The sequence below is a fragment of the Rutilus rutilus genome (genome assembly GCF_951802725.1).
Source record: "Rutilus rutilus genome assembly, chromosome: 21".
Taxonomy (NCBI): Eukaryota; Metazoa; Chordata; class Actinopteri; order Cypriniformes; family Leuciscidae; genus Rutilus; species Rutilus rutilus.
This window is the reverse complement of record NC_140226.1, coordinates 5,035,501-5,179,679: the sequence shown is the minus strand read 5'-3', so window position 1 is coordinate 5,179,679 and position 144,179 is coordinate 5,035,501. Positions and strand designations below refer to the sequence as shown.

The following is a 144,179-nucleotide window of genomic DNA, read 5'->3' as shown; positions in this document are numbered from 1 at the left end:
GCAGCGGCTGGTCCTAAAGTGGCAGCAGCTATTTCTCTCTGTCAGTAAAGTTAACCAAAGGACAAAGAAAACTTTACTAACTGCTCTTGACTAAAGAATGCTTGTAGCTTTAATAAGGATTTATCTATATTTAGTTTATAATTTATGCAGTGCGGAATGTTTTGATAACCTTATTCAAATTCTGTATATTTCATGAGAATAAAGTCTAATGCGCCTTTAGACCCATTGTATTCTGTATGCTAGGCTTAAGAATAGGCCTATGGGTCGCATAAAAAAAAAAAAAAAAAAAAAGGGTCGCTCTTGAAAAAGTTTGAAAACCACTGAAGGACAATTACTCCGAGTCGCCCCCTGTCGTTTCACAGAATAGTACAACGACGAGCGCTTCAAGTATAAATGCCTCATCCGTTTGGGGAGACTTGCGCTGAGGAGCCAGGCGAAAGCATAAACCAGGCTTTACCTGGACCCGTCCCATCTGTTTACTACCCATCCTTCACAATTCCTTGGCACAACGAGGACACCAGATCCCCTTTTGTTTTAACACTTTATTTCCCCCATTTTTGGACAATTTATGTTTATTTACTTTAATAAATACACCACCTGACATCACTCCCACTGTGTCTGTCGTTTGCTCCTCGCGCCACAGTAGATATTTTTTATATATTTAAAAAAATAAAACAACAACAAAATTAAAATTTTAAAATTGATACTAAAATTACACTGCTTATAGAGATTAGAAGTGTAATTTGACAGACTTGCAAATATATTTCAGAGATCAAAGCTTTCCATGTGGGCTTAAAAGTCATATTAACTTTCTCATTGGTGTAGGTGGAAGAAAATGACATAAAAAAGAAGCTTTATCAGATAGCAGAACCATGGAAACAACTGAGACATTTAATCAAAGCTGTGTTTGTGACAATACCACATGATCTCACATATGGGCCGGTCTATACAGACATAAAGGAACGGCAAGAGGAACTCAACACTGAAGCAGGTGCATCACAGTTGAACTGGTCGTGAATTATTCATCTCTTCTCAAATCAGTCAGAAGATCTTTAAAGAAGAGGCCGCTTTGAGGTACAGTTTTTTAAACACAGACATTAATTTGATAAAAGTGTATTTGTTTACAGTAGATTATACACAAATGTGCTATTAGGAATGTGGGGAAAATGTGCTTTTATTCTAGTCAAAGTTTGGACATATTTATATAACAGTTCATTCAATACAGATAGTATCGAAGCAGCTTCACATTAATACACAGGGAAAAAACAGTGTTAATGTTTTACAATTCATCAATTATTAATAAAAACAGCTGAACAGCAGCTCTACAGAAAACAACAGAGCATAATTCAGCTCAAGTCAGTTCAATAACAATGTCGATGTTGCAAAGTTAATGTCATTCTCATTTGATAGTGTCAGTGCAGTTAAATCGATAATATAAGTGAATATTTGTTGTCTTTTAAGCCGCAATTTCTGGCTATGCTTTATGCTTAAATACTGTACTTTGGGATAAATTGTCCCTGGGCATGGGTTTCTTAACAAAACGAATACTTAATTTCCCCTTTATTACTATGTTTTAATGAACAAGTTGGAGTGAGTATTACTTAAAACGTAAAATGTTTTACTTAAAAAGAAGAAGTAGCATTCAGAATGTGCAGAAATATACCTGTAGTACTGTGTATGTCTGATATGCTCCTTAAACAAGACACATTTTTAAACAAGGACACAAACATCTTTCATTTTTCGTAATTATGACTGTGGTGTCATTATCTTATCTAATCTATACAGATGCAAACATGATGCAGAAATATTTGCATAGCTTCCCTCTCACACATGCAATTAGGCAAAACTTGTAATCCCTTGCGTAAAAAGTTTACTGTACTTTAAAAAGTATAGTACTACGCTAGTAAAAGTAAAAGTACCGTACTACGGAAATAATATACTGTTCTCTATAATGTTTCAAGTGGTTTTCCCAAATTCAACTGAAAATGCAACTTTTAAGGACTTCTGCAGTCTCAAAATTATTCGACCCCTTCATGGCAAGCATTTTTATTACTAAGTAGAACACCCTTTTGCTGCTATAATAATATAGCCTAATATTAATAATAAACTTTAATATTCTATAGCGCCTTTAAAAGTCACATCTCAAAGCTCTTCACAAAAATAAGAAAAATGTAAGAAATACAATAATATAAAAGAAATGCATTCATAAAAGTGAAGTAGATATACAATACAAAAATAAAATATGTTATCAAAACAATTCAATAAAAATAGTATACCAAAAATAGTTATAGAATTATAGAATAGTTATAGAAAAATAGAATTAATCAAATAAAAACCATAAAAAAGTATCAGAGGGCAGAGAACTCCATAATTTTGGAGCAAATGAAGAGAAAGCCATATCATCCATATATCTTAAACGAGTTGGTGGGACACTCAAATGACTAGCTTCGGAGATTAAGAGTTATGACAGATATTGAGGAGTCAAACCATGCAAAGCCTTATAGGTAAGCATGAGAATTTTAAAATCAACACGAAGCCCGTGTAAGGACTCCAAAATAGGAGTGATGTGATGATCACTTATCCTGGTCCTAGTCAGGATTCTGATGGCAGATGTATTTTTTTTTTTTACAAACTTTTATCTTTTGAAACCCCAGCCAGTAGAGCATTGCCATAATCAATGCAACAATATACAATAATGTTAATTAACTTTTCAGACACCCAAATGACAACATAGGACACAGTCTGGCAATGTTTCTAAGGTGAAAAAAGATGTTTTGACAGTACTCATAATAAATGAGGATCAAATGTTAAATTAACATCAAATATCACCCCCCCCCCCCCCCCATTTTTTTTTTCTTCTATCGCTTGAAACTCTAAGATAGAGCCATCCACATTTAAAGTTAAAGACCCAGCTTTACGTCAGCTGGTGGGATGAACCAGTGAGTATAACCTCAGTCTTGTCACTGTTTAGATCGATTTTTTTTGTTTTTTTTTTCTCCGAAATACATTGAGACAGAAAGGCAACCGCCAAATTATCATCAGGTTTTGAATGTATATAAATCTGGGTGTCATCTGCATAAGAATGAAAGTTAAGACCAATCTTAAAAGTTGACCAAGTGACCAAATGTAGATGCAGAAGAGTAAAGGGCCCAGAATTGATCCCTGAGGAACGCCAGATTGCACCACACCAATCTCAGACCTGCAACCACCCACAGCAACAAACTGCTTTCGATCTGAAAGGTATGACTTAAACCAGTTTAGTGCAGGATCAGAAACACCAAAGACAGTCTCTAAACGGATGATCAAAAAAGAGTGATCTACGGTGTCAAAAGCGGCACTGAGATCAAGGAGAGTCAAAATTGAAAGACAGCCAGAGTACAAAGCAACTAACAAATCATTTGTCATACGATCATAATCATTTCATCAAATCATAATGCAGTTTCAGTGCTGTGGACTTTATGATAGCCAGATTGAAGGGCCTCAAAAATATCGTTTGCAGTAAGATGAGAGTACAATTGAGGAGCAACAATTTGCTCTAAAAGTTTGGCAAAGAAGGCAAGATTGGAAATAGGACAGAAGTTATTAAGATTATCAAAGCCTGTGTTGTTTTGTTATATAAAAAAAAAAAAAAAAAATGGTACAGGAGTTACAGCTGCAATTTTAAATGCTGCTGGCACAACACCAGTGCACAGGGAGTCATTTATAAAACTTACGTAAGGAAGCAAAACATGATTGAAACAGAAAAGTCGTGGTATAGGATCAACAATGGAAGTGGCAGCTTTCATTTGTGAAACCTCATTGCTAAGAGAATGAAGGTCCAGTGTGGAGACATTTGAAAGAGAGCTACCAGAAAAATCTGAAATATTTAAAGGAGAAACAGATGAAGTAGTAATAGTGATAATGCATTTACAAATACACTCAATCTTCGAGCTGAAGAAATCAAGAAACTTATTACGAAGGTGAGTTGAAGCAGGGACATTTGAGAGACTGTAACATTTGAGGAGCGTGTTAATGCAATGAAACTATTCTTTGATTATTTACAATTATCTGTGAAAAGTAAACAGACCTCGCCTTATATTCTAGTAATTGGTCTTTCCAGGCTTGGTGATGAACAGTCAGGCCAGACACACGCAACCTCGCTCCATTTTATGACAAGATGTCTTCACTGCACGCAAGTCGTCATTATACCCGAGAGCAGAACGTACAAAGGAAACAGATCGAGATTTTAAAGGAGCAAAGTCAGAACAAGCCAGTCAAGAGAACAGAATTTAACATAGAAACTTTGTCCTCCAATGCATCAGATGCAGAAAAACAACTGAAAGAAGAGTCAATAAAATCAGTGAAATCAGAGGGCTCAATAGAAATGTTTGTGTCAAGCAGTTCCATACTAAAAAAGATAGGCAGATGATCAGACAGCCCTAAATCAGAGGTGGACAACTGGGACACAAATTAACCATTAGAAATCCTAAAGTCTATAGTCTACAGTCTTATGTGTAGGACAGTCCATGAGCTGGTTCAAATCATCTCCAATATAGACAAAAAAGTCGTTTGTTATTGTAGAGTCTTTTTTTGTCCATGTGGATATTAAAATCATTAAAAGTTCTCACAAATTTGAGGCACAACAAAGACAGCATATCTGCAAATTCTGATAAAAAGTCTTTATTTGTCTTTGGAGGCCTGTAGACTTGTAGCTATGCAGTAGTGAGGGGCACAGAGACACTCAGAACAAGACATTCAAATGTATTAACCTGAGAAACAGCCACAGTACTCATACTGTAGGCTATTGTTGATTTTGCAACACAATGATACCCCCACCTCTACCAGAAGGTCGCAGGAGATCAAATAATCCATATCTGGCGGGAGATTCTTTGTGCCATGTTTCAGTTAAGCACACGAGGTCCCAATAACGCTCAGAGATAAAAGCAATAATCCAACAGGTGAAGCATGATTCATTTTGAGATTGCAGAAGTCATTAAAATGTGCATTTTCAGTTGAATTTGGGGAAACCACTTGAAACATTTGTTGTGTTGGGCTATTTCAATTACTATTGTTTGATCTGATCATCGCAAACAGCGGAAAGTCTGTACATTTTGCCAATAAACCTGATTTGCAATGGGGGTTGAATAATTTTGATTACAACTGTACTTAAGTGTGAACTGCATGTTAATTTCTATTGAATGAAAATGACCCACTTAAGTACATCTTTATATGTAATTTCATAATTACAACTACGGTCCTCTAAATACGGTTAAAGTGTAGTGCCGAATGTCAGACAAGCATTGATGGTAAACTAACATAAATTGTATGCAGTTTCTATGTAATGTATGTTAGTAAACACAGCAATGTACTTGTTTATTCACTGATTAATAAAACAGTGATTTAAAATGTAATTGACATTGCAAAGTGGACCTTGTGTAAGAAACAACGGTGAAAGTGTCTCTCTTTAAATGGCCTTTTATCTGCAAGTACAGTAAAGATTTAAATCGCCCATTCAAAACAATTAAGGCACAAGCTTCTGTCTGAAATGCGAAAGTTGTCATAGTTTCATGACAACTGTGTGGTTTCCATGATGCTCTTTTTAATTTCACTCCATCTGTCTCTTTCCTCTCAAGGTCAATCGTACAGATATGAATTACTACTCGGAAGAAAACTCTTCTTATGAAGATTATAATTATTATGACGAAGCAGTGCCTTGTAACCTGACGGGGTACCACAAGTATGAAGGGACCATCCAAACGTACATCTACTCCCTGATCTGTGCTCTCGGCCTGGTGGGCAACGTTTTGGTCCTCGTAACGTACGCCTTCTACAGGAAAGCCAAAACCATGACCGATATCTTCCTGGTTAACATGGCATTGGCGGATCTCCTCTTCGTCGTGGCCCTTCCGCTGATCATATACAACGAACAGTACAGTTGGAGCATGGGCACGTGGGCCTGTAAGTTGCTGAGAGCCGCCTACAGCATTAATGTGTACAGTAGCACGCTCCTGCTAGCCTGCATTAGCGGCGACCGCTACATCTCCATCGTCAAAGCCACACGATCCGTCCGGATTCGATCGCAAGCTCGAGTGTACAGCCGCCTCATCTGCGTGGTCATCTGGCTGCTTGCATTCATTTTGTCTTCGCCTACGTTCATGTATTACAAGACGGAACAGAACGAATGCATCAACATCTTTGAGAAACCCCAAACCGCCATGCTAATGAAGATCCTGATTCCCAGCATGCAGATGCTCATCGGGTTCTTGCTGCCGTTGATGGTCATGATATTCTGCTACTCGTGGACCATTGCGACGCTGCTCAAAGCAAAAACCTTCCATAAGCACAAGGCGGTCCGAGTGGTTCTGGCCGTGGTCTCGGTTTTTGTCCTCTGCCATCTGCCTTACAACGTGGCGCTCCTCGTCTACATCAGTAAACTGTTCACTGAGAGACGCTGCAAGGAGGAACAGCTGACTCTGATGACGCTGTCCATCAGCAGGAGCATAGCGTACCTTCACTGCTGTTTAAATCCCATTCTGTACGCCTTCATCGGGGTTAAATTCAGGAGCCACTTCTGTCAGATCCTACAGGACTTGCGGTGCCTGGGGAAACGGTACATTTACTCGGGACGCTCCTCTCAGCAGACCTCTGACCTGTACGTGTCGGCGATGAAAACCGTCGTCGAACACAATCATGACAACCAATCGTCATTTTCAATGTGACGTAACATTTTCGAGTGATTGCATGTGTGGTTGTTCTCAAGAGAGCAGTGAATGATTCTGTGTGTGATTTACCAAGTACTGTTATTATGCTAAATATTTTGGTAACACTGTACAATAAGGTCCCATTAGTTAATGCATTAACTAACGTTACCTAACAATGAGCAATACGTTTGCTACAGTAAGGGATCATTTACATCCAGGAATATGTTTAATAATCCATTAATGTTCTATTCATTGTTACTGTAGGTTCAGGTTCATAATAATATTAACATACAACCGTTGATTTTAAAATGATGCATTAGTAAATGTTGCAAGTAACATGGATTAAGATTAAGAAGTGTTTTGTCATTGTGAACTAACTTTATTGTAAAGTGTTACAAAACTTTCTTTTGAATTAGTGATATGAAAAATATGCAAAATATTTTTTGTATGTAAGCAACATGTTGTGATGTTTTCTTCATTGTCTCATTCAAATGTGTTTTACAGTAACTTGACTGCGGGCCGACTTCTACAGCCCATGTCTGATTTGCAAGGCAAATGCTTACCGGCCTTGTCAACAATGTGGTATTAAACCATATGAGTCTAGAAATGTGTGAAGGTTAAAATGTCTGTAAGCTTGTAAATGGCTCAATATAACATATTATTGCAATATACAAAACAAGCTTTAATAAGAAAACCAAAACATTTAAACATTATTAACCCTAAAGCCTAATGTACCATATTCGATACTCACATTCCTAAGGCCTGTAAATGATCAAACATGATCAAAACTTTGCATCTACTACATGCCTTCTGTCGTCTGATTGATATTTTATACTTTTTATATAGTTTACTTGTACAAATGTGCCACTTTAACTCTTACTGGACTGAAGCAACTCAGGTTTACTTGATCTATTCATATTTTTTTATTTATTTATTTTTATAAAAATCATGTTCAAATGTGAGTATTAAATATGATCATCAGGCTTTTGAGGAAGGTTTATTTGTTCATCTCTCAATCATCATTGTATTACATTGCATTATATGTTTTAAAACTGCAGAGCTAAGATATTACTAAGACATATTTTGGCAGATATAGAGTGACAGCATTTTATGTAAGTATCTATTATACTGTTATAAAGATCTCATTGATTTACTTTACAAGTATCAGAATTTCATCTTACATTTTGTCTGTATAAATATCAGCATCTGCACCAAATTGCAAATTTTTGTTCAGTTTGAGCCGCTGTGTTTTTTAAACCAAGTGTTTTTTCCTCCTCGAGTTTGAGCTCCATATTCTCACTATATCAGCCTATATGAGCCATAAAAGCCCATTATATAATACTCTCTCAAAAAAAAAAAAAAAACATGCATTTTTTAAATATATTTTGTCTAAAGGTTTTAATAAAATGTTCAATTTAAAAAAGCTGACTATTATTTCTGACTATTATTGCCTGAGTTGTTGACTGAACAATAAAGTTTCACTGTATAATCATGAAACGGTGACAGCGCTCTATGAGATCTGATGGACAGGTGTGTGAAATCGATTAACCATCTATGGGACTAAATAAATAAATTACATTATATTTGACATATATTTAAGACTAAAATCATTGTCCAAAATTAGTTTTCAAAATCTGACCTTTGACCTTTTTTAGGGTGCCGTTATTTATAACTGACTTATTAGGGTAAATAACTTTTGACAAATTGTCTGAAACTTCACACATTTTTAAATGCGCTTTCACTATCTGAAAAGTATTGAAAAGGTCTTAGTGTTTCAGAAAAAAAAAAAAAAAAAAAACCTTAAAAAGCTTTATTAACATTCCATTTCATCTTGTGCTACTATATTTCATTTGGAACTTATAACGTGAAAATGTCAAAATCTTGACACAAATTTAGTTGCAACTTCACTGCCTGGAAAGTAGTGAAACCATATCTTAGTGTTTCAAAAACATAAAAAACATTAAATCAATGATTGTAGCACAAGTGATAATCAACAAGACTCTCCTCTTTCAGTGTAGCCCACACGTTCCTCGCGTAACTCGATTTTGACCTATTTAGATATTTTTTTTGTTCAAAATGAATTTATATGTATTTCCCAATCTAAAATGAACTCACAGTAGAGTGGATGTGACCCATTAACGTGCGGTGAAATCTTGTCATGGGTAGGCTGTGACCTATCAATGTGGCATATATGTTTATATATTCATTCAGTTAATGTAGCAACCCAAGTTCATATCAGGCATCATCACATCGCTGCCTGCATACAGCAAAGTCAGTCATATGTGAGGCTAATGCACAATCAAATCTAATAATCAAATTAATGGACACATCTATCTTATGACTTATACAACAAACAAATGTTTTGTGCGGGACACAGTAACGTTAAGAGAGGGAGGCGGCGCGGTGTCAGCGACCCGACAAGCACTATTGTAGTTTGTATTAATGCCATGGTTCAACAAATAATGTAAAGGTTAAATAATAATTCACTTAGACTTTATAAGAAGCAATTGCGACTTTATTTCACACAATTCTGACTTTATATCTTGCAATTCTGACTTTATAACACGCAATTGCGACTTTATTTCACGCAATTCTGAGAAATAATGACAGAATTGCGAGATGTAAACTCGCAAGATGTAAGATAATATTTTTTTGTTTTATTGCATTTTCTCAGCGGCATTTATAAATGATGATCCACCGTATAGAGTAAACAGTGTTGTATTTTGAAGCATTGTATACTTGAGAGCAAGTTTTTGAAGCTTCGACTCTTCCTCTGGAGTCTTAGACAGGGACTTTTGGTCTTGTGGTCAGAAAGGAGGCCTTTATATCTATTCATATCTTCACAAAGTGTGGATAGGGGCCAATGACACACTTCTTCTTCCTCTGAATACAAACCTAAATGCATGGGTTTACTGAAAGTAGTGGGATGATTATCTAAATCTAACTAACTGGGTCAGAGAGGAATAAACCTGTATACAGAAAAGCAAATAAACATGACTTGAAACTCGAATAACATCATAACCATGAAAGCAGGAAATATCATAGGATGAAAAACCCGACTGGAGAAAGAGGCTTTTCAACCGTTGCTGCAAAACACAAGTTCTCTTTTCAGTTTATTAATCTATTTAAATGCAATACATTTCCTCATACTACAAACAACACACTGAATTTGCATACACACACGGCATCGTAAAGCCCCTAAATGGACAAAGTTCACCAACCAGTTTTTATTAACATTAAGTTTCTAGGTGAAAGTCTCTTCTGCTCACCAAGGCTGGATTGATTTACCAAAAATACAGTTAAAACTGTAATATTAATTTTTGAAATATTATTACAGATTAAAACAGCTGTTTTCTGTGTGAATATATGTTAAAGTGTAATTTATTCCTGTGAACAAAGCTGAATTTTCAGCATCATTACTCCAGTCTTCAGTGTCACATGATCCTTCAGAAATCACTCTAATATAATGATTTTATGGTCAAGAAACATTTCTGATTATTATCAATGTTTGTATTTTTGAGAAAACCATGATAAATATTTTTTTTCAGGGTTCTTTAATGAATAAAAAGTTTATTAGAAATGTAATATTTTTGTAACACTGTAAATGTCTTTACCGTCACTTTTGATCAATACAATACATCCTTGCTGAATTAAAGTATTAATTTAATTTCGTTAAAAAAAAGTCTAGGTTAGACTATTGTGCCCTTGTTGTGTAATTATATAAATAAGTACTAATATTTATTAACAACATGTACTTACTATAGTAATAACAGTAAATTATGCATAAATACAAGCAACTAACCCTGATCATTTGTACATGTAAGAAGTGTAACAGAGACACTGTAACATAAAATGTTACCAAATTCTTATACTGACCCCAAACTGTAAACTGAAGTGTTAATAAGTCACCTTTTCACCATTTTACCTTTAATAGTTTCAATGATCCTGAGGTGTTTTTGTAAAAGTATAAATAATAGTTTCTCTCTAGGAGAATGAAGTGAAAAAAAGAAGACTTTTCTGATAAAGCAAGATTTTCTGTGATAAAGACTTTATTGTTTTACTCCGACAAAGAGAAAAGGGAAAGAGGTACAGAACAGCTGTCCAGGAAACCTTTGTAACATGTTAAGAGTTACATCAGCAAAACATAGGAACTGAGTCGCTCATGTAAAGAGAGCTCTCCTATTCTGATTATGAACAAAGTTCAATTACGAGTACAGCATTACTTTACGCTTGTGGTACATGGAACTCATTTGAAACACAGAATCAGTGAGGTATGTGGGGAGAACAGGGCATATGTAGAAAAACAACACCTCAGTCCAGGAAACCAGCAGGTATCGGGTCTGAGGTCTGGGAGCCGTGAGAGCGTGTAGCATGGCATCGATAACCAAAGTGCAATCCTTAAACCCGGAAGCGCACACTGAGTGGAAATATTCACATGCCATCTCAACGTATTTCTGGTTGAACTTCAGTTTACGCGCATCGTCAAATCCATCCCATATGTCTTGTGGCGTTTTCTTGCGCAGAATGTTTGTGGCTCCGCCAAAATTTCCTGGTTGAATAATGCTGACCTACGAAATACAATACACAACAATTCACCATGTTCAATTTGTAATGGATACTAAATCAAGAAATAGATTATGGCATGTTTTAATTATATTGTTATTACTATTTATTTTGGTTCATAGTCTTTTAATATTTTGTGTATAAATTTTCAAATGGCAAATACTGTTGAATTAAAAAAAATAAGGAAAATATTTCATATTTTTATAAAAAAATATATATTTTAAATATGACAAAGAACAAAACACTTAAAGGGATACTCCACTTTTTGGGGAAATAGGCTCATTTTACAACTCCCCCAGAGTTAAACAGTTGAGTTTTACCGTTTTCGAATCCATTCAGCCGATCTCCGGGTCTGGCGGTACCACTTTTAGCATAGCTTAGCATAGATCATTGAATCGGACAGGACCATTAGCATCTCTCTCAAAAAAATGACCAAAGAGTTTCGTTATTTTTCCTATTTAAAACTTGACTCTTCTGTAGTTACATCGTGTACTAAGACCGACGAAAAATGAAAAGTTGCGATTTTCTAGGCTGATATGGCTAGGAACTATACTCTCATTCCTGCGTAATAATCAAGAAACTTTGCTGCCATACCATGAGTCCAGCAGGCGTAATGATATGACGCAGCGCCTGAAAATAGTCCCCAGCTCAGTAACTTCCAACGTGACCGGGACTAAGTTTGTCTAACCTATTAGACCTATTTTCAGGCGCTGCGTCATATCATTACGCCTGCTGCACTCATGGTACGGCAGCAAAGTTTCTTGATTATTATGCAGGAATGAGAGTATAGTTCCTAGCCATATCAGCCTAGAAAATCGCAACTTTTCATTTTTCGTCGGTCTTAGTACACGATGTAACTACAGAAGAGTCAAGTTTTAAATAGGAAAAATAACTAAACTCTTTGGTCATTTTTTTGAGAGAGATGCTAATGGTCCTGTCCGATTCAATGATCTATGCTAAGCTATGCTAAAAGTGGTACCGCCAGACCCGGAGATCGGCTAAATGGATCCGAAAACGGTAAAACTCAACTGTTTAACTCTGGAGGAGTTGTAAAATGAGCCTATTTCCAAAAAAAGTGGAGTATCCCTTTAACTCAGTAAAGGTATTTATCTGACAAAATAAAAGATATTAAAGGTATAAAAAAAATATTAAAAAAACATAGCTACACGTTTTATTTTATTATGCAGAAAAAAGCATAGAAAAACAAAAAGCTCACAGGAAAAAGTATAAATTGACTACAACATAATTGTACAAAATTTTCTTTTGGTTCTCTCATTTTTGCCTGTGATCATAATTTCTTTGTATGACAGCCTGGCCAGAATTTATATCGGCACAAACTGGAATGTTTCATTGCGTTATTATCACAAATAAAACAATTGACACAACTATGCAATATACTTAAACAAATTTGTAATAATATTTGAGGTATCTTAATATTTGTGAAGATGTCCATTTTCCAAGGCCAGACATTACTTTTGGCCTCTACTGTCTCTTCAGTTTATGATTATGGTTTGCCTGAGAAACGCTTGATCGTCGGATGAAACTACATTGTTTTAAAGAAAGATTTTTTTGTGTTGAACCTTCTCAACAGTTAGTTGAGCACCTGATTTAAAATTTCGGTCTATTTGTAATGAATAAAATACGAACAGTCCACTTCGGTCAGCACATGTGTGAGTTCCTAAGATTCCTTTACCAGAACGGATCAGTCCTCACCTTAACCCCAAAACTGGCCATCTCTACTCTCAAGCAGTCTGCGAATGCTTCCAGTCCCCGCTTGGACACACTGTATGCTCCCATGTTCAGACAATTGAAGAAAGAAAAGACACTTGACACATATAACATACGACCTAAGAAGGAATTATGAAATGAATGACAGTAGTAGTAAGTTATCTATACACATAACACCGTCAGTGGGGCGGCACCCTTTCAAACGCATTTGACTTTGAATTATTGACTTATTTACCCCTAAAGGATGCACATTAGTGGCTTAAAGGTACATATTATTACCTAAAGTATTATAATTAGAATACCTACATGGTAAAAGTTAGTGGTCGGCCGATATTTGGCACTTTTAAATTATCGTCTGGGATAAGTCTGGGAAGCAGCTTTTATTTTGACAGTGCTGAGAACGGCTGCATCTTTAAAGTCGGCGTGGAACGGAAGTTGAAATAGTCTTTGTGACGGATGTTCGAGTAAAACGGCTTCTGGAACAAGAACAAATGTAGGGCGGGGCTTGATTTTGATTGTCAAATTAATTGAATTGCTTTGTTTGCTTCCTTTTAATTCATGTTTTTAACAGTTTCTTTATTTGTGAAAAAGACTACACTACAGTATAACACAATTACACAATCAAGAAGTTACCAAAACATTAATCTGTTTATTTTACTTTGACTTATTTTTAGTAAAGCACAAATTATATTTCAAGTCAAGTCAAGTCACCTTTATTTATATAGCACTTTTTACTATACAGATTGTATCAAAGCAGCTTTACAGTGATAACATGAAAATAATACAACAAAGTTTGTTTCTAGAAGAAAATTGCATCTTCGTCCACCTTAAGTAAGGCAGATCAATAATATTGTTGAATATTAAATGTTTCACATTGATTCATTTTACAATTAATTATTTCTAGTTTAGTAAATATGTCAAATAAATCTAAATTTCATTGCAGCTATTTTTATGCATGTTATTTAAATGAAATGGTGTAGTATCATTTATATTGGCTTTATATCAGCCACTCTGCTCTCTAAAATATCCATATCGGCGAACACTAGTAAAAATTCCCTTTTGAAAGGATGCCACCCTAGTGACAGCTTCAGTATATGTTTTTCCTGAGAGTGAAGGAATACATCAATCAACAGTGACTTTAGTACATTATATTCAAGTCAGAATAGAAGGCATCAATGACCTTTGGATGCTCTAATGAGTGACAGGAATGGGATGGTGACTCTGATGGCACCAAACAGGTTGACATCCGCCATCTTCTGGAAGTCCTCAGCGCTACTCCACTCCGTCTCTCCCCAGTCACTGATGCCAGCGTTATTTACAACAGCATAGAGACCTGACAATGTACAACAATGTAGAGAGAGAAAGGGGCTTTTCATTTATGACATTTTAAAGAGGTCTACACAGTCTTGATTTTGTTTTTGGGGTCTACTTGAATAGATTTTCATGCTTCAAAAAAGACATTATTATTCCCATATACTCCATTGTTGCAGCTCCACTCTTCCCAGTGTCAGTAACGCTCAGGGGTGTGTTTCCCATACAACGACTTAACTCGCTGCTTAACTACCATAGTACGACGCATCGTTGAAGAAATCAACTAGCTAGTCACGACTGTTTCCCGAAACCGTATTGTCGCAAATTGGTCGTTCAACCACGTTGGTTTATGACGTCACGCAGGTGGTGGAGTAATAACTTTTTTTAATGAATCTGTTTGAGATCGAATTAACGCTAGATGTTTTGATATAAATTACAGACACGGCATCTGAGGACTATCTCTCATTTTTCTCAGTTACTTTGCTTTATTTCCAGATTCAATCATAGGCTGGTTCTTACGCACTAGAGCACGTTCGCACATGCGCACTCTTCAGAAACGGCGCTTTAAATCTCTTGACAAACTAAAAGACATAAATAACATTTGTATGTCTTATAAATAAAAGATATAGATTGTACTGAATGTCAGCTTGCTTATTTTGCTCAAGATAAGGATTTATTGAGTCCACATTTCATGCAAACAAGAAACTCTGCTTCTAACACAGGTCGAGAGCTGTCGTTCCAAACACACAACTTTGCGATGCTGTTGCGAAATTTCGTTCGCAAACGATGGTTTCGGGAAACACCGACTCGTTGAACTATGCTGATAACGACGGAACATGCGAACATAGTTGGCTAACGATGCTTTCGGGAAATGCACCCCTAATTAGTTCCTGTCTCTGTGAAGCTCCTCCTCCTGAAAAGCACACTGTGCTCTGATTGGTCGGCTGGAGCAGTGTGTTGTGATTGGTCTAGCGCTTTGAGTGTGTTGGGGAATTGTGAGTTTCAACACACTACTAACTAACTCAACCAGGCCCCGCCCCTTTATTCTGCGTATTAATTATTTAAATGAGGAATATTGTGACGTGTTCGTTCCCGGAAGAAACTCAAGACTACAATGGAGGCGTTTCAGGAGTTCAGAAACACTGACACTGATATAGAGAATCATAGCCAATATCTTTGAAACTTTGCAGAGCTTTTTCATGCTCAAACAACAACATTACACACTAAAGATGAACATGGAAAAAAGCATTATAGGTCGTCTTTAAATACCATTATGCCTTATAATATAAATAACACAATTTGAAGTGTTTAAGTTACCTTCCTTTGGCAAGTTTGCTTCCACAAAATCTTTGGCCAAGCTTACATGTTCATCTTTGGTCACATCCAGCTGGAGTACCTTCATACGGTCAGAGCCTTCTTCAACCAGACTCTGAGCTCCGGGCCCTTCAGGGCATAAACATCCAGCAAACACTGTGAAGCCCATGCTGTCCAGTTTCTTTGCTAGGTGATGTCCAAATCCACTATCACAACCTGTTACTAACACTGCCCGGCCAACTCCATCAGACAAGCCATTTCCCGCCTGGCGAACTGCGTTAGCCAAGAGCATGAAGCAGACGACGAGACCAAGATACATGCATATATGATCACCCAAACAGATGTAGGAGATGAGCAGGACAGTCATGCTGAGGAAAACTGGCTTCATTGTGAATTAGGAGCTCACAAACTCAACCATTCACAAGCTCTGATTGAGAAACCTAGGAATAGACAAAAAAAATAAAAAATAATAATAACTTGTAAAAATTACAACTGAAATTAGCGCTGATATCCAGGTGGATTAAGGAATCTCACAATTATTAGCAGTTGCATAAGACGACATAATAAACAGGCAGAAATGTTACACAACATAATTCATTTTTATTTTATCTTGATTTAGCCTATCCTTAAGGTACCTGTTGACACACACACACCCACACACACCCACAAAAAGATGAGTAAGATTGCACTTTACCCTAACCAGGTCATGCATAAAAAGACAGATTGATCCACTGATTAAGAGCTGCGATCGGTTCATTTACTGTAAATTACAAGGAGTGATTGAAGATAATCTGCAGATAAAAAGACACAAACATTCCAATTTGAGGTTTGATAAACATATTCCATGGTTTGTTCACAAGAATGATTTGAATTTGTGTCGATTCTTATATTTTTTTAAAAGGAAGATTGACAACCTTGCACATGCACATTAATACTGTACATTTAGATAATTTATTACTATTGATAACTCTTTGACTCTATAATATTTTTGAGAAAATAAAATTATACAAAGCCTAACTGGGAGGCTAATTCGCCATGGGTTCCTTGAGGAGATTTCCTATAGGATATTAGAAAGGCAGTTTTTGATTTATGAGTAAAATACGGACTGTGGCTAACATCACTACAAAACACTCCTTCTACTGTAAATAAGGACTACAATGGTTGTCCATCTTACATCTTACAAAAACATAGCAGCTTCAAAACTTTTTTTTTCTTATACCTTTTTATCCCTTCAAGTACAGAGAAACAGTACAAAGAGTTATGTCTTAAATATCTTAAAGGTATTTAAAGTGATACATGGATGTAAGAGGTATGATTAGCTAGGGCTGGGCAATATGGCCAAAAATATTATCACAATATTTTTTTTCCATATTATACGATATCAATATTTATCACAATTAAATGGGGCAGGAAATGCTTTCCACATATTTGTTAGACTTTGAGAATGTTAACTTGTTTGTTCACAATTAAACTCCACAGAGTAGCTAACTTTTAAAGGGTTAATTTCTGTCATTAAAGGGTAACTCTCGCCAAAATCCAACCTATGGTCTTTTGTTAAAACCCATCTTTCAAGTTGAAGATCCCTGAAATTAAGTTATACAATTAAATTGAAAGATGGCCTTTAATCTACCCGAAGCAAAGTTTTGATCAAAAGCATAATTAGAATGGAAACGCCACTTTTAAGTTTGACCGTATTTTCGTTTTTGGTCAAATTGCCTTTTGAATGGGGCACTTCTATGATAGCATCAAAAATCACAAATTTTTCACTAAATTTTTGGGGGGAATTCTGTGTTTTATGGTTTAATACAAATTTATATAAGCTTTAACAATTTAATCAAGCTTTTAAAATGTAAACAAATTAAAATATAACAATTCATTTATTATAAAACACTGCATTTTTTTTTTTTTTTTTTTTTTGTCAAATAGTAGGCTACAGTTTAGTATAGTAGTGATATATTTCTGAAGTTTAACCGGACTTTTATTTTGACGGTTTGTCGTGAAGATCTTTGTTTCAGGGTTGTTTGACGGTGGTTTTTCTCAAATGAAACCGATGAAACGGTGAAAATCTTGTGAAGTTCCTATTAGACATTCTCTGAAGTAACTCAGAGCAGCTCTGGAGTAGTGATGGGAAGTCCGGTTCTTTTCCGCGAACCGGTTCTTTAGGACAGTTCGTTTCAATGAACCGGTTCAAAAAACCGGTTCACCAGTTCTTTTACGTCCTCATGTAATAACGTGAATTCTATCATCCCGGCGGATAAAAATTACATTTCGCCGAATTCGGCCCCTCGTTGAAGTCCTCGGTTCACCCGTGCTCATTAACCAGCAGCACAGCATGCAGTTGGCCGAAAGAAAGTTCGGTTCAGAGACGGTGCTATCACGCATGCGCAGTATCTCCAGCTCATCGGTTCAACGTATCGAACGTGTCGGTGTCCGAAGAAACAGTTCTCGGTTCTGTACTGGTGATTCGAGAACTGCTGCATCTAGCAACCAGTTCTTGTCTTGACTCGAGAAACTCTGTTGCAGTAGGCCTGTATGTGCTGAGCTTGCAACTGCTGAAACCTTACATTGGAGATGAGGTCTATGTGCTTATTGAGATGCAGAGCTGAAAACATCGTGAGCATCAGAGTGAGTTTGTTTATCAGTTTGTGTTTTCATCCACACAGAGACACGCAGAAATCACTTCACGTTAGCGTCATGCATTGACTGGCTGTTGTCGCGTTTATTTCTGCTGTTAGATTAATTAATATCAAGTAAAAATGTCCAGAGCTAACCATTGTCATCAACGTCAATTTGATCGCGATCTCAGTACAGCCTCGTTTATCACACATACCTGATTAGGCTAGGTGCTTTCAGACTGAATCTTAAGCTGCAAAGAAATTAATACAGATTTTTTTTTATATATTCTTTATATTGCTCTTCAGGTCACTTACTCACCATCCTCCTTGTGTAGCCCCGCCCCTTTTCAGCGCTGCGCTCGTTTTGACTTCCGGTCTGTATATTCACAGCGATCTTGCGTATTTATGAATGAACGGCTCGTTTTAAAATCTTCCCGGTCTACTGACATTTGTTAAGACATCTGCTTTAAAGCAGATTTAAACATTACAATCCTCATGATAACTTTCGTTAACTTTACATTAAGTAAATCCACTTCAAAAGCTAATTACTCCTGGACAGCAATGCCATACGAGCGACCGCAAAAACGGAAGTTCAAAGACAATATTCTAAAGATGGCGGCGCCCTCGTTTCTCTGGCCCATAAGGTCTATATCTTTGCTGTTCACTGTCTGAACGTCATTTACAGGCTCAAACTAAATAGGCCTATGAGGATTAAATTGCGAGCCCTACTTGTTAGTGTATGCATCTGAAAGCAGCCTTCAAAACTATTAATTTCAGCTGAACGCCTCGTTTGCTCTTCTCTCCTCCCTAGTGCAAATTAAATTCAAACACTAGGATGCGCTAGAGAGCCAGCGTTCGGAAGTCGGCTCGTTTTAAATTTATTCTTTTTAACTTATTTTTTTTCCAAGCGCTGTGTCCGAAATCGCCCCTTATAACATTAAACAGGGCACTAGTTGAGGGGACAGCCATTTTTAGTGGTGTCTGAAACCATAGTGGATGTTATCGAGTGCACTCATTCAATCCCATAATGCACTGCAATAATGAGTGTACAACCAATGTACACTAGGTGTAGGGTTGCCAACTGTCCCGAATTAGCCGGGACGTCCCGTATTTTGGGTCTAATTTATTTGTCCCATACGGGACCTCCTTTGTCCCGATTAAATAGACTGCTACGCTGATCTAACCACAGACTGATAGAACAGCAACACTTTAGTGATCACGAGACAGCATCATCCACAGCCCACACTCACGCGCATCAGACCATACGAATAACAAATTAGGCCTATTGTTTGATTTGCGAACTGAATCCTCTGCTGTCTGGTCGCTCCCGGTTCGATCCGGAGATTCCAGACTCGCGCTGACGGCAAATCCCTTTCACTGTCCGGCCAGGTTTAGATTTCGGCAAATCAGTTTTGGTGAATTCAAACAACATGATTATTGTTCATGAGTCCAACATCCAGCCACACAAGAAAACATGAAATCTTCCTGAGGGAAAAGTATGCTATTACTTTCTTTAATTTCTTTAAAATGTAGTGTATAATGTTACAAAAGCTTTCTATTTCAGATAAATGCTATTATTTTGAACTATGGTTTGTGTGTAATGTGACTTTTTTGTGTGACCTTAAAATTCATTTTAGAATTAAATTGTTCATAAATAGTTAAGCAAAACAAATGTTTATATCTGAGAAAATTTTAAACACATAACGTTACGAACCTGAAATGACATATACTGTGTGATAAAGTAGGCTACAAATATTTTGAGTGTCCCTTATTTTCCTGTAAAGAACCACGATTGTCCCGCATTTTTCTTTTCTGAAGTTGGCAACCCTAACTAGGTGCGTTCCACTTCGCGTTTAGACATACACTCCTGAAGTTCCCTAAGCACTTCCCCTCGGGGGATCCCTGCCACCATTTTGAAGTGAGTTTCACTTTGTCAAGTGGGCGAGGGAAGTTTATGTTATTATAAACGGACATTATAAAGGCAGTCGTGATAGGCCCTCGTCCCCTTGATTTTGACAGAGGGAGCGAATCTACTCTGATGTACACTTCAAGCAGCTCTATATCCCACAGTTCAACTTTGATGTCACAGCAGATCGCGCTTAACTGTAGTGTATGATATATCAATTATTTTTTTAGAATTAATAGTGTGTAATATATGAATTAAGTTGAGATGCAATCACATAATACTTGTAGTTACCTTATGTTCACAAAGTTTATAGGCTACTATTGATTTTTTTTTTTCTTTGTGTAATTTTATTTTTCTCCAAAAGGTCACCTAGCCTATAGGATTTTATATATTTTCTCCATGAACTTATATGCATATAGAATGGTGCATAAAACAATTCATAAGTAAAAAAGGAGTTTAAATAATAAATCAGCTCCATAGTGAATTCTAAATGATCAATGAACAAGTTCTGCCAGTAGTGGGGACTCATGCAACGTAAGCCATGACACACATCCGAGTCCACGAGACGGAGTGAAGTTAATGAGGGCATGAAAATTTGCCTTAACTGGGACTTTAAGAATAATTTGATTAACACAAAAGCTCTAGTATATACCAGTGTCAAACTTCCTCGGAATGTAGCTAATGTCAAGCCATTACGCACAAGACCTGTGCACCCATCCATCAACCCTGAAAGAAGGGGTAAGCCCATCCTGCTTTGTAGGTCATCTTTCAGCAGTGTGACTTGAGAAAATGCTCTTTCAACTGGAACGTTGGATATGGGAGGGTGAGCAATTTTTAGCACCAAAAGTTAAATTCTGGACAGTGGTTTCCTCCAGCATCTTTAAAAGATTCCACCTCAAGCCAGAATGCGTCAATGGCCAGGTTGGGAGAAAAACCTGCTGAGGCAACATTTCTCAGCTGAGTCTCAAGAGAATTCGAGAGAGCCAGAAAAAAACTCTCTAGGCAACTTTCGGACTGTTGTCTTGTAGGACATCACGGCAGCAGGACATAGGAGCTCCAGCTTCGCGAGCAGCTCCATGGATGCAGGCAGGCGCATTTGGTACTGGAGTTCTTTCAAAAAGTCTGTGCAACGTGTTTGGACCAGTAGCTTCATTCCAGGGGACAAGGTGCTTGCTTCCAGTTTCTGGCTGAATGTGGCCCCCAAGTCAGCGTCTGCAGGTTAGAGATAGACACTGGTGGAATTTAGATCCAATTCTCTGAGTTGTTTTTCAGTATTTATGCGGAAAACGCTAGGCTTCATCATGATTGACATATAGAGCTGGTTAAGGTCTTGGAATACAGTGAGGCTGTCCCCAGTCTCCAATTGGAAATTCTTGTTTACGGCCTTAATTTCAAACAGCAGCGGACGTAGAAAATGCAAGTACAGACTGTTTGTTTTGTCTTTGTACATAACAATGCTCAGCATTAGCAGCCAATGTAAAATGTAAGGTCAGCTCCTCTTCTTGGTCCAGAATCCGGTCTATGCAGTCTGCTGTTGCCAGCCAGTGGGTGACGCTCGGGATAGTAACTTTAGGGGAGACCCTCCATTGATGGTCTCGTATATGGCTTTATAATCGGTCTGGCGCTTTGCGAAGTGTGAGAACCAGTTATACATCTCCCTGATCAGATAGTCTATATTGCTGGGCAGCTGTTTCATTGCTTTGTGGGCAATTATATCCAGGGAGTGGCACACGCATCTTATAAGTTGTAAATTCGGTTGCCTCTGTTTCAGTAATGTGTACACCGAATGATGCCTGCCGACTATTACACTGGCCCCATCTGTTGCTATCCCCACCATATTAGCAATGTCCAATGCACAGTCCTGCAAAAATCGAATGACTGCCTCCACAACTCCATTAGCATCAGCATCTGAGAGCTCCACCAAACCCAAGTAAGTGCTAATAAACTGGTTGTGTTTTTTGGAGCGATATTTATTTTGTGATATAAAATGAGGTGCTAGCAATGACTTAATAACAGCAGTGCATTTTGTTCTGTGCATCTGGAATGCACCTGTCTCGTCCTTCAGTATATCAGATATATCAGTTCATCTAAATAATACAAAACTATTTTTTAAACATTTTGGATTATATATCTAGATTTTTTTTATATCATTATTAGCTGAAGCATATGGAGAGTTCTCTGGTAGCATGCAAAATAGTGTATAAATAGTCAAATAAATAATTATATTTCCTTCAAGCAGCTGACATTAGCCAGCAACCCTTGCTTCCCTTTCAGTCGCTCACATTCAACGTTGTCGACGTTGTCGACTGATTGGGATCACGCTTAGGGATACCTGTCATCTTTGAGTATTGATAAAACGAGCCAATGCACACATTGGGCTGCGAGCTTTGCATCCACGCTCCATCCTGCATCGCGGATATAAATACGGAAGTGGATGCACGCACCACTTGTCTTTCGCTTTGGAGCCGATCGAACAGCTTCCTCCATATGAAGACCACTTCAGTACTGGCTTCACGGCCGAGTCCCAAGGTGGGGGCAGAGCGGTATGCTCTGTGTGACAATCACCCTGTCCTGCTGCCAAACCCTCAGCCCGTGATTAGACCTTTTGTTTCTCTGGGCCAGCCGCTCCTAGAACAAGTGTCCACCAACACCGGCTGAGGGGCCACGTACAACGGGCATGCAGTAACGAGGGTCTGGGCGGGCCTCCGACTGCATAGGCCTCGAGTTGCTAGCAGTACACCTTGCCTTGAGACGCCGCAAAATGCTGTTGCCCGGCAAGCATGTACTGGTCTGGACAGCCAACATTGCGACCGTTGTGCTACGCTTCCCTCACGTCGCAACTCGCCCACCACCTCCTCCTATGGAGTCAGAAGCTTCTGAAGTCGCTTCATTCCATTTTATTTTACGGCCTGCTCAATCGTGCCGCCGATGAGGCCTCACGACAGCCTGTGGCCCAGGGAGAGTGGAGACTCCATCCCCAGGCGGTCCAGCTGTTCTGGGACCACTTTGGGGCCGCACAGTTACATCTGTTTGCCTCTCCGGACTTGTCCCATTGACAGTTGTTTATTACCCTGACCGAGCGGAGAACCCTTGGCACGGAGACAAAGGCACACAGTTAGCCCCAGGGCCGCCGCAAAGATGTGTTTTCCTAGTGAGCCTTCTTGCACAGCACTGTGCTAAGTCAGGGAGGAGAAGGAGCAGGTCTTGCTAGTTGCCCCTAATTGGCCCAACCGGACCTAGTTCCCTCGAACTTATGCTCCTCTCGACAGCCCTCCCTGACCCATTCCTCTGAGACATTCTCAGGGCCGGGGCACCGTTGGCACCCACGTCCAGACCACTGGAAACCATGTTTGGTCATGTCTGGTCCTGAAAGGACGGGATGCGGAGGTTCTAGCCTCTACCACAAACAGGTGGTAGATACCATCACTTCTGCGAGAGCACCCGGTACGAGGCTTGCTTAAGCCCTGAAGTGGAACCTATTCGTTGAATGGTGTTCTTCTCTTCCGAGAAGCCCCCCGAAGGTGTTCGATCACTCTGTGCTTTCTTTCCTGCAAGTTGGGTTGGAGCGAGGGCTGTCTCTCTACCCTCAAAGTGTATGTTGTTCTATTTGCTCACATCATGATGCAGTGGATGGAAATCCGGGGGAAGCACGACTTGATCGTCAGGTTCCTGAGGGAGACGAGGAGACTGAATCCCCCTCTATACCATCTTGGGACTTATCTCTGGTGCTACCGCACTGCAGAGACCTCCCTTTGAGCCCTGCAAGCAGCTGAGTTAAAAGTCCTGTCTTTAAAAACAGTTCTCCTGCTTGCTGGACCTCTATCAAGAGGGTAGGGGACTTTTTGGTCAATGAATCGTGCCTGGAATTCGTCCCGGCTAACTCTCATGTTATCCTGAGACCCAGGCCTGGATATGTGCCCAAGATTCCTACCTCTCCCCTTAAAAGGGACCAGGTGGTGAACCTGCAAGCGCTGCCCCGGAGGAAGCAGACCCAGCCCTGGCTTTTCTCTGGCCCGTCCTCTCCTGCGGTTAACATGGACAGAACGCAAAGCCTCAGGACCTCAGTCCAGCTCTTTGTCTGTTATGGAGACTAGCAGAAGGGAAAGGCTGTCTCCAAGTAGAGGCTGGCCCACTGAGAAAAACAAAAAGAAAATAGTTGATGCCATCATCTTGGCATATCAAGCCCAAGACGCACCATGCCCCCCTGGGTTGCGAGCCCACTCCTCTAAAATGAGAGTGTAGCTTCTCACTGGGCATTGGCACAGGGTGCCTCGCTGACAGATGTTTGTAGAGCTGCGGATTGGGCGACACCACACGTTCGCTATAAAAATAGCCTATGTGTCGAGACGGATGCTTCCCGTGTGCTCCCTTCACATGTAGCCAGTTACACCATAAGCCCGGTTCGAAGTAGAGTTCCTCTTAGCCGAACCCTGTCAAGTTCCTCCACGTGGAGATTCCAATGCCAGGCCTAGCACTCGTATGCACTGGTGGAACCTGTGCTAGGCTGGGCCCATATGTTGTGATCCCTACGGCGATCCCATATATGTATTCTTCCATGGTACGGCTCCCTGCGGCGAGCCCTTGTCTTTCCCTTGGCAGAGCCCCTCTGCCGTCACTGTCTCCCCCTGTGATAGGCTGGTGCCACCTCAGTGACATCCTATATGTTGTACTGCCCGGTTACACCCAGTCCATATGTGAATCCTCCACATGTATACCTCCCTACGGGCAGGATGTGGCTTCCACAACGTATTCCTTTCCAACGAAAGGGCACGTTTTCCCAGTGTTAACAATTCTGACTGAGTGGGTCTTGCGGAACAGCAGTGACTTCCCTGGCATAAGCCCTGTCCCATCTCCGCCTCAATAATGCGGGGGGATCAGGAGGCTTTTGTCCAGGCACTGAAAGGTGGCAGCACTAGTGCCGTTTTAATAGGGATCCCAATCAGTTGACACGTCAACTACGCCGAACGTGAGCGACAGAAAGGCAATGTCTCGGTTACGTATTTAACCCTCGTTCCCTGAAGGAGGGAACGGAGACGTAGTCCTGTCGCCACTATTGCTGGACCACCGCTGACTCCGGGGTCCGCTCGGCTCCTCAGCGAAAAACAAGTGGTGCGTGCATCCACTTCCGTATTTATACCCGCGCTGCGGGGCGGAACATGGATGCAAAGCTCGCACGGCAATGTGTGCATTGGCTCGTTTTATCAATACTCGAAGATGACAGGCTCCCTAAGCGTGATCCCAATCAGTCGACACGTCGACTATGTATCCGTTCCCTCCTTCAGGGAATGAGGGTTACAAATGTAACCGAGATGTTATGGAGAGTTGACATGGTATCTCATGTAGGTCACAAATGGCATGATCAAATAAAAAAAATTGGTTACAATATATTACTATGTATACAATATTACTGTACTTTTATTTTTTAAGTATATCATTAATACATCATATTTAAAGCTAATTGCAATATGGTAAAAAAAAAAAAAACATATATTTGTTTTTTTGTTAGTGTTACTGACTTGATTATGTCATGTGCTTCATTGGAGTAGGTATTTGCAGTCTTTTTCTGATTTCAACAGTAACAATGGGTGCCTATACCCACACTTTGGGTACTGCCTATACCCGCAGTCTTTGCACTGGTCTACTTTATGTATTTCCTGTTTTTGGCCCAAGTATTCAAGTAGGCATGAAGATCACAAGTAGAGTTCTCAATGGGTCGGGTCGGCCCGACAAACCCGACGGGACCCGCGGGTACGGGCCGGGTTCGGGTCGAAAATATAATCAAATGACTCGGGTCGGGTCGGACCTCGGGCTTAATCTTTTCCGCTCAGTGAACTTTTTTTTTTTATTAATCATCGCTGCTTTTCACCGTAAAGAATGTCTGGCTGCTGTGTGTAACGTGCATCATGGAGAGGGGCGGGGGCAGACCTGACGCCGCTGCGTGCACGCCTTTAGCCTGGAGAGAGGAAGATGGAGTTGGTGAAAAGTAAACTTGCCGCAGGTGAATTCACCGTCGTTACTACAGCCTATTTATATATTTATATATTTTAAGTTTATTGTTTCAGTTGTTTGTATTGTTAAAAGGCGTGAACATTAAAGGTTGATTTGAATTCCCGTCTGCTGGTCATGATAATACGTGTATGAGAAAAAAAAAAAAAAATTCCGACGTGACGTCGGGCCGCGGGCCGGGTTCGGACAGATAATTCATGTTGATGTGTCGGATTACATCGGGTCCGGGCTTTAAAAGCCACGGGCCGGGTCGGGTCGGGTTGTAATTTTCAGGCCCGTTGAGAACTCTAATCACAAGTGTGCGTAGAACTTTTGATTAACTAATGGGACACACTTTATGAGTCTGATTTAGGGATGTCAATTTACATAAATTCCCATAATCTATTGTTTAAATTAACGATCAATTAATCAATTAAACGTTAACCAGTCTTAAATCCAAAGTGGGGGGCGCTACTAAGGCTATGTTGAGACTGCAGGCAAAGCAGATCTTTTCAGGTAGACTGTCCGCACAATTAATTGCAAGTGATCAAATAAGATTTGTGTGTCAAGATATAACCAACCTATCTGTATGGGTTGGTTTGGTAACAATGTAGACGAACCCATGTATGTGACAAGGCTCTCAAAATGGATACAGGAAAAATGGAGGTGCATCATCTACTCTCCAAATAAGAGAGAGTTGCGGTGCAGAACTCCTACGGCGCACAGGATAATGCAGAAATCTTTGGATTTGCCATTTGAACACCATATGAATTCTTCTGATATTTCCGACACCAGTTTTGGTGTTATTGTTGTGCGTCACATTAAGAGTGAGGCAAAAAATGTTAAATCCGATTTGAGCAGTGTGGAAGAAATTTTATCTTTCGTGATGTGTGTGACCATCATATGACAGTAAAAGAGCAAACACAAACCTTATTCTAATATGGAATTTTATTGCAATGGTAAAGAGTGTTGGTACGTGACAGGAGGGTCTCCACTTAAGGTTAAAATATGATGAACAAGTCTAAGAATGTTCACATATGGTTGAAAATACCATCATTGGCCTAGAAAGATAACATTCTGGGAGTCAAAATTATAAAAGAGGAAGGATACCCTCCCTTAACTGTCACACTCTGCAGCCACTCTGTGTGACTGTATGACTGCTGACCTTTCCTTGCAAGAAAATAAACCTCATCAAAGACTATTGGAAATGTTTGTCTCTTATTCAGTGATACAATTTTGTTTGCCACCACAGCAGCCAGAGTGTCCAGACTGACGCATCTGTAAAAATCTAATTGGAATTGCATTTCAAACCACCTCCATATGTGGTTTGAATCTGATTTTATCCGATTTCATGTGTTTTTTGCTGTCAGGACTTTTAAAAAGCCATCTGGATAAAATCTGGATATGCAAGAAATTGCCTTTTTGCTGGCAGTCTGAACATAACCTTAGTTATCACGTTACTTAATGACTTGCTTAACCAACACAAAATAGGCTACAGTAGGTGTTGTTTTTAAGCTTCTAAGCTTGATTTACAGTGAATATAGGAAACATGATCATCAATTAACAAGTGCTTTCAAATTTTCTGACATATTAGAATTAGAGTGACATAGGGATGTTAACCGATGACCGTTTGACCGATGGTTGACCGTATCAACGTTAACCGACCAAAGTTGTCGGTAGTCGGTAAAAAAAAAAAAAAAAAAGTGATCTCTAAATTAGGCTATTATAGACAGTGGACTAAACGCTACTACAGTTAGCCATCTCATTCCAAGATCTTTTTGTGTGAAGTGAACAAATCCCCCCACTCGCCTGTTTGTACAGACGACAGGATGAAGCGTGCAAAGAAAAGTAGTGTGTGGGACCATTTCACCAAAAAGAATGACAGATGTAAGTTGCAACTTGTGTGATACAGTGCTTAAATACAGTAGTAACACATCATCTATGATGTAAGGTGATGATGATCATCATCTTTCTTTATTATTGTTAGCACTACCTCAAACTAAAACGGCGTCTCTTCGGAGCTGTCATTTTCTTAAATGAGCCGCGGCAATGTTTGAAATGAGCTTCTAACGCTAGACAAACGCCTTTATTTTCAACGCGATCACCTTGTACCCAAACTATTTCGAAACTGGGCCATTTGTCCTCCGATTACATACAAGCTCCTCGGCGCCGCGTTTGCGGGACTCATGTTTCGCGCTGTAGGGGATTTTAAAAAAGTGACGTGAGTGGAAGGGCGGCAGTGTGTGTGTGAGCGGGAGGCAGAGCGGCAGAGAGATGCGACAGAGTTGCGAAATTGCAGGCGCGGCTCGAAATTTCAACCGGCTAATGAGGCTCGGTGGTCGGTCAAGAAAATGTTTAGTTTTCGCCATTTCTAGAGTGACATGACATGCTGCTTGGCTAAAGCTGACTCAGTGTTTTCCAGTGTCATTTGAAAGTTCAACTATACTAAACGCTGCATCCGAAATTGTAGGCAGCTGACTTGTTGCCTTTCTGCTTTATCAGGCAATGACTTTGCAGGCAGCATTTGCACATGAAGGTACCTCAGGAAACTAATTTCAGACATCTTAGGCAGCGTAACAGTTTAATGACCTACAGCAAAATACAGCAAGCTTTGGTGATAATTAAGCAAATATTTAATCACTACAATAGTAATTATGTTTCAAAATAAATGGCTAGCCTACCTAATCCATTGCATGGTTTGAAGACATTAGGGCTGCGTCCAAATAAAAAAGCTTAAAAATGCTTCCTTCAGAGGATGCATTCCAAGGTAGGAAGGCATCAAGGTGTGTCCCAATCCAATGTTAGCTTCACTTCCTGTCTCCTGAGATACCTTCATCTGATCGATTTTCTAAGGATAGCCTACATCTATGCTGGCTTCTGATCTAAGGCAGCATAGATGTATCCTTCGCTGCCTTTGATATCCCACAATCCTTTGCTTTCCATTCCGTGACAGTTGAGCTAGAAAAATAAAGATTTGCGTTTGATGGTCAGTTTGTGTGTAAATGTACGTTTTTGACAAACGTTTTCCACTTTTGATGTAATTTCTAGCGGGAAATTACTATTGTAGTAATTAAATATTCACTTAGATTGTACCAAAGCTCGCATTTTGCTGTAGATGTGTGCAAACGCTGCCTGCAAAGTCATTGCCTGATAAGGCAGTGAGGCAACAAGTCAGCTGCCTACATTTTCGGATGCAGCCATGATGACCTTGCTTAAACAACCATCCATAAGTTTTATCGATTAAATTATAATCAACAATTAAACGGTCATTGATTAATCGTTAGCATCTTTACTAGTCTGCTCGGTGAATCCAAGAAGATGCTGCTATAATGGTTAGTGTTATTCTTCACATAATATTCTTATTTTCTTATTATCATTACTTCTCATTATTTACAGTACATTGCAGAGCTGGTAGGTCTGCCTTACAAGATTAAAATCTGTTTCATTGCTAAAAATCCATTTCTCTATGGAAATAATTAATGGGATTTTTAATTCCTGAGCCCAACTGTTGGAATAATTTTTTTCAAAGTAATTTCTACAAAATGTGCCTAAAAATTCTGATGGAAAATCTGAAGTGAGATGGCGAAAGTGCGCTCTTATGAGGCATATGTGACGTATTCATTAGAGGCGTTGCAGGCGCCACTGGCCAATGAATTGGCGTGATGGTATAGGGGCTTCAGTTAATCGTCACACTGGGGGTGCTTCCACAGCTTTTCGTTTATTCGTCTTTTTGGTTTATAATGTTGAGTGACAGATGTTGTGTTTAATTTAGCCTATTTTTCTCTGTGACATCTTTTAACTGTGTTGACAGTATCATGATAAGACAAAAAATAACAAATAAAATTCTTGCATAGCCAACATTTTACATTTTATATCCCCAATCTATCTTTCTTTAGGGGAAATTTAAATGTGAGATTCTGGAAACAAGATACATTTACACAGATAGCGGGTGAACACGGAGTGAATTTTTAGCAGGAGTGGGCGGATGCGGAATAGAACCTAGTGGGAGCAGGCGGGAGTTGGACGGAAAAAACTTAAAGCGCTACTTTCATATAACAGAAAGATTTTCAAAGTGGGTAAGCATAAAATAAGTTAAAGCTTTACTTATTGTTGTGGCTTCAGTATACGTGTAACGCGCTGATCCAAGGAAGAGGATGATGATGATGATAAAGATAACTCACAATTTATTACGCACACAGAATAACAGGCAAACCTGCGTGACAGTGTGCTAATGCACAGACAACAACCGACAAAGACTATACCAAGTATATACCAAGTATAGACTATAATAAAGGGAGGAAGTTAAATACACAGAGATGATTAACAAAAAGATTGATGATTAGTGTCCATGGTAAATGATATAGTGGCGGGAAAACAAAGACAAAGAAACGTGATGAATTGAAAACAAACTAGAGTCAATGAACAGAACTAAAAAGGAACATAATGTGACTACAGGAGTCGGTTCTAGAAAAAGCACATCAAAATGGCTTGAAATGTTGTTCAGTGTGACAGCATGTCCTGTGGCATTACATGCTGCTGTTATCTCCATCTAAAACTACTTTAAAAATCACTTTTACAGGTGTATTATAATTATTATACAAACAGTTTTTATTACCACATAATCATTGAGAGACAAACAGATTATATGTACTTAAATCAATTAAATCAACTTTCTCATATTTTGTCAACTATTGAATTTTTCAACTATTGAATTGACTTATTGAATTCGTATCCAGCAGTGACAACATCTAAACATCTCGACAATTTTTGACCTAAAATGGTAATAGTATTTCTGTCCACAATGCAATGCATCCCTCCCCAAACTTACTTTTGACTCTTGTGATGGATATCCTGGAATATGAAGAAAAAGTTAATAAAAAAAAAATACCAACCCTTTATTTTTCATGGGCTGAAGAGTTTGACGTCAGTCTCACAAGAGGTTTCTTCAGCTGAATGATGGTGGGAAAACCTTCTTAACCAACCTAACCAAATACAATGACATCATGACACTCGTGATTGCAGTGGGAAATGCCATGCATGAATTTGAATGAAAAGGATAAACATCTACATTATAAGTATCTGACAAAGAGTATAAAACTGAAAACCTGATTTCATGTCTTTGTGAATCAAATTGCTGGAACAAGAGCAACTGTAGCTGCGAGCCATACGAAAACTTAATGTATTCAAATCTGATCAAAAAACAGTGAAATGCAAAGTTGCCACTCAATAATAACATAACACAATGTGGTAACACTTTACAATGACAGGGCATGAATAATCATGTACTAATACCTGAATTAATAGTTACTTCAATATGAACTCATGATTAGTGAAGATATGAACTAATCATGAACCAATGAAGAGCGATCCATCCTACGACAGAAGTCATTTTGATGTATGAATCAATGTATGAAGTCATTCATTCATGTATGAATAACAGCAGCCTTAAACATGTTAGTACATGTTGGATAGTTAATGCATTAATTAACGTTTAGGGGTAAGCTAAATCAATCAGGCTCCGTAAGAATAAATAAGAAGTCATCTAAATTTGAATTAAACATGATTTAATACTACCATAATTTAAACTGTAATATCATAATCTGCCATCAGCTTTGTGACAAATAATTGGAATGGCACATGATTATTTAGCCATTAATTACACAAATCCATCTAACCAAACGTGGAAAACAGATACAAAAATACCACTAATAAATTTAATTTGATCTAAACCGTTTTCTGATTTTTATAGTTAATCTAGGCCTCTGTTTAGTAATAGCTACTTTCCTTCCCGGAACTACAGTATTGTAGGGTTTGTTTCTGGTGGGACACTCATTAGTAGCACAATTGGTGCACGCTCGGCACGTTAGTTGTGTCCCTATGGTAATGCTGGCATTTTAATCTCATAAATGTTGACCGCTTTGGTAAACAGAATAATAATTAAAGACATGTTTGCATGTATGTTGTATTGGGAGTTTTCAGGAGGTTATAATTACAGTAATTAACTGTATTTTTTGTTGTTTAAATATATATGCTTCGATTAGCATTAGCTTATAGCTTATGCCTTATTTTACATGTAAACGTGCCTTACGTGTGTCTTTACAGGAATGTTTGGGCTTTCTTTTAAGTCCATATGTTTAAATGTATAATTAAAAATAAAAGAAGTAAAAAAAAAAAAAAAAAAAAGTTGTCTCCCAAAAGAAGAAGCAACTCTGAACTGCCAATACGAGTCGTTTGTGTTTCGAATCCTACTGTGTGACGGTTCTACGTCACTAAAATAGACATTTGCATAATGCCCGCCTGTGTTGTAAGTTGTCCAACGCTGGATTTGCGAAACACCTGCTCTTGAAAGATGTGGATGTTTGTATGTGCATTTTTGATTTTGTTTGGATGTCATCTTTATTTTTTCATTTTTTTTTTTTTTTTTACCATTTTCTTACATTAAATTCATTAATCCATTCATTAAATACACTCACATGGCACATTTTATGAGATATTTAGCTGGAACTGCAAGTCTGTCAATAATCCTGTTAAGCGCAACCGAGTCTTGAATCATCTGAAGAGCCTAAGGGCAGACTTAGTTTTTTTTTTTTTTTTACAAGAAATGCATCTTCGTTCTGCTGACCACTTCAGATTAAAATGTGGGGCGGGGTAAGATTTTCATTCCATATTTCCCTTTAAAGTGCCTCTATTATGCTATTTTAAAGTTTCCTAATTTTGTTGGAGGTCTCCTACAACAGGTTTACATGCATCAAAGGTAAGAAAAACACTTTCATTTTCTCATAATATATACATTGCACATCACCACATTGTTCAATGATTCTCAAACGATTCATTGGATCAATCAGTCTCTCTAAATCTCCTTTCTGTGAGCTTACTCTGCTCAGCCTCATAAGTTGATAAATGTAACTATAAAGACCTTACATAATGAACCGTTATGTTTTTATTACCTAAGAATGAGCCATTTCGATCTACACACACCCTTACATTGAAATGCCATGTTTCTACAGTAGCCCTAAATGGACAAACACGTTTCGTCACTATGTTGTTCTTCGTGCAAAGAAGCTAGCTAAAGTCTGTGAATAAAACACTGACACAATGATAAACAACAAGTAACAATAATATTCACATTAACATATCGTTTTACTGAGTAATTAAGTCAACCTAATTTCTTAATTTATCTTTGTAAAGAAACCTCATTGGTTAACTGTCTACTCTCTGCTGTCTCAGACGACGACATCTTTTCCTGTCGGCCACCGCAACTTCTGTTGGTTGCAATTCGCAACCTCGCCACCAGATGCCGCTAAAATGTACACACTACACCTTTAACACCTTATAGATGTTTTGGGTCAGAAAAAAAAGTTTCTTCAATCTTCTTGAAACTCTGGATTCTGATAGGAGGGTGCTGAGACATAGACATGAGTGCAAGTTTGGAGGCTCTAGAGCCTTTCAGAGCCTTACACGTTCGCGGGTCATATCCAATCTGTGCCATATGGGAGGAAAAAGCGGACTAGGGGTAACTTGAACCATGCAGTTTAGATGCGGCCATTTAGATCTATCTCAAATTCAATCACTAGTTTTTATTCACTCCTTCAAATGGCCAAGTGTTTAATTCAACACCAGAAAAACAGGAATATTACATAAAAAAAAGGAAATAAAATTAATGTAGAAAATACACAATAGACAGAATTACATACCTATGCAGATATACAGTTTTGAACAAAATGGAAGTGTAGTATGTGCAAATGAAAAGTGGAATGAATATGCAAAGGTAGAAAATAAAAATACGCTGATTTACAGTATATTATATTAATGTCACATTATATGAACACTGAGGAGAGCCTTTTGGCAGTTGTAACTGTTCGGGTGGAAGATAGCCTGAGGGAAAAGGCTGTTCTTGTGTCTGGCTGCTTGGGTGCAGTTCAAAGAGAAAGTGAGCTGGGTGTGTGTAGTCCAAGTTATTTTCTTAGCCCTTTTTCTTACTCTGGAGCTGTAACGTTCTTCGAGGTTCGAGGTTGCATTGTAGTTTACTTCTGTCTGATTTGGTGGCTGAACCAAACCAGACAGTCAAAGATAAGCACAGGATAGACTCAGTGATGAGGCGAGTAGACCGGTGTCAGCTGCTCCTGTGGCAGGTTGAACTTCTTCATCTGGCTGAATCTTTACAGCAACAAAAACAGGTTTTTACAATTATGCTAAACAGCCTTTTCCTCTCCTCTCAAAAGTATCAACTATTTATCGGATGATAGAAGATTGTGGCAACTTTTTTCAGCAAAGTTTTGATTATGGTAATCATTTAGAGGCCTTTCAGATTCCACCTATGATACAGTAGGGTTTATAGGGCCAGAGCAAAGCATGAGAATGTGTCTTCTGGGTCAACAGCTGCAAGTCTCCAAGCTACGGGCAAGCCAACCAGTGACTCACTGTATGTGTTTGTCTCTTGCCCGTGTTGGTGTGAAATCTGTTATATTCTTTTTCTCACAGTATCTTGAAAACAATGGAGCTAACAAACAAGCTAAATTGTGTGTGTCTGTTTGTGTGTGTGAACATTTTTGCCTGTGATATGTATTAAAGGAACATTTTATGTTGCAGGGATCAGAAAACATACGATTTGTTCAACATGATTGAAGATTGCCAGCCATTTACTATTGCTGAATGATGTTAGTGGGATTAGGGTATATGTGGATATATTAGATCCAACTTTCATTCTTCCATTGAGGCAATCAGTAAAAAATAAAAATAAAAAATAAAAGAAGCCCAGCTAACAAAACAAAAGAACATTTATAAGAACATTTTGCTTAGCTTGCTATTGTTTCTGAATGCTCTCTATTCAGTTCTCATTAATGATCAAACAACCTAGAAGTAACGCTCAGACCCGTTAAATTAACGTGAAACTCTTATTCTGGATAAAACGTTCCATGAATGATGTTCTTTTGAGAAGAAGATACTGAGAGAACTTTACCAGAAGTTTTGTGAGTTCTGAGAATTTTCCATGTTACCTTGGAAGCCTAGCCTGATGTCGTCATACTCAGATTCTTGTCAGAATGTGAGTCTGATGCTGATCCTTTGGGCTGTGATTATGGGGCGTGTTTCAGCCGAACCAGGAAAGAAAATGCCTCTGCGCTCAATTGGATAGACCTACAACCAATCAGAGCAACAGAGTAAGTTGAGCAATGCATAGTTGTCAACAGAACTCAACTGCACGCACACTGGAAGAAGTAGAAGAAGAAGAAGATGAGTGTAAACGATCTATGCCGGTGTTGTAAAAAGAATTTAAGGATACACGGAGTACTTACCAACACGATCATCATTTTTGAGAGAAATAGTAAAGCTGAATGCATATATGAACAAGTTCTCCGTTTAGGATAGCTAGCTAGCTAGACTACGACTTCATTATAGATGAGAGAAACACTATGCAGTCCCTCCAGGATTTCACGATTTTTTTGTGTGATTTTTGCGATCAAAATGACTGATTTTGTGGTGGTAATATCCAGAAATTTGTGAAAACATTTGCGATTTTTATATTTTATAATTAGGACATCACATTTACCATAATAGTATGTCAGATGCACAATAGTCATGAAGTCACAAATGCATAAAGCTTGTTTATTTTGGTCTAATCAAATTCCCATCAAATTAACTTTTAAAACAACCTATGGGCAATTTTTCTACCTGACCTATGTAAATATTAACAGCAGGTGTAGTAATATACTGTAGAACTGTGTGTAAATCCTGAGTTGAGGGGTCCTGAGCTGCAGTAGGCAACCAGTTACTTATAGCAGGGTTTCAGACTGCGACCATTTTTTGAGAATGTGCGAGTTAAAATTTTATGTGGTCGCATTTGTGCGAGTGCATGGTCATGAATTTTCCTGCATTGAACTGGTTTTAGCGCCCGCCAAAGTGAATTTTTGTCCCGCCAAAGTCTTATTTGATCGGTGAGTAATGTAGATGAACTGCTGCGCTTGTGACAGGGTGCATAGAGACAGAGCGTATTTAGGCCACGCCCACACCCGGGGGGGAAACAATCCAACCGTCTCCATTGACTTTGCATTGCGAGAGGCTGCCTCCTTGTCATTTCTTGCTTCTAACAAATGACCGAAAAATGCCTAAAAGCTGCTGTGTGACAAGGTGTACAGCAAACAAGCTAAAAAACCCAGAAATACGTTTTTATTAGCTCTCGACCCCAAAAAACGAGTGTTTAGGACATAAAAGTGGATACAGGCAGTTGAGACAGAGCGTCACGTGTCTCATTACTCTGAGAACTAACGTACACCCGCTGGAGGAGACCGTAATCGGCAACACAGGATAGTTTATCTTACAGAAATATAATATATAAAACTGACATTTGGATATTTGACTCACCAGTGACCAAATGTTTAACTTACTGCACACGTAGTGTATTTTTAGTGCATACTGAGTGTCAGGATCCCACAATTTACCCATTCGTTCCAGCCTGTATCCACTTTATTATTCTGTCTTTTGTTAGAAGCAAGAAATGACAAGGAGGCAGCCTCTCGCAATGCAAAGTCAATGGAGACCGTTGGACTGTTTTCCCCCCGGTGAGCGTGGTCTTCAGATTATGACGCGTTGCGCTCTGTCTCTGTTTAACTGAAAGAACGCACGCACTCTCTCTCTTCGGAGCCAGGCGAAAGTGTAAACAAGACTTCACCGTCTCCAAACTAAGCGCTTTCTTGCGCTCTCTCCCTCGCACATATTAAAGGGACTATGTGTAGCTTTTTAGGTATTTTATTATCTAAAATCAATATTTTTATTAATAAATATGCCCTCAATGGTGTACAAATACCTATGCCAATGATCAGACTAATCCTCGTAAACGAAGAATTTATTATCTTTATATACATGGGACGGGTAGGTCCATGGAGGCTTCCATGTAGTTCCGCCATCTTGAAAAACTATAATAGCAGAGAGGGACAAAAAGTACTAGGCCAACGTGTTTCCACAACGCGTTTTCGTTCAGAACCAGTGTCACGTGACTGAAGCCAGCAGAAGCGGAGGAGCAGAGCAGTGAGAGGCGCTTGTCACTGCCGCGGCAAGTTTAAAAGGATGCACTGTACGGTTATTTATACACCGTTCATTCATACATATGCTGAGTCCTCGTCGTCGAAAAAGTCCAAAATAGACCGTAAAAGGAAACGTGACCGGAGATTACAAAAACAAGGGTTAATGTCGGGATAGCTAATGCAGGAGAAAGCTTTCAAAAGAGACGCTGAAGTTGCCTGCTTTCTTCTCGACAGGTAAGTCAATGTTACGGTCTTAATTACAAGCTTTTTTTTCATTGCTTGGTTGTGTACTTTATTATATAGACAGTAGAACATTTATAGTTAAAAGTTAAACAGGCTCTTTGATGAATAGCAGCTATTGAGTAAAGTAGAGAAGGCTCTGATGATGATGATATCTAACAATGCACGTACTTCAAAAAATATAACGAGTAAAGAAGGCATTACTACTAATTACCATAGTTAATGTTTTTCACAGTCAGTAATTCATACTGTAACATTCTTTTCGTTGTTTCAAGTTTCAGTTTGTTTTAAATAACAAACCTGTTCACCCGAAGGAAAACTCGAAGTGCTATTATAAGACATCCTGTCATAGCTTTTTGGTACATAACGGCTACCGTAGATGCAACACGCATTTGAAAAAGTGAGGCGCTGGAGAGCATTATTCGTTTGAATGCAAAATACAATTTCACCACTAGATGGGAGAAATTCCTACACACGCAGTCCCTTTAATCAAAATAAATCGACACGGTGGTAAAAGGTCGGAAGACCAAAGTTTCAAGTGGAGCATTCGGAGATTTTTTTTTTTTTTTTCTGAATTACCGCTGGCTGTGAATTGTGCTAAATAAGTTGCCTTATCTTCTCTGAAAAGCGTTCTGGACATTCAGCTGACATAAAATCACACTTTAAATAAACGAACAAACCTATCCAGTGATGAAATGTTTTCTGTGTTGACAGAAATCTTGGATGTCCATGTCCTAACTGCTGTGATAATCACACAACGAGCATGACACGTCCAGTTCGCGAACTAATGACTCCTTTGAACCGATTCATTTTACTGAATGGTTAAAACTGATCTTTCCAACAGTGACCTCAGGAGGCGTCTGAATCGGTGTATAACTAATCAGTAACACTTTACAATAAGGTTTATTACATACATTACATAAAAAGTACAGTTTGCTTAAGCTTTAAAATAAATAAAACCACTTGTTTTTTTGAAAAGCATATGACTACATTTTTCCACACAGTGCTATCAAGAATCGATAAGAGAATCGTTAAAGAATCGGATCGATAAGCAGAATCGTCAGTGGCATTGATATTGATAAAATCTTATCAATTCCCATCTCTATGTGAAGACAGTAAAATTATAATCAAACATTAAAGAACATACAAGTTTTTTTAATAGTTTTTTTTTAGAGTTAAAAGATTAAAACATTTAGCTAACCTGAGGTCTTGTGTCACTGTCAGTCTTTTTACATCAGTGCAAAACTAGGGTATGCAGATTAAGACCACTATTCATCAGCATGCATTGATTAATCCCATGGCATGTAGCAAAAAAAAGAAAAGAAAAGAAAGGTGCGACCAAATCATACGCTGGTGCGACCAACTGAGAAAGTTGGTAGCACCAGTGGCAGTGCAACCAGTGGAAAAGTTAGTCTGGAGCCCTGTATAGTGCAGCATTTTGCATGGCGTCCCCACTGCGTATAGCTACGCAATACGAAGTGACCGTTCGAAAGGGAACTACTTGGTTACTATCGTAACCTCAGTTCCCTGAGAGTAGGGAACGAGTATTGTGTAGCCGGCCGCACTATAGTAACCTGGCAAGTTGTCGCTTCAGTCATTAAACCTGCTAAAATGGCGTTTTTGGGGACTAATATGCAAAAGACAGTAAAAGGCCATAGCCTATATTATTCTTTTACTGTCTTTTAGCCTATATTATTCTTTTACTGCCCGCGCCATTGGATGTGCAGTTGCCGCAGCTTAGCCAATGAGTGAGCCAGACACTCACTGTGCAGATGCAAAATGTGTTTTACATTATAGGCTTCGGTAAATCGAGGAAAAGGAGTTTCCCCTTTTCCCGCAACATCTGTATCCACGTAAAAATGCATTGAAACTTTAATTAAACTAGAGATATTTCACTTGGGTGATTATAATTTAATGTTTTGTGAGGTCTTTTTCATTTTTGTGATTATTTTGCGGTTAAATTAGGAATTATGCAGGATTGCAAAAAAATGCAACATTTTGTGGATAGTTTATAGTATGTAAACTATAACACCCCCCCCAGGGGATCTGATCTAATCAGGTAGATTTAGCAATATAGTTGGTTACTTCTGTATATGATGTATATTACAATGTTATGATGAACTATATGCCTTTCTCCACTGACGTTCTGAGTTGTTCAAAGCGTTTCTAAGGATGCTGATTTTTAGAGTCAGCTGACTGACTCTGAGAGGGCGAATGGGAAAATGGTTTGTGTAACATTTGCAACACATTATTAGCTGTTTGATAACGTAGTCAAGCCAAAGGCTAATCATATCAATTACCATTTTGTGTCCGACGTAGAGAGAGCGATACATAAAACGCGTTACCGTTCTGATGCATGGAGTTGTATACAGTACTACAAGCCTGTATAATTCATTCTTACACTTATTTTGAATCAGTTTCTGGTTCATGTGTGTGTGTGTTTGAACTTTGCTATAGTTTATATGGATAACATTTGCTTTGCAAGGAATATTAATCCTATTACACTTTTATAACTTTTGATTATACTTTTAAAGGTCCAAATCATTACCCCAGCAACCCAAACCAAATACCATGCAATTCTGGACAGTGCAGTGCTTTATATCCCCGTTTTTATCTTTCGTTATGCAATTCTGCCTTCTCAGGCCCTTGTGAGAGAATATTATTCAAACACCGATTAAATGTTCACAAGCATAGTCATGTTCACTAGCATTTTCATGCATTACATAAATAGAATATATACCTGCATGACCCTTACCTATGTACTAGGTGTAGGAATAGGACTTAACTAAATGTGTAAATGTGTTCCTTTACCTCAAACAGTAGCGCATGGCACCAACAATGTGTATGGTATAGGTTTAATTCCTTGGGAATACATAGACCAATTAAATGTACATGTATACCTTGAGTGCAATAGTCCCTTTGGATACATGTCTACAAAATTAGCAAATGTTAATAAGGCTTGTGTTATTCATTGAAGGTTGATTAATTATAATGGCCTATAAAGCTGATGGTATTCTTCCATCCAAGTGCTCACATGCCATCACATCGGTTAGATACCATTATTGTTTGACATAAACTGTTGTAGTTAACTCCAAAATCTCTGGGTCTGGTTGCATTAATGAGATGCTTTGACAGGCCTTTAACCACCAGGTGGCACTAATGTGCACCATTTTGTCAAGCTTTGAAAGCCTGTTTTTTGCAATCACTAAGCAACAGTCTAACTCAACAACTCCCTGCAAGGGCACAAACTTATTCCTTTTTTTTTCAAGATGTCTTTTTATAATCGAGACTCTCCCCTCAAATTCAAATAGATCAATGAAATCAACTATTCATCAGAATCCGAATCAAAACTCCATCAATTTATAATACATTATAAAGGGCCTTTAAATCTAATCAGAATCTTTGCCCATTCTATTCATGCTTCCTAACTGCATGCATCCCTTGCCTAATACAATGAGGAGCGATGATGATTTAGTTATTCATTGCAAAGTAGGTATGGATGTATGAGATTTTGAAAGTGTTCTTATATGGACATTAAAATGGCCAGTTGGGAAACAAATAAGTTCCGTAGTGAGATAAGATTACTGGAATTGGAGTTGGTGAAAAGAATAGAGGAGTCATATGGAAAAAAAAAAGTGTTATTTTATATAAAACAGCAGACAAAGTTATAGGGTAAAATCCAAAAGCCTTTTTAGAGTTTTGTCTGGTACTGATTTTTCAGAAAATTATTGCAGAAAATAAAGCTCTGTGACCAACAAAAGTTTATGATTCTAACATGTTTTGTTCATCATGATAATCTTCACAAGTAAACACAACTTTTATGAATTTTGTGGCCCAAATACAATCAGCAAAAGTCAAAAGCAAAACGTAGGCTATAAATGAGCTGCACCACGGTCACATGACTTCAACATCACAATCACTGGCTTCTGACAACTCTTTCAGTCTTTATTTAAAAATATTTTCCATCTTAGAATAGTTTGAGTTAGAATAGCTTGCTAGTAGTTTGCAAGAATAGTTAGAGACAATGAAGCTGTGAAAGTAACTAGTGAGTAGATGAGTTTACCTATTCACCGTGATGTTTAACGTCTCCATCAACATCTAGTGTCGTTTATCAACTGCTTTGTTCAAGACAAATAAAAGCTCAAAATCACAATGTTTCTTTCTGATGTATTTTACGATGATGTATTAAAATGTAAAATATCTTGAGCTTGTGTTCACCACAGACCTTATTTCAGGCATTTGACCAAAAACACTTCAGAAAAACTTATTGAGTTCAGGATGATTGAACCAAATATGCTAAAATGCTAATATTTGGCCTACAAAAACATGTCATCCCTGCAACACTCATTCGAGTACAACAGTCAGGGCTCAGAAGTAAAAACTCCATTGCTCCATAGGGATATAGATTTTTAACAGTAACTTATAAACATTTAAAGACAGACCTGCAGTGGCCTTTGAGGTTTTTAATCAATGGTTTATGCTTTTGGTGAAGCCATTTGTTCACATTATTTTAACTTGTTTTTAAAATAATCCAGTTTAACAGTGGAATTTGTGGTGAAAAACTATATTACCCATGATGCTGTACAGAAAATTCGTCCATAGGCCAGAGAGTTGTGGCGAGCACCATGAATGCTGTAATTGAGGCTCTGTCAAAATAATTAAATATTCGTATATATGCATATTTGCAATGAACTTACAACATATTGTAGCCTATCTACTGTATAGATAAAATCAACAACTTTAAATAAACAGTTTTATATTTCACCTTTGTTTTTAATTCTTCATGGAATTGTAATTGTTTTTCCCTCACTAAAGCCGGTCAGTTCATAGTCTTGTACCTTTGTCTTTTTGTCAGATACTTTTTTGCTTTAAATAAATGTTATAATGTTGTGCTTCACCTCTTGGTTGGTTTTGTTCATGGCTTAGAATGCTTTAATGAAGACTTTTTTTTTAAATCCCTATGGATAATTTGTTTTTTCCCAGTATGAATGCTGCTGAAAAAGTGGGTGGGCATGATGCACACTTTAGAATGTTTGTCAACCAATCAGAATCGAGCATTCTTTTTGTGCATGTTTACGATCTGCAGAGTTACAAAGCCTCCCACAAAGGGATTCATTCTGTCTAAAAGAGAACACTGATCCAAACTTGCGTAAATCACCTCGACCAAAATCGTGTAAACGTTACATTGATACTGACGTATTGGGGTCTCGCCTGAGAGCCCAATCACCTTCAAGTGGTAACTAAACAAGCCAATGGACATTGGCCAACGAGATTTGCATGCTGAGCCACTCCTACCCTGACATACAGGTATAAATACTCCCAGCATGCACTTCTCATTCATGTTTTGCTGAGGAGCCGAGACAGGGATTCCAGCCATTCATTAGTAACCTAGACGTTCCCATTCAGTCAGTCATGTTTGACGTTACGTCAGTACTGATGTATTGGGGTCCCTATGGAAAGTGCCTCAGCCACTGAACTGTCACGAGTGTTGTAGATGCAGATGCTGTCAAGCTGTAGCATGCCCTTTGGCAACTTCTCTCACATAGTTGTAACCTACCCAGTGACCCATGTAAGCCCAAGGAGAGTTGTCCTCCATACTAATGGGATGGAAGGGACAGGGCCTACTCTGGAGATGGTCGTAGCTTTGACATTTCACGGGGAAGAGTGCTTCGGATATCAATTCCCACGCTTTTCAGCCATGACCAGTGTTGTTAATGCTGGGGAAACATGCCTAGTCCAATGGAGAGGAACTCTACGGAGGTCACACCCTGCCCGAAGGTAGGTAACGTGTGGAGGTTACACATATGGACTGACCAGTGGGGCAGTACTATATATAGAAGATCTCTGCGGTAGGTCCTGCCAAACCAGGGAGGAGCTACTACCCAGCAAGCAATTTTGCATTTAAAAGACGTCTAATAGCCATCCAAACACAGCCCTGACATATAGGCTAAAACAAGGCAAATTTGAGCTGTCAGTGAAAATTTAATAGACGTCTAATCATAGCCCAAGTACAGACACACAGGCTACACATAGAACATGTCAAAGAAATGAAACCAAACACCTTGTAATCACTGTTGACTTTGCTTACATCAGTGGTTCCCAATTCCAGTCCTCGTGACCCACTGCTCTGCACATTTTGTATGTCTCTCTTATCTGACACACTCAGTTCAGTTCATGGAGTCTCTCCTAATGAGCTGATGATCTGGTTCAGGTGTGTTAAATAAGGGAGACATACAAAATGTGCAGAGCAGTGGGTCACGAGGACTGGAATTGGGAACCACTGGCTTACATGATGGAATATCATACATCTTGCAATTTATTTTGGCAAAAACGACATGTAACCAAATTCAAGGTTATTTTGGCTAGAAGTGGGTTACTCATAGTCGGACTAAATTGGGTTTATAGTTAACCTAGACGGTGAAATAGCGGCTATTGCTTGCTGGGTACCGATACAGAGACAGGGCAGAGCAGAACTGCCCCAGGAAGGATTACCCAGGGGGAATCACAGCATATGGGCATCTAGCCCAGTACTGACCGGCCTGGCATGCACATGAGTACTGGGCCTGGAGTCGGACGCATACCGAAGGATGCAGGAGGAACTCAATTCAGGGTTCGCCAAGTGGGGAACTCACCTGAAGTGCAAGTAGGTGCCTGTATCCCCCATTAAAGGAGAATGGCACTGCAAGAGAGACACCGAGCCAGCCTTCCTGCACATTACCTTTTTGTGTCCAACACACAGGAAGAAACTGGCTTCACTAGGAGATTGTAGAATCTCGCGAATGTGTCGCCCAGGCCGCAGCTCTGCAGAGGTCTGCCAAAGAGCCCAGGAACAAAGCAACACCCTGAGTGTAGTGAGCCCTCAGTCTGGTCTGGTACGCTAAGGCGATGTCATCCACTATCCAGTGGGCCAACCTCTGTTTGGAGACAGCCTTTCCCTTCTGCTAACCTCCAAAGCAGACAAAGAGCTTCTCTGATGCTGCATCTCAATTTGCCTACTTATACTATGCCCTAAAAGTATGTACTCTTTTTGTGAAGAAAAAGTGCATACTTTTGAGTGTGTAGCAGAAGAGTAGACAAGCTTTGGGACATACTATCACGTCATACAATTGCGTCTTTAACGGTTGCTCTCTGTCGCATCCTGTCACGCAAACTGGCCTCTCAATCATCTTGTCAAAGATAAAATCCTCCACATTTCATTTCCTACTGTATCGGAGAGAAATGCAGTAGCACGTAGATCTGTAGACGCGGGTCTTTCATGCAGAGAACTCTCCTCATATTAATGCATAATGTTGCATTTAAAAGTTAATGGCCAAACGGATCTTTATAAAAGTCCACATTGTTATTGCAGATGAAATATAACACGGATCACTTTAAATAAATATTTTTCTATCAGGTTAAAGTCACTCACACCTTTATCTAAACCTCTCTTTTTTTTTAACACTTTTTACTCGTGTTTGTAGTTCCTCCTCCAAAGCGCAGTGGGTTGTGGGCAATATTAGACTTTAGAGTGTGCACGGATCCACACTTCGAAAATCCACCGGAAATAGTAGACCATCCGGGGACTTCTGGCATACTCTTTTCAACATACTATGCTTTGGGACACACCTATTTTAATCTTACATACTGTTTAGGATGAATAGTATGGACATGGAGACGCAGAGTGAGCTTCTGAAGCTCTGCGTGCAGTCCATGTAAACACGCAATGCACATACAGGACACAGCAACACAAAGGCTGGGTCTGCCTCCTCCGGGGGCAGCGCTTACAAGTTCACCACCTGTTCTCTGAAAGGAGTGGTGCGAACTTTGGATATGTATCTGGGCCAGGGTCTCAGGATCATGTGAGACAGGGCCTCACATCTCAAGGCATGATTCGCTGACCGAAAATACCTGCAGGTCCCTGACCCTCTTGAAGGTAGCGAGCTCGTAAGGAGCACTGACTTTAGAGACAGGATCTTAAGCTCGACTGACTCAAGTGACTCAAAGGGAGCTCTCTACAGACCGTAAAAAGGACCACAGAGAGGTCCCAGTAGGTCCCGTTCTGGAAGGATTTAACCTTCTGGTGCCTCTCAGGAACGTGCTCAGCTTCATCATCCTCTCCAGAGGACAATAACTTGCTCTCCGATGCAGCGATTGACATCTGGTCCTCATCCAGAGTGCCAAATGAGATACAAGGTTGCCCCACTATAGAGGGACCCACGCCATCACTCGGCAGCTCTACGGCACATGGCATGCTAGAGGAGTGGGAGGTCTGTGGGGGCTGGTCCGACACACGCTTGAGGTGTTTGGCCAAACACAACGCACTTAGTCTGCTGGATAATCAGAGTACTTGGAGCTTTTCGGAAGGAGGGGCTCCTCAGACTGGGAAGAGAGGTGCAGCAATAATGTACAGTATCTGAAAAATAATGTGTTTTTTGAACATTAAAGCATTAAATCTTTTTACACCAAATAAACAAAATAATGAACTTTTAAAATAGCATCATATGACCTCTTTAAATCAGAGGGCTAAAATCAGGGTAGAAAATGGCCTTTTATTTCTAAATTTTGACCGTTTCTTTTTATATAAAATCCCTACTAACATTATAAGTGCACCTTAGAAAGGATTATAAAATAAAATGTTGCTTCTTTATGTTTTTCCTTTGGTGGTGTTTGCATCCCTTGAATCCATTAACTCTAAAGATTCATCATCCCCATTGCTCCACTTTCAGATGTGTAATTCATTATGCACTAGATTCTGGGAGTGAAATCTCTGAGCATGTAAAGTTCTGGACAGTCGTTTTCATCAAACTTTTTCTACTGTATCCACTTGGAGGCGTTTCTGTGAGTTGGGAGTCCCCACAGAGAGATAAGCCTCTCTAAAGTCAGGGGCCACGTTATGGGACCTACACACACATATCCAAGCCCAGCAGATGGGGAGCCTTTGTGGCCTAATTGTGCAACTTGGCTCTAATCCCAGACTGAACCCTGAAAAGAAAACATCTCATGTGAAGAGAATGTGTTCTCCTCCAAGCCAACAAAACATTTGCACAGATTGCTCTCTTTTTTGGGGCGGAAAAGATAGTGCTGATCTTTTTTTCCACCCTGTCTTTATTTCTTTAAATATACTTAACCTAAAACCATGGTGTTATATAACAGGATGGTGCTGCTTTCTGTCTGTGGAAGCCTTAATGAATTACAGGAGTCATTTATCCCTGCAGCGAGAATAAAGTCTCCTCTATTCTCTGTGATATCAGTATAGTATAGTTTCGTCTCGTCATAGTCGTCATAGTATATTTTAGAGAACAAATTACCATCCAATCACAATTCGTTATTGATTAACTTGCAGTTAGTGAAGGTGGGATATTAGAGAACGTGGAGATCATCAAGTCAGATGCGAAGATGTCAAAGAAGCGTGTGTACGTTTAAAGAGGATCTTTAAATGGAAGTTATTATGCGCAGTAAGTTGTGAAAAAATAACTCAATGTGGTATCGTACTGAATGAAATGATAGGGAAGGAGGGGGTGTCTGTCCATCCCGTCCTGTATTCTACCATGAAAAATCTGGTCACCCTAGTTTTAGGGTGTTTTAGTTTTCAAACCTGTATCGTTTGCTTTGTTGCAAAACTAAATGAAACTAAAAATTGATACAACATTGCCCTTATTTCCGTTCAATAAGGCATATATGAACACGACAATCACACTCGGATCCGCACCAAAAAAATCTGTCCGAAATCCCCTGGATGAACTGGTCTTGGCCCGCCTGAAAACATACTCTGCAACAGTTCGCTTGTGGAAAGAAAGCAATCCAACCCAACAAACCAGGCTGTATCACAATGTATAATCGGTAATTACGTAGGATGCGTGGAGAGCAGCAGTGTTTGTTTTGCTAATACCTCTCAAAATAATTTGTGGGTTAACATGGAGCAAAGGCGAAGTGAAATGCCTAACTGAAATTTGAACATATTTCAGAGCAACTCTCCAAAACACACAAAAATATGGAAGCAAGGTGTTTCATGAGTTCACACTTACAAATAATCAGATTAGATTATCCTCACACTACGGTCTGCTGTAGGCTATTGGTGGGGAAAAAAGTTAATGGCAGCGCAAGCTGAGGCAGCCTCACGCTAGGAGCTGCAGGCCAAGGACAGTGGGGAGGGTTAGCGACGTGGGATCGAGAGGCCGAAACAGCTGAGCCTGCTCCGATAGTAGGGGTAGGCTCACGCTACGGAGAATGCTTTCGTTGGGAGAGGTGGGTAATGCGGCGTCTGGAAAAGCTGCGTTGTGTGGCTGAGCAGAGGGAGGAGGAGAGTGGGGACTGGCAGTGGAGGGATCTGGGGATCTGGGCTCGCTGAAGGCCTGCTGCCGCAGCCTTACTCTCGGAGAGGATACGCTCTTGCCCGGGAGGAAGGAAGTGTTTGGGAGAGGATGTGGCTTTTGGCCCCTACTATCTTTGTTCGCTTTATTGGCGGCCTTAGGCGGCGTTCACATATCGCGCCTAAAACGCATAGAAAACGCTAGGCGCGCCACGTTCTCCTTTTTCCAAAGCGCTCGGGTGGTTGCGCTCCGGAGGCGTCTGTCGTTGCTAAGCTTGGTTCTTGTCACGTGACCTGCGGTGCGCTTGCGGCATTCTGAAAAGTTGAGATGTTTTTATCTCGATGCGGCGCGGACGCGCTTGGAAAAAACGAGCGCGTCGCACCGCGACCGCGTCGCTTCCATTATGAGCGTGCATACCGCGCGCCTACATTTGAAATAACGAACTTGCGCGCGCAAAAGACGCGATATGTGAATAGGCCCTTAGAGGGTGAAGAGGATTTATTAAGTCAAGTCAAGTCATCTTCATTTATATCAGTGGTTCCCAATTCCAGTCCTCGTGACCCACTGCTCTGCACATTTTGTATGTCTCCCTTATTTAACACACCTGAACCAGATCATCAGCTCATTAGGAGAGACTCCATGAACTGAACTGAGTGTGTCAGATAAGAGAGACCTACAAAATGTGCAGAGCAGTGGGTCACGAGGACTGGAATTGGGAACCACTGATTTATATAGCGCCTTTAACAATGTAGATTGTTTCAAAGCAGCTTTACAGAGATACGTGTATAATTTAAGGTAACAGAGATTGTTTTGGCTTTATAGCGGTTCTTTAATAAAGTTATTTTCCAGCTACAGTTAGTTTTGATTGATTCGCTACCGTCACAACGATCATTTGTTATTGAATTAGAGGCCGCTAAGACGACACCATTCTCTCTACACAGACTTTAAACGTGAACCTGTGAGAAACGCTGATGGCGTTCACATGCGCATTAAGAATTGGTTCTATAGTTATGTGCGTTTGAATATATGTGCGCAGGTTTGTAATTCCCTACAAACCAAGCCTAAACAAAGTACTGGTCTTTCCTTATAAATTTTGATACAGAATTTTATTTTATTTTGTTTTATTTCGTCACTTCGGGGTAGGTACGCGAAACGAATTTTCCCGACAATGCTTTATCTGTAGAGTGGTAAAGGGATTAAGGGCGCAAGCTGATTGTAGGTTGACATACAAATCATATAGCTGAGATTTATTCAAACGTCTTGAGAAATGGATGTCCGCGCTGAGCAGTGCTTGCCTTAATTCCAGCACTATCCATTTCTCAATTGCAGGTATATTTGGCTGGGCCACGGTGTATGAAGACACCGAAGAAGACTAAGAGGAAGATGGTGGGTGTCTCACCGGTGGAGGTTATGGCAAGTCTTGGCATCTTGGAGTGTGGAGCGGAACGGCACCTGGCGGAGTGTGGATACTCCTTGTAACGGCAGAATGCGGCGAAGGATTCTGGGAGAAGATGGAAACGCCATCGGACGGGAAAAGTTTGATCTCTGACATAACGGCTATTGGGCGGGTCCAACGCAGAAAACTGTCAATGAACATAGGTGAGTCGGCTCTGTAAATATATATATGCCTTATCTCTTGCTGATTGGTTAGGCAATTTGAACCTGTTCCTATTGAACTTTGTTAATAAAACATAATTTAGCGAGCATCCCAAAGGGATGGGCTTAAATCGCTGCGTGGAACAGTAGCACACAAAGACGTAGCTGTTGTCTTTGCATCCTGATGGATGACCTGTAGTAGCGGAATCCTGGAACATAAACAGCTGTGCTCTGACCAATGAGAGGACAGGTTACTCACTCATGACTAGTATTAACATATTTTGGTCCATTTAGAAATGCAGCCTTTTGAAAGTGAAATAAACCAAGATTTTTTTTTTTACAATTTTAAACCCTGTTTCAAAACAAAGCAAACGCTCTACAGGTCTGAAAACAAAAACAAAAAAACAGACCGAACTTTGTCACGTGTGAGTAAACTGTGAGTTTACAATGCATGATGTAATCAGCAGGATACGGGCCATATCCAGGACAGGTCAGATGTAGGACCTGCGCCTAGACATGACCACAACGCATCCCTGAAGTGTCAGCAGAGATTGTGTCAACTAGACTCTCCCCTGTGAAGGTCTCATCGACTCGACAGCCATCGGCACTGATCCTCAACAAACCCGTCTCCATACCGGCGTGATGACTCCGATCTTCAACCAGATGGAACTGGATAAATATTCTGAATGTTCTGATCCAATCTGACTTCTGACCTGTAATGCTGCCTGAATCATAATCATACACTGTTCATTCGTTGGCCAGAGGAGAACTGAGCGACTGAGCCTGGTTTCTCCCAAGGTTTTTTTATTCTCCATTCTGTAACCTGATGGAGTTTTGGTTCCTTGCCACTGTCGCCTTTTTCGCCTTTGTTGCCATTGGCCTTTGGCTTGCTTAGTTGGGGACATTTAATTTAATATTCAACAATATTATTGATCTGCCTGCATTGACACCACTATATGAGAACTGAACTGAGCTGGACGATGACATCACGGTTTTCTCCAGAGCGGCTATATAGGCTATATAACCCACATATATAATCTACATACAGAAAGCGATGCATAAGGATGTAGTGTAAAGACAAATTTTTTTTTTTTTTTTTGAAGTGTTAACAACTTAGTGTTTAATAATTGTTGCAAACTGGTACTACCAACAAAATATTAGTGCATTCCTGGAACTGGGCGTTGTCACACTACATCCTTATGCATCGCTGCCAGGACTTTTATGTGCTTTTCCCAACTCACGGAAGTGACCTCGACGTCCGGGTTAGCAGTAGCATGAGCCATCAGGCAAGTGTTATTTAAATAAACTCCTGATGTACTTACAAACTTTCCAATGCCTCATTTTATGAGTACAGAACCTATTTGTACTACTGTAGGAGTTTGGTACCATTCTGGGCATTATTAGTGGAGTAATTTACGAGAGGATCCAGTAAATCATCATCATGATAAATGATCATCATAGGATCCATTAGCGCCTGCACTAAGCCATTCGGCTGATATCTCTAAATAAGCTCCAAGTTTAATAATGTTCAACCAAGGGAAAAAAGGCTTCTGGGGGGTGTTTGACTCGAGGTCATGGTGCAAAGGACCCTAGGTTGATTTTACTCCGAACCATCCCTTTAATGCTTCAAAAAGTTCATAAATGGAACTTAAAATAATCCATATGGATTGAGCAGTTTAGTCCAAATTTTCAGAAGAAACACATTCGCTTTATATGATGAATGGATTGAATTTAAGCTTTTATTCACATGTAAACTTTCAGCGAACATAAACAGAAGGTCAACCGAACCTGCTTGACACGTGAGAACAAAACTCATTGGTTCTTGCAGAAGCTCAAACATTCTGAGTAACACACAGGAATGAACCAAATTATTTCTTGCAGAAGCTCAAATGTTCTATGTAACACACGAGACTAAACCTCATTGGTTCTCACATGCCAAGCAAGCATGCTTGAGCTTCTGTTTACCAGATCTGATGTGCGATGCTGCCTCTGAATTGGGACACGGAGGGTGCTTCTCATTTCTTATTTGTGCATCCTCGTGTCCTTTGCTCGCGTCAGGATGCACCTGAGCTCAATTTTGAGTGTCAAAGGCTGTGAATACTTAGCCTGACTACGTCAGACTTCTTACTTCCGCTCAATTTCATTTCGTTTCTGTACTTAGTCTGAGACAGCGTAATAGCTTTCCGTTTTCCTCCAGCCTGAAAACAGCCGGCCAATCAACGAACAGAGGGCGGGCTGAGAGCCGTGACGTAGACACTGATTGTACCGTGGATGCGTAGATTTACTTCACATAATCTGCAAAAGTCGTTCACAGCCATGTTCACTCCGGTATTTCGCTCGATGGTTTTGTTTTCGCATCATACTACATGTGTTTACAGTGGAAGTTAGATGCGGCTGAGCATGCGCATAACACACGCCATAACCAAACGTTATGTGATTGGCTTACGGGAACCAATGATTTTAAACTTCAGACAAGCGCCTCCCCGTGAGAAAGAAAACGCTTTTCAATTATGCCATGCCAGACTCTGTCTACGAAGCAAAGCGAAGTAGCAGAGTTTGGTATTACCAGGCTAGTGAATACTTATATACATGTGATTTTTGTTTGTTTATTTATTTTTAATAAATGTGCATAATTTCAAACAAACTTCTTTCACGTTGTCATTATGGGGTATTGTTTGTAGAATGTTGAGGAAAATAATGAAACATATTTGTAACATAACAAAATGTGGAAAAAGTGAAGCGCTGTGAATACTTTCCGAATGCACTATACATGTTTCACCACCAGAGATGGGACCAAGTCATACATATGCAAGTCTCAAGTAAGTCTCAAGTCTTAACCTTCAAGTCTCAAGTAAGTCCCAAGTATTTTTTTCTTGGGCAAGTCAAGTCAAGTCAAGTCAAGTCACAGGCTATGTCAAGTCAAGTCAAGTCAAGTCCTGTAGTAGGTCAAGTCAAGTCCAAGTCAAGTCACCTTATTATTGTAATTTTACCTGCAGAATCTGATCTTAATAAAGTGAAAAGACAAGATATCAGTTACTGTCAATAAATTACAATAATTTGGATTTGCATTGTAAATACTCATGTTCAGTAAAATACATCATGGAATCAAGCAAAATTGTAACTTCATAAAATTAATTATTTTTCACTTCTGCCAACAGTGTTTAAAATGTAACAAAGTTTAATGTTGTACGTAAACTGTGTTTACAATAAGTGTATTGTAATAGTCAAAACATTTTAGTAACTAAACTGAATTGTATTCGGTTTAGTGACAACATGTTACAATGTTTACATGGTACAATTTCTGGTAAGCTACGCTTTTTTATTATTTCAATTCAATTATTGTGATCTGACTTAATATTGACTCATTTGGATAAATATTAGGTAGGCTACACAAGATAGGCACTAATTTTTCTCAAGAAAAAAACAACTCACCTAATGCTGTAATCATACAGAGAGATATAATGCGTTTTTTATTATAATAACAACTTTATTTAATGATAAGTAAAAATATAATAAATATGTAATATAGTACACATATTTAGCAAAATACTTTTTCTAGCCAACTAACGTGCTATAGCCTATATGGTCATCAAATGGCTTTCCTGAGGTAAATGTTATGTGACATAATTGTTCTCCAGCTGTTTTATTGACCCATTTGTTTGATTGATTGGTCGATATTATGTATGAGGAATATACATTTCGGTAAGTTCAGCTGTAGGCTACTGTATCTTTCAACATTGTTCATTCGTGTTTATTTACTAGCTAGAGATGATCGGTTCACGTGCTGCGCTAGGGATCTGCGTCACATTTACAAGCGCCAAAACGGTATTTATTGTTTGAATTTCGTAATAAAAATGACAGAATCTGAGAGCTGAGATTTTTTTATATCGTAACCTGCTCTTGTGTCACGATTTTTCTGTGCGTGAGAAAATTAATGAGAGCGTGTGAAAAGTCAGTGTCGCGTGTGTCTCACGGTGAATGCGTGAGAGTTGGCCGCGCCCGCGATGTTAATGGTGCATGTCTTGCAAAGCGCTGTTCGTCTTTTGCCATCTTGTGAATAATTCTCGAAGCCGAAAGCGATGACCCTCAGTACCCCTCCGGCTGACATGTTGATGTGATATCTGATCTAAGTGGGCGTGGTGTGCAAGGTACGAGAGGGCGCGACTGATGATAGTGTAGTGATCCAGTCATGACCACGCTATTCTCAGCCTGCGCTCCAGCTGGGTAATCAACTTTATTTTTTAAAATAATTTATATATTTTATATTCAAACTGAAAAAAATTATGTGATTAACACTCAAGTCATCGTGTCTCAAGTCAAGTCAAGTCCCGAGTCTTTAACTTCCAAGTCCGAGTCAAGTCTCAAGTATTTTATTTTTTGTCAAGTCAAGTCACAAGTCATAAAAATAGCGACTCGAGTCGACTCGAGTCCAAGTCACCAAGTCACAAGTCCCCATGTCTGTTCACCACAAACAAAAGTTTCTGAATCTGAAACTGATACGTACACGATTAAGCCAGGAACCCACTGCGCATTCACATCAACTGGGCTTTGTTCAGAACTACTGTATTCACACATTTTAAAAGAAAGGGTTTAAAGGACAATTAATATTAAGCAATATTATCGCTTTAACTGCACTGGATGAGAACAAAATATTAACTGAATTGAGATGGATAATGACGCTAACTTTGTAGCATCAACGCTGTTATTGAACTGAATTGAATCAACACTGAAATACATGTTCCTGTTTATTAATGTAAAGCTGCTTTGAAACAAGTGCTACAGACAGTAAATAAATAAATGTGATGAAGTTTTGGAAATAAAACAGTCAATGATACATATGTGGCCATTTTATTGTTGAAAGGCATATGTTGCAGTGCAAACAGTCTTTGGCAAAAAATACAATACAAAAGATAAGAATCATTTTGACCACTTGTTTGAGCATGTTCAGTCTTGCAGGGCAGTGCATTTCCAAGGCAGATGGGCACAGTTTGGTTTGGGGGAGGATCTTCAAGAGGTTGTTAGATCAAGGAAGGAAGGAAGGCTGTTTGAGAGTAATAAAACACTGACACAGAGTCACACAACAGAGATAAAAGAGTTGAACGCAGGTCAAACATGGTAAAACTAACAGTCAAACACTCACCACTATAACAGTCACTTTTCCAATCACTAACCAGCGCCAACATAACTGTACAAGCAGACTGTGATTCTGATTATCTGTAATGCTGAATACGTTTAATCAGGATACAGTGGAATGTTTTGAGAAGGGCAGAGAGACACTGCAGTCCTCCAGCTCAGGGTATGGCTTCCATTTCAGTGAGACTTCAAAAAACTCAACCAAACTGACACAGATTGGACTTCTTATTAGTCCACTAAACCAAACAGATGCATGACTGGCCTTTGGGGAAAATTTACATTCAGCAAAAGAAGTGTTGTAAAGTTCCTAGAGTCAAGTTTCTACTAAAAAACTAGTACAACTAGACACTACTGGTCAAAAGTTGCAATAATTAAGATTTTTTTAATGGTTTTGATAGAAGTCTCTTCTGCTCACCAAGGCTGAGTTTATTTGATCAAAAATACAGTAAAAACAGTAGTATTGTAATTATTATTATTTCAATTTAAAAACTGTTTTCTATCACAATATATTTTAAAATGTAATTTATTCAATTGTGACCAAAGCTGAATTTTCAGCATCATTACTCCAGTCTTCAGTGCCACATGATCCTTCAGAAACCATTCTATTATGTAACAAATGATTTCCATTTCAAATAAATATTGTTCTTTTAAACTTTCCATTCATCAAAGAATCCTGAAAAAAAAAATTACCAATACTAATTGATAATAACTGAACATCAAATCATCAAATCATCATATTAGAATGATTTCTGAAGGATCATGTAACACTGAAGACTGGAGTAATGATGCTTAAAATGCAGCTTTGGTCACAGGAATACATTACATTTTAGAATAGAAAACAATTTAAACTTTTTTATATATATATTTAACAATATTACTGTTTTTATAAATGCATAAACAAGAAACTTCTTCCACAAATTTTTGTATTTTTAATTATTCCAAACTTTTGACCGGTAGTAAACTAGTTTTTCTACAGCATCAAAGCAAAACGTTGAGTCTTTGATCTGCATTGAACATGACAAACACTGGGCGCTTGAAAGTAATGACAAAAACACATAGACAACACTGAAGTCCTCAGCGGTTCACCCAGCGACAAACATACAGCATGAGCAGTGCAGTCAGATTCACAAACCAATGACTCTTACGAACCAGTTCAAACGGTACAATATTATTTGAAGGAAGTGATGTGACATGAAGGCCAAGTATGGTAACCCACACTCAGAATTGGTCCTCTGGATTTAACCCCATCCATGTTAGTGCACACACATTAGGAGGAGTGAGTAGTGAACACACTGCAAACCGTGGACACGCCATTCACTGCGGCTCTGCCGGTATTGAGAATCGAACCCACTACCTTTGGGTTACAAGTCTGAGTCTCTAACCATTAGGCCGTGTATTGCGACGAGGCAGAACTGTTTACATCTCTAAACACTGTTTGAAGAAAGGAAACATCTGGACCTTCATTCATGACAAGGATATAAATACTGTGCTGGTAGAATGGAGTGTTATAGAAAAGTCGAGTAACACTTTAGATAAGAGCCTGACTTCAGCTCAGTGCTGCGCTTCCCAAACTCTTCACCTCAGTCGTTCCCAAACCAAAAACATCAATAACAGCTTTCTGTCAAGATAAAGCCCAAAGTCCAGGTCTCAGAAAACCCGCAGTTGCCAAGGGAAACAAACATTTGGTGATCAGTAGAGTTTTTTTCCCCATTGCAGAGATTGTTTTCAAGGTATTCACATTTTTCTCCATATGAGAGGAAGATACAAAATGGGAACTGATGTTCTACATAGGTCCAGAATATCATACTATGCAACATAAACAAAGTAAAAGCACAAGTAACGTTTAATTTTTTTTAAGCTTAACTACAAAATGCAAGTTTTCGCTCAAATGGTGGTTTTAAAAAGCACATAATGAGTGTATATATTGTATGATGCATTACATATTGCAAAACAATTAAATGCATAAAACAACACTCGTAAGACTCGGGTAAATCACTTAAATGATAGCACCAGTTCTGCAGCATCTCCAGCCTGAGAATGCTTCTTCCATAAAACAAACAGAAAAGGGAAACTCGGGTCCTGGAAAGACGTTGTCCTGCAGAGTTCAGCTCCATCCCCAATTAAACACACACTCAAAATATATTTAGGTTTAAATTTAGGATTGCATATAAAATTTACATCCATTTAGATTACACAGTTTTAACATAAACTCAAACGTAATGTGATGCATATTTGTCAGTCGTACATTCTGCATTAAAAAAAAAATCATGGCAAAGTTCATTATTAACTATTTGCATTAATTCGATTTTATTTAAATAATCATATTTATATGCATCACATTAGGTTTAATACTTTATCTTACAACTCTGTAATCCAAATGGATGGAATTTTTATATGCAATATAAATACATAAATCTTACATTTAGGTCGAATTTTTTTTTTTTTTTTTTTTGTGCACCTGCCTGTAATTTTCAAGTAATCCTGAAGACTGTGGCTTTTTCAGGCATGTTTGATTAGGGATGAAGCTGAACTCTGCGGGTGAACATTCCTCCCGGACCGCAGTCGCCCATCTCTGGTCTTGTAAATGAACACCTTGGGTAGTCGTCTCCCGGTTAACAGGCCTGAGGAGAAAAACAGGGTCCCACATTCATCTGTTCAAATACTTTTTAAGGCAGTGTATTTTTGGTTCTTTGTAGTGGGTGTCGGAGGATATGCAAACAAAAAAACCAATACATGACAAACAACAAAAAAACCCTGAAACACAACTATAGACCAAATGGAGGCATGAGCACAAGGTCACATGGGTTAAGTGTCCTGAGGTTACACGTGATGCTCTGTATCCTGCGGTTGTGAAGGCTGGTTGATGCACACGGGGCAGCATGAGCCTTTGGGTGTCACGGGATTCAGACATGCTGCCGGTGGACACTTTTCCACGAAACACGTCACTTGGGCCCCCTGACAGAGACAGACCGGAACAATTGAGCTAAAACCACAATTTGTATGTAACTTTATTAGAAACTGCTGCATGCATGCATAAATTAATTAGCAGGAACTGGATACATTTTCCAATGCTGTTTTCATTTCAAATTGCACTTTATATACACTAGAGCGGGAGATCTCAAGGCTGCATGCACACTAATTAACTGCCTCAAGTTGCTAGAGGTACTGCTGGCCCTGCAGAGGTTTCGGCCGTTGATCGCATGTGTTGGTCTAGAAGACATTCACATTGCATGTTGCAACTCCTCCGCCATCTCCGCCTTTAGAGTCAGCAGCGACTGAGGTCACTGCGGGCCACTCATCTCCCATTTGAACTTGAACGTGCTTTCATGACGAGTGATGCTTCAAAGAGAGTGGAGACTGATTTGGAGGTGATTTGACAAAGCACAGGTAAACCTGTGAAAGATTAAAAAAAAATAATTCCCTGACTGGGGCCCCTTTCGGCACGGACGCACTGGCACACAGCTGGCTCCGGGGCCTACGCAAATTTGCGTTTCTCCCAGTGAGCCTGGTTGAACAGACATTGTGCACAGTCAGGGTGGACAAAGAACAGGTCTTGCTGGTTGTGCCAAACTGGCCCACCTGGACTTGCTACTCAGAACTCAAGCTTCTTGCGACAGCCCCTTCCCGGATGAATTCCCCTTAGGAAAGACCTTCTTTCTCAGAAGCTAGTTCCTGGTTTTCAGGTAGGACCTCCTGCCATAACGCTGAACTATCTGCTGAAATGGCCGGGAAAATCGCCAATTCTCATTGGTCTTCTCTGAAAGTATCAGAGGTATCTGGGGCTTCCAAATGCGACCCCTAATGTCAGTAAATTGACAGTCTCGTTCCCTCCATCAGGGAACAGATGTTACAATAGTAACCAAGATGTTTCCCACAGCGCATTTCATGTGAAGTTTTCGATAAAGAGGAATTGCGTTACATCAGAGAAATTATTTTTTACTACTATACTATATAGATAAATGTTTTTGCTTTGCAAATTCACGTCATAGTACATAATACCTGAACATTGGTACGCAGTGCAAAACTAAATTTCTGTGCATTCATTTCCACTCTGCCGCATTTACGTGCCGATGTATGCAGCACAGTCTACTGTCACCACAGTTTAAGATTTACAGTATTTGGGGAAAACTGGTGTCAGAGTGACAGAGAGTTTCAGTGCACTGATTAACTTACTTTACACTGACATATGGTGCAGGGGTTCTTCTTCCAACTCTCTCCATCTACTCGCTCTCTCCCGTCCTCATCTGCACAGTCTGTCCTGCTCAGACGACCTTCAAGTCTTTTTATCTGTCAGTTTCAACAGAGAGAAAAATGATCACAAAAAAAAAAAAATCATAATATACATTGCAGCATCACCTCTTTTCTCACAGTTTCTGAAATGGTTTTGATAAAGTCTCTCTACACCCTTCCTTTCCTAAATCAACAAAAGCTCAGTTGCTGCATTACATTTTTATGTAAAATTCAAATTGGCTATAAGTAATTTCAACCAAATTTTTTAAAAACTCTTGTTTAGCTGAATCTTAAAAAAAAAAAATTGGTTAAATTATTTTGATAAAATATTTTGATGAAAAGCATGTTGCCATGACTTATTGATTATATAATTTGATACAGTTCACCACTAGAAAATACTAAATAACTCTAATATTTCTGACTGTTCTACACACAAACGTCATATGGCTTTAGAAGACTTTATGTATGAGGTGTATGTACAATTTTAATGAAGCTTAAAAGCTTCAGTGTAATCTTGAAAAGCTGTCCTACTCCATTCACTGTAGTTGTGTGGAAACTACAGTCTTTGTGTTCCACGGAAGAAAGCAAAAACCTTCCTATCAAGATTTTATATTTACATTTATGCAGTTAACAGACACTTTTATCCAAAGCAAAGCAACTAACCCTAACTACATGAAGGTGAGTATATAATGTTCACTTTTGGGACAAACTATTGCTTTATAAACCGTGACAGTGGAGAGACACAAAACGAAATAGTATGAACTATAACAATTCAAATACCATTGCTGAATCTATATTTGAGAGAATTGCAGGGTATTTCTGTGTGTTAGTTTGATATCTACTCTTTTGTGACGTGCATTCCTTCACAGCTCTGTTTAAGTGGGCTATACAAATATGTGGTTATCTGATCTTTGAATGAGGCATTTAGTACAGGGCCAAGTTGTTCCTTCAGAGAGCTTTAATGTGACACTTACCTCAGTGTCTTATTTTCTGTGTGAGAATCACATTTTAAAAACAAAGTAACTCATAGCGGTCACTGTGTAATTCATCAGAACTCACTGTAATATGATTAGTGATTCAAAAAGTTGAACCAATACATATCATGATTTTGTATATCAAAAAGAAAAAGAAAAAAAGAATGGCAATCAACTGGAGCTCTCTGGTTACAGTGATTGAAGGTGAAGGTCATATAATCAGTTATTAATTGTGACCAGTCACGGAAAGTAGGGACACAAGTCGGTTCTGGGGCATTTTGAGTTATTCACATATTCTGAAAGTGTAGTATTCAAGCTTTCCAACGATGTGTAACATGGAAATCTGATAATATTTGGAGAAGTTGTGGCCATTTGAAGGTAGGCACTCAAAAAAACTGAAATGGTAGAAATCTGCTTCTAAAGATTGGCAAGTTCTCACCTCTCTCTCCTGCTGGGAGTGACAATAGAGGCTCATTTACATCTCATTTAGATAAGTCATACCCCCCTGTAAAGCTCCCCCGTCTCCCCCTCCCCCCTGAATGTACCAATTCTACAAATTCTCTAAATAAAACATCTCCAGTTAACTGGCAGAGCATTCATTTCATTCGTTTTTTAAATAAGATACTAGTGTTTTTTTTTTTTTAATCAAGTGATCAAAGTGCTCGTTGCCGCTGCGATCAGTGGCGCAGATACAGTGTTTACTCGTGTGGCTCGCGCACACACTGCATTGTCTTCACTCGACGCGCGCTTCTATCCGTTGCTTTGCGGATACGCTCTATTCGTTCTGTTGAAATAACAAAATAATTCAAACGTTTGCGTGTCCCTGCTTGATATACAACCACTGATGAACATAATCGTTTTGATGAGAGAAAAAAAAACTATACAAGGGCGGATTCGAACTCTCAACCTCTGACACGGCTGGCGAAAGCTCTACCACTGTACCATTCATACACACATTAATTATATAGTCGGATCTACATTAGATCTGTATTAGGCTACATCTCATTAACGAACAAACGACAAATTAAACCCCATGTAAGCTACTATTTAAATCGATTGCTGGACATCATTATGTTATTGGCGTCCATCTTCATTGAATTTTGAAATCAGATACAGCCGGCCAGAGCGCTGCATAATAAGTAGCCACGCCGGCTTATTCAGTATGGAAATACACACCGACAATGACACGCCCCTACTGCGTGCTAGAATCTCCGAAAAACAAGCCGATTTCAACATCAAAATGTACGCTTTTAAATATACCAATACTGCTATCTCAAACATGGAGAGGCTTCTTCGTGATCTCAACTAACAGATTCTGCAAAAAAACGAAAATCACAAATTTTGAAAAAAAAAAACCGCTTCTTTCTCATTTTGCTCGAAAGTTGTGCTGCCGACTTGTGTCCCTGGTTTCCGTGACGGGTCACAATTGTGAGCAGGTAGGGGATATAGTGTATAATCTGTTATTTTGCCAAGCAAAAAGTATTTCTGAATCAACATCTATTGTTGGTCCTCAAACAACCTTATTAAGATTTTAGGGCAGGGTTGATGTTGAGGATTGTGTTTGGACTATGTTTGACAGCCACAAAAGATGTTGATCCAGGAACTGTAGAATAATGAATTAGTTAATAGTTAAGTTCTACTTAGTTCACAGAGGATCGCTTTATTTGATATTTGATAAGACTTTAAACATATGGCGTGAAGTGGACATAAGAAACAAGGCAGATATTATTTGTAATATCACTGTAGATTGCTATGTGTTTTTGATTCAAATCAGAGCGTCTGGAAAGTTTGATTCTTGGCCTGTTGTACTGGACAGTAAAACGGACATTTTCAGCATCTCACCATCACCGCCAAACGCATGTGTCTGAGCAGATCTTAATCATCCTTGTATATGCAGATTACCAATTCATTCACAAATACATGCGACTAGGTTTTCAGAAGGTTTAAATAAATAGATAAATATGCATTGCAGCTCGGCATTGCAATGTACCAAGTGAATCATGTGTCCTAACCTGTTTTCGTAAACTTGTGATAGTTTTCTGCATGTCAGCAACAAAGTCTTGGAAATCCTTAATGGAGGGTTCAGTGCTTGACTTTGGTGATACGGTTACGTTTACTGCAGTTTGAGCATCTTCCAAAGTGCTGAAAAACAAAATTCATTAAAAGTAAAATAAATAAATAATCCGAAATGTTGTAAACTAATGCATCCATGTTCTTTGACTAATTACAGTTATGGATTAATTATTGATTACAATATGGTTACACTACTTAGGCCGTGTGTCCACCAAAGTTTTCACCCAGTTGAAAACGCCTTGAGAGCGCTTTGGCGGCGGAGCATTATTATTACTTTTTCAGTTGAGACGCTATATGTGCTATGAAACTGAATATCCGCGGAAGTGTTACTGGTATCTGATGTCTCAGATAGTTTGTTTCTGAATATAAAAATGTCAATACAATGTAAAGTATTTGTTGTTGTTGTCTGTTGCCGTTGTACAAGCATTATGTGGCGGTTGGTCACTGTGGTAAGATGAAATAGACGCTCAGCGCCTCGTCACGCTTCGCTCCCATTGAAAACAATTAGTACAATTAGCTAGCCTCGGGAAAAAAATGCTTTGGTGGACACACGGCCTTAAATGTAGTCAATGCATTAATTAATATCAACCATGTGCAATACATTTGCTACAGTATTTATTATTATCTTTGTTAGTTAATAAAAACACAACTGTTCATTGTTAGTTCATGTTAACTCAGGCCCATTACATAATATCAACAACTTTTGATTTTTATAATGTGTTAGAAATTGTTGAAATTAACATTACTTAAGATTAATAAATGCTTTAGCAGAATTTTGTATTATTAGTTCATGTTAACCAACGTAACAAATGTAAACCTTATTGTAAAGTGTTATCATTATTACTATTATCATTAACTTCATTAAATGACAGGCTGACTGTAAATGGAGAATGTGAGTTGTACCTGCTGTTGTCAGTGATGTTGCTGGCAGGTTTCTTCTCCTCTGCATAGCTGTGCTCCGCTGACCTGCGGCTTCTGAAGTGGTATGACAAGGCATTGAACTGACCTTTAGTGCGACAGTCTGCAGGTGCAAGATATTCAGCCTTTTATTTGATGCAGGAAAAACAGCAGTACGAACATTACAGGGATTCAAATATCAAACAGTACAAGCCTAAAAGGACTAGAGGTCATTTAGTGATACATATGAAGTGCTGCAAACACAGGCCACATGGGACACTACACAAAAGACCTGTAGACAATAGCCACCAATAGACAGTTCTACATTAATGCTGATTTTATGAATGCTTTATCAGTGTGTTGCATATTGTAGCATACAATGTTAAACAAGTAATAATTTGACGATGGATAATAATTTGTTAATTCTTTTATATGCCGGACATTAGATAGAATTCTCAAATAAAATAAAGTAGTGCACCATTTGTTTGAACAAATTGGAGAGAGATTGGGCATGTCTTTGCACGATCATGTCCGCATTTGCCGCACCGCAACTTCCGCCACAATTTATGGAAATTGTGAGAAAATCTTGAGCAATTGTCACACAACACGACAAATTAATATTGATAAGATCCTCCTTCTCGATAAAGGGATTTCGACCTTCTGAAACTCATTACCAAAACAGTATGAATTAATGTAATATATTAAAATGTTATGTTTACTAGAGTTTTATAATATACTACATTATAATACAATATAATTATTTGTAATCAACAGTTATTAGAAATATGGCAGAAAGAGTTTGTTACTACCACAGTTTCCTAAGGATACTATACCAACTTTGAGCTTAAGACTTTCAGCTAAAAATTAGCTGGACCTGAAAACCCTGAACTCATTTTACCTTTCCTTTGAATCTAAGAATCAACTCACTGTTTACCACATCAGATTCTGCTGTACATTAAAATGAATAACATGCACAGTAAAACAAACAAAACTAAAAGTAAAAAACTAAACATAAACAGTGGGGATGGTCAGAACAGAGCATTGTAGTGCAATTCCATAGGACCAATGTAAGATAAATGGCTACATTGATGGGGCCTGTAGTTAGCAGCGTGTCAAGGCAGAGGATATGGCTGTGAGATTAGAATCAAGAAGTTCCCATAAACATTTAATTCTGCTAAACCCTTCCATCTGATTACAAATAGAAAAGTAAACAAAAGATGCTGATCGGGAAACATTTCTACTGTATCCCCTCCGAAATCCAAAGCATTATACATTACTAGCCTTTAATGTTTATACAGTACTCAATCTTCAAGATGGTCTATTCAAGAGAATTCAACTTAGTAATGTATAGCAATTGGGAGTCAAAATTCATATAAAGTTTTTTTGTCATAGATTTGAGATAAATAAATAAACAAACATAAATAAATAAATGCACACTAAAGTTAGGAACAATTAAGATTTTTTTTTTAATGTTTTTGAAAGAAGTCTCTTATGCTCACCTTGATGAAAGATACAATTAAAGCAGTAATATTGTGAAATTTAAAAATAACTTTTTTCTATTTGAATATATTTTAAAATGTAATTTATTCCTGTGATACAAGATGCATCATTCCTCCAGTCTTCAGTGTCACATGATCATTCAGAGATCATTTAAAATAAATTCTGTTCTTTTGAGCTTTCTATTCAATCAAAGAAACCTGATATTTTTTCTTTCTCAAAATATTAAGCAGTAAAAACAAATGTAAGCACTGATAACAAGAACCATATAATAATTGATAATAATAGAGAATCAAGTCAGCATATTGACACTGAAGACTGGAGCAATGGCTGCTGAAAATGTGGTGACTGATTGTCACCATTATAGCGGTGGTAATGACATACAGAACCAGGAGTGAACAGAACTGAACTGAACAGAACCAAGAGTACAAATACACACGAGTTAACAAGGAAACTAAACAAGACACAGGTGACAATAATCAGTAACTACAGACACTAACTAGGAAACGATGAAAGCTAAGCTGAAAAAATATACAAGAAACAGATTCATGAACAAAAACACAATGGAACTAAATATAACCCTGACACTAATGTGAGGCCAATAAATGAACTGATGCTAAATCTCAAATATCATGTCATGGCAAACTGATTTTATATTTTGGGGGAAATACAATCCAAGTCTCGTACCTTCACAGCAGTCCTGCCACATACGTAGGTCAATCTTAGGCAAATCGTCACAGCTTCCATAACCGTGAGGGAAGTCAGCCACTTTAAAGACATCTGACTGGACGCGGGTGATGTTGTCGCTATTATCACACAGCACCCGGGCAAGCGATGCCTGCTTCAACTGGGTCAACTGCGCTGGACTAAAGGAGCCAGGGTTCTCATACCAAAACCTACAATCATATAAATTAATCTTTTGAGAAAGTGACTTATATTTGACTTTCTTTCTTGTGTAGATCACAAATAAAGGTTATAAGAAGCAAGTCCATATAATGCAACAGGTTCGTGAGTAAACGAAACTACTGACACAGGTAGCTGGAAGCGTTTAAAAAAGTTTAACTATTAGTATTTTCCTCACACACATCCTATCATTTAGTTTCAGAAGACATTGATTCATCATCTGGGGGCATGTGGATTACCGTCATATTAGTTTTGCATGGTTATTGAAGTGTCAGCTTTGAGGTACCCATCCACTTGCATTATATGGACTTACAGAGATGGATTCATTTTCCAAAAACCTCTGTTTATGTTCATCGGAAGAAAGAAAGTAATTTCAAACATGACAACACTAGTTGGCAGTAGCAAGTATGGACTTGCAACTGCCAATAGATAAACAGACACACTGCTATGAGAATGTAAGATATGTTGATGCTGCCTGCATATGCATACATAAATCCCGTATCAGATCTAGACAGGTGGAAATGGGGAGGTGGAGGATTTCAAAGGAACTCTGATAACGTGGTGTAGGACCAGCTTACAGCGAACACTTAATCAATAAATGTTGAGCAAGAAATCTCATTGGCTGCAGGATCAGAGGAGACCAATCAGTTTGTGCAATGTAAATAATGTGAATTCGTAAAAGACGAAAAGGAACTTCAATTAAAACTGCATTTAAAAAGTCTTACCGGTCACCATCTCTCAGGCGCTTAAACTGGGTTGCCAGTAAACACATAAGGGTTGGTCCCAGTCTGCTGCCAGGCACCAGCTCTTCAGCCATCAGTGCAGGAAACAGGTCGATATTTAGAGGTGTACCATAGAGCCTGGGAGCAGAACAGACCGTTACACCAAGAAAATGTTAAATGTGTCTCTCAATAACAATGGATGTGGCTAACCTTTGAAGCTTCTCTCGCACACTGGGGTTCTGAATCTCATTCCTCAGATCGTCAAAAGTCTGTGCGGAGGTGAGGTTGCAGTACACCCGGTAGTCATTATATGAGGGTATGCCGTGGTCACGGCCCCTTTGGATATTCATGGCTGCAAGGTCAAGTGCCACCGCATGCGCCATTGAGAAAAGGCGTTCGGTAAGTTCTGTGTTAAGCAGTTGAGTGGACACTCGCATTTTTCCTGCCACTCCAAACAAACCACGGAGCAAAGGATCAATGCCTCCTTCATTCACAATACGGAAGGGTGAGAAAAAAGCCTTATGAAGTGAGATGTGTCCTTGCTGAATGGGCTGGAAGGTTTCATTGAGCCGGTATAAAATGGGGTTAATTAGCGTATGACCAAAGCGGAAGGCAGCAGTGGCAAAAGCGTTGAGGATGCCAGCGTTGATATTGGGATTATAGCCATTATAGTCACCCATTAGCCTTATCCCAGCCTCACCCAGTATTTTAGGCAGCCAATGGCTGTAGGTTATATGCTGCATCTGGGCTCCGACTATCTTTCGTGCCTCATGGTAAATGGTGTCACCATCCCAATGGGGGTTGAGACGAAGCAACTCACTGGCTATTCGGTTATGCTCACGGAACCAAACCGTGTGCATAGCCGTCAACCCAAGCTGCTCATTGGCACGATGGTCACCAGCTAGAAAGCAAGGAATGGGACTCTCGTTTTCATCCCGCATGCACTCTGTTGGTGGCCCAGTTGCAAAGGGGAGCAGCGGCTTGCCAGTGCGTTGCACGATACCCTGGCGCAACATGCCCCGATGGCTGGCCAAGTCCCGAATCTCTTCGGCTTCGTGATGCGAGCTGCCGTAAACATTGGAAGCATCAATGTAGGATGTGAGCTGGTTCATTTGCTCACGGGGATACACAGAGTTCATAAGCAGAGAGGTCATTCCGCTGCCGCAAACGGGACTGGAGCGCACAAAGAACATGCACCGTGCTCCATTGCGCCGCTGCCGTGGGTCGTTGGGTGGAAACATGATGGGAAAGCAAGGTGGGTCGTTGGTGCACACCGAGGTACACAACTGTCCATCGGAGAAACGCGACTGGCTGAGGGATACGACGGTTGAGTCCAGGTCGTGGTCCAGGAACTGGCCCCACTGCATAAGCATGTGTGTGTAGCGATCGTCTGGGGTTATGGTCTCTGAGCCGATCATGGTGGTGGAGACAAGACGTGGAAGTGGCAGAGGGAAGCCGTTGTGCCATCTTTCAGTGGTGCCACGTGGGAGATTGAAGCCATTGTCATAGACGGACTTTAGCAAGCGTTCAAAGGCAGTGAGTGAGGCGCCCCACATGGGGTGCTGCAGGTTGTTACAAGTGCCATCGTGAGTGCGATACTTCTGGTGGAAGCAGATGTCCGAGCAATTGTTGATGCGTCGATGGGCCGTGCAGCCAGACAGGTTAGCTATCATATCCAGGAAACGCGGAGACACCAAGTCATTGTAGCGGTAGGCTGTAAAATAGTTAGGAAAGAGTGGGCATCTTGTAAAATGTTGACCACATTTTAAAAAAGTATCTTACCAAAAAAAAAAAGAAGACATCATTATTTAGTGTTGCGCTCCTATTATTTTGTAAAGAGACATAAATGCAGTTGTAATGAAAGGCATTAAAGGAATAGTTCACCCAAAATTCTGCCATATACTTCACAAGACTTTGATTAAACCACATATGGATTCATTTTACAATGCTTTTATAACCTTTTTGAATATTCTAAGTTTTAGTTACCTGGACTTTCTAAGTCTTTCTCATAGGCTGTCGCTGGCCAATTTCAAGTTCATTGTCGTGTTTAAACTCGTGCTTCAGACACCGGTCATGACGGAGGCATTCCTCTAGAGGACGCAGTGTCTTGTTCCCCTTCTCAGGGAACCATGGAACCAAAACCAAGCCACGGAGCCCCAAATATAATCATCCTCAAATTTTAAAAGGTATCTATCTTTTAGAAATACCCAATTTATACACTGAAGAAATTATATTATAAATCTAAAATTAGTTTCTATTAAGTTACATTAGTATATTGTTTTCTATTCACTATAGTAATGTACTGTTAAATGTATCTGTTTTATTAGATTTTAACCAACATTTTATTTATTTATATTAATCAAAATTATTTATTTATTTTAATCTAATTTAATAAATGTAATATTAATAACTAACTAATATATTTTTATTTTAGTCTAATTTATTTATTTACTGTAATCTTTTTAGTTCTTAGAAACTCTACTCTTTAATATACATTTAATGACTCTAAAAATCACACATGGTGTAAGCATTAAGTGATAACATATCTTCCTTAAATAATGATCACATTTTAGCGTCAACATCTTAATCCTTATTTTTTAAGAAGTTTTAACACATGACAAAAGTCTGCACTCATTTCTGCAATTTTTGTTTTCCATTAATTATATTAAGGAATTATATTTATATATTATTGTACTTACAACCATTTTAGATAAACCTGCCCCTAAACGGTAGATAAAAATATAACTGTCTGTTGCTGTCTAAGTGGATGATTATTGGCAAGAATAAACTGCAAATCGGATGAGACGCTATGATGATAGTTAAAAGTTTTTCTACGGTAGACTACCCTTGTGAAAAAGAAGTGCACCTAATTGAATTGAATGTGCACATATAGTGTACTTCAAATCATAATTATTAGTTATATAATAAAGTAATAATTAAAGTATATTTTTAAAAAACTGTACTTGCAGATAATTTATTAATAAAATTAAAGACACAAGTGTGAAGAGTACACTTTCATGACTGTTTCTTAACACACGTCTTTTTTTTTTTTAAGTGAACTAATTGCATTTAACGTGAATTTAAACTATAAAACATTTTCATTTAATTTCAAATAAAATGTAATTAAGAGTCTGAAAACATTATTTTCAGTTCACACTTGATCTGTTCTTTTAAAGTATATTACTTCCATAATAAGTACTCTTTTTTTTAAAAGTATGCTAAAGTGCACTTCTTTTACCCAAGGGTAGTCAGCGATAGATGCAAGTAATTGTGCCTGGATAGAGTTGTGTTGACCCCTTCATGGTATTTGCGTCAGTGAATGTGTCCGGAGGGTAAATGCTCAGATTGGGACAAGGCTTGTCCAAACATGTGGGGCCATTTTGCCATAGTGTGGCAATGAAAGCTGTGCTGTTGTCATAACCAGAAAAAACAGTGAGTCGTGTCTTCTGCAGCACGAAGCGCCACAGTGTCTGCTGACCGTTTAGTAAAGCAGACATTTCTTTTGCCATATATTAGTCGGATATTTTAATAAAAAAACAAACAAACAAGAAATATATCAAATTTGAAGAGCAGGATGGTGGTGTGAGATACCTGTTCCATTCGTGTCCACCATGAGGCCCTGGTTGACATGCCTCTGGATAAGAAGTAGGGTCTGCTCAAAAATCTCTCCAGCTCTGGCCTGCTCCACTGTGTAGGGGTCCCGAGGGTAACGAAACAGAGCCAAGAGCTCGGCAGGGGTACGGGGAGATCTGATGATGGTGGAGAACACATTAACTTCCACATTCACAAAAGCCATTCAGACTCACTCTGGAAGAGAATACAAATTCGCAAACTATAGACATGTATTATGTCTGACGGACAGATTAGTAGGTAGATCAATCTCATAATTTCTTATTAATCAATCGATTCAAAATCATTCTCTGATTTAAAAAAAAAAAAACAGTTTTCAAACCGTAGGCAAGACATTTTAATAGATCAAGACATTTCATCATACTTCCCCAGCTGATTGATTACATAAAGAATTGCAAACATTTTTGCATTACAAGTTTTCTGAAATGTTATGTTTAAATATGCAAATGATACATTATGTAATTAAATATGTACTAATTTGCTTACATTTCCAGATCAGAAATCAGAATTTCTGAATAAAATTCTTCCTCCATTTTGTTGCCTTAGTTAAGTAGTAGGTTTTTACAGAGGGGATTTTGGAAATCTCTTTTTACCAGTTCAGAAATCAGAAAATACTGTTTTTAGGAATAAAATGTTGTATAAAATCATATAAATGATTTATAAACAAACCCCTCAATAAAAACCTAATTTTGAGAAAACGGCCATTAAAGATATGTATTTATTCTATCTGAAATCTACAGAGGCAAATAGATATAGTGCAATAAAATACACACTTAAGTGTATTTGGGATGTTTTATTTCCACTAGTCTGAAACATTACGTTATGAAAAGCCTTTAAAAAATGACCATGAAAAAACAATGTTTCTGCATATGTGACCCTGGACCACAAAACCAGTCACATGGGTCAAGTTATGAAATTGAGATCTGAAAGCTGAATAAATAAGCTTTCTATTGATGTATGGTTTGTTAGGATATTTGGTCGAGATACAACTATTTGAAAATCTGGAATCTGAGGGTGCAAAAAAATCGAAACATTGAGAAAATCGCCTTTAAAGTTGTCCATTTATGTTCGCGATTGTGCTGCATTCACTCACAAAAATTATATAGTTACGGTAGGAAATTTACAAAATATCTTCATGGAACATGATCTTTACTTAATATCCTAATGATTTTTGGCATAAAAGAAAAATAGATCATTTTGACCCACAATGTATTGTTGGCTATTGCCACAAATATACCCGTGCGACTTGTGACTGGTTTTGTGATCCAGGGTCACATAATAGTGTCTTGCTTAAATTCACAAAAAATGATAAATAAAAAGCATAAACTTATTTAGTTAGAGGTCGGATGTTCTGCAGGAACACACATTATGTTAGAATGGTGACAGACTATTACAACAAATTTGTAAATTATGTCCTAGTGAAAAGCACATCTGAACACCATTGACCAGCATAATCAATCTGCCAAAGCACTTGACATGGCCACATATGCACATGACCTCCTTTCAAGCGTTTAATACAAAGTGCTTCCATACTTTGGACAACTTGGATCATCCACTTTTTTCCCTAAAGTGAAGTCATTGATTCTGCCTACCTTTAAGTAGTTTTCACAGCCCTAATAGTAAAATAAATAAATAAGATAATGCTCAGTAAATTTCCATAACACATTAAACTAAAGTTAATTGAGCAAAACATATGACTGCAACCATGTTCTAACAAGTGGCATCTTAAAATCTTGTTTATATATGCCACAATAACTATTAAACTGTCAACTCTAATTCATTGTTTATTGGGGTTATTTGAGAGAACCAGCTCAAACAAAGAATAAGCGCTTTGCCAACGTCAGCAGTAATAATTGGCTCCAAAGCTGTTGGGGATGATTCAAACAAAGGCTAAAGAACATCAAAGTCTGCAGCATTAATATAATTGTTATCCTTCAGAGAGTTGGCTTCACTTCACATATTATCTCTTGTGAACTAAAAATACGGCAGGTTACAACAATATATCTGAGGTAATTTGTGCCAAACACATGGGCAGACTTTTTCAAGGTTTTCACCCATGACCAGTTGTCTTGGACTGAATATGCTTTAATGTCTTGGCAAGCTGTGTCAAAATGTCAACTAATATTAGCATTTCAAATTTTAAGGTCATTCAGGGTTAGTAAGGAAAAATCTTTGACATTCTCTCTTTACTAGAATAACATTATCTCTCAAGACTTCATACAAAAAGCATTAGTCTTTAAAGCAATCCTCTCCAGCTATGAAACAAAAACACTCTCAATGAGCCCAGCCCGCAACTCTAACGTGATCTGGCAATGTTCTCGACAGACAAAATACCTCGTCCCCCCTTCCCCCACCAACAAGCTCGAAGCGCAGGGTCCCCTTCCAGTGAGAAATTAGGAATCATTCCGCAGTGACCAGCCTTTGTCCAAGGCATAAATGGTCCCAGAAAATTCCTGATGGGTTACGGCATTGTGACTCACAGCAGTAGGAATTGTTTTCTTGGCATGTTTTGCCCGCAGCACCGAGTGCTCACCCGTCAAAGAGCTGCCTCCTGGTTGAGTCTATTGCGCTGTTTATGCTCCGAATGGCCTCTTCAAGGGACGTCGAGACAAACGGATCACCCTCCCTGCTCACCTGTGGGACTAGAATCACACAAACATCACTGTAATTAAAAGCTTGGTGTTTAGTGAAAATTATAATCTGCGCATGGGATAGGAAAACTGAACATAAACTCCATAATTATGGCATATGGTAACTGACAGTGACATAGAGCTTCTAAAGATGCTTTATGAAGCTTTATTGGTGGTCAATAGAATAAAACGTAACTGAATTAATTGCATGATATGCCAATTCATTAATGAATCAACTCAAATGAATCACATATCAAATATTTGCTGAGAAAAGACCCCAAATGAAGAAAGTCTAATACATAATATAATATGACAGATGAGTAAATAAACATTAGAACAAGTGGTTTTAGGAGTCAATATATTACTGATTTACAGTCCACAGCAATCCATTCAAACTATACAGGATACGTTCTTGTATTGTGTCTGCAGTATCTGTCAGGTTAAAAGTTATTCAGTCACGACAACTCTCAGAATACTTTTAGCATGTTAATATATATGACAAAGTTATAATTTTAGGATTGCCAGTATGGTGAAGTCTTGGTGTACTCGGATCTGCTGAGCAAAAAAATCGAAGAACGAACTGGTGTGACAAAATCTAAACTTTGAACCTAATCAAACCAAAACGAAGTTCATTTGTAACAGTTTGAAACAGCTTTCGCGAAAAGTTCGCTCTGGCTTTTAAACAGCTTCAAACTAGCACTGGTCCGTGGCGATTAGGTATTAGCTGGGTGTGGCTTAGAGGCTCCACCTTCTTCAACATGGAAATCTTCTCCGATTAATTTCTTCTGTTCAGTCCGTCAACGTCGGACGCGAGTAAAAACATGAACACACAGGAGAGCTGCTGTACACATGAAAATACTTTAGAAAATGAAGTTGTAATTCTAATTGAAAGCAGCTGACACTATTTATTCATGTTTAATACTCTAAAGCTGCTTGTTTTAAAGCGATATAAATAAATATGACGCGACTTGGAAACATATCCATTGCTATGATCAGATGCTTAACTGTTGTTTTCTCACTGCTGTCATTTTTGTTTGTGTTTACTGTGTTATCGAGAGGAAGGTGCGCGGCACATAATTATATATTCACTAAATACTAAACGCCACTCGCAGAAGTGTGGACATCATCGAGATGTTTGCCATCAGAACAGTACACCACTGCTCAGGTGTTTTGATCTTCCTTTTACCTCCAAGTGAAGAACAAAAAATAACTTCACTTTGAGTATACTGGGGCCTTAAAGACCCCCGTAGCAGATCTAGGCAGGTGGAGCTGGGGAGGTGGAGGACCTCAGGCATACTCTGATAGCACGCTGTAGGACTAGCTTACAACGAACACTGAACCAGTCTTTTCAAATGTTGAGAAAGTAATCTCATTGGCTGCAAATATAGCAAAGTTTGTGCTGTGTAGAATACCATTTGAACAATAGCAAAATACAGGTGTGTCAGCAGAGTCCATGGCAATAGACGAGCTCAGAGACAGACCCCTATGAAGATCTCGTTGACTAGACAACCATCGGCACAGATCCTCAGCGTAGACCACGAGAACCAGACAAGTCCTCAGTCTACACAGACTCTATGGCCAGATTCAACTCACCCCCTCCCACCAAATGATGCCGTAATGTATCCCGATCTTCAAGCAGAAGCAACTGGACGAAATATCTGAATGATTTCAATCCACAATCTGAATTTTAATGCAGCCTGGAATTATACCACACAATGTTTGCTCGTCTGGCCAGAGGAGAACCGGTCTCCAGACTGAGCCTGTTTTCTCCCAAGTTTTTTTTTTTTCCCTCCATTCTGTCACCGATGGAGTTTGGGTTCCTTGCCAGTGTCGCCTTTTGGCTTGCATAGTTCGGGACATTTAATATTCTGCAATATTATTGACTTGACTGCAATGACACTATTGGATGACAGCTGAACTGAGCTGGATGATGACATCAGTGCTTACTCCAGACACAGCTGTTTCACGAATGGTTGGATTCAGAATGACGCACGCTTTCGTGCTTATTCTGACATATTCAGCTCAGCTAATTGCTTCATGAAAATGTCTGAAACATCTGTACATTTGACAAATATTGCATCTAATCTACTTCATCTGTGATAAAATACACAAAACACTCCATTTGAACTCCGCCCCGTCTGCATTTGGCAAATCTTGCCGATTGGTTAAAACAAGCCGGAGCCGAAGTTGAACATACCTTACATGTGAAGGATCTATCAGCTTGCGGCAGTCTAGATTTTCATTACTGAACTGCTCATTTCAATTTTGAAAAATGAGTCAAGACCCCTGAACTCACTTTGTTATGTTCCATCCAGGTATTTTTGAATGCAAAAAACATTATACCTACTGGCAGTCGACCAAAAATGTGTGCTTCAATGGTCAATCACTAAATAACTACGTTTGATCACCCACCTCCAAATCCTAAATATGTGGTTATGGCCTTCAGTTCTTACCTTGGACTGTTAGCACCATGTTAGATGATGAATATCCAATTGAGTTGCGGGCTACACACTCGTATCGGCCCCCATCGGCAAGCCCCACGTCACGCACTTCCAGATAGCCATCTGGATTTATATTAAACTTCCCACTCTCTGTAATCTGGACTCCATCCTGTAGATCAGGACCAAATATTGTTTAAATTAGTCTGGTTATAAAGTCAGAATAGTCCCATTGGGACCAAAGTGGCAGAAATGGTTGGATGACCAGTTGTTGGGGAATGTGGCAGCCAATGGATCTAACCTTGCTCCATGTGATGATAGGTGTGGGCTCACCCTGAGCGCTGCACGGAATCTGGACATCTGATCCAGACTCCACAGTCAAATCCCTTGGAGCACTTGTGAAAACAGGCGTTACTGATGACGTAAAAAACACATGTTAATGATTACAGCGTGCAGCCAGAAACACAGCTGCATCTATCATGACACATGCACATGATGTACAACATGAAAAGATCATGCACAGGTCATACATGGTCCTGAGTTCTTGGCGATTGCAAAGGTTCTGTAATTATAAAGTCAATGAAAGGGCAAGAGGCATATGTGGGTCTTCAAGGTCAATGTGGATTGGTTTGTTTAAAGAGCTCTAACTAAACATTTTAACCCCCAAAGCTATGAGTTGGGTCATGTGATCCTCGGAGGAGACTTTAACAAAGTCATGACGGGCTAAAATGGTGCATAATCACCCCCTTTACAGCTGTTTTATAGTAATTTCCCACTAACTGCAAAGAACTATTAAGTCAGTGCTGACTCTCTCTGCCTAAAAGAACAGTCATTTTGTCATCATTTACACACCCTCATGTTGTTTTCTTTCATTCGTGACACACAAAATAAGACTTAAAGCAGAATGTCTGAGCTGGTCTTTTCCAAACAACTAAAAGTGGTCAGTGTTTTGTACTAAGCTCGAAATACTATATTCCAAAGTCCTGTGATTATTGGTGAAGTTTATGCAAACTGAAAATATTCACGCGAAAATGAATTGCCGAAACAGTTTCGGAGTGTGGCAATCAAAAACCAAACGGTAATGTTTAATTAGCTCTTCTCCATCTGTGTGTTTTGAACGAGTCAGTGTCATGCACAGAATGTTGATATGCTAAAACAGGTAAACATGTCAGCTGTGTGGATGCTAGGGCCAGGTTGACAAATTAGATTTTCTCACTTTTTTTAAAATCTTTTAGTCCATGCTGTTTTCAGTTGATTCATGAATAAAACTTCACTAATAATTATTTGGTTTCAGGTCTCTGCCAAATTATAACTTTCATTTCGGCTTTGGTCTTTTGGTAAAAAGTTAATTTCAGAGTATCACTACCTGTGATATAATGTGTGAAGCACAGACACAAATTTAAGCTGTTATTCACTTAACATATACCCCTCCAAAAGAGCTCTTAAAACTTGTTCACACTTGTTTTCATTTAGAAATGGCACTTTTTGACATGCTTTACCAAGTTTGGCATCTTTGGTTCTCCTCACATGACCAACTGTGATAATCAAATTATATTTGAGAGCAGTGAGGATGGTCTCAGAAGACTTGGAGTATAGCGTATGAGTTGAATGGACTACTTTTATGAAAGTTGTATTTATTTTTATTTTTTTTGGAGCTTGACAGTATGACTCAGAATCCATTTTCATAGTATGGAAGAAAGCAGCTTAGACATTCTGGCCAATATACAGGTTTGCGATGGCATATGCAAATTATATAACTCATGGGTGACCGATTCCTTTCGTGAACTTCTAAACATTCATTTATTCTGTACTCACTCTTTCTGCAGCTGTTCTAACTAGAAGTTTTTCTCACAACTCTCTCTCTTAACTCTCCCCATTTCTTCAGATACTTCCCGTAAGCCTGTTCTAAATAAAAGCGCCCATGAGCCAAACCTGTGCCTTGCTTTTTAAGTAAATACAGGCGGTTGTTATGCAGTGTGTTAACAACCATTACTACATGGAAAACACCTTGCCATGTGGGAATTTCAAAGCTGCATGCTTTCCTGGCTATTCCACAAGTCTGTAATAAAGCTTAAGAGGTGGTTTTAAGGCACTTACATGAAGGGACCTGGTCTTAACGTCTGTCATTGAGACTTTACGGGGTATTGTTGTTCTAATTGAAGGCTTTGCTTGTGGGTAAATGACAAATTAGTTTATGGAGCCAACCCTCTTTCCCTCCTGTTAATACCATGTCTAGTCTTGTTCCAAAGGATGGTTGAATCAGGAATTAACAGTGTTAGTTTGTGCTGTACCAAAGTAGATAAATCTGTGGCCAGCACTTTTAGCCATGCACTAAGAAACATGGAGTAATGCGAAAATATATGACAAGGCTGTGCTCCAAAAACATCAAGATGATGCAAAACATGAAGAAGTTATCTTGTTTACTGTTGAAGATATGTTATAATATTGATTTGACTCTTGATTCATTTGCAGGGTTACTATCGCTAACTAAAACAAAATTTGAACAAAGTAAAACTAAAACATTTTCATTACTTGAAATGGAAAAAAAAGGTCACTGAAATAAAATATAAAAAAAAACATTCAGCTACTGTAGTCGCTAAAGCAAAATTTCTCATTTTCATTTAGTTTAAGTACTAAAACAACTAAATATAGTAAAATTATAAATTAGACATAAAACACAACAAAATCACTAAAACTAACTAAAATTAAAATGAAAACAAAATATAAAAATAAAATCTAATTCAAAATATTAACAAAAACTATAATAGTATATCAATGATGCTAAAATAACACTGGTCTTTTGTTTTTAACTCATGCGTTTAATAATGTGAAGTCTTTGCACTCATGCCGGAGCTGTTTTGAATAATCTAATCTTCTGATTTGATGTTCCAAAAAAATATATATTCTACATTTGGAAAGTATTTAATTCACTGGATTATTCAATTGGGCATAATCACAGTGCAGTTTTGACTGTTGACTATTTTAAAATTAATACTGATTGCTCATGCCGTGATTTATTTTGGAAATGCTACCGACCTCTAATTCAACTTGATGAAATAATCAATGTCAGGATGTAATTTGTGTTGAGATCAGGGTCTCACCGGCTTGTAGGATGTTGAGATGAACAGCTGCTCTGGCAGTGCCAACAGGACTGACGGCCTGGCATTCATACTGGGCCTGGTCATGAAGGGCCACGCGGCTGATGCGCAAGCTGCCCGTTGAGAGAACAACGTGTCGTCTGTCATTAGGCAGGGGGCTGCCTATGGTAAGAGAACAGAGTTTTAGTGATTTTTTTTTTTCCTGGCTGAAAACAAACTTTGTAAATAGTTGATGCACTGATAGACAATTCAATAATATTTAAATGTGTCCTTGTAACCTTTAAAAGGAACATTCAGATCAAATTAAACTCTGTTATCTGTGTATCTGTGGCATGCTGTTGATTCTGACTCATCTCTCAGTTTGTGAAAACAAACCAAAATCATGTTTACAGCACATGCTGAGCGTTAGAACGCTGTTCGTCCAATCATAATTTCACTATCAGACCATTGTGAAAAAGAAGAGTGCTTAATTGTATTGAATGTGCACCTGTAGTGAACTTCAAATCTAAAAAGCATATTTAAATAAAAACTGTAATTGCATATAATAATATATTATTAAAGGAATATTTCACCCAAACATTATCCCAAAAAGCGCATCCATCCATCATAAAAGTAATCCATACGCTCCAGGGGGTTTATAAATGCCTTCTGAAGTGAAGCCATGGGTTTGTGTAAGAAAAATATCTACATTTAAAACTTCATAAACTATAATCACTGGTTCTGTGGCAACTGTCAGAAGTGTGACCTCTGACCCGATGTAGGACGTATGATGTAGACGTAGCGTAAGCTCAGATGAGAATTGAAAAACGCGGAAGAGCAAAACAAACAAAACAGAGCAAAACAAAACGCCGGTCACAAATGAAAAGTCTAAAACGAGAAGTTTAAAAGAAAAATGACAGAGGAATTTTCTATATAATAGAAGAGGAGCTCCGTCATACGCCGGGTCAGGGGTCAGAGGTCACCCTTCAGCCGGAACTTAACCCACTGAAGTCATATGGATTACTTTTATAATGGATCGATGCGCTTTTTGGAGCTTCAAAAAACTCGGGCACTATTCAATGCCATTACTAAGCTGGGAAGAGCCAGGATATTGTTTATTATAACACCGATTGTGTTAGACTGAAAGAAGAAAGTCATGTACACCTAGGATGGCTTGAGGGTCAGTAAATCATGGGATTTTTTTTAGCAAGCATGAAATCCCCTTTCACTTTTATGCAGATGATATGCATAAGTCTATCTTCCAGCAAATAGAGTCGTTGTGGGACTGTATACATGACATCAAATCATGGTTATCTTTACATTTTTTTAAACTGAATGAAGATCAAACTCAAGTTGTGTGGTTTGGAGTTCCAAATAATTGTGTTGATCTGGGTGGTTTTGCCCCCTTCTGTAAGCCATTAGTGCGAAATTTAGGAGTTCTTCTTGACAGTGACCTCAAGTTTGAGAAACAGATTTATTCAGTGGTTAAGTCTTGTTTTTATCACTTGAGATTAATAGCGAAGGTGAAACCATTTTTGTCCATGCGTGATCTCGAAAAACTCATTCATGCTTTTGTGTTTACAAGGCTAGATTACTGCAACTCACTATATGTCGGCATAAATAAATCATTGCTTAACCGCTTACAACTGGTCCAAAATGCTTCTGCAAGGCTTTTGACAGGTACTCGTAAGAGAGACCATATTACTCCAGTTTTGAGTTTTTTACAATGGCTACCGATCAATTACAGAATAAAGTTTAAAATTTTGTTTTTTGTTTATAAATCATTGCATAGTATGGCTCCATTGTATTTGGTGAATCTGATTGAGAAATATGAACCAAAACGGTCTTTAAGGTCAGCTGACCAGTTGGTTTTAACGACTCCTAGAACTAAACGGAGAAGTGGAGATCGAGCTTTTGTAGCGATAGCTCCAAAACTCCGGACTGATTTACCCCTTTCTCTCAGATTGGCACCCACATTAAGTGTTTTTAAACACAAGCTTAAGGAACACCACCTCGCATTCGCATCTAATGGGGTATAGAAGTTGTTCATGTATTAAAACTAAGGGGTTTATTTCGCTGTTATTTTAAGTGTGGTTTTAGTGTTGTGGTTTTATGGTTGTCTTTATGTGTTTTAGATACTACAGCACTTTGTTCAATGGTCAGTTGTGTAAAAGTGCTTAATAAATAAAATAAAAAAAATTTTTGGGTGAACTATTTCTTTATTGAAATTAAAAGCCACTTAAGAGTACTTAAAGAGACATACGTACATTTAAGAACTCTTTTAAAAAGGGCAGTTTGTTAGCTTAGAAATCTAGACGCACCCTAGCGGCAGCAAATTGTATTTTGCAGCCAGGGTCGTCTTGCAACTCTCCGTTGGCTTGCGAGCTGGAAAAACCAAACTCTAGTCAGGCCAATCACATCGTGTGTAGAGTCGGTGGGCGGGCTTAACATAATGACGGCAGAGTTGTGACGGTTCCGCATGAATTCCCTGCTACTTGAAAACAAAGAAGAGCTGCTGCTGCTGGCGAACAGCGGTCTTTCGAATCGGCTTTGGCCGCGACTCTGGAGGACTTGGAGTTAAGCACAAAGAACGGTCATTATTAAAAAAGAAAGATGTGTTTGGAGTTTTGCCGACCGGATAGGGCAAAAGTTTAATCTATCAACTAGCTCCGCTGTTGGGAAAACGCTCTGGTTGGTTGTAGTGCTATCCTGTTGTGGGCAGAGGGAATTTGAAAGACAACCGTTTATCCCGCCTCTCGGATTGAGCCCTGCCAATAGTGTGTTCCCAGACCTAACATCTTGATGTGGGTCTGGCTTGCCAGGCTAGCAGTTTGTAATAATGTTAAATGAAAAGCTTTACGTTAAAGTCCATTTAAAATTATTATTTTTTTAATAATCTTTTGACATGCTTTAAAGTTGACATGTTGACTAACAATACCTGATTATAATTATAAATGTATTGATAAATGTTTGATATTATTTAAATGTAATGTACTAAATTGCATCTTCATCACAAATGTGTAAGTACAAATATATTTAAATGACATACAATAACATTTCAGTAGAAATTACATTAAAGTATATTTTAGTTTAACAAAATTAAAAAATATATATATTTTTTTAAGATTATTATTATTATTATTGTTATTATGAATATTATAATACATTGCCTGTTGAACAGAAAATGTCAGTTGGTCAGTTTTTTACAAGATAAAAATTCTGACCATTCTGACTTAGACTGTTGAAAAAACTTTGTGTAAAACTTACACAAAGACTGTGTAAACACAATTTACAAGCCAAACAGTCAAGGAGGCGTTAAATGATCTCACCACCGCGTGTCCAAGCTATGACGGGATGAGGGTAGCCACTGGCCTCGCAGGGAAAGTCGACTGTATGACCCTCCAGCACAGACTGGTCTTGAGGGGTCACTGTGAACTGAGGGCGAGCTGAGGAGGGAAAGAAATGAGAATGAGCAAATATGACCATTATGTCTTTTTTTATTAAATGTTTTGATCAGAATACATGATGTAGACTAATTTTATTATTACCAGATAAAAAATATAGACATTACTAAAGAACTCGATGTTGCAACAGAAACTATTGACTCTCTCTTTTCCAGCACTTTAGACACAGGTGCTCCTTTGCACTTAAAGAAAATTAAGGAAAATAGTCCAACTCCGTGGTACGATGAGCACACTCGGGCCCTCAAGAGAGCAGCCAGAAAAATGGAGCGCAGCTGGAAGAAAACAAAACTAGAGGTGTTTTGCATTTCGTGGAAAGAAAGCATTATTGCATACAGAAAGGTTTTAAAAACTGCTAGATTTTTCAACTCTCTTAGAATAAAACAAACACAATCCTAGGTATTTATCTGATACAGTGGCTAAATTAACAAGAAATAAAGCTTCAGCTTCAGACGTTTCCCAACAGCACAGCAGTAATGACTTTATGATCTTCTTTACTTGCAAGATTTATAATATTAGAGAGAGAATTATAACTATGCAAATCTCTACTACAGTGTTGCATCAGACAGTGCATTGTAGTGTCGCTGAGGAAAAATTCCATTCATTCGTTGCTATAGGAGAGGAAGGATTGTCTAAAGTTGTTAAATCATCTACAGTAAATCGACAACATGTTAGACCCTATACCGACTAAGCGACTGAAAGAGATGCTTCAAGAGGTCATAGATCCTCTTCTTAATATAATAAATTCACCTTTGTCATTAGGTTACATAAAAATAACTGGCTATTATTAAACCTCTTATTAAAAAAAAAACACAACTTGATGCTAGAGAATTAGTCAATTACAGGCCGATCTCAAATCTACCCTTTCTGTCAAAAATACTAGAAAAGGCAGTATCCTCACAACTATAGTCCTTCTTAGAAAGAAATGGTATCTGCGAGGATTTCTAGTATCATAGTTCTGAGACAGCTCTCATTAGTTACAAATGATTTGCTTGTATCATCCGATCGTGGTTGTATCTCTCTATTACTCGATAATAGATCAGAGTTGTAATCTCTGTTACTCGATCTTAGTGCTGTATTTGATACTATTGACCACAACATTCTTTTAAATAGACTCGAAAATTAGCATTAGTGGAATTGTATTTGGCATGGTTTAAATCATACTTATCTGACCGTTATCAGTTTGTAGCAGTAAATGAAGAGATGTCATATCGATCACAAGTTCAGTATGATGTACCACAAGGCTCAGTGCTAGGACCTTTGCTGTTCACTCTGTACATGCTACCCTTAGGAGATATCATTAGGAAGCATGGCATTAGTTTTCACTGTTATGCTGATGATACTCAGCTCTACATTTCTTTGCGCCCCGACGAAACTTACCAATTCACAAAATTAACAGAATGTATAGCTGATATAAAAAACTGGATGACTAGTAATTTCCTACTACTTAATTCAAAAAAAAAAAAAAACCCAGAGATTCTAGTTATTATTACAAAAACCTCCGCACATAATTACCTAGAATACTGTCTAACACTTGATGGCTGCTCTCTCAAGTCTTCATCGTCGGTTAGGAACCTGGGTGTACTCTTGATACCAATCTTTCATTTGATAGCCACGTTTCTAGCATCTGTAAAACCGCATTCTTCCATCTTAAAAAGATATCTAAACTACAACATACAGTGGAGAAAATAATTATTTGATCCCTTGCTAATTTTGTACGTTTGTCCACTTACAAAGAAATGAAGGGTCAATCATTTTTATGGTAGGTTTATTTTAACGGATAGAGACAGAATATCAACCAAAAAATCCAGAAAAAACACACATTATATATAAGTTTGCATATTTATTTGAATAATAATAATAATAATAATAATAATATAATAATACTTTTATTTTACATTACAAATGTAAAATTACAATACTGATATGTAGCAATTTCATGATTTTTAAAAGTCAAGCTTGTCTTTTGTTGATTAACACTTCACATTACAAGTATGTGAAGATGGCTGGCACATGTTAAGTTACCAAATGCCCATTAAGGCGGCTCAAACTCAGAGTAGATGAAGATGGAGTTAATGTGGAGCAGCATTTACTGTGAACCGAGCCGCTCTGAGACGCTGATTTGGGTTACCAGAATCCTGGCAAAAAATGTTTTTTTCATGTTTAACACTGTACAATAATAAACTGTTCTTTCATTTACCACACTTTCGGTCACTGTGACATTTTCCCTGAAACTGAAATTAAATGCAATGCCGCATATTGCTAGCCTGAAAATCCAGACCCAAATCTGAAAGATTAAGAATGGTTTAAGGAAACCAAGAATGCATTTCTTGCACGCAATCTCACTGCACGCAATTGGATAACACTACGACCAATCACAACAACAAGCCCCATACACTTAGCTACCAGCGGAGCTAATTGGTTAATTAGACTCTTGCCGTATCCGGTCGGCAAAACAGAAAAAACGTCCTTCTTGCAAAGGAAGGATTCGAGCGCCGTCTTCTGTTCCTCTTTTAGCTAAAAAGCCAAGTCTAACTCGTTCATTGTAGTGGCCAAAGCCGTTTCAAACAACTGGTGTTTATCCATAGCCATCTTGCAATGTTTACTAATGACTCGACGTCACAGCGCTGTCGTCATCTGTTTAGCTCGCCTCTGGCCCGCCTATATCAGATAACCCGATGTGATTGGTGCAGCTCGGACACAAGGGCATATTTAATGAGCATCATTACTGGACGCCAGAATAAACTCGCTGAGCAAATTCAACTTGTGCTCTCGCGAGAACTCTGGATTTCCAGGGTAGCATATTGTATCTCACACTGAATTTGAAGGAGGCACAGAGCCACCTTAACTTCACAGTGAATGACACCTTTAGACAACCGTTATTTGAATTTTAGAAAAGGTAATGAATAAATCCGTAAATAAAATGTCAATGCAAGAAACTAAAGAATCAGTGCAAAATTATGAGCAACAGAATCTTGATAAAAATAAAATATTCACAAATAAAAATTCCCATCTCTTACCCTGTACTATAATATATGCAGTGGCGTGGATGGTGTCCACGTTGTTGCTCGCGAAGCAAGTGTACTGTCCCCCATCAGCCTGATTGACATTCTGGATGTAGAGACCTGCTGAAGGAGTGATGTTGATGCGGGGATCGACTGGGAGGGCCGTGTGGTCTCCTTTGGTCCAGGTCACGCGGGGCTGCGGCTGACCCGTCGCACTGCACTCCAGGGTCACGCTCTCTCCGACCAGAACCTCTGTGTTCTGCGGCTGGATCACAAAACTGGGTCGAGCTGGAGAGACAAAGGCAAGGACCAAAAATGGATTGCTGTGTGCAAAAAGTCTGCCATTAAATGGTCTTTACCAGATTCACATGCATGCTACCCTAATATTATCTACGGAAATGTACAAAATAGAGTTTAATTCAGTGTTACTTTGTAATTATTTGTGAAATTCACTAGCAATTTCTTAGGGGAAAATTGTTTCATATTAAATCCTACATCATTTTTAATTCAATATGTTACTTGTTTCTCTGTAATTATTTCTGAAATTTACAAGCAATTTCTGAGAGACAATTTCAAAGTAAAAATTCAATGCATTACTTTGTTGTTTCTTTGTAATTATTTGTGAAATTTTATAGCAATTTATGAAAATTGTTTCAAAGTAAATCATACACTTTTTTTTTTTTATTGAATCAGAAATTTCACAAATAATTACAAAGTAAATTCCTACACCATTTTTTGTCAGTGTATATGGGATGATACATTTGACAGGATTAATCCGATACTACAGATTGTGCCTGAATTAAATAGGGTCGAGCTAGTTTGGGAGGATCTAGTAATTCTAGTTGAATTATTATCACCTACAGGACCCCATCACACTCACAAGGTGATCTGAAGTATCGTAAGGTGACCTCTGAGGTCTTCACCTCTCCAGCCACATTTCTGGCCATGCACTGATACACGCCCTGGTCCGTCTCCCGCGTGTCCTGGATCATCAAGGTTCCATCTTCCAGTAGATTGAGACGGGTGTCATCCCTCATGTTTAGTGCATTGCTGATAAAAAAAAAGACTTTCCTGTTTACGCATACACTCTTCACACGTTGAGGATAAAACAACCAAAACATTTTATTTCTGTCATCATTTACTCACACTCATGTCAGTCCAAACCTGTATCACTTCCTGTCTTCCATGGAACACAAAAGAAGATATATTACAGAATGTCCAGACTGTCAAACTCCAAATTTACAAAAAAAGCACCATAAAAGTAGTCCATGCGTCTCATGCAACTACATTCTAGGGGCCAGATTTACCGAACAGGGCAGATTAGCAATTCCATAGATAAATAAAATGATCTCTCTTAATAAAACAGAGAGAGCGCAATTAGTAATCATGCCGTGCCGAACCAAGCCCAAGTGGAAATAGAACTGCAACCGTTCCCTACCATTCGACCTGACTGTGGAAAAGCAGCTATTGAGAGTGGCCAAAAGTTGAGAAAGGCTTGATTTTATGCAAATGAGGAGTGGAAAAACTTAGCTTTGAGGTTCAGGTAGTGACGTCTGTTAAAAATATGCAGATTGTGCTGCTGGAGTTTCTGATGGATTTAGTGTGTAATTCATATTGTTTACAAATGTAAATTTGTATGTTAAAAAATACATTTTGCATGCTCAAGTTTATTTATAATTTGTCCCAAAGACCCCCTGTGGTGAAAATCAAGTTTTTTATGTTGTTTATATGTCTATGTGGTGTTTTTAATGTGCTTTCAGAAATTAATGTGCTTTCAGATACATTTAGCAATATAGAGTGAATTATGCATATGATGTCCTGTATATGATGTTATGATGAACTATATGCATTTCTCCACTGATGTTCTGAGTGGTTCAAAGAGTTTCTAAGGATGCTGATTTTTAGAAGGCAGAATGAGATGGCGAACGGGAACATGGTTTGTGTAACATTAGCAACACATTATTAGCAGTTTGATAACATATTCAAGCTGAAGGCAATTCATATCAATTACAATTATGTGTCTGATATTGTAGACAGCGATACATAAAACGCATAACCATTCTGATACATGGATTATTGGCCTCTGCTGATCCTGCAGCCACCCAGCAAGCAATAGCCGTCATTTCACCATCTAGGTTAACTATAGACCCGATATAGTCCGGCTATGAGTAACACACTTCTAGACAAAATAACCTTGAATTTGGTTACATGTCGTCTTTGCCAAAATAACCTGCAAGATGTATGATATTCCATCATGTAAGCAAAGTAAACAGTGTTTACAAGGTGTTTGATTTCTATTTTTGGCTATGGTTTAGACGTCTATTACATTTTCACTGACAGCCCAAACTTTGCCTTGTTTAAGCCTAGACTCTGGGCTGTGTTTGGATGGCTATTAGACGTCTTTTAAACGCAAAATTGCTTGCTGGGCAGTGATATTGCTTGCTCAACATTTAAATTGTCTGGTAAACTGGTCCTACAGCGCACTATAAGAGTAGGCAGTGAAACCCTCCACCTTCCCCAGCTCCACTTGCCTAGATCTGCTACGGGATTTATGTATGCATACATATCTTACATGCTGTCGCCAGTATCAAGTCCATACTATCTAGTCCGACAAGACCAAGTACATTAACATTGTCATATCCATTAACATGCTAAAAGTATTTAAAGATTCATCATGATTGAAATACTATGTTACATGGACTTCTTTTATGGTGCTTTTTGTCATTTTCAGACAGCCTCATTATGGAAAAAGCACTCTAGGCATACTGTAATACTTATTTTGTGTTCCATGAAAGAAAGAAGGTCATTTCTGCTTTGAGCAACATAAAGACGAAAAAAAATTAACACAGAATTTTATTTTTGGGGTGAACTTTTCCTTTAATCACGTACATCAAGGGTGGAAGCTTACTTGTTTCTGAGCCAGATGATCTGAGGTTTGGGGTTGCCTTCTGCCCTGCATGTGAAGTACACAGTGTTCCCAGAGGTTACGTCCACATCCTGTGGCTGAGATGTTATCCGGGGAACTTCTGCTCCACAAGAGAGACACATTCAGATGAAACCGAACACAAGTGTCCCAGAAAGGACAAAGCAGAGGATAAGTAAAATGAGTTTAATTCGGTCTGTAAAAGCTATTGGAATTATAGCACTGAAGGTCTATTTGTAGTGGCAGTGTCTTTGACATTTCCCTCTTGCCTCACTTCCTCTCCTCTGGCTTGGCCGCCCGTGTTGGTTGACGGCCAGGCACGAGGTGATTGTGTCTATGGTCACAACGGCCACATGCCAAACCCCAAATATTACCCACCAACACCAATGTGCACATTGCAAAATATATTCCTAAACAGTCTGACAGAACTATTAAACTGTTTCTACTGGCGAAACCAAATGCCTGGTTGCACACTGTGTCAAAGTACTCACACATTATTATGACAAAAATGGCACAGATTTCTATAGAGTGCTGCAGGGATGATGAGCTTTTGCAGACCAAAACCTGGAAACAAGTTCCTGTTCCTGATCCTGAAGTCAATGGGTTTATGCTTAAATGGCTGAAATAATGTCTGTGGTGAACAAGTTCAAGATATATATAGTGTTATTTTTTTATTTTTTTGTAACGTTTTATTCTACGAGATAAAATACATAAGTAATACTCCTTGTGATTTACTTTTTAAAGCTTTACTTGTCTTGAAAAAGGTGTTTGCTAACAAGTGTCTAAATGGGACTAGAGAGGTTTCTGGGGACATTTTACATCACACCGAACAGGTAAACTCATCTACTCACAACTCACTTTCATTGTTATAACTGCGCTCTTGCAAACTATTCTAACTCAAACTCAAACCATTTTTTCTGGTTATTACACACTACTGTTCAAAAGTTTGGGGTCAGTACGTTTTTTTCAGTTTTTTTAAGAAATGAATACTTTTTTTAGTGAGAACGCATTAAATTGAAAAAAAGTGACAGTAAAGGCATTTACAATGTTACAAAAATTAATTTTAACTGTGTACTTCACATGCAGGGCAGAAGGCAACCCCAAACCTCAGATCATTTTTTTATCGGTTTCACACTGTTTTCAACATTAATAATAATCATAATTTTGTATGAAAGTATGAAAACAGTATATTAGAATGATTAATAATAAGTAATGATGCTGACAATTCAGCTTTGCCATCACATACAAAAAATACATACATACATACATGCATGCATACATATTTTCAATTTGTAAATAACATCTCACAATATATATTTTTTTTGCTGCAGCTTTAATCAAACAGTCATGGTGAGCAAAAGAGAATTCTTTCAAAAACATTTTTAAATATCCCATCGACCCTATATTTTTAAAGTTTAAAGTATGCTTATAATTACACAATAACACTAATTATTAAATACCCTTGAAGCAGAAATATTTAAACACAGTGTACCTTTTGAATTCTAATAAATACAATTATTTTGCTTGCAAATGTCTCCTTGCATCCTTTTATTAAGGAGTAACACACCAGCGGTTCTTGAATGTCTGGTAACTGATTGTCTTTGGAGCTTGACAGCTCACAAGCTCATTCATTATTGTTATATGGAAAAGAGCAGCCTGGACACTTTACAAAACACCTGCTTTAATGTACAACGAAAGAAAGAAAATTATGTGGTTTTGAGCAAATAATAAGCAAACTATGACATTTTGGGGGTAAAGTATCCCTCAGATTTTATGACTAACCCCTTCGCTGCTCCATCTCAAAGCATTTTGATAGACATTGGATTCATGATGCCTTGCTTTTTCTTCTTGATTTTGCGCAGTGTGGCAGTCAGAGATACTGCAGCTGTCTGTCTGGCTGTCTGTCTGGTGTCGCCCTGCTCTGTTTTGACAGGTGCCTCAGGCATATGTGTGCTGTGTTTTATGTATAGAGAGGGTGGAAAAGTCATACTGTGTTAATCCCATTCTTCTACAGAGCCTATAGGGGCGTTTGTGGGGGGCTGATTACTGTAACAAGCCTGAGCAAGTCAATCGAGCACAACAACAGCCGCAGTGATTTGTGGTTACACTGTGAGGAAACCTCAGAGGTTCCAGAAGAGACCATGCAATTCCAGACTAAAAGATGTAGACATGACAATGAAAAAGACATAAATGAGAGTCTCTTAAAAGTAAAATAGATTATATATTAGTATATTTATTTTAATTATTATTATTATTATTATTATGTAATACATAATATATATTATATGAAATTATTAGTTAAATTTCATTGAACATAAGACTAGTAACTAAATGATTTAGTAAAAATTAATAATTAGTGTAAGTAAGAATCCATTTTTTATCAATATGTAAAATGTCAATGTAGTTAACTACTTTTTTCAAAAAGGTAATTTGACAGTAGTTTGACTACTTGAAATTATAAGAGGCTTTAGTTTCTAAGCACTGTAATAAATGAATTATTTTACAGAATAAAAAAAAAAATGCTACAGTAAACACCTGTTAATTGGTTAACTGTAATTCATCATTGATTGCATTCACCTGTATCTCATTACCTTGTTAGTTTCAGCCTATTTATTCCATGTTCACTCATTCCCTCACTGCGAAGTTTTGTTTGACTGCATCTCTGAGCATTTTCCCTGGTTTCCTGTCTCTTGGTTTTTGGATTTCTTGCCTGTTCCGTGGATTACTCTCTTGCCTCTGACCCCTGTCTGTTTTGTTTTGTTTTGTTTGTTTGTTTGTTTGGACTGCCTACCTGTGTTTTGACCCTTTGCATGTACTTTGGATTACGCCTTTGGATTGCCCATAATAAAAGCTGCATTTGGATCTCACCTTCGAGACAGAAGACAGAGACAGTGCGTGACAGAAAACTTTGCAGTGAGGGAATGAGTGAACATGGAATAAATAGGCTGAAACTAACAAGGTAATGAGATACAGGTGAATGCAATCAATGATGATGAGTCCGGGCAGTGAGTTCTGGGAAATGTAGTTTGTGAAAGTGACAATAATCTGGTGTGGAGTGCCCTCTGGTGGCTCTCAAGGGCACTCCAGCTGGTGACCGTTACAATAAATAACAGATAGGGGAAATGAAACTAGACAGATGTCTAGGTTTGAAAACTTGTGATTAACAATAAAGTAATCAAGAAAACAGAGTTTGCTTCTACCTAATAACAGAATGGTTTGCCTATTAAGAACCAATCAAGTTGTAGGGAAATTATGCAATGTATCATGTCATTTTCGAAGTGTCAAAGTGATAATGTCGAAAGGGGCTGAGACGTTGTTCGACTCTTTGTGAGACTCTTAGACGGGGTTAGATTGCGGTCAGGTAACTATAATTCTTAGGCATTTTATTTAAGCGGTAAGAATAGCTACTCTTAGGCGTCAACCCGCACATTCAGAGGTGAACTCAACTGAGTATAATATTTTCAGGTGTCAAAGACACTCGGTTCAACCTAAGTAGGGGACAAATCTACCACAGAAGTAAAAACTGTGATTTAACATATAATTTACAGTGAAAAATGTTGAGCTATGCATATAACTACTTTTCCTAGAATGAGGAATAAGAGGTGACAACACGTGACTATGAGATATTACGCTTTCATGCAATTCACTGGAGACACCTTTATTTATGCCTGAAAGGCCAATGACGGATTCCGATTTGGGCGGATCTTCGCCATTTCCCTCGTTCAGGTCAGCTCTTCATCGAGCCTCCGACTGCGCTGGGCTCAGAAGTGTTGTACCTCATTCCCCTCCTTCTGGGAACTAGTTATATGCATAACTCAATGTTCCCAATCAGTCCGTTCAATCGGTGGGACTGTGGGACATATATTCACGCCCCACAAAGTTTGCTGAACTACACGTAAGGGGCCAGCACCGCCACATACCCCTTTTTTCTTTTTCAAGTGATTTTCCTAGTTTAAAATCCCTTCAGTAAGCGCCAACTGAGCCACCGTCGCTGATGTCACCAGTCTGTAAAATCGAACAAACAACCCAATTGGAAGCCGCACAAATATCCTCCGAAGACATCCCTCTAAACAATGCCCAAGACGTCGCCATGCACCTCGTTGAGTGCACACACACCCCTGCAGTCAGAGCCAACCCTTTACTCTCATTTTCAATAGAAATAGCCTATATAAACACTATATAAACATGCGAAAGACAATGTTTATATAGTGGCTTCCCATGGATCAGGTTAGGATACAAAAAGCTGGTGAGAAGAGCACACAGCCTGTGTCTGCTCAATGTATCTGTGTAAAACTCGCACAAGGCACAAAGCATGGAGTCTCATGTCTTCCTCTGAGTCAAAAGAGATGGTTCACAGGGCAGGCAGCAATAACGAGCACACACTATATGCTCCCGACATGACTTTAGGCGTATACACCGTGTTAGGATGCGACACCACTTTTGACCCATCCAACGTAAATTGGATGCATGAGGGATGCGCTGATAGCACATGGAGGTCACCAACGTGTTTCACTGATGCCAGCGCCAGGCTGGTTTTATAAGAAAGCATCATTAGGATTCTAAAGGCTCAAACGGAGGTTCACACATAGCCTCCAGAAATACAATCAGGTGCCACGATGGTACCAGTGATTTTGTAACGGGCCTAAGACGCTGCGTCCCTTTAAGGAACCATAAGGCAAGTGGGTTTGGAATTGGCACAGCACCATTAATGCCCTCATGACGAGCCAAAATGACCACCAAATAAACTTTCAACGTGGAATGGGAGCGACCTTCCTGTACTTCCTGACCTTCCAAGAATTCCTGCAAACATTTTGTATCCCTGCAATCGGGATTTCACTGATATTGCGATAAAGATATTCGCCCGCACCAAGCTTCAAACATACGCCACTTCAACGCATAAAGCCCCCTTGTCAGTGCCGCCCTAGTGCTCTGTATTGTCGCCACAACATTGATTGAGGGTCGGCCCATAGAGACCACAGCTCTGGCCGAGGTTGCAGAATTGCAGAACCCAGCGAGAGCTGGATGGGGCGACCAGGAATGAAAACATTTTTCAGCAACTATAAAGATCAGTCAATAATCTGACCCACTTTGAGGTGGAACTAAACTGCAGTGGAAAAGCAAACCGAGCCAAAGCGAGCCGAGCCGCGCCGAGCCGTACGAGCAGTACCATGCAGTGCAAAAGCGCCATTTAGGGCTGTCGCGGTGAAGGATTTTCCCTTGCGGTAATTTTGAGTGGCTCAATAGCGCGATATGCGGTTTTACCGCATTTATTAATTTATTTTGAATTATTTATATTTATTTGTTGCTATATAATTAAGTGTCACGATGTGGTCAGCATGCACAAAAACGAGTACATTTTAAGTAACCAATAAACCGAAACAAAACCGCGTCTCTCCACATTGAAAGCCTGTCACTCAGCGCGCAGTTGTTATGGCAACGGACTGTCTTTGAGTGAGTCATAAACCATTCATTCAACAACACGTTCAAAAATGCTGACTGATTCATTAAAAGATAGTAATGAAACAAGGTTAATTATTTTTAACTTTGAGCTCCACTTTTCAAGGCTCAGCTGACCAGCAATGCGTCGCATGGGTAACGCTGAAGCTTCACTTAATAGAGACAAATGGCATTGATTCAATGCGTGACTCACTGAGTTTTGTTTCCCGCGGCCGCGACCGCGAGTTCCTCGGTAAATCCATGGTAAATACCCTTTATTTTAAACGTTAAATGGATGACAGGACATATATTTAACTTTCCTTGGCCACACGGCAACCTTTTCACGAATATAACTTGACCTCAAAGACAGACGCAGGTAATCACACGCGCTCAGTCGATCTCTCTCATTCACTGTCTGTTTAGGCTTAAGTGCAAATCCACGAAACCTCTGTACAAATCACCATGATAAAACCACGATCGCCGCGTCTTATTATCATTATTAACTTATTTAACATTCAATACACATGCACGAAGTTCAAAACAAGGAGGGAATAGCCTTATGAAAAAGAAAACACGCGAATATCGCGGTTGCTGCGGTAACTTGAATTCCTCTGCGGTTGGCTTGTCAGTAGCGCGGTACTGCGATATTGCGGTTATCGCGACAGCCCTAGTGCCATTAGATGGCCCGGGACTTGCACTGTCGCTAAATGTCCGCTGCCACATATAAAGAGCATCCATGACAATTATAACAGGGGAGGAGAGCGAGTAACCCCTTGCCTGTGTATATATGCGACACCACTGCTGTGATGAGAAGAGATACATGTGTGCCCTGCAAGTGCTGGACAAAGTGTTTCACTGCCAGAATAACCGCCTGCAATTCCAAATAATTTGTGACGCTCTTTCAGCAATGCCGACCACTCCCCTCTTACAAAGCTCCTATCACACAGAGCTCCCAATCCATGTTGTAATGCGTCTATCATCAATACTTCACATGACAAAACCCCAGCCAGGGGAATTCCCTCTGTCAACAGATCCGGGTTTCCCCAGGAGATCAGAGCTTGAACGCACAATGGCTTTATCGTCACCCGTCTGTTTAAATGGCGTATAGCGTCCAGCCCACTGCTTAGTGCCCAGTGCTGGAACGCACGCATGAAGAGGAGACCCAGCCAAACGACTGCTATCATAAGGCCATAAGCCCCAGCAGTTGCAAAACTGTTAGGAAACGCATTGGCCTGCCCAGCTGAAACGGACAGCTGTGAAAATCCGCTGCCCTCTGTGCTGACAACATAGCTGTCTCCTGCACTGAATCTATCTCTAAACCGAGAAATAAAATCTGCTGACTCGGGACCAGCGAGCTCTTGTGTTCTTGTGTACTCGTGTTTTAAGTATTTGTGTTTGAGAGAAACTCTTCTCTGAGAAAATGCCTAATGAGCATTTTATTATTTTATGTGCAAAAAAACATTGTCAAATCCACTCTGAAACAGATATTTACCTGAAAATTACTGTTAGACCTACCTGAAAACAACAACTAGGCCTATATATATTATATATATATATTAGTGCTGTCAACGTTAACGCGTTAACGCATGCGATTAATTTTTGTCTGGTTTAACGTGTTAAAATATTTAACGCAATTAACGCAGCATCCGTCTTTTCTGCCATCCGTTGGCTAGCTTTACATTATATGATCACGCTCTTATTCATTTAAATGCTTTTAAACATTTCAAGCGCGGCAAGACAAAAGAGAATGCGCTGTCTGTGAATGTCCTTATGTGACACACACACACACACAGACACACACACACATAGACAGGGCGCCAGAATCCAGTTCTCTTTCGCGCTTGAACTAACAATAACAATAACAATAATTTTGTCGATTATCCTCATAAGAGCAGTCTTAAATGATTTATATAAAGTCTAAAATGAACAAAGAGTTGCGAGAGAATGAGGCGCGTGTGAGATCCATAGACAGTATATAAACGGTGAGCTCCGCGTGTGTGTGTCTGCTCTTAAAGGGACAGCAGCCAATAAAGCTTCCTGTCAGTAAAGTTAAAGAACAAAGGGAACAGAGAAAATGACTCACTGCTGTTGACTAAATAACTTTTGTAGCTTTAATAAGGATTAACTATTTAATTTATAGTTTATGCAGTGCAGACTGCATATAACTTTGATAACTTTATTAAATTTCTGTATATTTCCTAACTGTTAAGACAGGAAGGGCACGAATAAATATGACATTTATTATGGGTTTATGTTAGCATTGTTTTAAGTTCACTTAAATTAAAAACTGTTATATTTTTGAAGCCTAATAAATGTAAAAAAAAAAAAAATCAGTAGCTGTATTAATATCAGTAATACTGGCCTTCATTCATAAAAAGATGCCATTAAACAATTATTTAAAATATACTGTCTTTATGTTGTTTCTACATTAATTTGATTAACTGTGAAATTATTACATTATAAAATATATTAAAAACGTACAAAAACATTTCTTTTTTTATTGCGATTAATTGCGATTAATCACAGAAAAAATGTGTGATTAATCTAGTTAAAATTTTTAATCGATTGACAGCACTAATATATATAAAATATTTAAATAAAAATGAACTTATTAACTTTAACTGAAATGAAAAATGCCTGAAACATTGTTAAAAAAAATTTACTATGAATTTCAGGCACCCACTGGTGCCTAATTTCCTTTTCTACCATACATTTAGCAGGGTTTTTTTTTTTTGTTGTTGCTTTTTTTCAGTGAACACTGAACTGGTAATCTGAGCTGGCTTTTTCCCAGTCGACAATTTTGATCTCACAAAAGCCCAGTAGAGATGACCTGTATTTGTTTCACAGATGTTTGAAATGAAAAGTTACGCTTGACCCTTCACTCCCTCAAACATTTGACGAGGAGGTGGCGTAGCATGTGAACAATGATACATCTGGGAAATCACTCCATAATCCAGCTCACAAAACCAGATCAGCATCTGTTATTTATTATGATGACTAACATGTTCAAAGACATGCAGTGGGTCCCATGGAGTAAAATAATGTGGATGTGGTGAATGGGGGCAGATGCTGTAAATATTGCAACAATTTACTGCCTGTTGATCATTTTGATCTGAACAGAACGTGTACATTGGCTTGTGAAGTGTGTTTATGTGCGTGAATGGCCTCACCACAGTTGAGCTCCTCTGCAGTGAGAGTGGCGACCGAGCGTCCCTGCAAACGGCTTGGATAGTCGCAAGTAGCTGCGGCTTGAGCGTTCCCAGACTCTGCGTACTGCTTCAACAGATCGGCCAACCACAGCAGTTCACAGTCACAGTGCAGCGTGTTTGAGTCGAGGCGCCTAAACACCCACAAACACAAAATTCCAATAAAATGAATGCAATTCTTTGGTTAAAATAAAACAGTTTACATTTTTTTGTGAAGCATTAATTTACACTTGTAGCAAATCGGAAAACAACGTTGATACATTTGTAGCTAAGTTGGTGTGTTTGAGTCAAGATGGTAACCCTCATTCTGTGAAAAGTCTTACAAGATTCAAATGCAACACTCAATACACTTTTGTAAATCCTGCAGTAAGTGTACCTCAAATGTTAACCCTGGTTTTGCAGAACAAGTTTTACTATCTAGATCAGTTGATAAAAGGTTTCTTAGAACACCAATCCAAAATCAGCTAAATTTGCACTGATCTTTAACAGATTTTAAGTTATTTAGTTCATCAAAACATTTAAACCCCTAAAATTATAAACAAACATTTAAAAATGACTACATTTGACACTATGACACTAAAGGCCCGTTCACACCAAGGACGATAACTATAACGATAAAGATATAGTTCTAAAAATAGTTCACAATATTAAAGAATAGCAGAGACCACACCACAACTATAATTATATTGTTAGAATCCCTTTCCAAAAGATTTTTTCCGGCTGATGAACAATAAAAACATTGACAGCCAATCAGAATCCATCCTGTTTTCAGAGCTCGATCATTTAAAGCAGCAAACGACAAAACTGCAGCATGTGCTTTGAATAAGCAGAACAATATCACGTGCTGGTGTAGACGCTAATAGTTATCTTTATAGTTATCGTTCCTGGTGTGAACAGGCCTTAAGTCAAGGTTATTACTAGAGTTAAGTAAGCCTAAAACCATAGGAACATTTTTATTACTTGTAATAAAATAAATGTTAACTGAAACAAAATTAACTACCAAAACTTAAATTATTATATTTCATCTAGTTGCCAAGGCAGCATTTCTCATTTTTATTTAGTTTAACTTGATGTACAAACAAACCAATATAAAACTGAAATAAAAGTTTGCATAAACTGTATAGACATTTAAAAAACGAATAAAAAAAATGACAACACAAAAATACTAATACTTTAAATTTAAAATGAAAACAGAAAAAAAAAAAGTATTATATTAATTTCAAAATATTAATACAAATATAATAGGATCTCAATGCTACAAATATTACACTGTACTAAATGTTTTGATTACAAACCATTTAAAATACTCTCAGCACTATGTCTCATTTATTTATTTTTGGGGTCTAAAGTGGAACACAACCAACTTTGAGTTTTTTCAAGATCTTATTGATAACCAAATAAAGAGACAGTCTCTGAGCAACCTAATGCTTTACCCATCCGTAAATAAAGTCAGCTTGAGTAATACTCACAGTCTCTTCATGGACTGCAGGTGGGAGAAGGTTCCTAAAGCAAGATGAGTAATTCTGTTGTTGTGAAGAAACCTGCAGTAGATATCAATGAGAAGCGCACAGATTCAAATGTGTGTATTCACAAATCAGGCATTTATAATCTGTGACCAGTACAGGAAAAACACAACACATGCCATAAAATAAGTCATCTGTTTAAACTTTGACATCTACTCCAATTGTTGTTGTTTTGAGGAAAATGTGATATTTGTTTTGTAGATGATCCGACAAATTCTTTTGGGGGGGATCATGAAAGATGAAAAATAAATAAATAATAATAATAATAATAATAATAATAATTATAAAAATAAAATTTTGTGATGCATCAGTTTTTATGGCCCTGACACTTGAAGCGTAGCCATTGGAATCTTCTTAACTGCTGGAGGGACATGACGTCGTCTCGATTTGTACTGACACTAGAGGTCGCACTTGGGAGCCCATAAAACCTCTGATATTTTGAGAAAAGGCCAATGAGAATTGGCGAGTGAAATTTGCATATGCCACTCCCCCGGACATTCGGGTATAAAAGGAGATGGCATGCTTCTACTCGGTCAGGTTTGTGCTGAGGAGCCCAGACAGTTTCCCAACAGGTAGTTCAGCACTGTGGTAGGAGGCAAACAATGTCTCATTCCCTCCATCTCAGTGGTAGGTATTGTGCGATTGAGTTTGCATGGGATGTGAGTGGCCTGCAGTGACTTCAGTCGCTGCTGACTCCAAAGGAGGAGATGGCGTGCGAGTTGCGACATGAGCGCAAACAGTCTTGGCGGTTTATAGAGGCTACTGTCGCCGTGTTGTCCATCCCAATCAACGGCCGAAACCTCCGCAGGGCAAGTACAACCGGGCATCTTTGCCTGTCACCGAGGTAAAAAGGACCAGGTGCCCGCTGAATATGGGCGGGCACCTGGTGAACTGAATCACATAACTGAGTCTGGCTGTTCTGATGAGCCAGCGAGACGGGTTGAGGAGTACGTCTCCTGGGAAAGAGCAGCTTCCACCATCCCTGGGTCGCCCATGTCAGGGACACTTTGAAGCCTTCATCAAGTTCTTGGTGCTCGCCTGAGGGACAGGCGGCTTTGCTTTCCTGTGGGTGGCTCGACGCTGCGCTCGGGCTGTGGGTTCGGACTGTGGAGTTGCTGGTGTGGCTGGCACAGTTAGAGGCCCTTGGTGATGATCAGATGGGGTGCGGGACCTCAGTGGCCTGTAGGTGGAATCTCACTTAGGCAAGATGCTATTGGCCTCCGTCTGCTTCTTGACTGCCGAGAACTGCTGGGCAAAGTCCTCAACAGTGGAAGACGGGGACGAGATGGGGGCATCAAGAAAGCGAACCTTGAGATGGAGTTCCTGGACCACCATGGAGGACATCACCTGGCTGACAGCCCGAGCCATGACCATAGGGCGAAGTCAGTCGGCGAACGCAGTTCCTGCATCAATACAGGCTCAGAAATACCCTCGTGCAGCTCTTTTAGTGCCTTGGCCTGATGGACCTGCAGGATGGCCATAGCATGCACAGCAGAGGCAGCCTGTCCAGCAGCACTGTACGCTTTCGCTGTCAGAGACAAAGTGAGAAAGTTTGTGAGGGAGACCAGGTGGCTACGTTTTTACGGGCATAAACACACCGCAATTGCATGCTCCACCTGTGGGACCTCCGTGTACCCCCTGGCTGCCCCACTGTCGAGGGTTGGGAGGGTGGAAGAGCTGGCAAAGCAGGACCTGGCAGTAAAAGGTGCTTTCCACGACTTTGTCAGCTCTTCATGCACTTCCGGGAAGAAAGGACCCAAGAGGCCATTCGCTTTGAGCCTAGCCGTCCTCTGAGCCCAGATACCAGTAATCCAGCCACGAATGTTCGGGACAGGGCAGAGGATTCCACTCCAGCATGATGCCTCTCGGCCCGAGCAAGCATGGCTGCCAACTCTGCGTCGGACGCAGACTGAGCTACTACACCCAAAGGTTTGGAGTCCAGCAGAGTCTTTAGTATTGGAAGGCATAAGCCCACCCTCTGATGCTACAATTGATAATTCACCCTCATCTGGAGCCCCGAATGAAAAATTGGGTTTGCCCCAAGACGAACCCCTAACTTATCCACTGGGCACAACGAGCATGACGAGGAATGAGAGGCCCGTGGGGTTGACCCAGCGGAAACACTCACATTGTTGTCCCCATGTCGCCCTCAGTGCTTGCTGAAGCGGCCTTGTGCATAGCAGAAGGACTGGGATGGGGAGAAACTGAAGTACCGTAAACTGAAGTAGTACAAAATCGTTAAGACTTAAATTTAAGGAGATATAATCGAGACTTGAGGGTGGGCTCTTTTGAGTATTTTGATAGTAAATAACTAAAGTACCTAGCAACCACTCAGAATACCCTAGTATTCTGTATAATGTATATCAATGTACTAAAAAATACCCAACACACCTTATCATTGTGCGTTTTGCATGAGCGTGCACTAGTATATTAAAAGTATATTTTTCTTATTTAAATTTTTGAGAACTAAACTGTAAACTAATTTTTTCAGGATTCTTTAATGAATAAAAAGTTCAAAAGAACAGTGTTCATTTTAAGTAGATATCTTTTGTAACATTATGAATGTCTTTACTGTCACTTTTGATCAATTTAATGCGTCCTTGCTGAAGTAACTTTCGAATGGTAGTGTATCATGGTTTCCACAAAAATATGTTTTCAACATTGATAGTAGGGATGGCGAAAACTAAAAATTTTCTTGACCGACCACCGAGCCTCATTAGCCGGTTGAAACCGGTTAACCGATTCGTTTAAAATATGCTACACTATTTGAAATAACAGCCATTTCGAGCCGCGCTTGCAATTGCGCAACTCTGTCGCATCTCTCTGCCGCTCTGCCTCCCACTCACACACACACACTGCCGCCCTTCCACTCACGTCACTTTTTTTAAATCCCCTACAGCGCAAAACATGAGTCCCGCAAACGCGGCGCCGAGGAGCTTGTATGTAATCGGAGGACAAATGGCTCCTTAGTTTCGAAATGGTTTGGGTACAAGGTGATCGCGTTGAAAATAAAGGCGTTTGTCTAGCGTTAGAAGCTCATTTGAAACATTGCCGCGGCTCATTTAAGAAAACGACTGCTCCGAAGAGACGCCGCTGTCCCACACACTACTTTTCTTTGCACGCTTCATCCTGTCGTCTGCCCTGGCTCTAGCCTCGAGTGTTTTAGCCTGTAGTAGCCTTTACTTTTCGCAAACCTTGTGAGCACGCGAACCCAAACGCTGTGACCTCGCGCCAAATGTTTTTATTGGTTTACTAAGTACAAACAGGCGAGTTATGAAAAATTTAGTGTGAGGGATTTGTTCACGTCACACAAAAATATCTTGGAATGAGATGGCTAACTGTAGTAGTGTTTAGTCCACTGTCTATAATAGCCTAATTTAGAGGTCACTTTTTTTTTTTTTTTACCGACTACCGACAACTTTGATCGGTTAACGTTGATACGGTCAACCATCGGTCAAACGGTCATCGGTTAACATCCCTAATTGATAGTAATCAGAAAGGATTCTTGAGCATCGAATCAGCATATTAGAGTGATTTCTGAAGGATAATGTGAGAGTGAAGACTGGAGTAATGAGCTAAAAATTCAGCTTTGCATCACAGGAATAAATCAGAATTAAAATATATCCAAATAGAAAACAGTTATTTTAAATAGTAATAATATTACAATGTTATAATGTATTTTTAAATGCAGTCTTGGTGAGCATAAGAATTTTATTTTATTTTATTTTTTATCTTAATTATCAAAAATTTTTGACTGGTAATGTATATGCTCTGTGGAATTTCGATACAAAGATGAAGGTCCACAGGGACGTTTGATACGCACAATTCTAAGTGCTCTAAATGATCAACATTATCAAAACTTTGTTGAAAAACGTCTAGGATTAAACATGTAACCCCGGTTCCCTGAGAAAGGAACGTGACGCCACATTAGTTGCTGACGCTATGAGGACGCGCCCCCAAAAGTTTAAATATTTCATTTGTCAGGCTTTACAAGGTTAAAGTGTTCCTTTGATTGCAAAAAAACCCCGATAACATAGACACGTCTGCCTACAAGCTTATCTTTTTTTTTTATCTCGTTTTAAAAAGGGATGTGTTATCATGACTAAACATGATAAACATGAGTGATCATTTGAGGTTTGAGATGCATGCAAAACTCACAGCCGCTCAAGCTTGGGTAGATGAGAGAAAGACTCGGGCTCCAATGACTCAATGTTGTTGAAGTGCAGGTATCTGTGAGAGAGATTCATATGTTTTATTTCCCATAAACATGGTATCTAGATCAAACACTCTATCAATGCTTTTACAACAGATTTTAGACTTCATTTTGAACATGTTATTCACACAGCATGTTTTGTGCCTAATGTCTGTTAACACAGAACCTTCCATAATCTTGTGTATTTTTACCAAGACAAAAATAATAGGACAGGACTTGATTTTATCATTGAAAATGTATTGTGCACCATTCCAGAATGGAGACCATTATTTAATTTTCTTTAAAGGGGTCATATGATGCTATTTTATAAGGTCATTATTTTGTTTATTGGGTGTACTAGAATAGGTTAACATGTTTTAATGTTCAGAAAACACATTATTTTTCACATACTGTACATTATTGCAGCACCTCTATTCCCAGACTGTCTGAAACGCTCTGATTTCTACAAAGCCCCTCCTTTCGAAAACTCCAGAGTGCTCTGATTGGCCAGCTGACCCAGTGTGCTCTGATTGGCCAAACACCTCAACACGTGTCAGAAATGTAACGACTCTCACCATAACCGTGAGCTTCAGCTTCCAAGGCTTCTAAAGCAATTGTAAACACAAACAGTTAAATGTCTGCAGCTCTGTTAGATAGAATAAATCCCTTTTGTGGGGAAATATGAGCTTTCTAACTTTGCAGATCTTATACATGCAAAAATAGATAAATTACACTCTAAAGGAAAAAGAAAACAAAGCATCATATGAGAACTTTAAAATAATGTAGACCACTCAATCAGGTACAATAAGACCAGGGACGTATATTGGCAAAGCAAACTCAATTTAGTTTCATTTCATGTTGATTTGAACAATATGAACGAGGTGATAACAAAATTCCAACTCTGTGACATCATAAATAGCTCTTTCTACAAGTCTAAAATGCTGTGGGTTTATATGAAGATAACAATATCAGAAACAAAAGGTCATGGAGAGTAATAAGAAATACTTTAAGTGATTGTAAAGTGTGCTTATGTTTTCCTGGCATAAATATATAAATATATATATATAAATAAATAAATAAATAAATACATTTAAATATATATATATATATATATATATATATATATATATATATATATAAATAAATAAATAAATTTAAATATATATATATATATATATATATATATATATATATATATATATATATATATATATATATATATATATATATATATACATATACATATATATATATATATATATATATATAGTACAGGTCAAAAGTTTGGAAATATTACGATTTTTTTATATTTTTGAAAGAAGTCTCTAATGCTTATCAAGGCTGCGTTTATTTGATCAAAAATACATTTATTCCTGTGATGCAAAGCTGAATTTTCAGCATCATTACTCCAGTCTATCACATGATCCTTTAGAAATCATTCTAATATTCTGATTTATTATGAGTGTTGGAAACAGTTCTGCTGCCTAATATATTTGATGAATAAAAGGTTAAAAAGAACTGCATTTATTCAAAATAAAAAAAAATTTCTAATAATATAAATCTTCTTTACTATCACTTTTTATCAATTTAACACATCCTTGCCGAATAAAAGCATTGATTTATTTCAAAAAAAGAAAGAAAAAAAATTCCAGACCCCAAATTACTGACCAGTAGTGTATATTGTTGTTACAAAAGATTTATATTTTTAAAACATTTGCTTCTTTTTTTTTTTTTTTTTACTTTTTATTCATCAAAGTATCCTAAAAAAGTATCACAGGTTATGAAAAAATATTAAGCAGCAGAACTGTTTCCAACTTTGATAATGAATCATCATATTAGAATGATTTCTAAAGGATCATGTGATAGACTGGAGTAATGATCCTGAAAATTCAGCTTTGATCACAGAAATAAATGATAATTTAAAGTATAATAAATTGAAAACCAATTACTTTGAATTGTAATAATATATCACAATATTACTTTTTTTTTTCTGTATTTTTGATCAAATAGATGCAGGCTTGATGAGCAGAAGAAACTTCTTTCAAAAACATTTTAAATAGTAATGTTTCCAAACTTTTGACCTGTACTGTATATATATATATATATATATATATATATATATTTATTTATTTATTTATTTATTTATTTAACATCAGTATCTGCATTCTAGCCAGCTGCAAGTGAGAATTTTATATTAGACATATAAATCTAACCTGACATATTAGAAGATATCACTAAATAACTAAAAAAGTGGAACAATACAAGAAAATATGAGCTATTACTCCTAAGGGAAGGTTCTCTATAAAATCTAAATGTAAATGTTATTTTGTTTTAGGATTTATACTCCCCAGTTTGGCATTGTGCTTTCTTAAATTTCTTTGTGTAAAACACGGATCAATTTTCACCATACCTTTAAAAGAATAGTTCAGCCAAATATAAAAACTTCTGCAATAATTTACACACCAATCCTATATGACTTTCTTTCTTTTGTGGAATACAAAAAGATCAATTTTGACTGTTGTTATTTTCAATGCAATTACTATAAGTTGGGACTGAATGTATATTTCACCATAAAAATATCATTATAGTGTCCATGCAAAAAAAAATTCCCCAAGTCTTCTGAAGCGATACAATAGCTTTGTGTGAGGAACATAAATTGTTTTAATTCAAGAGATAACAATTTTCATTTTGGGAGAACTATTCCAAACATTTTGGTTACTATAGCCAGAATTAACATGGAAAGGAAACTTAGACAGGGCAGAGGGTCACTTACAGTTGTTCTAGAGAGACGAGCCCCTTAAAAGCTTCTCGGTCGATTGCCTGAATTTCATTCTTGTACAAATAGCTGGAAGAAATATTCAGGAATATCACAAGGGGTTAGGATTGAATGTCAAACACACACACACACACACACACACACACACACACACACACACACACACACACACACACACACACACACACACACACTCACAGAAAAAAGAAAACAGGTCAGAATAAACTTGTCATATCATATAATGAAGGAATAATAGAAGAATAAAAATAACAGAAGACTGTTGCATATTGACTGCATATTGGTAAAAGGGGGCCTGTGGGAAACAGGAACTCATGTTTGTGGTTTCCCTGTCTAGGGACAGGGCTGTTGAGAACGAGGGCACATTCACATAAACCACATGATCCACTGACCTTGAGGACGATGATACCATCCCACAGGGAGTATATGCTGCAGATATGTGCTGCAGCATACAGTATATACATGCACATGTCAATATATACATATATACATACACATGTAAATATATACATATATACATATATACATACACATGTATATATTCCATACACATATGAAAGATTTTCATATATAAGCAACACTTCTCTTTACTATTAAACAGTGCAAAACGTGATCAAACCTAAGTTATGAGAATTATGAGAGCTGTTCAAGTTTGTTTAAGAATCTGCAAATATGCCAGTTGAATATTATTGCTATAATGGGGTCATTAGTAAATATTAGGGATGCACCAATTTTTGGCCAATACGACAACGATTTTAACAAACAACTCCCGACTGATTCCTGATATTTTGTAACTTGATCACTTATTTGAACTTTTTCCATTAAAATAGATTACTGTTTTGATCATGTTTTAAATGAGCAGAGTTTAAAAACACATGCATTAAGGTTTAGGGCCCTATCTTACACCCGGCGCAATGCAGCGGCAAGCGCGACGCAAGTGTTTTTTGCTAGTTTCAGCCCGACGCAGTTATCATTTTCACGTCCTGCGCCACGTTGTTTAAAGAGCAAATGCATTTGCGCCCATTTGTGCGCCCATGGGTGTGCTGGTCTGAAAACGAGGTGTGTTCTGGCGCAATGTTGGCATGTTGCTATTTTGAGGCAACAGAAATAGACCAACTGAAACCTGCTCTAAAGTCAATGGCCCAATATTTGTTTTGTTATTTAAAGAGCGCGTTAGTAATGTGTGCCTATGGGCGGGTCCACAACGCGCGTACATTCTGCTTATTAAACACACAGGGATGCACAGCAGCACACAAACATGCCAAATATTTAAAATAAAAGGATTACAATGTAAAAGATTATTATTGTGTAGCCTACATAAAGATATGGTGGAATCCGGCATTTAAAGGGAATGGGAGATGAGACTCTGGTTGGTTTAATGCACGTATATCCCAAAACACACCCATTACTCATTAAGAGAATAGGGACAACCCTTTTAGACCACGCGCCTGACACGCCGACCATTTTTCCCGTTGTTAAACTAGCAAAAGTGGATTCAGACACGCCCTAAGTGAACTTGCGCCCTGCGCTTTAGACCATGCACTTATATCGTTAAAATAGGGCCCATGGTAGTTTATTGCTGCATCATCAAATAATTTTCATTGAACATGGATTGTATTCATTTAACATGCAACAGACCAACATTATAACACTGCAAAAAATGCTTAACTTACTTACTAAAAAATGTAAATCAAGATCCATTTGCCAGAAAAGTAAAATGCCATAAGATATTATGTCTTGTTTTCTGGGGAAATACATAAAAATTAAGTGAGTTGTTGCTTTAAAAAAAATAAAAAAATATCTGCCAATGGGGTAAGAAAATTATCTTGTTTCTGTTTGAATTAAGATAATTTTTCTGATCCCATTGGCAGATATTTTAATTTTAATAAAAAAAATTTAAGCAACAACTCACTTAATTTTGATTTATTTCCCCAGAAAACAAGAAAGTAAGTAAGAAAAGCTTCTTTTTTTTTTTTTTGCAGTGAAGAGAGGCACAAAGTAAGATAAAAAATAAAACAAAATACAAATAACACAACGTGGCAAGCTTCAGAGGTTATATTTGCTATCAAATATTTCTTATTAACAACATCAACTCATATCTGACTTATTATTATAGAACATTTCATATTTCTTAGTTACATATTTCTAATAAATAGAAAGACATTATACAACTCAGTGCCACACAGTTAATTAATAACTTTCGGTTTGTTATACTGGATTTTTCATGCTATTGGTGATATGCCAATAGTCTTAAATTATTTTTGATTTAAAAAACTTTTTTTCACATTACAGTTTTATGTAGGGGAGGGGATGGATGTGACAACTAAAAAATAATGTCAATGCCAAATTGAAATCTTGGTGGTTCTAAAAACAAACTTCATTTCCTTAAGGAAAATATCATTTATATATCTATTTACTTTTATTTTGGGGTGAAATATGAGCCTGGCATTTTCTTGAGAGGTTTGATGAGATTCACCTACACGTACTTTACTCTTTTTGTATTATCTGACCAGCTGAATTTAGATGTTATCTAGGCAAAACCAGGTGTGAAACATTTCAAACAAGTGACTATTTAAATATAAACACAGGCTGCTCTCACCACAAATAAAGTTTGAGATTCTCGAATTGCCCTGTGACGAACAAAGACAGGAACTGTGCAACGCCTAAGCAGAGAGCAATTATTCCATCTCCGTCTGATCTCTGCACTTTTGGGTCAGGGCCGTCAGACAGATAATTTCACAGTGCAGACAGTTACATTCCCCATATGTGTGAGAGCTTCATTCCATGACCTCAACTCTTTACTGTGTAAAACTGGTGAAGAGGGAAGATTTATCATACAACACCTACAATAATGTACATTTAAACTTTATGATGTACCTTCAGTCAGTAGTTAAAGAGTCAACTGTACTTAGAGTCAGTATAAACTGTTCAAATCAACAGTTCTTAAGAGTCAATATTACTTTACTGCTTCAACTCTGGCACACTACTATGCATAAAGTATCACTCATTCCACACTTTCTATCTATACTTTTTATAGAATCTATAACCAAATCTGTTCCATAAGAAGTCAAATCAGAATCAAAGATAAACTCACAGATATTTGAGGTTTTCCAAATCTTCAAAGGCTCCTCTTGGGATTCGTCTGATGTGGTTATTATTTAAAAGGCTTAAAGAAAGAGGAAAGAAAATGAATAAGACATTAAAACAGATGGGCATGCATAATACATGTGTCAAACAAATGTACATGATCCAAAATGTTTAGTTCTGTTTAGTTTGGTTTCATGAAACCAAAAAAGCAAGTTAATGCCAATAACAAAAACAGCAATCATATAATAGAGTAAGTTTTACAAGGTGGCAAGACTTGAGAAAACATGGACACTTACAGTGTATTGAGATTCTTCAACCGCCTAAAGGAGCCTGGCTGTAAATCCTTGATTTTGTTGAATCTCAAATCTCTGGAAACAAAAAATAAACACTTTTAGATAAAAAAAGAAGTGTATTTTATTGCATTTGCCATGGTATTCTATGAACACAGCGTTGTCATGTATTAAGTAAATCCCCTTTTTTTTAATATATATATATATATATATATATTACATGACTTTAGTGACAATCATTAACAGGCTTAATTTAAATCATCTCTTGAAAAACAGAGAATAGCAGAAAATATGTCTGCTGTTGTGGTTCTGAATACAAATAAAAATTTCAGTGCTACCCATGACATTATACATCATCAAACTCCGACCTAAGAAGTGTGGAGTGCCACAAGGCTCTATCTCAGGCCCTTTAATGTATTGCTTATATATGTATCTTTCAGCTGATATTACAAGGTACAGCTGATATTACAAGGAATATTACAAGGATATTACACTGTCATGACATGCAGCTCTATGTCCTTGACACTAGATGTAATTTCACTGCTTTCTAAGAGTACATTAAGGACATTTAAAGCCTTGATGACTTCTGTCCTTCTGCAAATTCTGATAAAAACGAGATGTTAATAAGACCAAACATTTCAAGATGTTCTTTTAATATAATGTCTCTAGACTATATGTCTCTAGATATCAATTTAAAGCCACTTTGTCAGTGTCCCTATACAGCATGTTATCATAGTGGCATGTAAATAATGAATAGGTTCAAGCATTTGTAAATTCAAGATGCAGGAGTCAAGAGTTCCTACCATGTCCAGAGGACATAAACAGTGTCAGAATATCAATATCAATTATAAATAATGTAATTTAATTTAATTATAAAATGCTGATACTTGCATTTAAATGCTCTGATTTAAAGTACTGATTCCTCAGAACCCCAATAACTACCCCTTAATGTAACAAATACTTTTTTATTTAAATTATTCCCAACACATGTTAGAAGTAAGGTTGAAAATATATTCAATCTCTTCCTCTTCCTCTATCCCTTTCCTTTATGGCCCCTGAATACACTCTCTCGGCTAAAGTCTAGACATATCGGTTTAGCCAGCCATATAACTAACTTTTTATAGACATGCGCTCAACTGTGCTGTATTGTTAGGTCTGCTGGAATCCCGACTATTATTCTCAGGATATAATAGAGTTTGTGAACTATAATTAGGGACTAAGACTAACATTATCACTATTTTCTCTGACTTTACCTCATAAGCTCCTGTCCTGGTCAGATCCAGCTGACCCACCGCTAACAATCTCCATTATCCCCAACCTACACCTATATTTGCAGCTCTGTATCTAATATCAGTCATATTCTAAGCCAGCAAGTGAAAGATATTTCCCTGACCACTGCTTGGATCACTCCAGTAATCTCAGGATGGGCTCCAAACTTACAATCACCAACTATTATATTTTATTTAACAACAAAGTGACCATTACAATTTTCAGTAACACTTTATTTTACAGTGTCCTTGTTACATATGTAACATGTCCTTACCATAGTAATAACAGTAAATTATGCATGATTACATGCAACTAACCCTCAACCAAATTCTAATCCTACCCGAACCCTATAGTAAGTACATGTAGTTGCTTGATATTACTCAGTACTTAAATAAATAATAATAACACTGTAACAATGACACCTTAAAATAAAGTGTAACCCTTTATTTTCTTTATAATAACCCTTTATAGTAAAACTATTAATCCTAATAGTTTTATAACTTTTTTTTTTTTTTTTTACTTTGGCCTAGACAATTGTTTAAGCCACCATGAATGTCGATCCTTTCAAGATTTCTTCCTCATCCTACTTAATCTCTTTGGTTTGCTCACACAGAGTATTAAGGCAGGTTTCTCAGTGCAGCTGTTTTAAAACAATATGTATAGTGAAATGTGCTATTTAAATTGAATAAAACTGAAACTGTACTTGATTGATGATTGTTTTGTGTCTTTGGTGCATTTGTCAGTACACTGAAACAGGCATGGAGTAGTAGGGGAGGGTACTAGTGCTCAGTATCTTCACTGGCATCATGATGTAATTTACCTTATTATGAGAACAAATAACTAAAGGATAACATTGCAAGCAATAAAAGGATGGCAGTGTTTTTCTGTCACAGAGACCATTAATTTGACTTGCAAAAACCACCAAATTGTAAATAGGGCATGCACCAACTTACACATGCCCTATGAGATACTGAACAGAGAACGAACTTCAAGCAATAACCAGGTCCAAAAGCTGGTGATTAAAGCTAAAAGTTACCTTTCAAGGGAACTCGCGCTGCGTCGAGAATTGATGCTGTGGGAACGCTCTGTGTGAATGCGTCGGAAAGCACATGTGTCTCCCTGCCTTCGCTACAATACAAGTGGGGATACACGCAATTTATGTGTTGTCTGTTTGGGAATAGAGCACGCACGTCAGCTCTAGTAAAAGGGGGCTGACAGTGTCCATTCATAAATTTCCTGACGTGTAAGATATTGTCCGCTCCAGTTAGCTTTCTTCTTGTGGGAAAGAAAGTCTTATGAAAGTGGCTCGATTCTCACGTTTGCTGAGGCAACACGTAGATTATGGGGCTGCAGACTGCAAGAAATAATCTATTGCAGGGGTCGGCAAGTAAGTTTGGCATCGGGCCCAAAAAAAAATTCAGGCCAGAACATAGTCAAAGGATAATTTGAGAAATTAATTTATGAAAAATGCAACTAGTATTGCCTGTGACCGACTGTTAGTGTCTTTTGTAACTGGTTGTGAGCTGTTACTCTGTGTTAAATCCTGTAGTAGGACAGTCATTAACAAAAAGCCACATTTGTGTGGTGGTGTCCGGGTTTTACACTGGATAAATGAATAAAGCAGTAATGACACGTAACCTGGCAAGTATCTTCATTCACCAACTTGCAACACAGACCGCCTTGCTAAAACACACATATGTGGAAGATGCGGAATGGAAAAAAATAACTTAACCATCAAAGGCATATTTGAGTCATGCTCTTACCAAACTATGTTTTCCTCTTTCCATATTGTGAATAATAGATGTGTATCATTTTAATTTGCTTGTTACACAATGGAGCTTAACTTATTGTAATAATTATTTGACGTAGCCTACTTTTACACTAAGTATTATTCCTTGGCATCCTTACGTACTGCATTTTTTATTTTATTGTTTGCGTGCTGGAGGTACGCTATTGTGTCGTGTGCAGAGTGATGTTAACATTTAAGATAGCTGGTGAGAGAAAATGGCACTATCAAAGAGTCTAAAGAGGAAAGTTGACAGCGAAAATAGGGCATACAAAGAAGAATGGAAAGACATCTATGTGTTCATCCTACCTCCAGTAGTTTTGTGAATGCAAAGCCGGTGTGTCTTATCTGCAACAAAGCGATCCACAGACTCTATGGAATGTCTTTCAGAACTTTTCAAATTAAAAGCTCTCAATTAATCTCAAAATAAAACATTGCTGCAAAAATGTTCTCGTACTTTTATTTTGAGGGCAAAATAACCAAAGACAAAGTGATTGTGAGTAACTGTTGCTGTCATGACAGATCTATTTCAGAACCAGCCGCCATCAAAATAATCTGGCTGCGACCACTGATCTATTGGAATCGGATCTCGCATTTGCTGAGGCAACACATAGATTACGGGTCTGCAGACTGTAATAAAGAATCTAGTGGGTCAGATCTCGCGTTTGCAAAGGCGATGCATAGATTACAGGTCTGCAGACTGCAATAAAGAATCTAGTGGCTCGGATCTCACATTTGCCGAGGCAGCGCGTAGATTACGGGTCTGCATTAAAGATTTTGTGCCTCAGCGCACATATCTAGAATTGGAATCCTTCTTAGGAACGATAAAATACCGGCTGTAAACCCGGACTCTCTGTCGGGGGAAGGAACACGTTCTATGGCCCCCTTCCCCAGCTAAGCTTTTACCTCCTGTTTACCTCCTGTTCCATAACCACAGCCTTCTCTGGGCCTACCACTGTGGAGAGGACCCCCCTGTGTGCAGGACCCATTGAGATATATTTGGCAGAAGTTCCCATGCTGCCAAAAAGTCTCTTATGGGAACCAGTCTCTCAACACTGGTCTTAGGTGTTATTCGAGCAACCAATTCGATGCCATGAAACGGATGACCAGCAGGAAGCAACCGAACTGACCACTCTGAAACCCTCCTCTGCAACGTTTCCGTGCAGACACTGAGACTAGAACTCGCTGAAGACCGCTGCGCCCCGAAGCGCATGAGGTAGCAGGGTTGGCAGAATGGTCCCCTGAGGGTATCAAAGGAAGATGGACACCATATAGTGAGGTGTTATCCGTTTCCCTCTGGAATTCCGCCATTTAATTCCTCAGAATCAAATGCAGCCAAAGATCAACCAGACAAGTAAAAACGATCTGGATGAAAGGCTGAATATAGTGTATAAATACAGACATCAAAATCAGATGAGTATTTACCATTTAATTCCTCAAAATTAAATGCAGCCAAGAAACAACCAGATAAGTATGCACTGTCTGAATGACAGGCTGAGTATTCATAATATAATCTCAAAGACAAAAAGAATCATAAATCATAGTTTGCATACACACATAATTAGTTTGCTTTGCACACATATATTGGGCACCCGTAATCTACACGCTGCATCGGCAAACGCAAGATCCGAGCCACTTGACTCTTATTGCAGACCCGTAATCTACGCACTGCCTCAGCACACACGAGATCCGAGCCACAGAACCTTTAATGCAGACCCGTAATCTACGCGCTGCCTCGGCAAATGCGAGATCCGAGCCACTAGATTGACTCATGACACAACCGGATCCAAGGACTGGTTTGTCATGATAGATCTTTAAAACGAATACTTCCATATTCCATCCTTCCTCAACTCAGGAAGTCCCTCAGTTCGACGACGATGCAGGCACGTTTGTCTCCTGCTCGTATCGGTTCGATCCTCACAGCTGTGAGCAAGATAAAGCTATCGTCAAATTTCTGTTGTATGATGTAAATATTGAATTAACATTCTGGAAGAATCAAGTTTCTTATTACGTTTACTCCAAAGCTTTTGGAGTTGGAATTCTGAGTGAGTCAAACCAACCTATGAATTTAGCTATAACAACATTCAAGAAACACAATTCAAAGAAAGAGTGAAGGAGGACACCTAGTCCATTGTGCTGGAACAGCTACTTCTACCCTAAGTACTTGACTCCATTCACATCTGCAGGTGTGTTATTCCAAATATTAGGAGGTCTTGTGAGGTCACAGTGTGCATACATTTAAATGCTGAGAATTCCTCACCAACCAGATAACTGATAAAGCCTCTTGGATAAACATCAAACATCATCTTATTTACAGCTGGGATCTACTGACTTTGACTTGATTTCCCTAGACATTATACATTGACGTGAAAACCCTCATGGAAATTCTACAGGTAAAAACATATGGTTTGCATGTTAGAGAAGAATCTAAACCTAAATCCAAAGAATCTAAAGCCCTAGTATGGTTAATACATATAGTAATATAACTTCTGGTAAACTCATTCTTACCTCACATGTACAAGAGTTTAGTGCAGGAGAACGTACATGGACAAAATTATGATTAGTTGATCATTTAAATCAGTTTTATTAGTTGATCATTTGGAATCAAATAAACTAGTAAACACTAGTAAACACAAAAATGTTGGGTTAAAAACACAATTTGGATAATTTTGATGAACACACACAGCAGTGAGTTACGCCCGTTTCACACATACTCCGTTTGCAGTGCATATGCGGTGCATATTTTTAATTCGGTGCATATAATATCGCGGACGTATCGCCTGCGATAATTAATGCGATATGGCTCAGCTTGTCAGTTAACTACGGCTCTTTGTAGTGAATGCCGCTCCATCTGAAAGCAGGTGATGGCGATTTACTACTAATCAAGGAACCGGCTTTACTGACGACATGCGCCTAACAATGTCATGAGATATATCGCCCAACCCTAATGTTAACAGGTTAGAGCTTTCACACTGCACACGGTTGCAGTCCGTCGATCCGTTCCAGTTGCGGTGCGTATACAGCAGTGCAGCGATCGTTTCCGCACCGAGTCTATTTCTGCTGTGCTGCAAACGCTGAATTAAAGTGACAGCGCATGGTTCGTGGTCAAAATGAACACAGATTGACCTGAAAATGTAGTAATTTCACCATAAATGCGTTTAATTAAATAAAATGTAGTAATCTCACCATAAATGTATTTAATTAAATACGACTTTTTTTTCACAGTCATCTTTTTTACTTTAAGACCGGGGTAAATCAAGGAAAACTACGATTTACCTCAACAAGGCGACATAATGAACAACACTCGTCTCATTCGTGGAGGTGGAAAAAGAAGTTATTTGTGACATGCAAGATTTATTGTATAAAGATTTAAATTATGCAAAAGAAGTGGTATGAGTCTGCTTTTTTTTGTCAATTTTAAGTTTTAATTTAAAATGTATGTGATTTTAATATAAGTACATGGTTAAATATTTTACCACTTGCTTGAGCAACTTAATATATAATTATATAGAAGTAATGCATTGAATAATACGTTGTTTAAATTGTTTAAACGTGCATACGTCTATTAAAGTGTGTATATGTGTACAAAGAGAATCGCAATGATGACAAAACTTTTTTTTAAATAAAAGTTGCAGATAACTTCTGGATTTGAAATACAAATAGTGAGTATGTGTTTGTGGTACAGCCGCGGATCAGTTACGCACTGCAAACGCAGCATATGTGAAAGCACTATAGCGCATGCTGCTCCTGCACCGCATACACACTGCAACACGCACCGCATATGCACTGCAAACGGAGTATGTGTGAAACGGGCGTTAGGTTAAATGTTTGACCCAATATGCTTTCCTGTCCACTATTACTATACTGACCCAAAAAGGGAGATAAATAAAAATCCCACAGAGATTGTCTACAGTAACACAGGCGTAATACTGAAAGATGAAAATTTTATTATAAGCTAGAACTTGGGATCAAATTTAGGCAAAAGTAACAAGGGCAGAAAAGACTGACAACTCAACAACTTTACAGCTTATATAGTTAAACAAACTTGCTTTTAAAAGTTTAATGACCTTAAAAAGAAATGACCAGTTATTTCATTATTTCATTTTCTCCCGCTAATTAACACTATTATGAATCTTTCTGTTTAAAGAACATTAACCAGACAGGCTAAATGTCTCTTTCTCTGAAGAATGTATGTTTTTCACCAATTTACTGTACCATTGTTATTTGCAAATCTGCATTGTCAAGTATATTCTAAAAGCATTTGCTTGTGTCTTTTCTTCAGAAGACATTATTAAAACTTACTATTAAATTGTGACAAATAGACATGTGTGGTGACAAATAGACAAGTACTGTAGATATGTATGTATTTGCATAATTTACAGTGAGCTTACAAAATTGTGCATAATGTGTTGTGTGTAATGGTAAATTGCAGCGTGCATTTGTGAGAAGCTTAAATGCTTTAAACTCAAACAGTCTTTAAAACAGTATGAATTAGATGCTTGAAAGAACTGACTGGTGCTGAAACAGGGGGTTTCATAACACTTTAATAGGCAGTGACAACTATACATAATCAATCCATAGGTTGATTCTGGTCACATGTCTGGCCCAAATAAAGCAAGAGACTTCCCTCCAATGTACACATCGTAAATTGGTCCTCTATCACAGATGAACAGGAAACCTCCCTGATTGATTGTCACATAAGGAAAGTATAAACCACTAAATTACAGATAAAATCTTTGTTGTTTTCTCACTTTTGCCAAATGAAATGAGTAAGTGAGTGAAAGAGATTTTGGAAAATGTTCTTCTTGCCATCAGGACACTAAGCCAAGGCTTTTTTGCTTACATTTTCCTGGGAGTCTTGCAACTCCTAAATGTTCTCTCACTGCACTTCTATCCGAATCATCTGATGTTCTGAAATGCTAGAAGACAAATGGCCCTGCCTGACAGCCCTTATGTTGAGGGATGCCCCCCTCACAGAGACATGCTCAGACACAGTTGCACAGATTCCAGCAGACCTCCATCATGCCTCAGGAAACACCCTAAACAAAGACTGAGGTCGTCTAGTGCACTGCACAACATACTCAACAGATTCATACCATTCCTTACAAAGATATGGGTCAGCATGGTTTACTAGTCATCCAACAAACAACTAATTTCCTTTCGAATGGGAACTCTACACTGCGTCTTGGTTGGACGCTATGGGGACGCCATCAGCAAATCCTGTGTCTGAAGCATGTGTGATAACACTGCAATCTGTTTAGTTGTCGACAGTCTGTGACGTCATTAGCCTGAAAGTATAAGAGGGCGACTGTCGCACATGTCAACAGCTTTTTGTCTTCAGCAGCTGATAGTATTGTTAGCTTGTGGTGAAGACATGATCATGGGAAATTCTAGCAAGCGTTTTTAAGAAGTATGTACCTCCGTGTCCCAGGTTTTTGACACACACACGACCTGTGTGTTTATTGCTTGGGAGAGGAGCATACGCATTCAGGTTTCTGAATGCACCTATTGTGATAAATTCACAACGAGGAAGCTCTGTTCAAATTCAGGCCCCGCTGTTGCTGAGGCAAAGCGAAGGCTTCAGTGGTGGGGATTGCTGAGAAGTTAGAGAAAGGGCTGGCTCTTTCTCGCGCCTCGATCGCAGGCTTGAGCGATCTGTTGGATCAGGGTGTGTTGTCTCTCGAGACATCCGATCCAGCAGATAGCATGTTGCTGGCACCATTCAGCCAAGAGGAAGCAGATGTGGTTGAAGAAGGCGAGGAAAGTGTGTGTACTGAGTCTTCTCATCCTGCTAGCCCCGCATACGGGGAATTGCTGGGGGTCATGGCCTGGCCTGGCCTGTCAGATTGGATCTGGCTTGGGGGTGTGAAAAACAAAAGTTTATTGTGGTAGACTGTTCCTGTTAGGCTATGTTCACCCTTCCCCCATGAGCCTTCCATTCCTTCCCAACCTTCACCTTGAAGTGGAGAAGTCATGTTCAGCCCAAATGTATCCATTTCATTATTCAAACTACACGAATGTGGAAGGATTAGCTGAGTGTGGATATGTGACGATGCGATTGCAAGCTATCTCTCCCAGGGTAAGTCATCCTCTTTGAAAGCTCCTGCCCTGTCATCCAGGCCTTTCTAGACCACCTCGCGCTTGAATGGCAGGGCATATGTGGCAGAAGGTCAGGCGGGGGGACCTTGGACACAATGGCAGCGTTGCAGGCCTACCAGGTATATCTGCTAAAATATCTGGATCAGGGCCAGAGACTGTCCCCTAAAGTGGTTGCTGAACACAAATATAGCTCTCTGGACCACTAAACAAACAGCTGCTGCTATCGGTCGCTCGATGGCAGTAATGGTGGTCACAGAGAGGCATCTGTGGCTGAACTTGGCAGACATCAGGGAGAACGTTTTTTTTTCTCCTCGCCACAGTGTGAGGACCGGAGGGAGAGGGTGGCTACTTGCGCTCCTCCTTCCTCAAGGAGTCAAGTGCAAAGGAGGCGAGACGTGAGGAAGAAGAGACAGGACCTCAGGGAAGTGATTATTAGGAAGTCCTTCGGTAAAGATGATAGATGCTGATGAAAAATAACATCTCTCCTCTTCCCTTTTTCTTCTTCCTCCTTTAACTTCTTTCCCCATTTATAAATTACAGCTCTAAAGTCTGTAGCCTTAGGGATTTGGCTCCCTCTGGTAACTGCCTACAAATTCTGATAGGGTACAGCAGATGACGCAGGTTGATATATATAGCCATCATCCCCTACCCAGCTAAAGGCTCGGTGCTCCCCTATGGTGGCACAACTAATGTTTTACTCCCCGCGAGTATACTGAACAAAATATTCCTAAACCATAGTTCTAAAGTAACATTCGCTCCACTTTTTGATTTCCCTCTTTGGGGTAAAACTAAATATGATCATGGCAATTGTTTTCCTGCTATTTAGTTTGCTCCCCCTACCCAATTACTGCTTGGTTTCTAAGTAGGGGTTTGCTTCCTTGAAAAGTGGGTTATTAAATGCCTGACTGAGCTGTTTAACGCTCATGTGAGTTGACAACACTAATGAGTTGAGGAATAAAAAAAACAAAACAAAAAACCTCCCTGTGGCAAGCGTTTCCTGAGAGCTGTGTCAGACAAGAAAAGGCTGTCACAGCCTGGCCATTTTTTCCATAAAGCTCTGCCTTAAGGGCTGTAGTAGCCCGATGGCAAGAGAGGAAGGTTTCATTCAAGCCGGGCATTCCCCTGCTACAGAGGCATAGAAGGGATCTTCTATTTTTGAGGAAGATAATGGATTAGGGAACACTACCACTAGACGGTCTGTGTATGTGTGCGCCCTGGATGGACGCTCTGACTCCGGCTAAGTAATCCGTTGAATCAATGTATGCTATGCCTACTGTGTGCATTTTTTCACCTAGTGAAGCAGGCATCCCCGCAGAATGGATATTCGTTCCCCATATCGTCCATTCAAGATGCAGCGTAGAGTTCCCATTCGAAAAGGACCGTCTCAGGTTACAACTGTAACCATGGTTCCATGAAAAAGGGAACAAGACACTGCTTCTCGTTGCCATGCTATTGGGTCTGCTTGCACAACAAAGTTGATGACTTGTACTACCGGCGCCCTATTATACTTCCGGGTGCTTTGCTAATGATGTCACGGACTGTCGCCAACTAATCAAATTGGACTGTTTTCACACGTGGTTCAGACACCAGATAGGCTGATGGCGTACCCATAGCGTCCATCCTAGTTGCAGTGTCTAGTTCCTCTTCTCAGGGAACCATCGTTACAGTTGTAACATGAGACGTTTGTTAGTGAACTTATTGAGATTTTGTTTAGTATTGTAGCTGTAGGCCTTGTCCACACTAATGTTTTCGTTTCATTTAGTTTGAAAATACATCTTTTTCTCTTTTTACTTCCGTCCACACTGAGACTGCGCTTTTGTCCAGCGAAAACTGAGCTTTTTGAAAACGCTTTCCCAAGTGGACAAATTTGAAAACACAGTCTTCGCATTGTAGTGTGGACTGTGAAAACTGAGATATTTTAAAACGATGACGCATGTTTAGTCATGTGACGCATATTGAACCGATAGATATCCGTTTATACTGCTATTGTGTCTGTTACGTATGTGCTATTCACTTTCACACTGTTGCTAAAGATATGTTACTTTGTACATTCTTCATATCGCAGTCCTGCAAAGATGACAGAAAATGTACTCGCAATTGCTGTCTTGCGGAAAAACATGAGAGCAGTTGCGTTTTAGACCAAACATATAATGATGACTGAGTGGAACCTGGAAGCATCGGTGAAATAATTTGCTAAATAAAATGATCCTGCCAGAAGTAAAGCATGAGAACTTTATTGTGCAGTAAGGTGAGTTTAGCGTTTTCCGTTGTTTCAGTGTGGATGAGAAACTTTTGAAAAACACTTGACAGTGGACACTTGACTAGTAAATGCTAGTGTGGATAGAGAGCATTTTGACATAAAAATGCTGTTTTCAAATGTATCTGAATTAATGTTGACTTAGCCTCAAAGGAGACAAATTACTACCCTAAACCCCTCTCTGATATGCATCTTTAAAGTGCCTTTAAAGCACCTTCATCAACATGTTTCAAGGCAATTATAACACAAGCATAAAACACTATTGTAGGCAGACATGGCCCTAAACCAGGCTAATTACACAGAGATCTCTTTATACTGCCTAGTTGTCAGAATAGATTTAGATTTTTTAAATATTATTATTATTTATCAAATTTATTAGTATTAGTTACGCCCATGTAATACACAGTGCGGATATGTTTTTTTTTTTTTTTTTTTTTTTGAATAGCCATATAATAAAGTGTGTATTAAACAAAATTTATAAAATCGTTTTGGAATTCTCATCTAGGCTTCTGATTGGTCAATAGTTTATGTATATAAAAATAATCCAAAAATATGAAACAAAACCACACAAAGAACTAAACAAAAGTTGCAAGGAAACAAACTCGAACACAGGACAGAACACAGGAAATGGAAACTTAGAAACTGTCAGGGTTCTGTCACTTCTGTCTAGTTTATATCTTGGTTTGGTGACAGAGCTCTGACACTCCTGGTTTGTCATGTGCTTGTGTTATAGTCCTGTTTGTTGTGAGCACAGGGCTTGTCATGTGTCTCCTTGTGCCATGTGCTCTCCTGTCATTGTCTACCCCCTGCCATCTTGTTATCTGATTATTGATTAATTTGCCCTACCTGCCTTCCCTCGTTACCCTCTTTTGTTTGCTTACCTATTATTCTCCCTGTGTTTGCGGTCCTGTACTGTTTCGTCATCTATGTATCCTTATGTTCTTGTTTCCTGCCATAGTTCTGTTGTATCTTGATGCCTGTCCTGTTTCCCCCCCGTGGAGTTTTTGTTTGTATTTGGTTTAATTTTTATTAATTAAAGACCCTTCATTCCTGCACTTGAATCCTCGCTTCACTATTACTTCCACCCGTGACAGAAACAATAAAACAATACAAAAAAACAAGAGTCGTAGGAAACCTTCAAACAAAAGGTGCGTCCCAATTCACGTACTTATGCATTATTCTGAGCCATTTTGTAGTATAAGTAATGTGAGTAGTGTGTTCACACTGAAAATTCCAAAAGAAATGAAATCATGCAGTTAATTAACAGAAGAAGAAAAAACAAAGAGTGGATTGTTGAACACTTCATGCACTCAACTGTCGCAGCTCTCCTTAAAAGTATAGGAGGGGGAGGGGTATTAGACTATTAGAAAATAAATAACCTTATGAAATTCATACACTAGATGTGCATAGTATAGGTTCATAATTTATAGTACGTAATTTAGGACATAAGTTAAGAGTTCACTAGAACACAGAACAAACGTGACAGGGAGAAATTGGAGCTTGCTGTGCTTGTTTGTAGAGATGGCCCAACATTTTGTGACATATATCAATATGACTATAAAACATTTTTTTTATTATTATTAATAATAATAATAATAATAAAATATTTCAAACAAAATAAGAGATATTAATATTATATTATTTCACTGTAAAACTAAAATATTTAATAATTATTATAATAATTTACAGTACAACTGTAAAATTACAATACTAACTTTTATGGCTGTCATTTTCATTTTCACATGATCCGCTTTTTAAAATTTTGTTACGAAAAAAAAATCTGTGTTAAAAATCATTTTAACAATTGTTTACGTTAAGAGTTGCATTTGGTGGGAAACGGCATGCTTACATTATTTGTTCTTGTGTGTTTACATTGTCCATAAATATCGAAAAGGAAGTCCAAATGCAACAGCCATCATTCTCACTACATCTGAAGATAATACTGGAACAGTCTAAAACAGTGTAATGTCCTTTTCAAAGACATAACCCATCATGTTTTCAAAGTTGCCTAGTAACTTATCAGTGAGTGAGCTGGGAAACACAGAGTATAGGACAAAGCAAAGCAGGTCAGACTTCCTCTCAGCAGGGGAACATGTGTGTTAACTATGCAAGACAATGTAAAAAAAACACACAACAAAGACTCAAGAGGAAAGCACAGCAATCTGGGTGCATTGTTGATGGGTCAATTCATCTGCAGTTGAGCCTTGGCAATTATTACATAATGAGTAAAGTTTATTGTCAGCTGGAGAACAAAACGGCACAACAGGCTATTCACAGACTGTAACTGTATCTGGGTTGTGACTCATTGTCCCCTGGGCCTGAGTTCGGCAATCCTGGCCACATGTTTGAGCACTTAACTCATATAATACAGCTTGGATTGATTAGCAGTGGTGTTTGGCAGCAGAGACTTTCACAATCAAAAGTACACAACATGCAATACGTGTCCAGAAAGAGACCGAGACGGATGATATGGTTCATAATGCAACATATCCATAACAAAGCCTGCTCAGATCTGCAGTCCTCGAACGAGCACAAGCATGAAACACAGATGCAAACTCATCAGGACAGAAGATGCAACCAAAGATGATTTTTAAATGTCAGCTTTAAATGTAGGTTTACGATCAATTTTAGCATGAGGATATGAAAAAAAAAAAAAAATCACAATAGACAATTAAAAAACAACAACAAAAAATCCATTTCATTTCTTTTTTCTTTTTTTGTCTTAGCAAAACATTTGAATAGCACATATTTATATTACAATATAAAAATAAAAACAGTGATAATATATGGTTATTATAATGGAGAAAAAAAGGCAATAAACAATTCTAAAACCTTTCTGTTATTATTTCGCTTACAAAAGACAACAAAACACACATCTGATACTGTGGTGTCGCCGAGCAGTCACTGCGTCTCTGAGCTGACACTGTATGGAAGAATAGAAATGTGACCTGATAGCAGGGGAATGCAAGTCAACGGAAAACAGGATGTGGTCTTGGTCCTTGTAGGCTCACGTCCAGCCTAATGATTTCACAGGAAATTCCCCACAGATATGGATGAATAAGAGCAAGAGCGACACGATAACACAATCTGACACAAATACATCAAGAGCAGAATCTCATCAATACTCTGAGATGGTCATATTTGATTCATCAGGCTGTTAGGATCTAGTCTGATATAGTGAGAATGTGGAGCTCGTATTCGAGGAGGGGGAAAAAACACAAACACAGACATAATGCAAATTTGGTGCATATATATATTGATACATTGATATTTATATGGCCAAAAAGTTAGATGAAAATCTGATCACTTACAATGTAAATCAATGAGATCTTTATAACAATATAACAGACTACTTACAAAAAATGCATAAAAATATAAATTGTCACTCTATATCTGCCAATAAATGCCTAATGAGATGATGTTTAAATTAGGGATGTGCACAACGACTAATTTCATTCATGTTTAAACAATTTCCAACCGACTAGTCGATTTGTCTAAACCTTCACATAATTGTCTCTCATAAACGGTAGTATAGCAAGCTTAATTGTTATAGTAGTTTGACATGACAGAAGAAAACGGAAAAGTTTTAGACTTTCAAAATACTCCCTCGCCTTGCTCATCTTCTGAATGGACATTTAAAAGAGTGAAAACCAACGCAGGTAAAATAAAATCTAAGGGTAAAATTCATTCATTTTGTTTTCTGCTACAGATATGCACTTTCGTAAACAAAACATTAAATGTGCAAAAAAAGTAAACGACTAGGCTATTTCCAAATCGACTAGCAGCAGCAGACAGCATCGTTTAACCGACTAGTCGAATAGTCTCACACACCCTTAATTTAAATGCTTAGTTTGATGATCAAAGCTCTGTAGTTTTAAAACATATAATGCAATGCAATACAATGATGATTGAGAGATGAACAAATAAACCTTCCTCAAAAGCCGGATGATCATATTTGATGCACACATCCTGTTCTTCTTGATTTATTGTTAACAAAATAAAAGTTATTCTTACATTTACTTTACAAAAATCAAAGCGTCACGTGAACCACGAGCTGAAGGGGGACGTTTGTACAATAATAGACTAAAAGACCTTTTACTCGCTAAAAAAGGCTAAACTATCAATCAGACGACAGAAAGACTGTAGTAAATTGCGTGCGACAGAGTGTCGATGAAATGTGAGTATCAAACATGATCCAGTAGGCTTTATATGGTTAAAAGATGCTCTTCCAGTCACTCTTTAACATTCAGCATGCATTCAACCTGATATACGGACTTAACAAATGCCACACAAACAGCTGGCAGGACAAAGATGTGTTTGTCATGTACAAAACATCAAGTGCAGTAAAACAAATAATTTACTGTCAAACAAAAGCTTCAGATGGACTGCCAAGAATCATCTAGGGAATCGCTGATTGGATCTCTTAAGCCAAACAAGAACAAGACTTCATTTATGTTCTAGGGTTAATTCACATTCTAACACACTGCATAATAAAGTGTCCACACTCGGCTCCTCAGTCTCTACATTAGGCATCTCTCTTTCAGCTTTCTACAGCTGGAATAGTGTAGCAAACTCTCTCCACAGCACTGGCACAGGAAGAGAGCGCCAGGAGTGTTCTTTTATTAACTATCTGGGTCCATATCTCCTCTGTGCAAATTAGCAAAGCTTTAGGGATTTTACTGGCTTTGCATTCCACAATGGCACTGAGAATGAATGCCTGACAAAACCTGACTGCAGCAAATTCCACACAATGTCGCTTCCCTCTTCCTTGCTAACTCTCTCGGACTCGACAGATCCTCTCTGAGAAAACCAACTGATGGCCAAAGTCTCAGGAAGAGGAAGGACAAATTGTCCTTCAAATTGTTTGTCTTCTTTTAAATATGTAGCCAAGATGTAGATATGCAGATGTAGATAAACTGGTAAAAATAAGTATCAAAACTTTAGCAAGCTATTTGTAGATGTTGTGTTTTACAAAGAACAACTTTTACCTGTTCACACAAGCCATGCAAAATATCACATATATTTGAAGGAAATTATATTGGCGGCAATGAGTGAATTTTGGATCCTGGTGACACCTCTGAATAAAGCAAGATCTGTTCCGTGACTGTAATAATACATAAATGCTGTCTTAAAGGGACAGTTCACCCAAATAATTTTTTTAATTCAGTCATTAATTACTCACCCTCATGTCGTTCCAACCTGTAAGACTTTCGTTCATCTTCAGAACACAAATGAAGATATTTATAATGAAATCTGAGATATTTCTGTGCCTCCATTGACAGCTACGCAACTACCACATTGATGCTTCAAAAAGTTCACAAAGAGATCATAAAACTAATCCATATGAATTGAGTGGTTTAGTCCAAATTTTCTGAAGAGATGCGATCGCTTTAAATGATTATTGAATTGATTATTGATTTTAGGCTTTTATTCACATATAAACATTCATTGACTCACACATCAGTTGTGGTAAACAGAAGCTCAAGCATGTTCGCTTGATGTGCGAGAACCAACGAGGTTCATTCTCGTGTTATGCACAACGTTTGAGCTTCATCAAGAACCAGTGAGGTTCATTCTCGTGTTACGCATCACGTTTGAGCTTCATCAAGAACCAGTGAGGTTCATTCTCGTGTTACGCATCACGTTTGAGCTTCATCAAGAACCAATGAGGTTCATTCTCGTGTTACGCATCACGTTTGAGCTTCATCAAGAACCAGTGAGGTTCATTCTCGTGTTACGCAGCACGTTTGAGCTTCATCAAGACCCAATGAGGTTCATTCTCGTGTTACGCATCACGTTTGAGCTTCATCAAGAACCAATGAGGTTCATTCTCGTGTTACGCAGCACGTTTGAGCTTCATCAAGAACCAACGAGGTTCATTCTCGTGTTACGCATCACGTTTGAGCTTCATCAAGAACCAGTGAGGTTCATTCTCGTGTTACGAGGCACGTTTGAGCTTCATCAAGAACCAGTGAGGTTCATTCTCGTGTTACGCATCACGTTTGAGCTTCATCAAGAACCAATGAGGTTCATTCTCGTGTTACGCATCACGTTTGAGCTTCATCAAGAACCAGTGAGGTTCATTCTCGTGTTACGCATCACGTTTGAGCTTCATCAAGAACCAATGAGGTTCATTCTCGTGTTACGCAGCACGTTTGAGCTTCAGCAAGAACCAATGAGGTTCATTCTCGTGTTACGCAGCACGTTTGAGCTTCAGCAAGAACCAGTGAGGTTCATTCTCGTGTTACGCAGCACGTTTGAGCTTCAGCAAGAACCAATGAGGTTCATTCTCGTGTTACGCAGCACGTTTGAGCTTCAGCAAGAACCAATGAGGTTCATTCTCGTGTTACGCAGCACGTTTGAGCTTCATCAAGAACCAATGAGGTTCATTCTCGTGTTACGCAGCACGTTTGAGCTTCAGCAAGAACCAATGAGGTTCATTCTCGTGTTACGCAGCACGTTTGAGCTTCATCAAGAACCAATGAGGTTCATTCTCGTGTTACGCAGCACGTTTGAGCTTCATCAAGAACCAATGAGGTTCATTCTCGTGTTACGCAGCACGTTTGAGCTTCATCAAGAACCAGTGAGGTTCATTCTCGTGTTACGCAGCACGTTTGAGCTTCAGCAAGAACCAATGAGGTTCATTCTCGTGTTACGCAGCACGTTTGAGCTTCATCAAGAACCAATGATGTTCATTCTCGTGTTACGCAGCACGTTTGAGCTTCATCAAGAACCAATGAGGTTCATTCTCGTGTTACGCAGCACGTTTGAGCTTCAGCAAGAACCAGTGAGGTTCATTCTCGTGTTACGAGGCACGTTTGAGCTTCATCAAGAACCAGTGAGGTTCATTCTCGTGTTACGCATCACGTTTGAGCTTCATCAAGAACCAATGAGGTTCATTCTCGTGTTACGCATCACGTTTGAGCTTCATCAAGAACCAGTGAGGTTCATTCTCGTGTTACGCATCACGTTTGAGCTTCATCAAGAACCAATGAGGTTCATTCTCGTGTTACGCAGCACGTTTGAGCTTCAGCAAGAACCAATGAGGTTCATTCTCGTGTTACGCAGCACGTTTGAGCTTCAGCAAGAACCAGTGAGGTTCATTCTCGTGTTACGCAGCACGTTTGAGCTTCAGCAAGAACCAATGAGGTTCATTCTCGTGTTACGCAGCACGTTTGAGCTTCAGCAAGAACCAATGAGGTTCATTCTCGTGTTACGCAGCACGTTTGAGCTTCATCAAGAACCAATGAGGTTCATTCTCGTGTTACGCAGCACGTTTGAGCTTCAGCAAGAACCAATGAGGTTCATTCTCGTGTTACGCAGCACGTTTGAGCTTCATCAAGAACCAATGAGGTTCATTCTCGTGTTACGCAGCACGTTTGAGCTTCATCAAGAACCAATGAGGTTCATTCTCGTGTTACGCAGCACGTTTGAGCTTCATCAAGAACCAGTGAGGTTCATTCTCGTGTTACGCAGCACGTTTGAGCTTCAGCAAGAACCAATGAGGTTCATTCTCGTGTTACGCAGCACGTTTGAGCTTCATCAAGAACCAATGATGTTCATTCTCGTGTTACGCAGCACGTTTGAGCTTCATCAAGAACCAATGAGGTTCATTCTCGTGTTACGCAGCACGTTTGAGCTTCAGCAAGAACCAATGAGGTTCATTCTCGTGTTACGCAGCACGTTTGAGCTTCATCAAGAACCAATGATGTTCATTCTCGTGTTACGCAGCACGTTTGAGCTTCAGCAAGAACCAATGAGGTTCATTCTCGTGTTACGCAGCACGTTTGAGCTTCAGCAAGAACCAATGAGGTTCATTCTCGTGTTACGCAGCACGTTTGAGCTTCATCAAGAACCAATGAGGTTCATTCTCGTGTTACGCAGCACGTTTGAGCTTCAGCAAGAACCAATGAGGTTCATTCTCGTGTTACGCAGCACGTTTGAGCTTCATCAAGAACCAATGAGGTTCATTCTCGTGTTACGCAGCACGTTTGAGCTTCATCAAGAACCAATGAGGTTCATTCTCGTGTTACGCAGCACGTTTGAGCTTCATCAAGAACCAATGAGGTTCATTCTCGTGTTACGCAGCACGTTTGAGCTTCAGCAAGAACCAATGAGGTTCATTCTCATGTTACGCAGCACGTTTGAGCTTCAGCAAGAACCAACGAGGTTCATTCTCGTGTTACGCATCACGTTTGAGCTTCAGCAAGAACCAATGAGGTTCATTCTCGTGTTACGCAGCACGTTTGAGCTTCATCAAGAACCAATGAGGTTCATTCTCGTGTTACGCAGCACGTTTGAGCTTCAGCAAGAACCAATGAGGTTCATTTTCGTGTTACGCAGCACATTTGAGCTTCTGCAGGAACCAATGAGGTTTGTTCTCGCGCATCAAGCAGGTTCAGTAGAGCTTCTCTTTATGTTCGCTGAATGTTAAAGGGTTAGTTCACCCAAAAATGAAAATTCTGTCAGTAATTACTCACCCTCATGTTGTTCTAACCCCGTAAGACCTTCGTTCATCTTTGGAACACAAATTAAGATATTTTTGATTAAATCTGATAGCTGGATCACTCCTCCATAGGCTTCTAAGACACTATAACTTGCTGGCCCAGAAAATGTATTAAAGAGATCGTTAATATAGTCCAAGTGACTACAGTGGCTCAATCTTAAGTTTATAAAGCGACGAGAATACTTTTTGTGCGCAAAAACAAAACAAAAATAACGACTTTATTCCACTATTTATTTCCTTCTCTCTGGGCCTCGAGTGTAATAGCGCATCGCGTCTGTGTTGCACGTCACACATGACCAGCGTCGGCCAATAGTGAGCCTACGTGGTGACGTGCAACACAGACGCGCTGCGCTATTACACTACGTAAACTAACTCGAGGCCCAGAGAGAAGGAAATGAATAGTGGAATAAAGTCGTTATTTTAGTTTTTTTTGCGCACAAAAAGTATTCTCGTCGCTTTATAAACTTAAGATTGAGCCACTGTAGTCACTTGGACTATATTAACGATCTCTTTAATACATTTTCTGGGCCAGCAAGTTATAGTGTCTTAGAAGCTTATGGAGGAGTGATCCAGCTATCAGATTTAATCAAAAATATCTTAATTTGTGTTCCGAAGATGAACGAAGGTCTTATGAGGTTGGAACAACATGAGGGTGAGTAATTACTGACAGAATTTTAATTTTTGGGTGAACTAACCCTTTAATATGTAAATAAAAGCCTAAATTCAATATTTTCATCATAAACAGCGATCGTGTCTCTTCAGAAAATTTGAATTAGGACACTCAATTCATATGGATTAGTTTTACAATCTCTTTATTAACTTTTTGAAGTGGTAGTTGTGTACCTGTCAATGGAGGGACAGAAAGCTCTCAGATTTCTTTAAAAAGATCTTCATTTGTGTTCGAAGATGAACAAAAGTCTTACGGGTTTGGAATGACATGAGGGCGAGTAATTAATGACAGAATTTTCATTTTTTGGGGAACTAACTATTTAAAAGACCCTAATAGTTTTGAATGCTTTTGATGTTTCCACAGGTATATGTGAATATACATGCCTGAAAGAATATTTCTTCCATTTAATATACAGTCCAACAGAAAAGCTTATCTTTGGTTAATGATTACCTGATTCTAGGTGTATATTATGAAAATGAACAACACTAGCACAATCTTTGAATCCAGGTGAGCAATTTCATAAGTAGGCTACATTCTTGAAATGTGTAACACAGGCTGTCTTATCTTATCTAAGACTGTTTACAAACTTTTTTTAGACCTGCACCAATGGTATGTTCATGCAGAACCAAGAAATAAATAATTACAGTATATACAGTACATACGTATTGAAATTGGTACTATCATTACATACAAATTAGAGGTTAATCAATATTGGATTTTACTGAAATAATAATGATTAAAGAGAGACAATAAACATTTTAGTGACGAAACTAGTCAAATCTATATAATGAAAATGTTAAATAATGTGTCGAGCCGGTTCAGAGAGAAGCTTAAAGAGTTTGATGAAATAAATGCAAGAGTGTATTGTGAAACCAAAATGATTTATTTTTTTTATACATAATACCATACTTTTCATTACAAACAAGCCTAAAATACATTGAGACTCTTATTTTGAAATGTTTATGCTTTACTACTTCCAACTGCTCATTAATAAAATAAAATATGCTCTTTTGCAACTACCTACAACATATTACAAAATAAACACCATAAAGTAGGCTAAACATTGTCATAATTCATCAACAGTAAATCATAAGCAAATGTTTGGCATAAATGCGTGTTATTTATTGATGTGTTACTTTGAAACAAACAGTTGATGGTAGCCACTGACTTCCATAATTTTTATTTTTATTTATTTTTCTACTATGTAAGTCAATGGCTACTGTCAACTGTCTGGTTACCAACACTCTTCAACAGAAGAAAGAAACTAGAGCAGGTTTGGAACAACATGAGGGTGAGTAAGATACCCAATATTCAATAATCGGATAGGTTAAAGGAACACTCCACCGTTTTTTGAAATAGGGCTTATTCACCTTCTTTCCTACATTTAGATAGGTGGGCAAATGCATTTTTGTCTCAGTGCATGCGTTGTTTTAGTTTGACAGGGTCGGCGCTAGCTTAGCTTAGCACAATGAATGGAATCCTTTGTTGCCAGCTAGCATGGCCTGAGTAAAAGTGATCTAAAAAAATAAATAAACCCCACCTAATTACTTCTTGTGGCCTGCGTATTCACAACGAGTACAAATAGCGATGCTGATTAACACTAGGCGATTTCCTAGGCAGATATTAACTTGGGACTATATTAGGGGGAAGCACAGGCGAAGCACTGCTGCTTAGGCGAAGCACTGCTACTTGGGCGCAGAGATATCACGCAACACATGAAATGTGAATATGTGGTATAATATGTGAATGTAAATACAGGTATAATATGGGTCGATCTATACATCTAGAGAGGCCGCACTATGCTTAAATATATTTTAATTTTTACAGACGCGTTTCGCCGCGTGCCTTCTTCAGAAACGCGTCTGTGCAAATAAAAATAAAAATATATTTAAGCATAGTGCGGCCTCTCTCTCACTTCATGTATTATAATTATCTAGGCCAGCACTCTTAAAATTGACAAGTGTACACATTGAGTGAAGCCTGCTCATATCCACATTTACTTTTCGATCTGTATGCGTCATGTTTAAAATAATCACTTACTCTGTGGACAGTTGTCCATTTGGTCCATTCGGCGTGGGGCTTTTTTTCCAGTTCACTTTATCACACCGGGAAAAAAAATAGAGTAAAAGTTACTGCAGAATGGATCAACGCCGTGAAATCCTCGGTAGCTGTGACACAACTGCCGGCACGCTCATCTTGATCTGACGCGCTGAGCCTGGTCATCGATGGATGGCAGAAACTTGTCCCACTCTCTACAGCACAGACACTATTTCAGTCGGGATAGATTGGCATATTCCCCCAGATTCACACCACCAGTTCGTGTTGGCTCTCATCCTCACGTCCTCAGGCTGTTGAGCGATCGCAACCTCCTCCTCCTGTCATTCTATTTCCAAAGCACGCAGCTCGTCTTCTGAAAACTCAGGTATGGTTCTGGCTCTGCCTCTTGACTGTCTGAGAAGTCACCCTCTTCGTCTCTCACAAAATTAGCCATGTTCATTGCCATTCATGTACTGTAGGAAAAATAGCCAGCTACTATTCACGCCGGTATGTTGACATTTCATGTGTTGCGTGATATCTCTGCGCCCAAGTAGCAGTGCTTCGCCTAAGCAGCAGTGCTTCGCCTGTGCTTCCCCCTAATATAGTCCCAAGTTAATATCTGCCTAGGAAATCGCCTAGTGTTAATCAGCATCGCTATTTGTACTCGTTGTGAATACGCAGGCCACAAGAAGTAATTAGGTGGGGTTTATTTATTTTTTTAGATCACTTTTACTCAGGCCATGCTAGCTGGCAACAAAGGATTCCATTCATTGTGCTAAGCTAAGCTAGCGCCGACCCTGTCAAACTAAAACAACGCATGCACTGAGACAAAAATGCATTTGCCCACCTATCTAAATGTAGGAAAGAAGGTGAATAAGCCCTATTTCAAAAAACGGTGGAGTGTTCCTTTAAAAAAAATCTTGATCGGGACATCCCCACATCGATGGAGAGATCAATAAGTTGAGAGATATGTAACTGCATTCTGCTTCTCAATTCATGAATCTCAAATTTTGTCACATAATAAAGCTGCTTGTCTATAGCAAACGCTTTTGTACTTGTTCAGCATCTACTTCCTAAACCTCAGCAGTAAAAGTTAGATAGAAAGTTCATTGTTCATCATCTGATCAACTAAAAATCATTGCAAAGCAGTACTGTCACATATGGTAAAGAGGTAAAGCTTGACAGAATCATTTTTGCAGGTGGAAAATAAGTTTTCCAGCAGTAGTCAGAGATGCTCTGTAGATACAATGTTTAGTTGAGCCAGACTGGAGCAGGATGTTGTTATGCTCATTTAAACACATACTGAACATTCTGTAATAGTGAACTCATGTGAAACAAAAGCATGCCTTCTAAGTGATTATACTGCCATTTTATAATTCGCTCAGAAAAGCTGCCCAAATGATCATATTCATTCTGATCCAAATTGTTAATACTTCCGCCCCCATTTGTCTGTATTACATAATGTATGGTAAGGGGGAGAGGCGCTTTACTGGAAAGCCAAAGATTGACAGCAATTGCATTGCAGACTCACGCGCCAGTAACCATTTCAACTATCAAGCTGTGAAATGACTGAATTACTTTATTGCCGTTTTGTAAGTCAACACCAGGAAATGAAGACAGACTAAACAGTCACACTGGTCCTCATTCTCAGAAGCTGAACTTGAAGCACAACAAACTGTGTATCGTTGAATCAGACTGCTTAGACCTACTGTAGTCGGTAATATAGGGTCATATAAGGCCTTTAAATCGATCTTTGCATTAGTGGCGCACCAACATTTCTACAACCAGAAATATTTGTCCGAAACTGTTTTGCAGGGACGAAAACATTGTTTAATTAGTGCTTCTCCAACGGCACGTTTTGACGGTGTCAGTCTCTATTTTGTTTTCTTGTTTCTCGATTTCGCATTTTTTATCATTCTTCATTTGGATAAACTGAGATCTATGCAGATTTCAGTTTATGCGTGAAGCCGTGACCAAAACTTTAATAAACATTATATTTGTAGTGTGCCTGTCCATCCTATAATCCCAATAAGAAAAGTTTTAGCTTTCAATTTCTGAAAGATTTGAAACAGAATGTTAAAAGATACAGTATAACTTACTGAAATGAATTATGTAATCGCTCAATTATGTAATCAGTTTTTCAACTACGGAAAGATGTCAATAAAACAGCTTGAGAACAATATGTCACTTAACGTTACATTTACCTCAGAAAATCCATTCAATGACAGTAGTTAGTCAGCTAGAAAAAATCATTTTTCTAAAGCATTTTGCAAATAAACACTGTTACATATTCATTAGTGTTATGTAACCTGTTATAAATCCATCAGGAAAACAAGTTATTAGGCTACAGCTACCATTAAATGTTTTATTTCAACTGTGAAGTGGAGGAGAAACATTACTATATCATTAAAAAGTATTATGCTTTTTTACGTTCATCTTTATTTATGTGTAATGTTGCTGTTTGAGCATGAAAAAGGACTACAAACTTCTAAAGCACAAAGTCCCTCCAGTGGGAGTTCTTCTCTATATCAGTGTCAGTGTTTCTGAACTCCTGAAACGCCTCCATTGTAGTCTTGAGTTTCTTCCGGGAATGAACACGTCACAATATTTCTCATTTAAATAATTAATATGCAGAATAAAGGGGCGGGGCCTGGTTGAGTTAGTTAGTAGTTTGTTAAAATTCGCAGTTATGGTCATTTTCCCAACACACTCAAAGCGCTAGACCAATCACAACACACTAGTCCAGCCGACCAATCAGAGCACAGTGTGCTTTTCAGGAGGAGGAGCTTCATAGAGACAGGAACTAAACAGAGCGTTACTGACAGACTGGGAAGAGATGAGCTGCAACAATGGAGAATATGAGAAAAAAAATTTACGTTTTTAAAACCATCAAGCATGAAAACCTCTAGTAGAGCCCAAAAACAAAATCAAGTGTTTGTGAAAGGGTTTTATTGGTCCCCTTTAAGTCCAAAAAGTACGTAAAGCTTCATCAATGAACCAAATATGCTCTTTACGGCACACTTCCCTCTTGCTCAGACACAATGACAGACCTCAGCAGCCTAATAATGCACTGGCCTCAGTTCAGGTTTTCAAGAGGCAAGTCAAGAGGCTTATTACGTTAGTTAAGTTTCTCCATGGGCGTCTTGCAGACAGATGTGGAGTTAAGCTAATGGAGAGCACTCCGCACTCCTGTTGAGTTTATGTCACTCCTTTGCAATCAGCCACAAATCTGAATGCAGTCCTCTGTCTGTTTGCAGTCGCACAGATGCATTGTGGGTCTGGAAACAAATGCATACAACTGTCACATGGGACTATTAAAACCAGCCGAGGAATGCATTGCAAATTCTGAGCGATTTGGGTTCCACTCTTTCTGTCTTCTCATCTATAAGACACCATCTCTGAATTTTGAAAAGACATTTTGGTTTATATGTAGACTGACGGTGTGATGTGCTACAGCAGTATACATCAAATCATGAGTTATTAAATACGGTTCCTGTTGAGATCGTGACACAGACGCCTTCAACACAGTGACCCACATAAAAGACGTCATTAAAGAAGTTGCTGAAAAAGCCATTCATTCATTCATGCATCAGTCAGTCAGTCAGTCAGTCAGGAAAGACTGTGTAACACAATGCTGTTACTGTTGCAATTACTTCAAAGCCTCAAAGGCAACACATTAAAGGATTAGTTCATTTAAAAAAATAAATAATAAATCAGTCATCATTTATTCACCCTCAAGTTGTTTCAAACCTGCATGAATTTCTTTCTTCTGCTGAACACAAAAGAAGATATTTTGAAGAATGACGGTAACCAGACAGTTGATGGGCCCCATTGACTTCAATTGTATTGTTTTCCCAACTATGGAAGTCAATGGGGTCCATCAACTGTTTGGCTACCCATATTCTTCAAAATATTCTTTGTGTTCAGCAGAAGAAAGAAATTCATACAGGTTTGAAACAACTTGAGGGTGAGTAAATGATGACAGAATTAGTTTTTTTTAATTGAACTATTCCTTTAAAGTTTAAACCATAAGCGGTGATACAGAGTGAGCAAAGTTAAAATTCACTTAATTGTTCCTAAATTCCTTTTTATTTTTCCCAAATTCTGTGCTTTCAGTTTAAAACAATTTCTGTAATCAATTTTAATGGTTTAATTAAATGTTAAAAATCAAAAAAGCATGTCTAATCAACTGAATTCAAAAACTTTAACAATTGAGTCATTTAAAAATGTTATAATGATAGGGCCCTATGATTTTGTCAGGTTTTGTCAGAAAAGCATCCTCCTCATTATAGACAAAACATTTATTCAATCAAGCTCCAAAAATGGCTCATTTTGATATTGTGGGAATTGTGATGTCACATGGGCAAATTCATCTGCATATGCCTGCCTCCAGAGCAAGACATCGACGAATACTCATCGCCCACTGGTGTTCAGTCGCTTAAACGGCTGACATGTGCCTACAACTGGATGTGAGCGTCGCGTCAAAAGCAAATAGACCCCATTATAAACACTGGCGCTGTCTACGGTCACGGTTATGGTTGCAATACAACACCAATGACAAAGGAATTCAATCCAACTAGTCTTTAATCCACAAACAGAAATACACTGGAGAATCTCAAGAGAACATACACGCTCACCACACTTAAAGGGATACTCCACTTTTTTCGGAAATAAGCTCATTTTACAACTCCCCCAGAGTTAAACAGTTGAGTTTTACCGTTTTAGAATCCATTCAGCCGAACTCCGGGTCTGACGGTACCACTTTTAGCATAGCTTAGCATAGATCATTGATTCTGATGAGTCCAGTAGCATTTCTTTCAAAATGACCAAAGAGTTTAAATATTTTTCCTATTTAAAACTTGACTCTTCTGTAGTTAAACCGTGTACTAAGATCGACGGAAAATGAAAAGTTGCGATTTTCTAAGCCTATATGACTAGGAACTACTCTCATTCCGGCGTAATAATCAAGGAACTGTGCGGCTGTACCATGAGTGCAGCAGGCGTAATGATATGACGCAGCGCCTGAAAATAGTCCCCAGCTCGGTAACTTCTTCCAACGTGACCGGGACTAAGTTTGTCTAACCTATTAGACCTATTTTCAGGCGCTGCGTCATATCATTACGCCTGCTGCACTCATGGTACGGCAGCACAGTTCCTTGATTATTACGCTGGAATGAGAGTAGTTCCTAGTCATATAGGCTTAGAAAATCTCAACTTTTCATTTTCCGTCGATCTTAGTACACGGTTTAACTACAGAAGAGTCAAGTTTTAAATAGGAAAAATATTGAAACTCTTTGGTCATTTTGAAAGAAATGCTACTGGACTCATCAGAATCAATGATCTGTGCTAAGCTATGCTAAAAGTGGTACCGTCAGACCCGGAGTTCGGCTGAATGGATTCTAAAACGGTAAAACTCAACTGTTTAACTCTGGGGGAGATGTAAAATGAGCATATTTCCGAAAAAAGTGGAGTATCCCTTTAATAATGAAGATTACCGACAAAGGACTGAACAAAACAGGGAGTGCATATACACAGAGGGAACAAGGGACTAATTAGATGACAGGTGATTCATTAACTAAGGAGACAAACTAGGAAACAATCAAGGCTAAACTGAACTGAAGCACAAGAAACAAACAATTGAAAAGACAATTTAACAAAACATAATCCTTCCTGACAGTATACAGATGCGTGTTCGGTTTCTGGCGTACTCCACACGCTTGATTCTGTCGACAACAGGACAAACGGAAGAGAAAAAGAAGGTTTGCTTTGACGTGTCCAGTTTAAACAGCTGGTTTGTATCTCTGTACAAACTTCAGAAGAATCCCAGCATCAGGAACAAGTGGATGGTTTATTTTTAATGGCATCCCGGGTCGTGTCAAAGTGTTTGTTCGGACAACAAATATGTTTGTTCGGAGCATTTTGTTTCGCAAAAGAGTCACAGTGTAATGGAGAGTTCACAATGCTTTGAATGTAAATGACGATTTTATATGGATAATGTTTTCAAAACACTTACCCGCGTGCAATAGTGAGTGGACATTAATACTGTAATCCTATGCAATGACGTTAGCCAATCATAACAGATGCCATTTACTGACAAGCCTTAAAGCCTTAAGCACCGATCATTTCAGGGATGTAAAATAATCGTTTTTTCCACATATATTTGTTTCCACATATATACTTTTATGCAAAAAACTTTAGTAGCATTATAAGTGAACCTCCAGGAACATATTAAAATAAAAAGAAATCCATGTCATGACCCCTCTAATATAACAAATCCAAGTAAATTAACTTGTTTTTGATGAGTGGGCTCTGTCCAAATCAAAACTACCCAACATAAACACACACGAACACACACAGAGTGATCATGACTCATTTTAACCATTATAGCAGTCCACACATAATGACAAACACACATGCAAAGGTTTTGACCTTTCTTTGCAAACACTGTCAACACTGAGTTTTGTTAATCGTGTTGGTGCTGAAGTCTGTATTGTAATATATTATATGTATGTATTATGTACAGCAGATCACACTGTTATACACTCGTCTGTATTGTGTGCAGACCGGTTAGAGTCACTGGCTTTTGAGCCCCTGTTTCAAAGCCTAGTGTGCTGCCTATCTAGACAGCATTTTAGGACATTTTGGGACCTTGAAGCATTTCGGGATGAGCCTGTACCAACACCCACAATTGCATTTATTTACACAGATACGTCCACTTGCATGACGTATTTCTAGTGTCTGAAGTGTTCAAGAAGGTGTGAAAACCTCAAGTGTGTGTAGAACTTCTGATTACCTGATAGGACACACTTGCAGTGTTGTAAAAAAAGAAGAAAAAAAAGCAAGTTTTACACACTTTATTTACACACTTAAGATTTTTCTGGAAGCTTGTTTCCACCACAGAATTGTGTGACATAAACTCGCAATTATTACTTATAAAGTCAGAATAGCAAGATATCAAATTCAGATGAAAAATTTAGAAGTGAGAGTTTATATCTTGCAATTATGACTTTATAACATGCAAATGTGAGTTTATATCTCGCAATTATGAATTTATAACATGCAGTTGCGAGTTTAGGGCTATATCACGCAATTCTGAGAAAAAAAGTTTTACAGTGGCTAAGACCGCAAATGTGTATCGGCTATTGGAACAGGCCTGATGTCATATAAGGCTAAATACGTGAAACATTTTGGCCATCAAAGTTGCTTTCAGCATTTGAGTCTGAATGCGCATGTGTAGCCTATCTAGCTGACCTCGCGCCTGTGACGCCCTAAATGCTGCCTAGGTAGTGTTAGGGTTAAAGTTGTGAGACACAACCGATGTATCCTCGAAACAAAGAGTCCAGATGAGAAACGTAAATCAGAAACACTGCCACTCAAATTCTTCTGTACTCAGAATGTAACCGATAAGCTCAACGTACGCTGACTCAATGCGAAACATAAACAGTGATTATATTACTGACAACTTAAGTCATTTGTAACTCTTAAGGTGGATAAAGCAGGTAAGCACATAGTTTCTGATTCTCTCAGAGAGAGAAAAAAATAGTGTAGGCTACTTACAGGATTGTGGTCTGAGGAAGAACAGCGGGCACTGATTCCAGGTTTAAATGCATACATCTGACAGTGGTACGGAAACATAAACAGCGGCTCGGACATGAGAACGCCGGGCTTGGGCCACTGCTGAGGAGAAACACGCCGAGTACACTTAAAAAGCAGGGTAAGTTTCGGACAGTCCGCAACGCCATGACCAGCCAGTGCGCCGGAGAGCAGTGTGCAGGAATCCAGTGTTACAGACCGTGTACTAGACGGCATGAGAGACCAATCACAGCCTTCTCAATCGTGCACGATAAAAGCCCATCCTACTAAACTTTTGCCTACTACACACTTCAAAGAACCGGCATTTGCGAAGTACGTAGTCTGAGTATGCAAAACTGGGATTCAACCATAATCGAGGAAGTGCAAAGGGGTCCAGGAAAAAAGTTTAGAGAAAAGCACTGTAAAAATAATATAATTATACAAAATTAATAAATAATAATATAAAGAGCTAATTAACTAAACAAATACATTTAATTTAATAAATAAAAAAAATAAACACATTTTGATTTGGATAACATATTACAGTAGGCCTACATTACTAGAGTAGAGAGAATAGGTCTTTCCACATGTATTTATAATTGAAAAGTATAAAATTATTTATTAATACCTGCTTTTAAAGTTTAGGATGGGGGTCCCTCACATGAGGATGATCATTTTTGGGTGTCCATTGAATCTAAAAGATTGAAAACCCATGATCTAGTACTCAAAATAAATAGGGTCTAACTACATTTTAAGAACAAATTAGGCTAATTCATTTTTAGTGAATATATATAAGTCTATAATTGAATAGGCCTATATTAGCCTACCAATAATTTTGCCATTTTACTTCTGTGATATTCTACAAAAGAACAGTATTTTTTTATGCATTTAAATAGTTTTTGCTTTTCTGTCATATTAGTATACGCTTTTCATAATAAGAGTCTGTTCACAATGGAACAGTACAATACTTGTGCACGGCTTATCAATATATTGTGTATGCATTGATCACGCTGTGTGGAGCACTATTGCTTTCCCACAGTGCAATGCTTTTGTCTTGACCCACTGTTATGATTTTATATTTTGTCGGGCACCGTTTGATTTGTACTGCCAAAAGTTCGATTTTTACACAAAATTGTCATTTTCACTAAATTCCTCTTGCTGCTGTAAAACATGAAACGTCATTTTGCAATTTTAACCATTTGTTTGTTGCATAATGCATACTCACTCCCTCACTCAAAAAAAAAAAAAAGTCAAAATTGTGAGATAATGGATGAAAGTGAAGCATGCACTATTCATCACAAAGGTTAAACATGCACATATATGAAAATGATGCAAATTATTTAAAACAAGATTTTGTTTGCCTTACTGGTACTCTTTTACTGGTTCATGGCTGCTTAAAATAAATAACAAACACATAAACAGAGATCTTTATTAGAGGAAATCGCATGCTTCTTATACCACGCAGGATTTGCATGAAACATCCATTTATGAAGCCTGTATCGTTTTAAGCATTTCTTCTTCTCCGATAAATCATAGAAGATGTCTACTCGAGTCTGTGGCAACACCATTTTCTTTATTCAGAGTACGATGTGTCAACATCCAGCATGACAAATATTGTACAAATTTCCACAATTTAAAAATGAAAACTCACCGCAACTTGTGATCTCACACATTTATAGTAAAATTAAAATGTCAACAAATTCATGCTGTATCGTACAAAAATAAATCAAACTCCAGTTCCACAGAGAGCACAATAGTTTATACAAAATCCCGTCTTCATTGATGATTAAACAAATCAACCTTGAAATGAAGAATTCCAGATAAATAAACTCATGAATTCACAATAATTCATATGAAAAATCGCATTCTAATACGTGACTTTTGTTTTACCTTGGGTAATTAGTCACATATCCTTTAAAAAAAGAAAAAAGAAAAAAAAAGTCAATATTATGCATCAACAGTAAATGAGCAGCATGTTTGTGCTTAAATTCCCATTTCCATTGTACCGATGATGACGATAATTGATTCAAAAACCCATACTAGCTATTTCTCTATTGAAAGCATTACTATATTGGCAGAAAGCTGCAGATGTGATGCTGTGCATGAATGATGGAGCCCTGAAAAAGGGCCGATTTGTACAATGGATGAGATCCAGTGAAGTACAAGCACCTTTGCGTTAGCTCTCAATAAGGTATTAACAAGGTTGCTACAGCTAATAGTACAATGGAAATCAGGGGTGACCCCCTCAAACTCTACTGATGACTCTATAACCACCGATCCCATCGCACTGGGACATTTTCTTCTTAAAATGCTTTATTTTGATTGACTACTCTTTTATGATTTTGTACAATGATTAGACATAAAGTGCTGCTGGGGATTATTTTGTATGATACAGAACATACTAGACGAACTAGCATCGTTATTTCAAAATGCACAATATTTCTTGTAAAGATATTTTCCTCATGAATATCTCAATCCCTGTAATCTCTCGTCAAACCGCAGAACGTCTGTCATCGCGCCTTCCTCGTGCCAAAGAGACACCTGGAGATTGCACATCGTCCGAAGGTGGGATAAGTGCAAATAGTCTTCTGGCACAAAAAGTGGGGGCAAAAACCCTGTAGGTCCCGTTTTTCATTGTCTTTACTGTGTGTATTCTTTTCAGATTCCTTCTGCGTTAGTTTCCGTACTGCACAAACATCCGGGCATTGGAAACGAAGGTGTCCCTGCGCAGCATCGTCCGTCTCTAAACCTAATTTCCACTTCCTTTTAAAACATTTGTATTAAAAGATTTATATAAAAATCAATCATTTACATATAGTAAAAAGATTCTGTAGCTTCCACTGTTTACAAACATGAAATTGCATATACCCACCACATAGATTGCATCTCTCTCTCTCTATTGTTTTTTTTATACACACGGTTTAGTCAAATATTGCTGAGACAGTTCCATTCTGGCTACTGTAATTTCAAGAATAGACCGAGTGAAGACGTATGTGGCGCGATGTTAGAGCTGCTAATGCCGTTACACTGATGCAGATTAAATGACGAAGCCACAAATAATCAAAGCGTTTCCGTTTGCATGTTAAAGCACTTTCAGGAACTTCACCATTAGCTTTCCCTGTCATGACACTTACCATAAAACATTCACATTCCAGATCTTTAACACCAGTGTTTTTTCCCCCACATCCTTTTAATTGATCATTGATATGGTATAATGCTTTATTTCGAAGGTCCACTAACTATAAGTAACTTTGCAACTACATGCCAACTAGCAGTCATTAGAGTATTAGTAGACTGTCTGCTTAATATCTGCTCACACTTTACTTTGATGCTCCCCAACAGAAATTCTACTGATTTCCTAGTTCTGTCATGAAACTCTAGATGGCTCAGGCTGATAGGTCTAACTCATTTGGTAGCGATCACATCATTTTCTACATAGCGCTGCTGATTGGTTGCTGTTGCATCAGCGGCCAATGAGCTGCAGTTCAACATTCAAATACCGGTAGTGTTGCTGTTATCAGTTTGCAGCGCGCTTTCAGAAACCCTCCTCTTCCCCAGCTCCACCTGTATAGATCTGCTACGGGGATTATGTATGTTACATGTGCAGCAGCTTGTCTTACTTGCTCACAGCAGGGTCTGTGAATGTATTGGCTGTAGAAAGTACTTGCTCTGCAGCGTAACAGATCTGTTCCACCAAGACCAAATACATTAACATTTCCATATCCATTACTATGCCAATCTCTATTACCATACCAATCTCCTGAGAGTTGTCATGACAGAACTATAGTAACTTTGCAACTACGCCAACTTATTCTACTAACCCTAACCTGACAGTCTACTAACACTCTGAGAGTTTGTTGGCATGCAGTTGCAAAGTTAGTAGAATGTCTAAAGTAGACTATTGAAAAAAAAAAGTGTAACCGTTGATATTAATGATAAAAAGAAACAGCACCAATCATCTTTCAGTAGATCTTTCACTGAGCTCTGTGATTTTCAGCAAGCATCACAAACTAATGTTCAGTAGTGGTTACATTACTGTTGTATAATGTACACTAAAAGGTGCATCAATGAGCAGCGAGAAGGATGATTCACGTTACAAAACGTACAAAATGTGAATGCTTTCCAAAACTATTTTGCAGATTTTTTTTTTAAAAGCACGGCCAGAAAAATAAACCCAAAGAAAAATTATGTTTCGTCAGCATAACACTTTTTTAAAAGAACATGAATTTAACACTGTTCGATAAACTACAACAGCAAAACGTGAGGCATCCCATATGATTATTCTTCTTTTTTTTTTTTCTGAAAGTGTCTTTTGTTCCCTGTGTTCCTTCGTTGTAGGAAAGTGGCCCCTTCATTCTGAGATGCTAGACTTGAATGCCTTGTACTGCTTGTTTGATATTTTCTAGCAGGGCCTTGTTCTCTGCGCTCTGATACTGATCTTGATTGGTGTACATGTCCGTTAGCGTGGTCACATATGCGTCAAAGCTCTGTTCGCTCATTGGCTCCTGTGAAACACAGAGGAAAGCTCCTGTCAGATGAAATACAGTATGTGGAAGATGACAACAACGCATGAATCTGAGTTGTACACTTTTGAGAATTTAGAAAAATTATATTAAAAAAAAAATCTAAAGTATTGAAATTCTAATTCAGTTTCTGGTATTGAGGGGCAAACAGGATGCAGACTTGTATTTAGAATTTGAATTCAAGAAATGAGAATTAAAATGGAATAAATTTCAAATAAATCAATATAACTGCTGTAGTATAAATAACCCAAAAACATATGGGCTATTTCAAAAGGGTGTCATAAGATTCCAATTTTAATGGCTTTTTTTTATATTTTATTTTTTTATATAGAGATCTGAAAACAATGTGTTGGGCATTTTGTGCCTTTTACTTTAATGGCTGTTAATTGCTTTGACAGTACTGAGTTTAGTTGTAAGATTTATTATAAGAAGTCTATTCAGTCTAAATCATGTGTTCTGCCTATCAGGGACAAGATCGGCATAATTTTTAAAAGCAAATATGTTATTTATGTTTTAGTTAGTTATTTACGTAGGTTGGTAGATAGATAGGTGGGTAGGTAAGTAGATAGTTGGGCAGATAAGTAGGAAGATGGGTAGGTAGATAGGTAGGAAGATAAGTGGTTAGGTAGATAGATAGGTAGTTGGGTAGATAGGTAGGAAGATAGGTAAGTAGATAGGTGGGTAGTTATGTAGATAGGTAGGAAGATAGGTAGATAGGTGGGTAGGTATGTAGATAGGTGGGCAGATAGATAGGAAGATAAGTGGGTAGGTAGATAGATAGGTAATTGGGTAGATAGGTAGGAAGATAGGTGGATATGTATGTTAATAGGTGGGTAGATAGCTGGGTAGATAGGTGGGCAGATATGTGTGTAGATATGTAGATAGGTGGGTAGGTATGTAGATAGGTAGGAAGATAGGTAGGTAGGTAGACAGGTGGGTAGATAGGTGGGCAGATATGTGTGTAGATATGTAGATAGGTGGGTATAGGTGGGTAGATAGGTGGGCAGATATGTGTGTAGATATGTAGATAGGTGGGAAGATAGGTAGGTAGATAGGTGGGCAGATATGTGGGTAGATAGGTGGGTAGATGGGTAGTTTGATAGATAGGTATTTAGGTAGATCAGTAAATAGGTAGGTTTATACTGTAGATAGGTGGGTAGGTAGGTATAGATAGGTAGATAGCTAGGTAGAAAGGTACGCTGATATATAGCTAGGTAGGTAGGTTGGTAGACAGGTAGATAGTTAGATAGATATGTAGGTAGGTTTATAGACAGGTGGATAGGTAGGTACTAACATGGTAGTAACCATGAACAACACAATGTATGTGTATAGGTGGACATATCAATGAAAGATTAAATCATAATGACGTTCACCATGACCAACACCAACTGTGCTCTGCCAGTTTAAAATTGACAGACATATTGAAAGCATATAAATACTCATATGTATGGTGAGGGTAAGAGTTAAACTGTGGACTTACTCTCTGATGCAGCTGTAAACAGCTGTTGTGTCTGACTGGAGGCTCTTTGTGAAGTGATTTCTAGAAGAAAAAATAAAACCGTATTAGCTGACAGTGTTCAATACAGATAAGATCAGGACACTGTCTGAACACCCAGTCTAAGACAACATTCTTTAAGACATGATGCCATTTATGTCCCAAGGACTGACTTTCTAAATGATTTTATTTATTATTATTATAAATATTTCTATGTCCCTAATCCATTTATCATGCATTCACTATTTGTATCACTATGTTTTATTATGTTTACACTTACATTGACCTCATCAAGCTCAATTTCAGCTCTGTTATGAAGGAAAAAATCTAATTGCTGTGAAGCTGTATGATATTTTGGCATAGACCTTTACAAAGACATGTAACAGGGAAAAACTGTTAATTCATATTTCATAAAACCCCAGAATGATACCACAAGAATTGTTATGTATTCCAATTAAAAGCATTTAAATTCCAAGCTTATTGTGACTGGTTGAAGGCGGTTTAGGGTTGAGTAATGATCAACTATTCATACTTTGTAAGGCTGTGGGGACTGAGAGTCTGTGGTGATTAACGCTCTGATACTGTGGGATTGAAATGGG

At 38.5% G+C, this 144,179-nt stretch overlaps 4 protein-coding genes across 11 annotated transcripts in view; 1 reads left to right on the top strand and 3 right to left on the bottom strand.

Moving 5' to 3' along the window:
- Positions 1–5,627: 5,627 nt before the first annotated feature.
- Positions 5,628–6,698, top strand: ccr6b (chemokine (C-C motif) receptor 6b; the record flags this gene model as incomplete). Its single annotated transcript, XM_084393700.1, has 1 exon — positions 5,628–6,698. One exon carries the CDS (start codon positions 5,628–5,630, stop codon positions 6,696–6,698), a length of 1,071 nt encoding a protein of 356 aa, XP_084249826.1.
- A 4,017-nt stretch (positions 6,699–10,715) lies between these two features.
- LOC311281374 (D-beta-hydroxybutyrate dehydrogenase, mitochondrial) lies at positions 10,716–31,066 on the bottom strand. 3 transcript variants are annotated; one of them, XM_084394217.1, is made up of 6 exons: positions 18,531–18,589; positions 16,291–16,387; positions 15,600–16,036; positions 14,152–14,304; positions 12,957–13,090; positions 10,716–11,248 (listed from the first exon to the last, which is right to left on the bottom strand). In XM_084394217.1, the coding sequence occupies exons 3-6, from the start codon at positions 15,982–15,984 to the stop codon at positions 10,886–10,888; spliced, it is 1,035 nt and encodes a 344-aa protein (XP_084250343.1). In that variant the 5' UTR covers positions 15,985–16,036; positions 16,291–16,387; positions 18,531–18,589; the 3' UTR covers positions 10,716–10,885. The 3 variants fall into 3 exon arrangements, with proteins under 3 accessions (XP_084250343.1, XP_084250345.1, XP_084250344.1); XM_084394219.1 differs by lacking the exons at positions 16,291–16,387; positions 18,531–18,589 and adding an exon at positions 30,995–31,066; XM_084394218.1 differs by lacking the exon at positions 16,291–16,387.
- Positions 31,067–56,204: 25,138 nt separating this feature from the next.
- On the bottom strand, positions 56,205–137,826 carry pxdn (peroxidasin). Its single transcript, XM_084392920.1, has 23 exons — positions 137,548–137,826; positions 107,373–107,444; positions 107,084–107,155; positions 103,969–104,040; positions 101,162–101,233; positions 96,950–97,021; positions 95,445–95,614; positions 86,824–86,941; positions 84,796–84,965; positions 83,931–84,203; positions 80,779–80,895; positions 77,474–77,632; positions 74,674–74,786; positions 74,388–74,544; positions 71,838–71,946; positions 69,266–69,423; positions 65,885–67,388; positions 65,678–65,812; positions 64,737–64,945; positions 62,559–62,676; positions 61,595–61,724; positions 58,552–58,665; positions 56,205–57,333 (listed from the first exon to the last, which is right to left on the bottom strand). The coding sequence occupies exons 1-23, from the start codon at positions 137,730–137,732 to the stop codon at positions 57,199–57,201; spliced, it is 4,434 nt and encodes a 1,477-aa protein (XP_084249046.1). The 5' UTR covers positions 137,733–137,826; the 3' UTR covers positions 56,205–57,198.
- Positions 137,827–141,816: 3,990 nt separating this feature from the next.
- The window catches only part of myt1lb (myelin transcription factor 1-like, b), a 139,216-nt gene continuing 136,853 nt past the window's right edge, over positions 141,817–144,179 (bottom strand). For all 6 annotated transcript variants that reach the window (XM_084393872.1, XM_084393875.1, XM_084393874.1 and 3 more), the window contains 2 exons: positions 143,566–143,625; positions 141,817–142,067 (listed from right to left, as the gene is read on the bottom strand). In XM_084393872.1, coding sequence (XP_084249998.1) covers positions 141,927–142,067; positions 143,566–143,625 — 201 coding nt within the window. In that variant the 3' untranslated portion in view covers positions 141,817–141,926. The remainder of the gene's footprint in view (positions 142,068–143,565; positions 143,626–144,179) is intronic.

Coding starts and splice junctions, on each gene's coding strand:
- LOC311281374 (XM_084394219.1), bottom strand. CDS start 15,984: ATGAAGCCAGTTTTCCTCAGCATGACTGTCCTGCTCATCTCCTACATC. Junction 13,091..14,151: donor ACTCATTAGAGCATCCAAAG/GTCATTGATGCC, acceptor ATTCCTTCTTAG/GTCGTATGTTATATGTGTCA. Junction 11,249..12,956: donor TGGCCAGTTTTGGGGTTAAG/GTGAGGACTGAT, acceptor TGTATTTCGTAG/GTCAGCATTATTCAACCAGG.
- pxdn (XM_084392920.1), bottom strand. CDS start 137,732: ATGGCGTTGCGGACTGTCCGAAACTTACCCTGCTTTTTAAGTGTACTC. Junction 104,041..107,083: donor TTGGAAAACCTCAAATATCT/GTGAGTTTATCT, acceptor TATTTCTTCCAG/CTATTTGTACAAGAATGAAA. Junction 69,424..71,837: donor AGGAGGCAGCTCTTTGACGG/GTGAGCACTCGG, acceptor CACCATCATCAG/ATCTCCCCGTACCCCTGCCG.